The sequence below is a fragment of the Schistocerca serialis genome, unplaced genomic scaffold (genome assembly GCF_023864345.2).
Source record: "Schistocerca serialis cubense isolate TAMUIC-IGC-003099 unplaced genomic scaffold, iqSchSeri2.2 HiC_scaffold_1362, whole genome shotgun sequence".
NCBI classification, from domain to species: Eukaryota; Metazoa; Arthropoda; class Insecta; order Orthoptera; family Acrididae; genus Schistocerca; species Schistocerca serialis.
The window spans coordinates 31585243-31729421 of record NW_026047583.1 but is presented as its reverse complement, the minus strand read 5'-3'; the positions used below and the strand labels follow the sequence as shown (position 1 = coordinate 31729421).

At 45.2% G+C, this 144179-nt stretch overlaps 1 protein-coding gene across 1 annotated transcript; it reads left to right on the top strand.

The window, feature by feature from the left end:
* The first annotated feature begins 77003 nt into the window (after positions 1-77003).
* On the top strand, positions 77004-131560 carry LOC126440371 (skin secretory protein xP2-like). Its single transcript, XM_050090659.1, has 3 exons — positions 77004-77021; positions 77537-77863; positions 131168-131560. The coding sequence occupies exons 1-3, from the start codon at positions 77004-77006 to the stop codon at positions 131558-131560; spliced, it is 738 nt and encodes a 245-aa protein (XP_049946616.1).
* Positions 131561-144179: the final 12619 nt, after the last annotated feature.

Genomic DNA, 144179 nt, shown 5'->3' with positions numbered 1-144179 from the left:
ACTAAATCGTGACAGCGGTTACATCCTTGGCAAGGCGTGGGAACCCGCGTTCACCCGGATTAAGAAGAAAAACGATATTTCCCAGAATGTACCGACTTTGGGGGAGGAGGGAAGAATAACGAGAGCGGTGCCGGCAGACCCTCCTGAACGAGAAGACCTAGGACGCAGCGCCCAGACGGCGGGAGAACGGACGCTGTACCTGGACCGCGCGAGGGTCGCGGACCGCACCGACTCATAGGAAGCGCCTGAGGGAGGAGCGGGAGGGGGATTGTCCTACATATACCTGGCGCCGGCCCACCGCCGGTCAGTACATCAGCGCACCTGACGATGGCAACGTGGTCGATTGCCGAAATATTGTGTCCTATGCACACTCATACCAGGCTGTTCACCCGAGATTTATTTCGTCACAAAATACGCCTGGAGAAATTGAAGAATCACAATTCAGATATTAACTTATTCTACATCTACCATCGAACAGTAAAGATGAGGCATAACGTTGTTGCTGCAGTTGCAGTGTCAGTTGCTAACAGTAGGTTCGAATGCAGAAATTTATACAGATACAATAGACTTGTAAATCTGTCACTCTTCAATACAATCCATGTCCGTAAGATGCCCAGCTGCGGCCACTGTGAAAGTCTGTAAATGTTGTTCGACTGGCAAACACACAAAATGTACTCACAAGGGAACCTCCCCATCGCACCCCCCTCAGATTTAGTTATAATTTGGCACAGTGGATAGGCCTTGATAAACTGAACACAGATCAATCGAGAAAGCAGGAAGAAGTTGTGTGGAACTATGAAAAAATAAACAAAATATACAAACATAGTAGTCCATGGGCGACATAGGCCACATCAATGATGATGTAAGCACAGGAGCACCGTGGTCCGGTGGTTAGCGTGAGCAGCTGCGGAGCGAGAGGTCCTTGGTTCAAGTCTTCCCTCGAGCGAAAACTTTGCTTACTTTATTTTTGCAAAGTTATGATCTGTCCGTTCGTTCGTTGACGTCTCTGTTCACTGTAATAAGTTTAGTGTCTGTGTTTTGCGACCGCATCGCAAAACTGTGCGATTAGTAGACGCAAGGACGTGCCTCTCCAATGGGAAACGGAAACATTTGATCCAGGAAAACACGTCTGATATATTCTATACGACACTGGTGACGGCATGTGCGTCACATGACAGGAATATGTTATCGACCCACCTAACTTGCACACCTGGCGAATGGGTAAAAAGATTCTTCTACCTTGCCCGGTTTATATTTTCTTGTGGATGTGATAATCACTCCCAAAAAGTGATGAAAACATAAGAGTGTGTCACATAAACTGCAACAAATGAATGCAACAGTTTCACAGTCGTACAGTTTTCACTGTGCTCTGTCAAAACATATGTTTTTAACGTTTTCAAATTTTTCCGTGTGTAGACCGTCAAATCCTGCATATGTCCAAGCAAATCTGAACATGTCCTGGAATTTTGGGGAGCGAAGTTGATTATGTGTGAGTGCCTGAACTCTGATAATTGTCTGAAAATAAAAATTTAAAATTTTCAGTGGAGGGAAGACTTGAACCAAGGACTTCTCGTTCCGCAGCTGTTCACGCTAACCACGGGACCACGGCGCTCCTGAGCTTACTTTATCCTTGATGTGCCCTATTTTGCCCATGGACTACTCAGTTTGTATATTTTGCTTATTTTTTCATAGTTCCACACAACTTCTTCCTGTTTTCTCGATTGATCTGTGTTCAGTTTTTCAAGGTCTATCCACTGTGTCAACTTATAACTAAATCTGAGGGGGGTGCGATGGGGAGGTTCCCTTGTCAGTACACGAATGCTCGATTCTCAAGTAGACCCGGCGTTGGAGCTCCGGAGAGGGGATGCTGGCATCTCATTGGCAGCGGCGTAACCGTTCGTGGCAGGCGGCGCCCTCGTGCCGCCGTGGCGGCTGTAGGAAACGCGGCGGCGTAACCGGCGGCGCGCGTGTTGAAAGTGCGGCCGACCAGTCACCGGCCGACACCGCACTTTACTGCACATTTGTCACCATCGAGGTAATAAAACCGAGAACCACAGAATGCGGAGCCCGCGCTCTACTACCTACTGGCTGTCGATCGGTTTCGGTAGATCGAGAAGATTGGAGTGCGAATTAGCTGCCATCTTACTTGCAACGTGTACTGGACTCCGTTACTTTGAAATCAGACGTGTACAGCAAACACACGAGAGGAGTCCGACCGCATCTTACGAATATGCACGCCCTGGTGGCGGTCGCGGTAACGACAAGCGCTCGCATCCATCCCGTTCCACCAGCGGTCCACCCACTGCCCGCCACGCCCAACGTGCCAAGCAACGCGCTGACACGCCCACCGCTACGTTTCTCGTCTCCATTTCTCTCAAGCATCTCTAACTGTGTGTTATTCCCTTCGTTATGATTTTCTCTCAACACCTGGACTAATATTCCCTAGGGGCTGAAACGAACTCTCACCGTCATTTCCTTGTGTAGTATACACTAAAGACCCAAAGAAACTGGTACACCTGCCTCGTGTCGTGTAGGACCCCCACGGGCACGCAGAAGTGCTGAAACACGACGTGGCATAGATTCGAATAATGTCTGAAGCTGTGCTGGACGGCATTGACACCACGAATCCTACAGCGTTGACCATAAATCCGTAAGAGTACGACCGGGTCCAAAATTTCTTCTGAAGAGCACGTTGCAAGGCATCTCAGATATGCTCAATAATACTCACGTATGGGGAGCTTGGTGGCCAGCGGAAGTGTTTAAACTCAGAAAAGTGTTCCTGGAGCCACTCTCTAGCCATTCTGGACGTGTCGAACTGCCCAAGTCCGGCGGAATGCACAATGGACAAGAATGGATGCAGGTGATCAGACATCATTCTTACGTACGTGTCAGCTGTCAGAGCCGTATCAAGACATACCAAGAGTCCCATATCACTCCACAGCACACGCCCCATACCATTACAGAACCTCCACCAGTTTGAACATGCAGGGTCCACGAAGTCACGAAATTTTCTCCATACCTGTGCACGTCTATCCGCTCGGTGCAATCTGAAACGAGACTCGCCCGACCAGGCAACATGTTTCCAGTCATCAACAGTCCAATATCAGTGTTGACGGACGCAGCCGAGTCGTAAAGCTTTCTTTTGTGCAGTCGTTAAGGGCACAGGAGTGTGCCTTCTGCTCTGAAAGCCCATATCGATGATGTTTCGTTGAAACACTTGTTGATGGGGGAGCACTGAAATCTGCAGCAATCTGCAGAAGGGCTGTACTTCTGTCACGGTGAACGATTATCTTCAGTCGTCATTGGTCCCGTTCTTGCAGAGTCTTTTTATGGCCGCAGCGATGTCGGAGATTTGATGTTTTACCGAATTCCTGATATTCACGGGCACTCGTGAAACGGTCGTAAGGAAAAAGCGCCACTTCATCGCTTCCTCGGAGATGCTTTGTCCCAGCCAGCCGGAGTGGCCAAGCAGTTCTAGGCGCTAAAGTCTGCAACCGCGCGACCGCTACGGTCGTAGGTTCGAATCCTGCCTCGGGCATGGATGTGTGTGATGTCCTTAGGTTAGTTAGGTTTAAGTAGTTGTAAGTTCTAGGGGACTGATGACCTCAGAAGTTAAGTCCCATAGTGCTCAGAGCCATTTGAACCATTCTGCTCTGTCCCATCGCTCGTGCGCCGACTATAAGATCAAGCTCACTTAAATCTTGATAACCTGCCATTGTAGCAGCAGTAGCCGATCTAACATCTGTGCCAGACACTTTTTGTATTGTATAGACACTGCCGACCGCAGCGCCGTACTCTGTCTGTTTTGAGTTTGAATAGGCATGCCTATACCACTGGCGAAGAGTTCTCGGGCTTCCAGCCGGGTGGCGGTGTCTTCAAACTGGGACATTTCGACGAGTGGCATACTCATCATCTTCTGGCGAAGTGCCGAGACTTTGCGGATGCCGGTCCCTTTATACCTGCGGTGTGCCCCCCCACCACCTGGCCGCGGGAGGCTGGGTCCAGAGGAGCCGGCGGGCGGGGTGGAGGGGGAAGCGGGTGCGCCGTTCGTGTCTCCGTCAGAGCATTCTGATCGCGTCTCGTGAGCTGGACGGTTCTTGTTGCGTTCCTGGCGTATTGCGGCTAATGCTGGATTCCAGGCCACGCTCAGTTGATAGCCTGCGTCCCTGTTCACAAGATTCTCGTGGAACCGTATTTCTATTGATTCTTTAATAACGCTATCCCAATAGCTCCCGGCTCGGCACAGCACTCTGGTGTTTTCGAAATCAAAGGTGTGGTTTTCTTTGATGCTATGTTCAGCTATAGCAAGATCGTGCGCGTAAGCAAAGCTCCTAGTCCCTGGTGCAACTGGTTGATCATTCACATATATGTTGAAAAGAGTGGGTGCGAGGACACTGCCTTGGGGTAGTCCATTTTTCTGGATACGCCATCGGCTTCGCTTCCCTCCTAGGTTTACGATGAACCGTCTGTTGCTGAGAAGAGTTGATATAATTTGTATCAGCCCGAAATCATTAGTCATAGCGTATATTTTAGTGAGCAGCAGTTTGTGATTAACAGTGACGAATGCGGATGAGAGGTCGACAAGTACGGCTCCAGTAATTAGGCGGTTCTCGTACCCATGCTCTATGAACTGGGTAAGATTCAAGACCTGTCCAGTGCAAGTTTTCCCAGGGCGAAACCCCGCCTGTTCCGAAATTATCTGGTGATCAATATTAGGCACAAGTCGATTCAGCAGCATGCGCTCGAACACCCTGTACAAGCAGCAAAGCAATGTTACCGGTCTGAAATATTTTGGCTCGTCCAGTGGTTTGCCGGGTTTTGGAATGGCTATGACCTTGCCCTTTCTCCAGGTTTTCGGGATGTTGTTTAGCCGGATACAGGTATTGAAAAGTAAGAGCAGCCAGTTTTTCGTGTACTCGCCAAATTTAAGGATCTGTTCATTCCTAAGGTCGTCTAGCCCTGCTGCTTTGCCAGGTTTCAGAGATTTAAATGCGGACTCTAGCTCTTCGATGGTAAATGGACGGCTGTAGTAGTTCGTGTCACTTTCGCCACTTCTTATTGGGACGGTTTTTGCTGGAGTCTTCGTTTTCCCATTAAGAACGAGTTGGTGCGCTACTTGGTTGGCTGTTACTCTTGGTGCTTCCGTTTGCTGCTTAGGGTCATTATTTAGTTTCTTAATTGTCTTCCACGCAATCTGGCTAGAATGTTTCATGTCTACACTTTCAATTAGATGTTGCCATTTTTCTCGGCACTTCTCGATTAGCTGGTCGGTAAGTGCATTTGCAAGTTCGAGTTTCTTCAGAGAATGGGTTCTCCTCATACTTTTCCTTATATGCATCGTATAGTTGCCGGCTGTCTTTCGTTAAGCCCGGTACAAACTCCGTTCTGCAGCCCCTAGGGATAGACTTTCTTGATACGTTCTGGACGATTTCTATGAACTTATCGTAGTTGCTGGGTGTTGGTTCTATAGTTCACAGCTTTTCGTCGATCCCAATTGCGAAACCTTCCCAGTTTGCCCTCTTGAAATTAAATCTTCGTCGAAATGGAATCCGCACTGGCACCACTGCTGAAGTAACTGTGAGTTTGATGGGTCTATGTTTGGAGTGTGGAATAGGGCCCAGGACATCTTTCACGCACTCAGTTACCAACTTCTGGCTGACGAAGACGAGGTCAGGGTTGTATCCCCTTTGCCACCTGCCGCTGTTAAAAGATGGGGGGAGTTTGGCGTCCTGTATGAGACAGAGTGATTTAGCATCTGCCCATGTCTCCACCTTGAGTCCGTCTTCATTAGATTCATTGTATCCCCAGCGTGTATGGTGACTGTTGAAGTCTTACAATACTGCCCGTGGGAAGGGGATTATTGCGCGGCAGGTCATATTCGAATGGCGTATTTGGAGGCTTGTGTATTGATGTTATTGTCACATGATTAGTCTCAACTCTGAGAAGTTCAATGTTGTTTTTGTCTGAAAGTTGAAACCCGTCGTAGGCTACTCCCTCTCGTATGAAAATTGCACTTCCGTATTGATCGTCAGGCCGTTCGATTGCCAGTTTCATGCCCCCAATTTTAGGTCTATTGCTGTTTGGGCCTCGGTGCGTTTCCTGTAGGCATAGGACGTGACATTCGTTCGATCTGCACAAATCAGCCAGTATATCCTGTATCCCTCCGCATTTATGGAGATGATAGTCAAACGTGGTCTTAAGAAGGGCCGATTATGAGAGTCGTCACGCATTTTGTTCTTTCTTGTAATGGCTTGGTGGTAGCAGAATCAGCAGGACTAGAAGTAGCCCTCCCAGGGCCACGACGTGGACGCTTCTGCTGTCGCCCTCGTGATATACATGGATATTCGACACCCGACATCCAGCACAGTAGCCAGTCCGTTGTGGTGGGGTCGTCATGTACCCTCTTGGTGGTAGCCCCCTGACTACACAGGAATCGCACTGCTGGTACCTGAGCTGCTGCCTTCCCACCTATGACGAGGAGTAGATGCCTATCCCTCTGGGGCATCAAGACTCCTGGCAAAGGGCATCCTGGCAGGTGGTCTTTGCTGTGGCTGGGTGGCGCCCGTGGGAAGAGCCCCTGGTCGGAGTTGGTGGCATCAGGGCGGATGACCCGCAATGAAGCGTGGTACATCATCTCTCGCTGGTGGGCCTCCACCAGCAGTGTCTAAGCGATCGAGGTCTAACCTCAACGGCAAGAAATACGATCCAAGATCATTTCCCTCCCTGGCCACTTCATGGGAGGAATGTATGGCTATAGAAGGCAGTGGAGATTATTCACCACGGTACCTGGTCTGTACGCGAGTTGATGGTGAATCATTTGTGTTGACGAAACCTCAGTTTCTTGTGGAGCATATAGAGGACAAGTTTGGGGAGGTGGAGGGCTTATCCAAAATGCGCTCTGGTTCAGTTCTCATCAAAACAGCATCCTCTGCCCAGTCACGGAGGTTGCTTGCTTGTGACAAGTTGGTGGATGTTTCAGTTAGCATCACGCCCCATAAGAGTCTAAACATGGTCCAGGGTATTATCTTCCACAGGGATCTTCTTCTGCAGTCCGACAATGAACTAAGCGCCAACCTAGAACGACGAGATGTTCACTTCGTCTGGCGCGTCCATCGAGGTACGAGGGATAATCAGGTAGCCACCGGTGCCTTCGAGGGTGATGTCTGACCCAAAAAGGTTAAGGTGATGGTTTACCGTTGTGATGTGAAGCCATATATCCCTTCTCCGATGAGGTGTTTTAAATGCTGGAAGTTCGGTCACAAGTCATCCCACTGTACTTCTGGCATCACGTGTCGAGATTGTGGACGTCCTTCTCATCCCAATACTCTATGTGCGCCGCCTCCTATCTGTGTTAACTGCGGAGAACACCATTCCCCCTGCTCGCCAGACTGCCAGGTCTTCCAGAAAGAACGGGAGATAATGAAATATAAGACCCTGGACTGCCTAACCTACACCGAGGCTAAGCGGAAATATGAGAGGCTCCATCCTGTGCCAATGATGTCGACCTACACTGCTGCTGCAACAATGGTTCTCCCATCTCCCATGTTGTCACGTACGGTTGACTCTATGATATGTCAGAATCCACCGGCCCCCTTGATTGTGGGGGGCACTTCACTCCCTGTTGCTCCTGCTCCATCTACTTCAGGAGCAACACCCACCAACCATTGGGGACATCTGTTCCCCCTTCCTAGCCAGAGAAGCGTCTGACTTCTTCAGCTCCTCTCGCCAGGAAGGGGCCCCTTGGGGACCTCCCTTCACAAGTTCAGACCAGCGGAAAAGCGAATACCTGCAAGTGGCTGAAACAACCACCAGTCGCTGGTTGTAGGGACTCACGGTCGTCACCGTCCCTGAGACTGACACAGGGAAGCCCTCCCAGCCTGAACCACCGAAGGCAGAGCGAGAGAAACATAAGAAGAAAAAGGTTCCCAAGAATCCTAACATTGCGGTGGCACCCATCACACCATTTCCTACAAGCTCAGCCTCTGAGGATGAGGTGGAGATTCTGGCGTCTGCTAAAGACCTGAATCTCGCTGGACCCTCAGACGCAATGGATGTCATTTGCGCGGGTACTGAATCGGTGGCAGCAAGTGACCCAGTGGCGTATGCTGCCTCCCCAGTCCCTTCACGCCTTTCCCAGCCATGGACAATACCAACCTTCAGTGGCACTGCAGCAGTTTTTTCCGTCATCTAGCTGAGCTCCGACAACTTCTCAGCCTTCACCCTTTCGTCTGTATTGCTCTACAAGAAACTTGGTTTGTGGTAATGCGAACCCCCGCTCTCCATGGCTATCGGGGTTATTATAGGTACCGGGCAGCTTATGAAGGGACATCTAGTGTCATCTGCATCTATATCCTTCACTCCCTTCACAGCGAGTCTGTCCCTCTGCGAACACCTTTAGAGGCTGTCGCTGTCAGGTGTGGACGCCACAGGCTGTTACCGTCTGCAGTCTTTATCTTCCATCACATGGTGCTGTCCCGCAGCATGTCCTGCCTGCGCTGATAGCCCAATTGCCGCCGCCTTTCCTGTTACTGGGCGACTTCAACGCGCATAACCCTCTGTGGGGTGGGTTAGTGGCAACAGGTCGAGGCACCACCGTTGAGAATGTATTGACACAGCTCGACCTTTCCATTTTAAATGATGGTGCCTTCAGCCATTTCAGTGTGGCGCATGGCACGTACTGCGCCATCGAGGTTTCGATCTGCAGCCCTGGCTTCTTACCCTCTGTCCAATGGAGTGTGCATGACGACCAGTGTGGTAGTGACCACTTTCCGATCTTTCTGTCACTGCCACGGCGTCACTCTTCTGGGCGCCCTTGCAGATGGGTTATGAGTAAGGCTGACTGGGACTTGTTCTCCTCAATGGCCGCTATTGCGCCTCTTTCTAATGAAGCCGTTGATGCGGTGGTTCACTCAGTCACCACCGGCATCGCTACTGCCGCAGAATCTGGCATTCCCCGTTCTTCTGGGTCCCCTCGGCGGAGGGCTGTGACTTGGTGGTCGCCTGCGATCGCTGAGGCGATTAAACATCGCCGGTGGGCACTCCAGCGTCACAAGCGACATCCCTTCACAGAACACCTCATCGCCTTCAAACGGTTGCGTGAGCGGGCCCGCCGCCTTATCCGCCAACGCAAGCAGGAGTGCTGGGAGCGGTATGTGTCCACCATTGGCCTCCATGTCTCTCCATCGCAGGTCTGGGCCAAGATTAGGCGCCTCTATGGATATCGGACCCCTGTCAGCGTCCCTGCGCTGTCACTGAATAGGGCAATTTGTACTGACTCCGACATAATTGCAAACCGCTTGGCAGACCATTTTGCTCTCAGTTCCACATCTGTGAATTACCCACTGACTTTCTGCTCCCTTAAAGAGCGGTTGGAACATCGACGACTTTCGTCTCACACGCGCCATCCTGAATCCTACAATGTCCCATTCACTGAGTGGGAATTCCACAGTGCCCTAGCCACTTCCCCTGATACAGCTCCCGGGCCAGATCGCATCCACTGTCAGATGCTGAAACACCTCTCAGTGGACTGCCAGCGACGCCTCCTAGACCTTTACAACCGTATCTGGGTCGATGGTGGGTTTCCGTCGCAATGGCGGGAAAGCATTGATTGTTATCCCCGTCTTGAAACCTGGTAAGAACCCATTGGAGGTGGACAGCTATCGCCCCATTAGCCTCACCAACGTTCTTTGCAAGTTGCTCGAACGCATGGTGAGCCGGAGGTTGAGCTGGGTACTGGAGTCTCGGGGCCTTCTGGCTCCTTCTCAGGGTGGGTTCCATAAAGGCCGCTCTGCCGCCGACAATCTGGTGAGCCTGGAGTCAACCATCTGTACGGCCTTTGCCCGCCGTCAGCACCTCGTCGCTGTCTTTTTCGACATGCGGAAGGCGCACGATACGACATGGCGCCATTACATCCTCTCTACGCTTCATGGTTGGGGTCTTCGGGGTCCACTGCCGATTTTCCTACGCAATTTTCTGTCGCATCGTACCTTCCGCGTGCAAGTCGCGGCCTCCCATAGTTCCTCCCGAGTTCAGGAGAACGGGGTACCACAGGGATCTGTTTTAAGTGTCTGCCTGTTTTTAATTGCAATTAAAGGGCTCGCTGCGGCGGTGGGAACGTCTGTCTCCGCTTCCCTGTATGCTGACGACTTCTGCGTCTACTATAGCTCTATTGGCATTGCGGCCGCTGAACGTCAGCTGCAGGGCGCTTTCCATAAGGCGCAGTCTTGGGCTGTAGCGCATGGCTTCCAGTTTTCGGCAGCCAAGACCTGTGTTATGCATTTCTGCCGGCGACGAACAGTTCACCCTGAGCCGCAGCTTTATCTTGCCCTCGAACTTCTTGCTGTGGGGGAGACACATCTCTTTTTGGGTGTGGTTTTTGATGCCTGGTTGACTTGGCTCCCACATATTCGGCGGTTTAAGCAGATGTGTTGGCGGCATCTTAATGCTCTGCGATGCTTGAGCCACACCAGCTGGGGCGCCAACCGCTCTACCCTCTAACGGCTCTACCAGGCGTTACTCCAGTCCCGTCTGGATTATGGGAGCCTGGCTTGTGGTTCAGCATACCCATCAGCGTTGCGGGTGCTGGACCCAATTCTTCACAGCGGGATACGCCTTGTTTCTGGTGCTTTCCGGACCAGCCCTGTGAACAGCTTACTTGTCGAGGCAGGTGTCCCTCCACTGCGGTTACGGTGCCAACGTTTACTGGCCGCTTATGCTGCACATGTTTTTAGCTTGCCCGGGCATCCTAATTATCGTCTTCTGTTCCCGCAGTCGGTCGTCCATCTCTGGGAACGTCGGCCCCGGTCGGGTTGTACGATCGCGGTCCGCGTCAAAGAGCTTCTCTCCGGGCTTAGGGTTTTCACTGTTCCACCTCCTTTTCGGGCCACTTTGCGTACACCCCCATGGTGTGTTCCTCGCCCTTGCCTTCGGCTCGACTTGACACAGGGCCCGAAGGACTGAGTCCCTGCAGAGGAGTTCCGCTGCCGCTTTCTTTCCATCCTTGCCACGTATCAGGGCTCTGGCGTTGTTTACACTGACTGGTCGTGTCGGTTATGCTCTCACTCTAGGGGACCACTACGAACAACATTCATTGCCGGTTGGCTGCAGCGTTTATCACTGCTGAGCTGGTCGGCATCCTTCGTGCCATAGAGTATATCCGCTCCTGCTCAGGTGAGTCCTTCGTGATCTGTAGTGACTCCCTGAGCGGTTTACGAGCTATCGACCAGCGTTTCCCTCGCTCTCGTCTGGTGATGGCTATCCAACAGTCCCTGCATACTATTGGTCGTTGCGGCCGCTCTGTGTTCTTTGTGTGGACCTCAGGCCATGTTGGGATACCCGGAAATGAAAATGTTGACCGGCTGGCGAAACAGGCCACCAGTAAACCATCTCTGGACATTGGCCTCCCGGCGCCTGATTTGCGAGCACTCTTACGCCGCAAAGTTTTTGAACTTTGGGACACTGACTGGCACAACCTGACCGCACCAAACAAACTCCGTCCTATCAAGGAGACGACGGATGTGTGGCGGTCATCCCTGCGAGCCACTCGCAGGGACTCAGTAGTCCTTTGCCGGCTCCGCTTTGGCCACACCCGCTTGGCACACAGCTTTATACTGCGGCATGAGGATCCGCCTCTGTGTCGATGCGGGTCGGCTTTGACGGTGGCCCACATTTTGTTGGACTGTCCACTTTTAAGTGTGCTCAGGCAGACGTTTGGCGCTGCCTGATACGCTCCCTGCCCTTTTAACTGATGACTCTGCTATGGCGGGCTTAGTTTTGCGTTTTATTTGGGCAGGGGGCTTTTATCGCTTAATGTAAGTGTTTGTCTTTTTGTGTTGATTCTGGCCTATGGCCTACGATTTTAGTCTAATTTTTTAGTGTTTTTCTAGGTGGTTGGCTTTTCCTTTTTTGTCTCTATGATCGGCGAACCACTGTCACACTCTGTGAGATTTTAATTCCTTTTGTCTGGTCTCTAAGTCTTTCTTGTCCTGTGTCGTCTGTCGTCTTTTCCATTGTTCCTTTTTATTCTGTGTGGGTGTTTGAAATTTTGGAACAAGGGACCGATGATCGTAGCAGTCTGGTCCGTTTAATCCCCCAAACCAACCAACCAACCAACCAACCAACCAACCAAAGTGCAACACAGATGCTCAGTGTACTGAAATGGGAAGAAAGACGAAGTAGTTCTCGTGAAAACGTGTTGGTCATAAATAATGTAAGCTGTAGTCTGCCTTTTGGGGCCGTAATAAAAGCCTTATTTAGAACACAGGCGTTTAGATTTATTTCAAACCATTTTCAGTGGTCACTGTAACGTTAGGGTTCGCCTACAAATCTGCTTGCCATAATTGGAAAGAGTTACCATATTTCAAATTAGTACTATTAAACAGCATTAAGTTGTTATTATTACTCACGTTTTCTTCTTTCTTTTTTCATTCGTAACGTTCTTGTATACATTTTTGTACAATGAATTTGAATGACATACAGTTTATTTTCATTTTCACACGGTGCACTTCGTTTCGATATCGCGAGATGTGATAGTCTTTTTTGTTTTGTTTTTGTGGTTGTAGAAGCGTCTGCTATTGCTCTGTGCAAGTGTGTGCGTTTTTCGACTAGTATGTGTATATCTGGGGGGGGGGGGGGGGGGGGAGGGGCGGAGGCAGGCGGTATGTCTTAACTTGTGTGTGCGTCCTGTGTAAGGGCGATGATCTGTCCTAACTCATGTGTGTGTTAGAAGGTATGATACATCTTTTGAGTTCTGTGTCGGCGTCTTATTAATTTGTTAATGCTGTTTTATTATACTACTTGGGTGGGTGATAATGAGTGAATATATTGCTTCGTTTATATGGTACTGTTTTCTTGAAGGCTAGAGGGGTTGTTACTTGTCCGACATTGGGCTGTTAATGGTTGACCTAAAAACAAAAAAGACAACTGTTGTGTAAATTTGCAGAATCTGTATTCAGGGAAGACTGTGTCACCAATTTGCTGTCACTGCAATGTATCTCTCATTGCGATGGTCAGAATAAGGTTAGAGAGATTGGGGCAGGTACAGACTCACGGAGACAGTAATTTTCCCTCGCTCAACACGCTAGTGGAATAGCAAAGAAAATCTGTAATATCGATACGACTTCCCCTTCGACATGTACGCCACATTTGTGTGCGCATTATACATGTAGATGTATCACAACATTTTTTCCCCCTCGAGTAGACTGCAGAAAGAATGGAGGGATTAGAGCACTGAGCAGTAGGTTCCTCCATAGGTAAGACACGACGGAGTCGCCGCGTCACAAATGGCTCCGGCCCGTCCATCAGCGAAGAGCTTCGAAAGTGGTTGTTAAAGCGAAGTGGGGGTGGAAGACGGGAAGACGCGTAGGAGCGGCGTGTGTAATATCAGCCGGCAGGAAGCTCCCTCGCGCTGGAAAAATATCCGGTCTTCCCGCGCCTCGCCGCGCCGCGCCGCATCGGCGGCTCCCGCTAGGAGGGGCTGCCTGCCTCTGAGTTTGGACCTGCGCCTGAGCTGACCTGGCGCTTCCCACACAGCGTGACTTTCCTAACAACGACCTTTTCTGTCATCGGTCGTGTGATAACTCTCATGCAGCCCGTCACAGTATTTTCTCCTGCACTAACCAACTCTTTCTCTCTAGAACTTATCCCTTTTATGGCTGCCTCTACATCTACATCTACATCTACTTACATACTCCACAATCCACCATACGGTGCTTGGCGGAGGGTACCTCGTACGACAACTAGCATCTTCTCTCTCTGTTTCACTCCCAAACAGAACGAGGGAAAAATGACTGCCTATATGCCTCTGTACGAGCCCTAATCTCTCTTATCTTATCGCCGACCGGAGTGGCCGTGCGGTTCTAGGCGCTACAGTCTGGAGCCGAGCGACCGCTACGTTCTCAGGTTCGAATCCTGCCTCGGACATGGAGGTGTGTGCTGTCCTTACGTTAGTTAGGTTTAATTAGTTCTAAGTTCTAGGCGACTTATGACCTCAGAAGTTAAGTCGCATAGTGCTCAGAGCCATTTCTTATCTTATCTTTGTGGTTTTTCCGCGAAATATAAGTTGGCAGCAGTAAAATTGTACTGCAGTCAGCCTCAAATGCTGGTTCTCTAAATTTCCTCAGTAGCGATTCACGAAAAGAACGCCTCCTTTCCTCCAGAGACTCCCACTCGCGTGATGATCAAACCTACCAGTAACAAATCTAGCAGCCCGCCTCTGAATTGCTTCTATGTCCTCCCTCAATTCGTCCTGATAGGGATCCAAAACGCTCGAGCAGTACTCAAGAATAGGTCGTATTAGCGTTTTATAAGAGGTCTCCTTTACAGATGACCCACGTCTTCCCAAAATTCTACCAATGAACCGAAGACGACTATCCGCCTTCCCCACAACTGCCATTACATTCTTGTCCCTCTTCATATCGCTGTGCAATGTTACGCCCAAATATTTAATCGACGTGACTGGTTCAAATGGTTCAAAGGGCTCTGAGCACTATGGGACTTAACATCTGTGGTCATCAGTTCCCTAGAACTTAGAACTACTTAAACCTAACTAACCTAAGGACATCACTCACATCCATGCCCGAGGCAGGATTCGAACCTGCGACCGTAGCAGTCCCGCGGTTCCAGAGTAAAGCGCCTTGAACCGCACGGCCACACCGGCCGGCCGACGTGACTGTGTTAAGCGCTACACTACTAATGGAGTATACAAACATTACGGGATTCTTTTTCCTATTCATCTGCGTTAATTTACATTTATCTATATTTAGAGTTAGCTGCCATTTTTCACACCAATCACAAATCCTGTCCAAGTCATCTTGTATCCTCCTACAGTCACTCAACTACGACGCCTTCCCGTACACCACAGCATCATCAGCAAACAGCCGCACATTGCTATCCACCCTATCCAAAAGATCATTTATGTAGATAGAAAACAACAGCGGACCTACCACACTTCCCTCGGGCGCTCCAGATGATACCCACACCTCCGATGAACACTCACCATCGAGGACAACGTACTGGGTTCTATTACTTAAGAAGTCTTCGAGCCACTCACATATTCGGGAACCAATCCCATATGCTCGTACCTTAGTTAGGAGTCTGCAGTGGGGCGCCGAGTTACACGCTTTCCGGAAGTAAAGGAATATGGCACCGTCTGATACCCTTCATCCATGGTTCGCAAGATATCATGTGAAAAAAGGGCGAGTTGCGTTTCGCAGGAGCGATGCTTTCTAAAGCCGTGCTGATGCATGGACAGCATCTTCTCTGTCTCAAGGAAATTCATTATATTCGAACTGAGAATATGTTCGAGAATCCTGCAACAAACCGATGTTAAAGATATTGGTCTGTAATTTTGAGGATCGGTCCTTCTATCCTTCTTACATACAGGATTCACCTGCGCTTTTTTCCAGTCGCTGGGGACTTTACGTTGGGCAAGAGATTCGCGATACATGCTAGCTAAGTAAGGAGCCAATGCAGTAGAGTACCCTCTGTAAAACCGAATTGGAATCCCATCAGGACGTAGAACGGTGGACGTTCCCTGACGCTTGTCCCTTCTTCTAGTTACAGTTCTCCAAAAACCCCTCTTTCTCACCCATTCTGAGTAGCACCACTTCATTCCTTACCTTTTTCACACTCGTACATATATGCAGGGTGGAGCGCGGTCAATTACTGATTTAGGAATGGAATAAAAAAATTATGAACACTTAGAAATTTACATTTTTGTTTTTCTCATGTTGGTCAATAATGGAAGTTTCTAATCACATGGTTTCAGCAGTATATCTGGCAAATGTCTACCTTCACAATCCACACACTGCCGCAGTCGTTGTCTGAAATTCTCGTGCACTCTTTCAGGGATGTCTCCTGGTATTCTGGCAGTTTGAGCCTAAATATTGACAGATGTGAAAATTACCGAACTATCAGTTTAATAAGTCACAGCTGCAAAATACTAACGCGAATTGTTTACAGACGAATGGAAAAACTGGTAGAAGCCGACCTCGGAGAAGATCAGTGTGGATTCCGTAGAAATATTGGAACACGTGAGGCAATACTGACTGTACGACATATCTTAGAAGAAAGCTTAAGGAAAGGCAAACCTACATTTCTAGTATTTGTAGACTTAGAGAAAGCTTTTGACAATGTTGACTGGAATACTCTCTTTCAAATTGTTAAGGCGGCAGGGGTAAAATACAGGGAGCGAAAGGCTATTTACAATCTGTACAGAAACCAGATGGCAGTTATAAGAGTCGAGCAGCGGTTGGGATGGGAGTGAGACAGGGTTGTAGCCTCTCCCCGATGTTATTCAATCTTTATATTGAGCAAGCAGTAAAGGAAGTACAAGAAAAATTCGGAGTAAGTATTAAAATCCACGGAGAAGAAATAAAAACTTTGAGGTTCGACGATGAGATTGTAATTCTGTCAGAGGCAGCACAGGACTTGGAAGAGCAGTTGAATGGAATGGGCAGTGTCTTGAAAGGAGGGTATAAGATGAACATCAACAAAAGAAAAACGAGGATAATGGAATGTAGTTGAATTAAATCGGGTGATGCTGAGGGAATTAGATTAGGAAATGAGCCACTTAGTAGTAGTAAAGGAGTTTCGCTATTTGGGGAGCAAAATAACTGATGATGGTAGAAGTAGAGAGGATATAAAATGTAGACTGGCAATGGCAAGGAAAGCGTTTCTGAAGAAGAGAAATTTGTTAACATCGAGTATAGATTTTAAGTGTCAGGCAGTCGTTTCTGAAAGTATTTGTATGGAGTGCAGCGATGTATGGACGATAAATAGTTTGGACAAGAAGATAATAGAAGCTTTCGAAATTTGGTGCTAAAGTTGAATGCTGAAGATTAGATGGGTAGATCACATAACTAATGAGGAGGTATTGAATAGAATTGGGGAGAAGAGACGTTTGTGGCACAACTTGACAAGAAGAAGGGACCGGTTGGTAGGACATGTTATGAGGCAGCAAGGGATCACAAATTTAGCGTTGGAGGGCAGCGTGGAGGGTAAAAATCGTAGATGGAGACCAAGAGATGAATACACTAAGCAGATTCAAAAGGATGTAGGTTGCAGTAGGTACTGGGAGATGAAGAAGCTTGCACAGGATAGAGTAGCATCGAGAGCTTCATCAAACCAGTCTCAGGACTGAAGACCACAACAACAACAACAAACAGTATACCTGGCAAATGTCTACCTTCACAATCCACACACTGCCGCAGTTGTTTTCTGAAATTCTCGTGTACTCTTTCAAGCATGCCTTCTGGTATTCTAGCAGTTTCAGCCTCAATATTGTTGGGACGGTTGCAATACACCTTCGACTTCAGATAACCTCAAAGAGAAAAATCGTGTGGTGATCGTGCGGGACATTTAAGATCCCGCGTCCAAGAGATAAGCCTTCCAGAAAACGTTTGTCTCAAAAAATTCATGGTAATGCCCGCTGTGTGTGCAGTGGAATTGTGTTGTTGAAACCAGATCCTGTAATTGGGTTGCCTCGAAAGCCGACTGGAAAAAAAATTTGCAGCATAATTAAATAATGATCCGAATTCACAGTTACAGCAGGACGATTTTACTGGGAAAAGTAAGGGCCAATGGTGCCTACTCGTGATGTGGTACACCACACAGTGAAGTGGTCTGAGTGCAGTCTCTGGTGAATTAACCTGGGGATAGTGCCGCTCCAGTAGCGCAAAACATGGTTCAAATGGCTCTGAGCACTATGGGACTTATTTGCTGTGGTCATCAGTCCCCTAGAACTTGGAACTACTTAAACCTAACTAACCTAAGGACATCACAAACATCCATACCCGAGGCAGGATTCGAACCTGCGACACTAGCGGTCGCGCGGTTCCAGAGTGTAACATCTAGAACCGCTCGGTCACCCTGGCCGGCCCAGTAGTGCATATTATGTTTGTTTACACACCCACTGAGGTGAAAATGCGCATCAGAAAAGAACACATTTCCATCACGGGGTACGGTTGCAAACATGTCTTCACAAGACGTTCTTCCTGTTACATAATCCGGTGTTGACAATTGCTGGACCGGGCACACTTTATACCGCTGAAAATTCAGTTCATTATGAAGAATCCAGTGGAGAGAACGTCTTGAAATGCCAAGCGCAGGTGCGTGTTTCCGACCTGAGCGTTTCGCAGAGTACTGCTGTTCTAACTCGTTCGACATTTTGTGGTGTTGTAACACTTCTCTCAGGTCCTCTTCATACAGATGAACATCCCCTGTTGCTCTGAATGATTAAGATTGATTGCCATCCAGGAACACGTCCGCGTGGGGCTACTGCAAAACGAAAAGCACGCTGCGCTGCAATGATCGAGTGGGAATTCGAGAAATACACTTCAACACAAAATGAGCGCTCCTCACGTGTTCACTGCACTATCGCATCTGAACAACAATTAAATACAAACTTCCCGTCGGTCACTATAAACCACGTCCACTCTCCCCTCTATTCGACCAAAAGTGTCGCCAGCCACAACGTGAATTCTAAAAAAGTGTACGGTGCCACCTTCAGATTTGATGCATCGAACTACAACCAATCATCTTAATTAACGATAAGCAAACTAATGTGCCTCTCAAAATTCTTCACAATTTTTTAAACGTTAACCCACGGTGCAAAATACATTATACGTTCAAACATTAAGATACTATTTACAGAATTTTCCACATCATTCTCTTTCATTCTTACTGTCTCAAATATTCAGATTACTCATATACAGATTTATGTGTCCATTCGAGGTTGCTATCGATATTCCTGAAGTCATCGTCTTTTCTTATGAATATCATCCCACTTTCATCATCACGAAAACAAAATTCTTTCTTACTGCACCATTACGTCTTTTACTTCAAATATCTGGTTACTCCGTCGAATTCTAGTCATCATGGGTTCTCATAACATCTCCCATCAGTTCGCAGTATAATTCTCGCATTTAGTCCACCAATAGATTCTATTTACTTGTCGCTTCTCATCCCACTCACATTCGTTAATACTTACTCACTACCTCAAGACCCACTACTTTTCCAGCTCAAAACAGTACACCTCTCTACATCAATTAATCTCATTCCATATTTATTGTTTAATCTTCAATAACTTATTTTCCATAAAAATCCATTAATATTTACTTCCAGTGTTTACACATCCTTCCAACTTCCCGTCGACCTATCTCCGATAGCGAAGAATGTTAAAGACGATGGATACAGTTCAGAATGACAGATGAGGAAGGTTGACAAGAAAGTAAAGTAGTATTGTTAATGATTTAAGACCTGGTGATTGTCAATCATCTAGCACTACAAAGAGTGCAGTGCCCTCTGAGCTCTTTTACACCCCCCCCCCCTTCCCTGCCGTCTCTGGACCTATCATATCCATGAATTCCCTTCACGTCATTCGTTCCGCTCTTGTATTCTGGACTACCAGTAATGCCTGTGGATCCATTTCTTTACCATATTCCTTACATACCTCAACCTCTTCCTTTTTTCTTCAGTATCTTATGAGGCTATTAGCAATTTATTTTTTGCCTGAAAATGATACAGTTGCTTTCTTCACATTTAGTTCCAAAACCACAGGAGCCTCATTAAAATCCAGTTTTCATGAACTTTTATCGAAAAAAATCTACACCCATGAACATGTAAACGCTCAAATCCAGAATTATCAGAAAATTGTGATACAACTACACAGTATTCATTTTTATTGCTGACATTCTTCATATTTAGCAGAGTCATGTACTTTTCCTGTTGCAATAATTATTTGAATACAAGCAGCAAGTGCTGTTACCAATGCTTCCCTCTCAGATAAATTATCTAACCACTTCTAACAGAACAAAGATCGTTGCCACTGCTAGCTGAACAGTGCGTTTCACACTCTACTAACTAATTAATCACCAACTGTCCAGTTTTTTCCCACTATTATTAACTTCAGATTCTTCCAGTAGATCGAGCACAATTTCTCTTCTCCCAAAACCTTCGCCGTATCTAGAGATTACACATATATTTGTAGGACTGCTTTCGCTGTTCTTCTCTTCATATTAGTCAATCTGGCAACTAATGAAAAATCAACATATGTCACTAAATCCGACATGTCCCTCTAAACCTTCACATATTCGCCTTCAGCCTAATTCTTCTCCACATTTACACATAATAGCTCATTTCCGTTATAGTCATCATCTGGCACACTTTTCCCTGCTACAAATAAATTCTCCTTAACTACCTTCCTCATCTCTTCCAGTTTCTTCTCCTCTAGATCCTGCAATCCTTCATTATCTGTACTTTCCCCTTCTTCCTGACGAAATTCCTCACCCGTTTAGCTGTGCACACTTTCCAGTTTATCTGATTCTTTATTATTATCCAAACAACCATTTAACCAGTTACATGTACTGCAGTGTGTATTTCGCCAATTTCTGTTAACAAATTCCTCTAAGCCACCATTAAACATACATGTCCTAATTTTACTATTTTCATTCAGTTATTTCCAAATTCCGTTCGTTTGTTATTATTACTCTTGAAACATGTAGCTAGTCGATTCAAATTTCTGTTCCCTATTCTATAAACACTAGCAGCTTCAGAGACGAGATCTAGTTTCCTGTATTCTGTGGTTCTGCTCGGATCCCACCTTATACCCACACCTGCTGTATAGTATGTAAAACGTTAGCGTGAAGCACTGGTGAACGCATATCTCCCATGTGATCATCTCTCCTGTCTCTATTACCTATTGTCTGAGTCATTTCGTGCATTTCTATAAACGCGTCCTTGCTCTGTATTATTTTGTCTAATTAGTGAAGCATTGCGACAGCTTCTTGTGCCCCTAGCACAGTTGTTTCGAAGACATCCGTTCCGTTTAAATTATAATTGGCCTGTTTTCTGCATTGCATTGGGGCCTAAAATTCCTGTTTCCTTGCTGCCTCCTCCTGCATTAAGATTCCCAGCCTTTAAATGTAATTAATAAATTTACTAATGTCATTTCTGGGAGCGGCAATAATTTTATTTTCCCAGTTCATAGGCAACTTTACGTCCAAAACATGTTTCCCCTCCAATTTGTTCGTTAAAACAAATTGTAGCCCATTTCGGAACAAACATCTTTATACTTTCTTTTCTAGGATTAAACTTTTCTCCAGCCCATAAACTATTTTTCAATGCCTTTTGCTGCTGTCTCCTTCAACATTCTCGTAAAAAAGCGTCCTTAACTTTTTCTGAGGTATCGTACTATTCAGTGGCAGTTATACACCATGTACTAGCATGTCCGAAAAATCTTGACGCAATAAAACGGAATTCTATCAGTCCATAATCTACATAAGAACACTGCGTCGCAATAAGGAGATGCACCACAAAGGGGGAGGAGGAGACGAAATGAAATTTCACTGTGTGAGAGGATGTGTGAAGTTATCTGAGTGATTACAAAATCGAGTCAAATTTGCAAAGAACTTGGCAATGAGCCCACTTAACAGTGTGGCGTTATACCAGCTCTGGTGTGGATGCTTGCCTAGTATGGTCGAGAGGGGTGTCAAAAAGCTGCTGTATCCTCTCACGAGGCAAACAGTCCTACAACTGCTGTGACTGGTCCTCGATATCCTGGAAACTGCCGCTGGCCCGGAGGTGACTTCCTGGCTCGCCTCACACGTCCTCTGTCGGGGACACATTTGTAGATCTTACCGGCCACGGCATCGTGCAGACAATTCACAGAATACTTGTCAAGTGTAGATGAGTGCTATCCTGCCGAAAAGTGTCACCACCATACCGTCGAAAGAGAACTGATACAAGAAAACACACGACGTCTGTGATGTACCGTTGTGTCGACAGTGCTCTCTCAGTGATTACCTGCTGTGACGTGAGTCGTACCCGTGGCTCCCCACACCAGGACGCCACTGTGCCTCTCCAAAACGTTGGGAGAATGGGACCTCTTCCGATGTCGTCGCCATACTCTCTGACGATGACCATCCAGTGCAGAACGGCGATTCATCAAAGAACACAATGAGGCGCCATTCGTCAGACGTCTATACCTCCTTGCCACGCCACCACCCCATTAGTGCCTGTAGACACCTACCTACTCCCAGTCACTGACTATAGTGTGGTGTGACGCAGAATGTGGCTGGGAGTGCATTGCCTGTTCTCAGGTGGAGGATAGCAGGCGCAGACATGAGGGGGCTCACATGTGGTCGGTACACGATGCCGTGATCCCCCTTACAGTAGTCACATGTTGTCGTCCAGAAACTTGACAACGTGTATGCGTGCCCTCGCGTTCCCATTGAGTCCAGCATCAGACCACTGTCACATGCGAATGCCCAACAAACCTACATGCCAGTGGTAACACAGATTCCCGTCAGATAAACGAAGTTATGCGCTGTCGCGCTGGACTAGCACTCGGATAGGTGACCTTTCGGTCTGCCGGGCGCTGTTGGCAGGCAGGCTGCACTCATCCCTTGTGAGGCAAACAGGTGCTACCTGATGGAGAAGTAGCGGCTGCGGTCTCGTAAAATGACATACGACCGGTATGATCACATGCCCGTCCATATCCGCATCCAGTGATGCCTGCGGGCTAAGGATGACACGGCGGCAGGTCGGTACCGTTGGGCCTTCATGATCTGTTCGGACGGAGTTTAGGCCAACCTGCATATTACACAACTGGATCAAACGACCAAATGGAGGCCCACTGTGAGGCTTATTTTGAACTTTGCCAGGTGCTGCTAACGCTGCCTCGCAGAAGTGCACGACAGGCCTGTGTTGTTCGCGGCTGTTCACACGTCTTACCCACACGCCCCATGACAACGCTATACACGAACAACACTAATCACCCTAGTGGTCGTGCTCACCTGTCGCAGATAATTGCAAGTCTAATGATTTACACACCGCCGACAGGGCTTTAATTGGAAAATTATAACTTCCGGCACTAATTTAACCCTTCAAAATTTCCTCGACAGGCTCGAAGGGATATTGCTCTCCAGTCATTTTTCTTTTACGACAGAATACTTACTATGTTGATCACCTCCCAATGCGAACCAGGATTTCACACATGACAGTCGGTCGGATTCTGAAAGAGGAGGCCCGATTAAATTGATGAACGTCAAATCAGACATTTCATGTAGCTAAATGAGCGTTCACACTGAGCTATCGATATAGCAATAATGTCTGAAGCACAAAGTAGCGACTGAAACGCTCGCTAAACCCGCTGGGGAGAACAGGTGATTAGGATTGTGGAAAGGACCAAATAAGGCTGGCGTCAGTCTCACCTTAAAATTGTAATTTATTGTAATTTACAACCAAAGCGGCACGTAGCCGAACTTTTACAACTACGAGATCCAAACTCCAAATCTTTCACGGCTGAAGGACTCCAAACAAGAAATTTTAAAAATCAACAAGATAAATTTCAAGTGACTGAAAACACGCAGTTACAATTACAAATAAAATAATTAAAATATATTAATATCACAGCTAGGCTGAAAGCCTCAAGGCAAGAGTGGATAGACAAACATAAAGAAGATGCAATACAAATGGCTGAGGACCCACCATAACCTTTCAAAGGCAGAAGGTCGCAATGTTTAAGCTTGAAAGGTAATTTTAAGAATGAGGTTCCAAGCTGCAATGTTTAAGCTTGAAAGGTAATTTTAAGAATAAGGCTCCAAGGCTGAAGGCCCACAATTAAATTTCCAAAATTAAAAATATATATATATATAACCATAAGCCTTAAGTTTTAAGTAGCTGAAACCTGGCTAAAAGAAAAGACAACACAACGGCAATAACCTTTCAGCAAATATCCACTTGCCGGAATTCAGACTTACTTACATAAAACACACTAAAACCAAGAATTTTTTATCATTGGCTATGATAGATTATAAACAGACAAACACCGACGAGAAAGACGATACAGACAACAGCACTCAGAAGCCTCAAGGGGGTCGGTCTGCCCTCATTCACTCAAGTGAGACAGGTGGTGATCCCAACTACACTTGATCCGTCGGAATCCAACCAAGGGACAGCCACGGACCGACCGACAAACGACCTGCTTGCCACCAGTCGGTACATGAGAACTCAAACACCAAAATGTTACGGGCGTGATTATCCACAATCAAATATGTATATATATTAAGCTGTCAAAACTACATACCGTGTTGGACAACGACGACGGGTGAGGAAAGGACACTGACTGAAATTACGTTAGTGGCCAGGGCAGGTAACCGGAACACTAACGGCCACAAGGCAGAAAATTCCTCTAGTGCACTTGAATTGTAGCCAGCCAATGTAGTTAATTTCACCTCATGACGGCTAAATTTCGGAAATGCAAACACTCGGTGTTGGTCATAGGAAAACCTCCCCAACGACTGCGCCGCACGGAGATATCCTTCCTGATCCGCACCAACCGACCCTCTCAGAATGCCGACAAAATAGGCGTCAGTGGAAATAACGCCAACTACACACACACAACCTGATAAACACTTACACGAAGACCTGAACGATTCCCAATGGTAACTAAGCAAGCACGAAGACAAATCGGGAGTCGATGCGCACACACACACACACACACACACACACACACACACACACACACACAGCCGACTCAGGAACGATCGGTGAGCCAAAACACATCGTCCAGTAGGACGATCCACAAAGACCGTAGCCCGGCTCAAGTGTTGGATGCGTGGCGACAATGGTCGGGCGAGCCATGTCGACGCAGACCTCACAGCTCCAGCCGGACTGCACCAGTGCCGTACTGCAACTCCCCGACTGGCAGGTCCGGACTGCGCTCCAGACGCGTTCCGACTGACTGGCAGACCCGAACTCGCGACCCCAACTCCCCTACGACAGACAACGAACGGGAAGTAACAGCAGTCGAGCAAAGATACTACGAGAGGGGATATATCGATACGCGCTGCTAGCGCCGGTCACGGTCAGCCAAAGCAGGAACTCAGTGACGGTAGTAATTTAAATTAACGCAGTGAGGTGGAAGTACGTAAAAAACAGGGTGTAAAATACACGATGGCGGGAACACGAGCCACGCACGGCTCAGTGACAGTTGATTACGTGGCTTCCTTTCAATATTTCTGTATTCCTTGTCTTCACCGAAACTTGTTTGCAGACATAAACTGTAATTTGTTTTCCATAGATTATATCTAGTTTCTCGGGCCATTCACAGGAACTTAACACTGTTAGATGACGGAGGAGATCATTGTAGCTACTACTATTTTACAAATATTGATTCATTCCAGTATAAGAGGACTGAGTATTTAACAGTCTTGATTCTAAATTGGCAGCAAGGCACCTGTAAAAGTGTCCTGCATGAATAATCTGCATTTTATTGGATTTTGCAGAGGTACAGATTTGAATGTACTTAATTCAGCACCACCGTTAGCTAGTTTGTCGTAATAGCCGGGATTTTGCTGCAATGACTGAAATATTCTAACAGTTCTTCTTATCACTTTACCTGCTGTTGGCAGCGTCATTTTCCTCTTTTGAAGATCAGCTAATTCTATCAAACCATCAAGAACTATTCCTAAATTTTCTACAAATTCCGCACTTCCTGAATATTTCTGTAAATCAGAATAATTGTCTCTTTCTTTCTGATTTCCTGTAACGTCTGTCTAAGCCATCTCGAAATGGAGATATGAACCGTCAGACGTTCCCCATACATTTTGTAGAGTTCTTTTAGATGATGAAACCCACCAAATTGCGAACATTTTACTTATATGCAACTCTGGTTGCCGGAAAGCTTTTGTACAACCGTTTAGTGCCCATTCATTCCTAGGATATTGACTATATAGGGCATAGACTTATACTACAAATATCTGCAAGTAATTTATTCCACGGACTTCTCTGATGGAACCTCCTCAAACTCTGTTGTTGAGGTTTTTTACCACTTCCATAGCAATTTACTTTTCTCTGCAGTCATTCCCGCAAAATGTCAAGTCCCTGAAGCCTGCCAGGAATAAAATTTGCTTCTGAACATATCTCACATCCTAAGTTGCCTTTCAGCACTAAAGTAATTCCATTGATCTGAGGCCCACCAAGGAGCCAAAGCAGTGGTGTCATTGAGTGAATCCGTTCACAATTTATTGCAGAGCTTCCAGAGGTACTTGGTGCAGTTTCCACTGCGGCGGGACTCTTCACTGGACTTTCGGCTTTCGATCGGCTTAACAGTAACGACTACTACGGCGACTCTGTTTGTTGAGATCACCTGGCATATCAAGCTAACACCAAAACTGTTAGTAAAGTAGATCATTTCGCACAATATTATTTAGAAAAAAACAAAAAGTACATTTTCAACGACGAGTTCCGAAGGTCACCTTGCCCTCGCTAAATGCGTGTGCGTGCTTTAGATTAGATTAGATTAGTTTTTCGTTCTATAGATCCGTGCTGAGGAGATCCTCGTGGATGTGGAACATGTCAATTTCTTTTTAGCTGAAATGACAATACTAATAATATGAATATATACAGTACGTCATTTGTTTCTATTAAAAAATTCGTCAATGGAGTAGGAGTTGGCCACTAGTAAGTCTTTCAGGCTCCTTTTAAACTGATCTTTATTTGTAACTAAATTTTGTATGTTTGCTGGCAAATTATTGAAGATGAGTGTTCCTGAGTAGTGGACCCCTTTTTGAACTAAAGTAAGTGCTTTTAAGTCCTTGTGCAGATCATTTTTGTGGTGTCACCGCCAGACATCACACTTGCTAGGTGGTAGCCTTTAAATCGACCGCGGTCCATTAGTATACGTCGGACCCGCGTGTCGCCACTGTCAGTGATAGCAGACCGAGCGCCACCACACGGCAGGTCTAGAGAGACGTACTAGCACTCGCCCCAGTTGTACAGCCGAAGTTCATAGCAATGGTTCACTGACAAATACGCTCTCATTTGCCGAGACGATAGTTAGCATAGCCTTCAGCTACATTTGCTACGACCTAGCAAGGTGTCGTATTCAATTGATAATTAATATTATGAAGCATGTACCGTAACGAGAGATGTTCTACAATTGTGGATTAAAGTTAAGTATTACATCATCTACGTACTTTATTTGCAATTCTCAAGATATTGTCCTGTTCCAGACCTCACGCCAGTCAACGTGTAATTAAACGCGTGCATTTCGCCCTCCTCTAGAAAAACAGTGTTGGCTCTTCTGCCAACACTAGAATTTTTGTTCCTGGTATTTATGAACTGAGCTGTTTGTTGGAAAAAGAGATATATTATTTAGGACAATATTCATTAAGGAGAAAATATACTGAGAGGCAGTAGTTAGTATACCCAGTTCTTTGAAGAGGTTTCTACAGGACGTCCGTGAAATTACTCCACAAATAATACGTATTACACGCTTTTGGACTCTGAAAACTTTTGTTTGACTTCAAGAGTTACCCCTAAATATTATACCGTATGACATTATGGAATGAAAGTAGGCGAAGTATGCAAGCTTTTTCATTTTTATGTCGCCTATGTCTGCTAACACTCGAATTGCAAATACAGATTTGTTAAGGCGTTTCTGCAGTTCTGTGGTGTGCTCTTCCCAACTGAATTTATTATCAAGTTGTAATCTCAGGAATTTAAGACCGTCAACCTCTGCTATTTGCTCTTCTTCATACTTTATGCATATGCTGGGTGGAAACCTCTTACAGGTTCTGAATTGCGTATAGTGAGTTTTTTCGAAGTTTAATGTCAGTGAGTTGGCTTTAAGCCATTTATTAATATCCATGAAAATATCATTAGCAGATCTTTCTAGAACTACACTCGACATACTATTTATTGCAATACTTGTGTCATCTGCAAACAAAACGAACTCTGCTTCTCTCAGCGTAACTGATGAGAGATCATTAATGTACACAAGAAAAAGCAATGGCCCTAAGATGGATCCTTCTGGGACACCACATGTAATTTCTTCCCATTCTGATGATGACTGATGACTTAATTCACTAGTCCCTTGCACTGACACCCTTTGTTTCCTGTTAGCGAGGTATGACTTGAACCATTTTGCAGCACTGCCCGTGACACCATAGAATTCTAATTTATTTAAAAGGATGTTGTGGTTCACACAATCGAAGCTATTTGTAAAAGCTAGTTTCAGATATTTAAGGGCATTATTTACTGATCCTGACAGTCCCATTCTATCAGTAACGGATATAAAGTATTTGTTAAATAGATTTGCCACACTATGCCCATCGGTTACTAATGTGTCATCTACCCTTAGTGCTATTTGCTCCTGTTCCTTTCTGGTTCTCCCCTTTCACTATATCCCATATCGTGTTCATGTATGTGTTTGTGTATCTTTAGCGAGTGTTGGGTTGTATTTCTGTGTATCGGTGTCAGACAGATTTTAAGGACAAGTCCTGACACGATGAACGATCTACTAGAGTCGCATCCGATCCTTAGGTACTTGCTTTGAACTCGAATGCTGAGAGAAATTTTAATCGAAGGTATTTGATCACAAGAATTTAACTAACAAGGGGAGAGGAGGTGGCAGCGTTCATTACGTGGGACCGGTCTCGGCGCCAGGGTCCTGGGTCACTTTCCAAATAATTCCGAAGTGTTTCAAGAAATGCGGCCGCGTCACATCGGGATGATCCGCCCTGCAGATGACGCCAGTCTCAGTGCCCCCCCTCCGCCCCCCCCTCCCCCCAGTGATACAAGGAGTACGTAGTGTGCCTGCATCGCGTTCCATCCTCTTCTCTTCCATAATTCTTTGCAACACAGTATTCAGGTGCTGAATAATGGCTAGATGTGGACACGAAAATGCAGGATGAGTCAAACACAAACAACAGATTTCCATTCTTCATTACAAACTATGAACACACTCCACATGTAACTGGATATACCGGGTGATCAAAAAGTCAGTATAAATTTCAAAACTGAATAAATCACGGAAAATGTAGATAGAGAGGTACAAAATGACACACATGCTTGGAATGACATGGGGTTTCATTAGAACCAAAATATACAAAAGTTCAAAAAATGTCCAACAGATGGCGCTTCATCTGATCAGAATAGCGATAATCAGCATAACAATGTAAGACAAAGCAAAGATGATGTTCTTTTACAGGAAATGCTCAATATGTCCACCATCATTCCTCAACAACAGCTGTAGTCGAGGAATAGTGTTGTGAACAGCACTGTAAAGGATGTCCGGAGTTATGGTGAGGCATTGGCGTCGGATGTTGTCTTTCAGCATCCCTAGAGATGTCGGTCGATCACTATACACATGCAACTTCAGGTAACCCTAAAGCCAATAATCGCACGGACTGAGGTATGGGGACCTGGGAGGCCAAGCATGACGGAAGTGGCGGCTGACCACACGATCATCACCAAACAACACGCGCTAGAGACCTTTCACGCGTCTAGCAATATGGGGTGGAGCGCCATCCCGCATAAACATCGTACGTTCCAGCAGGTGTTTATCAGCCAGGCTTGGGATGATGCGTTTCTGTAACATATCGGCGTACCTCTCACCCGTCACGGCATGCGCAGTCTCTGACGTTTTGCCGTCCAGCGCCATCTGTCGGAACTTTGTTTTTTTTTTTTTTTTTTTTTTTGTTCTAATAAATCCCCATGTCATTCCAAGCATGTGTGTCAATTTTTACCTCTATATCTACATTATTCCGTGGTTTATTAAGTTTTCAAATTTATACTGACTTTTTGATCACCCAGTATACCATATACTCAACATGAGCACCATGCGTTGCTCGAGAAAAATGGAAAGGGTAGTCATATTCGTTCCACACATGAATCAAGAGGTCCCTGTTTTTTAAATCGACAGCTTCAATAATTGGATTTCTCAACTCCTGAAGAGTAACTGCAAAGGGCCCTCATACCAACGGCCCAGGGCACGTGGGCTAGCTCCAAAGTAAACGAAAAAAAAGTGTGGTCAGGTGTTTTTCTTTCGAGAAAATTATTTAGAAGTCGGTATTACGGGAAGGTGTCGTAGTTGAGTGACTGTAGGAGGATACAAGATGACTTGGACAGGATTTGTGATTGGTGTAAAGAATGGCAGCTAACTCTAAATATAGATAAACGTAAATTAATGCAGATGAATAGGAAAAAGAATCCCGTAATGTTTGAATACTCCATTAGTAGTGTAGCGCTTGACACAGTCACGTAGATTAAATACTTGGGTGTAACATTGCTTGAGCGATATGAAGTGGGACAAGCATGTAATGGCAGATGTGGGGAAGGCGGATAGTCGTCTACGGTTCATTGGTAGAATTCTGTAAATGGAGACCGCTTATAATACACTAATACGACCTATTCTTGAGTACTGCTCGAGCGTTTGGGATCCCTATCAGGTCGGATTGAGGGAGGACATAGAAGCAATTCAGAGGCGTGCTGCTGATTTGTTACTGGTAGGTTTTATCATCACACGAGTGTTACGGAAATGCTTCAGGAACTCGGGTGGGAGTCTCTAGAGGAAAGGGGGCGTTCTTTTCGTCAATCGCTACGGAGGAAATTTAGAGAACCAGCATTTGGGGCTGACTGCAGTACAATTCTACTGTCGCCAACTTTCGCGGAAAGACCCCAAAGATAAGATAAGAGAGATTAGGGCTCGTCCAGAGGCATGTAGGCAGTCATTTTTCCCTCGTTCTGTTTGGGAGTGGAACAGGGAGAGAAGATGCTAGTTGTGGTACGAGGTACCCTCCGCCACGCACCGTATGGTGGATTGTGGAGTATAGAACCCCCACAAACCATCGTATTAAACAGTCCCCAACAGGTCTTGGTAGCTGCCATAGGTGGGACAAAGACTCTGTCTTTACGTACCGCCCCAGAAAAAAATCGCAAGGTATGAGGTCTTTTGTGACCCCCAAATTATAACATTACAGCGGTTTACTTTACCCGATAGAGCAAACGTCGATTCGTGCAAAAAGATGAGTCGTTCGGAGGAAAGAGTCCTCTGCCATATCCTGGACAACTGAAACGCAAAATTCGTACCTTGTGTTATGGTCGTCGGAATGGAATTATTGCAGTAACTGCAACTTCTAAGGCTTCATATGCAAGCGTCGTTTCAGAACACCGCTAAAGCCTGCCCGTGTTGTGGACTTCCTAGGGTTAGGGTACCGTGTGAAAGCTTCTCGGAGACGCTCGACTTTTGCATCAGACATGCGTGTCCGACCAGTGCTTTTCCCTTTGCGTATGCAACCGACGTCCAAGAATTTTGAACGCCAGTCATGAATCTGCTTGTGCAGAGGCGGCTTCTTGCTGAATGACCTGCGGACTGCACATTGTACTTCAACAATGGACTGACCTCGCGCAAATTCGAACACACAAAATGATTCTCTTGTGGTATAGTTGCCACTTTGCTACAAACAAAAGCGCAGCTGTGTCTAAACTCTGAACCTTCCTCTACTCAGTGACATGCGCAATGTGTTCCAAGCTCTTATACAGGGTGAAAAAAATTTAAACCGACAAACTCTGGGAGGTTGTAGAGGACATCAAAACAAATATTTTTCCCTAATGTCATTTTTTCGTATGAGGAGTTTTTAAACCAGTAGAGGAAGATTTCTCTGGCGGCAAATTAATTAAAGCAACAAACATTTTTCCATTTTTTATGACCAAGAGACAGCACACTAACACAACCCAATTTCAATTACAGTAGATTTTCAAAAATGCGACCATTGACGCGTAAACAAAGGTTCCACCGTCGGATCATGTTCTGTCTGACACGGGCAAAAACCCCCAGGAGTATCCTGAATTGTTCCTGCTGCTGCTACTATCCGAGCAACCAGATCCTTTTCCGATGCAACAGGAGTTGCGTAAACAAGGTTGCGCATCTCTCCCCACACAAAAAAGTCCAGAGGGGACATATCTGGGGATCGAGCAGGGCATGGTACAGGACCACCTCTGCCAATCCACGTTTCTGGGAACCGTCGGTTCAGGAATCGACGCACACGACGACTGAAATGTGCCGGCGCCCAGTCATCTTGGAACCACATGTGTTGTCTTGTAGGGAGCGAGTCGTCTTCCAGCAATTCTGGCAATGCTCCGGCGAGAAAATTGTAATAGTGCCTGCCATTTAATGGACTAGGTAGCAGATACGGCCCAATTAAACAGTCCCCAACAGCAGCGACCCACACATTAACGAAGAACCGCACTTAAGTGCTAGTAACTGTGGCATGTGGGTTAGCCTCACTCCAAACAAGTGAAATGTACATGTTGAAGACTCCATCACGCCCGAACGTTGCTTCATCGCTAAACAACACAGAGGATGGAAATATAGCATACATTTCACACTGTTCCAGGTACCACTGCGAAAACTGCGCTCTGGGTGGAGAATCAACTGGTTCCAGGTTGTGGACACGCTGTAAGTGAAGTGGACGTAACAATTGCTCTCGAAGAACTGTTCTTACATTCGTCTGATTCGTCCCCATCTTACGTGTAATTGCGCGATTGCTGATTGAAGAATCGCGCTCCACATGCTGCAGGACAGCTTCCTCAAATTGCAGCGCTCTTACCGTGCGACGGCGTCCCTGACCAGGTAATCTGCTAAATGACCCGGTCTCACGCATACGTTGGTACACAGCAGCAAAGGTCGTATGATGCGGGATACGGCGATTAGGATATTGTTGTTGATAAGCCCGCTGTGCAGCTCGTCCGTTGTGGTGCGCTAAGTAGTACGCACCAACCATATCAGTGTACTCACTCCAGGTGTATCGCTCCATTAGTAAACAGAGACAATGCACTATTACACTGGTGGACAGCAGTTGCTACAACTGAAGAGCGTAATACGCCCTCTAAAACAACTGAAGATGCGGCGTCCACCGGTTTAAATAATCCTCATAGGAAAAAATGACATTAGGAAAAAATATTTGTTTTGATGTCCCCTACAACCTCCCAGAGTTCGTCGGTTTAAATGCTTTTCGCTCTGCAGTTTGTCTGTAATAAACAACTGATCACCCGGTATGAAGCACGAACAGCAACGAGCACTTGGTCATTTCGCTATTAATCACCCAAGCATTACGGCCACTGTCCACCGCCAGACGAGAGTATAACGCTGGTGCAGACACCAGTGTTTCGGAACAGACTGTTCGGCGCACACTGCTGAACGTGTGGGTCGGCAGTAGACGATTTCTACGTGTGTCCACGGTGACCCAACGGTTTCGTCAACTACCAATGCTGTGAGCACGGGGTTATCCAGACTGGACCGCGAATGAATACAGGCGTGCCGCCTGATCTGATAAATTACGTTTCTCGTTACAGCAGGTACATCTTCATCCAGGCAAACGGTTGCTCGGAAAATGCACCGCGCCACGGACGACAGAGTATGAGCGCAGCATTACGCTACGGCCGACGTTTAACTTGGCTCGTAAAGAGCTCGTGGTAATGATAAAAGGCGCGGTGTCAGCTGCGGACTACGTGATCATTATTGCGAACCACCTGCGTTTCACGCTCGATGTCGCCCCCGACAGCGATGGGCTCTTGCAGTGAGATACAGTACCCGGACTGAAATGTGGGGACATCGCGAGAAATACACGCATGAAGATCGGTGCAGGTGGTAGCCGAGATTGCAGACTGCGCTGCTGTAGCTGACCACGGGCGGCACCAGCGCAGCGTCCTCGGTACCAGTGCAGGTGTCCCTCGTGGTCAGGGCAGCGTATAGAGCCTGTGTAGGGAGAGAGTGGCCAACCGGACGATACAGCGGCCATTTTTCTGCCAAACTGCGGGCGGGACTTTTGAATGGCCAGTAGTGGAGTAGTGGAGTACATACTCACCGAATCAAAAGCACAAGACAATATGGCGAAATCATTCGTTAAATGCCTTTCTTTACAGCTATAATATACTCATAGTAGCCTACTGCGTACAGCACAGGAAAATTTGATACAGTGGCTGTGAAAATTATTCGTTACTTGCATTTATCTCCTTTAAAATTCGTTTACTAGACATAATGCAATCAAAGTAACGTAAATAAAAAAATATGGTGTATAGCATTTGTTTTGCATCGGAAGTGCATAACGCTAAAGATTTAACGTACCTCTATTACGCGTGATGAATGAAACTAATACCTCTCGTAGATAACAAACGAAAAAGATTACAAAAATCAGGTAATGTTAAATATAGGCTACTGTAATAACGACCAAATATAACAAGAAAACTACCGTATCCCTTCTACCCCACAGTAAGTAGGCCTATTAAAAACCGTCTTCAAGAGTACCTACAATTATTTACTATGGATAATGTTTCAGCAACCACGAAAACTGCGGAAAACGTGCTTACAACTTGCTTGCGTCAACAGTCAGGCAATAATACTGAAACCAAAATAATGCCTACTGTTCTGATTCGGAACGAAATAAAGTTTGACGCTATAAAGTCGAATGAGCATGGCACAAGAATTACGGGAACTTTCCGTTTCCAGCAAGGACTGTCAGATATTGGCTTCAGAAAAGCTTGTGATGCTACCAGTATGCACGAACTGTTAAAGAAAAAAGAGGTTAAAAATGCAGTAAATTGTAATAGGCCCACCTGTTTTGCCTGACTAAAAGTATTTTAAAAAAACTGCCACGGCATTCGTCTTTCTTCATTGCGTGGAAATGCTAACATGTGAAATCCGCTTTCGCCTCTATTGGAACAACCAAGTGCAGCACAACCTGGCATCGTTTACGAACGTCTGCAGAACGAATTACAGATGTCAAAAAAATACTGTTCAATTACTAACGTGTTTACTTCAAACATGAAGGCCTACCGACTTCATCAGAAAACACTTCATAATTTCAACTCGCATTTAAGATCGCAAACGCTAATTACGTACTAAAAACGATATACAACTAAATCGAACATGCATGTACAACGCATAACAAGTCTCTCAATAATTCAAATACCTTTTAATCGTTTCCAAAAGCCCTCTGAGCTTCAATTCAGCTCAAAAGCACGGCGAACATAGGAAGCGCGAGAGACGTTTGGCAGAAAAATGGCGCCAAAGCTAATCAACCAATCGCGCGCAACTTCACCTATGGCCACTCTCTCTGTATACAGGCTCTCTAGGGCAGCGTCCTGCCGGAGCCAAGTGAACAAACTGTTATGTGCTTCTGTAAGGAAGGTGGCGTAACCGCTTACTGTTTCAAGAGGCATCGTGTTGGAGATTTACACCGCGTGAAGGTATTTGTCTGGAATGTACATCTACATCTATATGGATACTCTGCAGTCACATTTAAGGGCCTGGCAGAGTGGTCATCGAATCACCTTCACAATGATTCTCTATTATTCCAATCTCGTACAGCGTGCGCCAAAAATTAACACCAGTACCTTTCTGTGCGAGCTCTGATCTGCCATATTTTATCATGATGTTCTTTTCTCCCTATGAAGGTCGGCATCAACAAAATATTTTCGCATTCGGAACAGAAAACTGGTGATTGAAATTTCGTGACAAGATTCTGCCGCAACGAAAAATGCCTTTCTTTCAATGAAGTCCAGCCCAAATCCTGTATCATTTCAGTGACACTCTCTCCCCTATTTCGCCATAGTACAAAACGTGCTGCCCTTCTTTGAACTTTCTCGATGTATTCCGTCAATCCTCTCTGGAAAGGATTCCACATCGCGCATCACTATTCTAAAAGCGGAAGGACACGCATAGTGTATGCACTCTCTTTAGTATATCTGCTACATTTCCTAAGTGCACCTGCCAATAAAACACAGTCTTTGGCTAGCCTTCCCCACAACTTTTTCTGTGTGTTCCTTCAATTTAAGTTGTTCGAGACTGTAATACCTAGGCATTAACTTGAATTTACGGGCTTTGGATTTGACTGATTTATCATGTAACCTAAGTTTAACGGATTCCTTTTAGCAGTCATGTGGAAGACCTCACTCTTTTGGTTATCTAGGGTCAATTGCCAATTTTTGCACCATGTTTTCTAAATCGTTTTCGAATTTGTTTTGATCTTCTGATGACTTTACTAGTCGATAAAGGACAGCATCTTCTGCAAACATACTAAGACGTCTGTTCAGGTTGTCTCCTAAATAGTTTATATAGATAAGGAAAAGCAAAGGGCATATGACAGTATCCTGGGGAGCGTCAGAAGTCACATCTGTTTTACTCCATGACTTTCCGTCAATTACTACGAACTGTGACTTGTCTGACACGAAATCACGAACCAGTCACATAACTGAGACCATATTCCATAAGCGCGCAATTTCACCAGAAGCATCTTGTGTGGTACAGTGTCAAAAGCCTTCTGGAAATCTAGAAATACGAATTCATTTTGAAATCCCTTGTCAATAGGACTGAGCACTACATCTGAGTAAAGAGCTAGTTGTGTTTCAAAGAACGATGTTTTCTAAATCCGTGTTGACTGTGTGTTAACAGACCTTTCTCTTCAAGGTACTTCATAATGTTCGAACACAATATATGTTCAAAAATCTTGGTGCTTATCGGCGTTAATAATATAATAATATGGGCCTGTAATTTACTGGATTACTCCTATTATCTTTCTTGAATATTGGTGTGACTTGTGCAACTTTCCAGTGTTTGGGTAGGTATATTTGGGTAAGGGAACGGTTGTATATGATTGATAAGTGAGGAGCTATTGTATGAATATATTCTGAAAGGAACCTTACTCGTATACGGTCATGGTCCGAGGTTTTTCTGCTTCTACGTTACTCATACTGGCAGCTGTTCTTCATTCGAACTCTGCAATATTTACTTCGTCTTCTTTGGTAAAGGAATTTCAGAACGTTGTGTTCAGTGACTCTGCTTTGGCAGTAGAGTCTATACAGGTAGCATTTCCACTGCTATCGCGTGGAGAAGGCATCGATTGTATCATGCCGCTAACATACTTCACATGCGACCAGAATCTCTTTGGATTTTCTGCCAGGTTTCGAGACAAAGTTCCGTTGTGGAAAGTATTATAAGCATCTCGCATTGAAGTCCGCGCTAAATTTCGAGCTTCTGTAAAAGACCGCCAATCTTGGAGATTTTGTGTCCGTTTAAATTTGGTATGCATTTTTCGTTATTTCTGCGACAGTGTTCTGACACGTTTTGTGTACCAAGGAGGATCAGCCTCTTTGTTTGTTAAATTATTCGGTATAAATCTCTCAATTGCTGCCGATACTGTTTCTTTGAATTCAAGCCACATCGGGTCTAAACTGTTCATCCTCCATGTTTCACTTCCATACATGGCTACATGTAAGTGTAGAACAGAAGAGATTAGAAGCTTCTGATGCTGAAGATTGGATGGGTAGAGCACGCAACTGATGAGGAGGTACTGTATGAAATTGGGAATAAAAGAAGTTTGTGGAACAACTCGACTAATATAAAGGATCGATTGTTAGGTCATATTCTGAGGCATCAAAGAATCACCAACTTAGTATTGGAGGGCCGTGTGGCGGGAAAAAATCTCAGAGGGACTCTTAAGAGGTAACTACAGTAAGCAGATTCGGAAGGAAGTGGATTGCAGTAGTTATTTGGAGATAGAGTAGCATCGGGAGCCGAACCAAACCAGTCTTCGGACTGAAGATCATAACAACAACAACAACAACAACAACAACAACATGAAAAGCTGAAAACCATCACTCAATAAGTCACAATGCTAGCGAAAGTGTGCAACCAGTTTTCGTCGTTCAAGGGGACTGTGACGACAGCTACAAAAGTCACTGCAGAACTGAATGTCGTGCTCGTGAGTCCTGCCAGCACCGAAACAGCACGAAGGGAGCTCCATCAGGTGGAACGTGCAGGGCGAGCTGGGATCCCAAAACTACTCGTGCCTGATACGAAAGCCCGTAACAGGGAAACGTGGCCAAGCCATGAGACCTGGACTACGGAGCAACGAGAGGAAGTCACTTGGTCGGATCAGTCTTGCTTCACACCGTTCCCAACTTATGGCCGACTTTACGGCACACGGGTGAAACATGGAGGAGGTTCGGTGATGATCTGTGTAGCCATATCGCGCTATTCCGCGGTTCCCATGGTTACTCTGCAAAGACGTATTGTTGCCAATTATGCAATCACCTTGGCCGATAAGGTTCATCCCCAGTGGTGATGCTGTTCCAAGGTGACAGGCTCCCTGTTCACGCAGCTGCCTTCCTCCAGGATCGGATATGTGAGCACGAGGATGATTGTCCATTTCCCCTGGTCACAATGTTATTGAGCCTTTGTGGTCTACCTTGGAGAGAGGGCTATATGATCGCTATCCACCTCCATCGTCGTTGCCTGACTAGCCACTATTCTGCAGGAAGGATGGTATAAGATTTCACTGAAAACCGTCCAGGATCTGTATTTATGACTTCAGAAACGAATGGGAGCTGTGTTGAATGCCAATGGGTTCCCTACGCCGTGTTAGGTATGGTAACGTCTTCTGTTTGTGGTGTTTCCGTATTTTTGTGCAGCCCCTGCAACTGTCAGTCTCACAGAACCAGAATGGCGCAGCAGCGGTTTGAGGAGCGTGATATTGGACTCACTTCAACGTCTTGGGCACCTCCGCACGATCTGAGCCCGACAGAACACACCTGGAAGGCGTGATCTGCGCCTAGACACCTCGTGCCACGTAGCAACAAGTCGTCGGATCCACGCCACGCAGAGTGTCTGCTGTACTGCGTTCCAGAGGGGGACCAGCGCGCTATTAACTCTTTGAGTCCCAGCAATAGAAAAGCATACTAGTTTTAATATTTTCACAAAATTAATCTCTGTAATCCAACTAATCGACGAATACAAAAAGAAACAGGCTCAAAGTAAACACTCAGTAATTTTAAAGTTGTGGTTTCACTTTGGAACTACTGCGGCAGACAGTTTTCAATCATTCATCATTTCGTGAGATATACAGTATTTGAAAGCAATTGCTCATTTTCCTTCACACACTGAAACGTCCCCTTAGAAAAATTTATGAGTGACTGTGCTTATAAACCCCTTACGTTATTTGATTTTCAAACAGCTGAGCTAAACTGAACGTGCTCAGACATTTCTCTCTTTACTTATTCTGATCATCACTAAACTGACACAATATTTTTAGCGCAACGTAATCTGACTTTCAAAAATCCCCACAAAAGAATGGCCCTGACTAACAATAACCTATACCTTTCATGAATGACTTACCTCACAAAAATCTTCATTACTCGAAATACTGCAATATAGCGAGTGCCACTACTGCCAGCTAAATAAAATATACTGACTACTGAAGTCACTAACTACAGATAGGCATAGTTAGCAAATGAAAGATTTTGATGAAGAACAAACAATGTATTTACCTTAATATTGTTCAAAAGTCATAATATATGTATCAGTTCATGACATCCAGTCTTACAAATTTATTCTCTCTGATGGACACACGTCCAGATCATCCGCTCTCAAAACTCCGCCATCTCTCTCCCCACATCCACCACTGCTGGCGGCTCACCTCCAACTGCACAACGCTACGCGCTGTTAACAGCCAACTGCCCAACACTACAATAGCGACTATTTCAACAATGCCCACCAGCCACAGACTGCACACAGTACATCCAGTGATTTTCATACAGAGCGCTAGGTGAGGTTACCAACATAAAAACCTAAGCAGCCTACTTACAACACAATCGCACATATCGAAAGTTACGTGAACTCATAATGCCTAAAACAAATTATTATCCTAAATGAAAGCGAAAATGGACCAGATTTAATAAATTTAATCGAAAGTGCATTTCGCTCCAGTGGTTTCCGAACCGCTCATAAAAGCAGTAGCACAAACTCAAATTCTCGTTACATTAACTTTAGGTATAGTTACTTTCACTGTCAGTGATCTCTTCAATGTGATCACTATAAAAAACCACATGTCACTATCTCCTACAATCACGTAGCACAATCTCCGCGCCGATTGTCCCTTTGAACGCTGTAAACGGTTGCTACGATGTGTTACACCCGTAGAAGCATTTCATTGTTTTGCAACAGCATCGGTGGTTTCGTGTGATAGGTGGTGCTACTCAAAAACAAAAATAAATAATAATAAAATTGTGGTTTCAGGCCACTGGTACTCGAAGAGATAAGCCGGTGCCGATGATGTACTAGCTGACCGTGAAAGTTGGTCAAAGAAAGTTTTGCTTGACCTGAATAATTGAGAATGTGTGTGGGTTAGGTGTGCAAGGAAGTAACAGAACAAATATTATGAAACTACAAGAATAACTGTAACGTGAAAGAAAAGCAAACCAATACCTAGTTGGTGTGGGTACTGTAAGACCTTCGGTACACACACCATCAGATTATTTGACTTGTCGCTCTAACGAAGTAGGCGAGTGTCAGCAATATGTCTCGTGGTCGTATCGTGGCATGTTTATCTTCTGCCGTTAGGTCAGACGATAGAAACGCCACTTGAACGCTTAGAGTAGCACATAGACGGTGACCAACTTTAAATAGAACTTGATTAATTTTCACGCACATTTATTAAAATAATAATAATCATAGACATTATGTAACTTGATTCTGGATGCTGTTTACAATTGACAATCTGAAGTTGCTTTGGTCTTGGTACGTTAATCTTATTCTCACACATCTCTGATACTTGACAAAGTTTCTATACATTTCTCTTCATGGCTATGTACAGGAATATGGTAATCTTATTAGGCGCAGACTGAAACTTGACTACAGACTAATGCAGACTGACTAATCGGAGGTCTGTACACTCGTTATAATACCTCGCGCGTTCAGGTATCACTGCGCGAGTGTGATCCGCGAGGAGAAAAGGTTCTACGTTAGCAGCAATCTCATTGGCTGCGTTACATATTAATACGCGGATCGGCGGAAGCAGAATTTGGTCCGTCTCTAAGACAGCGCCATCTCGTAGTGCGGAGACGGACGAGCGCTGCGCCTGCGCTGTTGTGCTCTAGTGGGAAAGTTGTGTACGCGCTGACTACGCGGAACTATGTACACAACGTAGTATGAAGGCTTGCACAACCGGATGACATATCTTCTGGTAAACCTTCCGGGATGTAAGGTCGTGGTCCATGAAACTCTTCAGCTCCTAAAGTTTCGTCCAGAGCTGCGCAGGACATCTTCAGAGGGGTGTTTCTCCTCCGGTGAGTCTTGCAAGACTCAAGCAGAAGATATGTACGCAACACCTAGAAACAATTGTTTGAAATCACAGTCGTGCGCTGGGTAATATTTTAGACCGTGGAGCTCCACCGCACGCACTGCGACATGTTTGGCTCCTCCTCGGTGCAGCGTCCACGATGTGGTCTCAACCTTGTTGCTCAAACCCATCCGTGCCACGCTTCCGCAGCGGGCCTGCTGAGGTCGGCGCAGTGTTTAAAGAGTGTGACTGTGACGACGCACTCCGTGTTTCCACTGGTCCCGAGCGTGCGAAACCGGACTCCTGCCATCGGCTACTGCAGATGACGCCGCACGGTCGACTGCTGCGCCCTGACACGAGATCTTCACGAGGTTGGTACTGTGTGCTGGTACATTGTCGTGCTGAAAGAAGAATCCATCGCCAAAGAGTAGGGTTGGAAGACAGGTTGGAGCCTCTTGTTTCAGTACTGCACGGCTCTCAAATAACCCTCGGCAACTGATTCGTCTGTCTTTGATATCTTTGATACATGATTCCAGTCCAGAACATTACTGAAGCATCCCCCTCCTGAACCGATGCTGCCCCATACCGGAGAGGTGACTGGTTTCTAGCCTCCACCACACTCTTCTGCAGCGACCGTCTGGCGTCAGATGAATGCTGCACGTAATACTACAGTACCGGCTTTCATGGTGAGGAGAGACTTATTCTGTTCGACGCTTTGCCTTGTCCTCTCCCTTCGTGCACACGTTGCTACGGCTGAAACGTATCTGTTATCGGCGCGGGGCGGGGGGAGGGCGGTGTTTGATGGGGGTTTCAGGGTCAGGAGGTACGTAAATTTCTGTTACTGTGGTAGTCGGTACCAATGTTTAACTTATATCTCAGTTATACGATACACTTCATTTACCATGTTACTTTTGAATACATTATCGGAGTGAACAGTGGTCAATGTGTTACAAATATTTACTATCAAAAACAGTCATGATCACAATTTATTTATTACGGTGACCGGTTTCGACCACTACTGTGATCATCTTCAGACCAACAAGTCGTATACAACGCTTTAATTAGAGGGCTACATACATTAAAGAAAATACATAAAGTTATAAAGCTATAAAACGATGAATTACCAAAGAGTAAGAACCTCCTTCTGCTGGAGAATCACTACTGGAGAAACCAGTGCACGTCTTAGTATACATAATGGAGGCTGCGCCCACTTCTGACGGAATGATATCATTACTAACCAATGGGTTATAGGTCGAATGACACTTTAAAATTTTTTAGTTAAAAGAACATGGCCAAGAAAGAAAATGAACACACACTAAACTTAATTTATTTAACAGCTATTGTCAATTAAAAAGCGTTAAAAATATTTAAACATGTAGGATAAACTCAGACTTCAAGAAGAATATAATAATTCCAATCCCAAAGAAAGCAGGTGTTGACAGATGTGAAAATTACCGAACTATCAGTTTAATAAGACACGGCTGAAAAATACTAACGCGAATTCTTTACAGACGAATGGAAAAACTAGTAGAAGCCGACCTTGCGGAAGATCAGTTTGGATTCGGTAGAAATATTGGAACACGTGAGGCAATACTGACCCTACGACTTACCTTAGAAAACAGATTAAGGAAAGGCAAACCTACGTTCCTAGCATTTGTAGACTTAGAGAAAGCTTTTGACAATGTTGACTGGAATACCCTCTTTCAAATTCTAAAGGTGGCAAGGATAACATATAGGGAGCTAAAGGCTATTTACAATTTGTACAGAAACCAAATGGCAGTTATAAGAGTCGAGGGACATGAAAGGGAAGCAGTGATTGGGAAGGGAGTGAGACAGGGTTGTAGCCCTTCCCCGATGTTATTCAATCTGTATATTGAGCAAGCAGTAAAGGAAACAAAAAACAAAAATCGGAGTAGGTATTAAAATCCATGGAGAAGAAATAAAAACTTTGAGGTTCGCCGATGACATTGCAATTCTGTCAGAGACAGCAAAGGATTTGGAAGAGCAGTTTAACGCAATGGACAGTGTCTTGAAAGGAGGATATAAGATGAATATCAACAAAAGCAAAACGAGGATAATGGAAAGTAGTCGAGTTAACTCGTGTGATGCTGAGGGAATTAGATTAGGAAATGAAAGGCTTAAAGTAGTAAAGGAGTTTTGCTATTTGGGGACAAAATAACTGATGATGTTCGAAGTAGGATATAAAATGTAGATTGGCAATGGGAAAGAAAGAGTTTCTGAAGAAGAGAAATTTTGTTAACATCGAGTATAGATTTAAGTGTCAGGAAGTCGTTTCTGAAAGTATTTGTATGGAGTGTAGCCATGTATGGAAGTGAAACATGGACGATAAATAGTTTGGACAAGAAGAGAATAGAAGATTTCGAAATGTGGTGCTACAGAAGAATGCTGAAGATTAGATGGGTAGATCACATATTGAATAGAGTTGGCGAGAAGAGGAGTTCGTGGCACAACTTGACTAGAAGAAGGGATCGGTTGGTAGGACATGTTCTGAGGCATCAAGGGATCACCAATTTAGTATTGGAGGGCAGCGTGGAGGGTAAAAATCGTAGAGGGAGACCAAGAGATGAATACACCAAGCAGATTCAGAAGGATGTAGGCTGCAGTAGGTACTGAGAGATGAAGAACCTTGCACAGGATAGAGTAGCATGGAGAGCTGCATCAAACCAGTCTCAGGACTGAAGACCACAACAACAACAACTCCCTTATACAACTCCAGGAAGCCTGAAATACAAATTATGCGACACCCTGTACAATAAAAGAACGTTTTTTCCCTCGTATCATCCGCAAGTATAGTGAAGAGCGAAAGAAACTGGTACACCTGCCTAATAACTTGTAGTGTCCCCCAGGAGCACGCAGAAGTGGCGCAACATGATGTGGCATGGACTCGACTAACGTCTGAAGTAGCGTCGGAGGGAACCGACACCACGAATCCCGCCGGGCTCTCCATAAATCGACAACAGTACGAAGTGGTGGAGAGCTCTTCTGAACAGCACGTTCCAAGACATCTATTCGGGAGGACGACGGTTCAATCCCGTCTCCGGCCATCCTGATTTAGGATTTCCGTGATTTCCCTAAATCGCTTCAGGCAAATGCCGGGATGGTTCCTTTGAAAGGGCACGGCCGATTTCCTTCCCCATCCTTCCCTCACCCGAGCTTGCGCTCCGTCTCTAATGACCTCGTTGTCGACGGGACGTTAAACACTGATCTCCTCCTCCTCCTCCAAGACATCTCAGGTATGTTCAATAATGTTCATGTCTGGGGAGTTTGGTGGTCAGCGGAAGTGTTTAAACGTAATCCTGGAGCCACTCTGTAGCAATTCAAGACATGTGCGGTGTCACACTGTCCTGCTGTAACTGCCCAAGTTCGTCGGAATGCACAATGCACGTGACCAGACAGGATTCTTACCTACTTATCACCTGTCAGAGTCGCACCCAGACGTATCACGGGTCCCACATCACTCCAACTTCATACGCCCCACATCATTAAGGAACCTCCACAGCCTGAAGAGTCCACTGGTGACATGCAGGGTCCATGGATTCATGAGGCTGTCTCCTTACTCGTACACGTCCATCTGCTCGTTACAACTTGAAACGAGACTCATCCGACCAGGCAATATATTTCCAGTCTTCAACAGTCCAATGTCGGTGTTGACGGGCCCAAGTGAGGCGTAAAGCTTTGTCTCGTGCACTCATCAGTGGTACACGAGTGGGCCTTCGACTCCGAAAGCCCAAATCGATGATGAAACTTCCTGGAAGATTAAAACTGTGTGCCGGACCGAGACTCGAACTCGGGACCTTTGCCTTTCGCGGGCAAGTGTTCTACCATCTGAGCTACCCAGAAGACGAGGTACTGGCAGAAGTAAAGCTGTGAGGACGGAGCGTGAGTCGTGCCTGGGTAGCTCAAATGGTAGAGCACTTGCGCGCGAAAGGCAAAGGTCCCGAGTTCGAGTCTCGGTCCGGCACACAGTTTTAATCTGCCAGGAAGTTTCATATCAGTGCACACTCCGCTGCAGAGTGAAAATCTCATTCTGGAAACATCCCCCAGGCTGTGGCTAAGCCATGTCTCCGCTATATCCTTCCTTTCAGGAGTGCTAGTTCTGCAAGGTTCGCAGGAGAGCTTCTGTAAAGTTTGGGAGGTAGGAGACGAGGTACTGGCAGAAGTAAAGCTATGAGGACCGGGCGTGAGTCGTGCTTCGGTAGCTCAGATGGTAGAGGACTTGCCCGCGAAAGGCAGAGGTCCCGAGTTCGAGCCTCGGTCCGGCACACAGTTTTAATCTGGCAGGAAGTTTCATATCAGCGCACACTCCGCTGCAGAGTGAAAACCTCATTCTGATGTTCGTTGAATGGTTCGCACGTTGAAACTTGTTGATGGCGCAGCACTGAATAATGCAGCAATTTGCGGAAGGGTTGCACTTCTGTCACGTCGAACGATTGTCTTCAGTCGTCGTTGGCCCCTTTCGTGCAGGGCCTTTTTCCGGCCGCGGCGATGTCGGAGATTTGATGTTTTACCGGATTACTGACATTCACGATACTGTCGTGAAATGGTCGTACGTGAAAATCCCCACCTCATCGCTGCTTCGGAGATGCTGTGTCCCGTCGCTCGTGCTGCGACTATAACTCCACGTTCAAACTCATTTAAATCGTGATAACCTGCCATTGTAGCAGCAGCAATCAATCTAACAACTGCGCCAGACACTTGTCTTATACAGGCGTTGCTGGTCGCAGCACCGTGTTCTGCCTGTTTACCTATTTCTGTATTTGTTTACGTATGCCTATACCAGTTGCTTTGGTGCTTCAGTGTAGAACAGTAATGGGCAGCTAGAAAATGGTTGTGGTACTCCACGAACCACTCGCCAGACGTTACAGAGTAGAGCTGTAGAGAAATGTGGTGAGTGCGTATAGAGAGTAGTGCCTTCTTCTTTGTCTTTGGTGACAGCGATAGTGAAAGCAGAAGGCGAAAACAGGTTCTAATGCGTAGCCTACTCATTTCGAAGAGTACCGATGGGCCTGTAAGCAGTGGAAGCCTGCCGTGAGCCTGTACGTGGAAGACGAAATTTATTTTCGGTGCATTCTTCCCCGAGGCGGCTTCTGTGAGGCGCGCGCGAGCGGTCCGCGCGTTCGTCGAGCCTGGCGCTCATCTTCTTCCAAAGCTGTTTCACAGAGGAAGACCGCACTGCGGTTCCTTCTCTAAATCCTCGCACAAACGACAAAATGGCTGACATCGAAATAAGTGTCCAAAGAATAGAAAAGCAACTGAAATCACTTAACAGAGGAAAGTCCACTGGACCTGACGGGATACCAGTTCGATTCTACACAGAGTACGCGAAAGAATTTGGCCCCCTTCTAACAGCCGTGTACCGCAAGTCTCTAGAGGAACGGAAGGTTCCAAATGATTGTAAAAGAGCACAGGTAGTCCCAGTCTTCAAGAAGGGTCGTCGAGCAGATGCGCAAAACTATAGACCTATATGTAGGACATCGATGTGTTGTAGAATTTTAGGACATGTTTTCTGCTCAGGTATCATGTCATTTATGGAAACCCAGAGTCTACTCTGTAGGAATCAACATGGATTCCGGAAACGGCAATCGTGTGAGACACAACTCGCTTTATTTGTTCATGAGACCCAGAAAATATTAGATACAGGCTCCCAGATAGATGCCATTTTCCTTGACTTCCGGAAGGCGTTCGATACAGTTCCGCTCTGTCGTCTGATAAACAAAGTAAGAGCCTGCGGAATATCAGACCAGCTGTGCGTCTGGATTGAAGAGCTTTTAGCAAACAGAACATAGCATGTTGTTCTCAATGGAGAGACGTCTACAAACGTTAAAGCAACCTCTGGCGTGCCACAGGGGAGTGTTATGGGACCATTGCTTTTCGCAATATATATAAATGACCTAGTTGATAGTGTCGGAAGTTCCATGCGGATTTTTGCGGATGATGCTGCAGTATACAGAGAAGTTGCAGCATTAGAAAATTGCAGCGAAATGCAGGAATATCTGCAGCGGATAGGCACTTGGTGCAGGGAGTGGCAACTGACCCTTAACATAATGTAATGTATTGCGAATACATAGAAAGAAGGATCCTTTATTGTATGATTCTATGATAGCGGAAAAAACACTGGTAGCAGTTACTTCTGTAAAATATCTGGGAGTATGCTTACGGAACGATTTGAAGTGGAATGATCATATAAAATGAATTGTTGGTAAGGTGCGTGCCAGATTGAGATTCATTGGGAGAGTCGTTAGAAAATGTAGTCCATCAACAAAGGAGGTGGCTTACAAAACACTCGTTTGGCCTATACTTGAGTATTGCTCATCAGTGTGGGATCCGTACCAGGTCGGGTTGACAGAGGAGATAGAGAAGATCCAAAGAAGAGCGGCGCGTTTCGTCACAGGGTTATTTGGTAAGCGTGATAGCGTTACGGAGATGTTTAGCAAACTCAAGTGGCTCTGCATCGCAGTGTAGCTTGCTGTCCAGGTTTCGAGATGGTGCGTTTCTGGATGAGGTATCGAATATATTGCTTCCCCCTACTTATACTTACCGAGGAGATCACGAATGTAAAATTAGAGAGATTCGAGCGCCCACGGAGGCTTTCAGACAGTCGTTCCTCCCGCGAACCATACGCGAGTGCAACAGGAAAGGGAGGTAATGACAGTGGCACGTAAAGTGCCCTCCGCCACACACCGTTGGGTTGATTGCGGAGGATAAATGTAGATGTAGATCTTTGCTCGGTTACGTGTTCCCTCTGGAGCTGAGTGGCAGGGAGTGGTGTACGGGACCCGCAGCTGGACGGGTGTTCCTCAGTTCTCGGCGTCGTGGCGATTGCAGTCAGTTGAAACGGTCGACCGTTGCGCCATGGTAGGCCGCGTTTTCCTGCAGCGTTGACCGTTGCTGCCGGCGAGTTTAGCGGGCAAGGAGCGGCTCTCGCCGCGTGAAACCTGGTTACGAAACGCGTCAGTTAATTGTGGTGTGCTAAATACGCCGAAATGTACTGAACAACACCACGAGCAGCAGAACATCATTACCCGGTTCCCACCAGGAGTCCTGAAGCTGTTGGCTCCTTGGCATTTCTATGACATTATGTGTGAAAACTGTTCAGTAATTACTGTACTTAGAGACTGTTAATTCTGCCCCTGTGCGAGCGGGGCAAAAATGCGGCTGCTTTATGGCTTTCAGTGACCACTTTTGGGGTTGTGTGTGTCAATCTGGAGCTTTCTCTAGTCGCCAAACTAATACTTTGCAATGTTAATCGGGTACTTGAAATTATTGTTTGTTGTCATTGACTATTTGATATTACTGATTGTAATTTCTGAGGTGAGTTATTGGATTGGACCTGTAACTAAAGTTGTGCGCGCTCATCCTAGAGATACGTGTGTGTGGTTCATCTGTGTGTGTGTGTGTGTGTGTGTGTGTGTGTGTGTGTGTGTGTGTGTGTATGTGTGTGTGTGCGTGCGCGTGCGCGCTTATTTACATTGGCACACTCTCATACTCCTTGTTGAGGCCCCCCCTCCCCGGCTTGTAGGTGTACCGTTTAACCGGCCATCTGCTGTTTGGTGCGTATCCCAATTGCATTGTCTCTTAGCCCTTAAGAGACCAGAATAAAGGTATACCTTGACTTTTTAAATCTTGTTTGAATTATTGTCTAATTATTCTTTTAAATGACTTTCTACATTGCTTCTTGCTACTGCTAGGAAGATTGACGTGCAATATTTATGGGCGAAACGCTTCTTTACTGAAGTTTTAATAGTTGGTTTCCTCGGAAATAATCTTCAATTGCCCGTTTAAGTGTTTATGTGTAGCCGTACCAAAATTGTTTTGCTGTTTGGTATTAGAAAACAGCCTTGTATCGGCAGCGGTTGTCGCGTTGCTGTTCTGCTGGCCTGGGGCAGTGTCGCGTCCCGTTTTCCTTCTGCGTCGGCGGCTTTCCTGTCATCGCACGAGGCGAAGGCGTTGGCGAATCAAACGCGCTTATGCGAATCTCCCGTTCCGCCACAAGCTGAGTAGTTTCGTGCTGCGGCCAGGGTGTCATTGTATTAGGAGTTCGCTTTGGTTGTTTTGGGGCAATAATTTACTCAGTGTTTCTATAATTGCAAGGTTCTTGTGGGCGTGTGATGAAAGCCTTTGGGCAAACGGTGCGCCGAGTTTCTCGACTTTTTCAAAACAAATGTTTCAAATGGCGCTGAGCACTTCTTAACTTCTGAGGTCATCAGTCTCCTAGAACTTAGAACTACTGAAACCTAACTAACGCCGGCCGAAGTGGCCGTGCGGTTAAAGCCGCTGCAGTCTGGAACCGCAAGACCGCTACGGTCGCAGGTTCGAATCCTACCACGGGCATTTGTGATGTCCTTAGGTTAGTTAGGTTTAACTAGTTCTAAGTTCTAGGGGGACTAATGTCCTCAGCAGTTGAGTCCCATAGTGCTCAGAGCCATTTGAACAAAAGCCAACCTAACTAACCTAAGGACATCACACACATCCATGCCCGAGGCAGGATTCGAACCTGCGACTGTAGCGCCTAGAACCGCTCGGCCACTTCGGTCGGCTCTTCAAAACAATAATGGTGTGATTGTCATTATAATTTTAATAGTGTTTTAGGTCCGCGGTAGTTTATTTATGTCCTTAACTTGATTTATGTGTAACAGCCTTGTTGCCAGTCAGTGAAGTGTTACTGTTGGCTTCTGTTTTTACACGTCGGTGGTGTCTGGCCAGCTTGACAGTGTCTCGTCCATTTGGAGGGGGAGGAGGAGATTAATGGCTAACGTCCCGTCGACAGCGAGGTCATCAGAGACGGATTAGGGAAGGATTGCGAAGTAAATCGGTCGAGCCCTTTCAAAGGAACCATCCCGGCATTTGCTGAAAGGATTTAGGGAAATCACGAAAAACCTAAATCAGGAAGGCCGGAGACGGGTTTGAACCGTCGTCCTCCCGAATGCGAGTCCAGTGTGCCAACCACTGCGCCACCCCGCTCGGTGTTATCCGTGTGGGAGCAGAAGAACATTGCCTTACGACGTCAATGTGTCGTCGGTTGCTTTACGCTCCCTAGTATTGTTAGTAACAGGAAAGTTTAGTGATTGTGTACCTCGTAGTGGTGAGGTGACTAATGGACTAAATACCAATATTATATGTACTTGCGTCTAACTTCTAGCCATGGAGTAGGCATGTCACTGTTGCAGTGGAAACGTATGCATCTGAATGTCTTTTGAGAACTTTTAACATTGCAACTCGTCAGCAATCCTGAATAATTTAACGATTATAAAGAATCCGCCTCGATTACAAATAGAAACCGTATGTTGACCTCTGTCGGTCAATAGATACTAAGGGCGATGAAAGCGATTTTGCATATCCTTTCATGCATGTATATTAAGCCCGTTACATTATCTGACCTTTCACGTCAATAGCTATTAAAACATAAAGATAGTCTGTTCCACGCTACATGCGTTCACAGACCTCACTTGATTAAGTTCAGTACCTCAAGTACCTGATTTTAAGAAACAAGTTTAGCTTTAGGCTCTTTTTACACTGTTTTGGTACATATCCGATAGCACTGTTCAAAATGACCTCTGTCGGTCATTAGATATTAAGGGCGATGAAGGCGACGTTGTACGTACGTCCTTTCACGGAATTACATTAAGCCTATCATACTAATTTGAGCCTTTTCTGGTCAATAGTGCTTAGAATTTAATATAGTAACTTTACACGCTTATCCAAGCATAGTCATCAAGTACTATCCGGCGATAGATTGAAAAATGAGTTATTCATCCCCCATATTTCTAGCCTGCTCCTAGCTGATGGTATTTTGTCTATCCTGCGTGTATGCATTTAGTCCATCCGTGGAATTTGCTATCCCACATATATAGTTTCAGCCTATCCACGTTCTATAGTTCTATAAAAGCGTCCTCGAGCTTATACATTATACATACACACGCATTAACTTCCTGGGCGTTTGACCCGGTCGTCTGATCACTCTCGTGACACATTTTATGCCAGTCATATGGAAGAAGACGATTTCTCAATTTTCGCATGCGCGTTCCTTTTTGACATTCTCACGGCCTAGCTGCTGGCGCCACCTCAGCTTACCTGAGAGCCCGCGGCCCACCCAACGTTGGCTGGTGTGAGGAAGCACGCTTCTGACGTTTGAGCTAAGTACAGCTATTGACATAGTACACACGTACCGTTTATTTTACATTTTATCCGAGTCTTTTGCCCTTTTGGGCGTTCTGTATTAATATTAGACCATGCCACTTTAGGCAGTTGTAGTGTGTTCCGAAGAAGGCGTGGTTATCCGCGCCGAAACCTAGGTCAACATCCGGCTTCTATTTGCAATCGAGGCCGATTCTTTATAATCATTCAATGTCTTTTATTTAACATTTGTTGAACTTGTATCCGAGTCCTGCCGTGGGATTGGCCTACGGTTGTCAAGCCAGTCGCGCAGACGGAGTGCCGCCGCAGGTTTAATTAATGAATTAAGTCTCTGTAGTCGGGCCACCATTTTATTGCGCTGTTGACTTGTTCTGCGAGTAACAATTTTAATTCTATGTATAACGCAAATGTCCTTGTGCTTTGTAATATTAATTTAAAAACCTTAACTATTCGTATTAATTTGACAAGAATCTTGGTAACTGTTAATTGCTTATGATAGATTTGTTATTACATAAAAATATTTATTTGGGAGTGGTAAATGACGCATCAAGTTGGGTCACCATTCCACGTGTTTTCCTTAAATTAATCCCGATCCTTATCCTGGGTCTCACATTCGGCTTCTGACTTTTTAAAACTGGTTGTTCGGAAATATGATGAAGGTTGTGCAGGAACCCTATGTACAGCAACTTCTCCTAACGTACACCTCAACAACCGTCTTCGGCGTCAGAAAAATGACTCCTACAGTCACTGTCTTATAAGTTCTGCAATACTTCTGTTTCGGACAACACGCTTTTACATTTAAGGTAACTTCTCCTATCTTAACAACATGTCTTTATTTGGACTTGAGGACCCTGCTGCAGTTTCCATATTTACTCTCAAAATTAGAAAGTATTAGTCGACAAGACACACCGCAGGCGCGGCCGTGGTTGGAAATGTCTAGGTTAGATTGCCTGTATACAGTCAAACACCAGTTCAAATTTTTCTTGGTCATCAGTCTACTGACTGGTTTGATGCGGCCCGCTACGAATTCCGTTCCTGTGCTAACCTCTTCATCTCAGAGTAGCACTTGCAACCTACGTCCACAATTATTTGCTTGACGTATTCCAATCTCTGTCTTCCTCTACAGTTTTTGCCCTCTACAGCTCCCTCTAGTACCATGGAAGTCATTCCCTCATGTCTTAGCAGATGTCCTATCATCCTGTCCCTTCTCCTTATCAGTGTTTTCCACATATTCCTTTCCTCTCCGATTCTGCGTAGAGCCTCCTCATTCCTTGCCTTATCAGTCCACCTAATTTTCAACATTCGCCTATAGCACCACATCTCAAATGCTTCGATTCTCTTCTGTTCCGGTTTTCTCACAGTCCATGTTTCACTACCGTACAATGCTGTACTCCAGACGTACATCCTCAGAAATTTCTTCCTCAAATTAAGGCCGGTATTTGATATTAGTAGACTTCTCTTGGCCAAAAATGCCTTTTTTGCCATAGCGAGTCTGCTTTTGATGTCCTCCTTGCTCCGTCCGTCATTGGTTATTTTACTGCCTAGGTAGCAGAATTCCTTAACTTCATTGACTTCGTGACCATCAATCCTTGTGTTAAGTTTCTCGCTGTTCTCATTTTCTACTACTTCTCATTACCTTCGTCTTTCTCCGATTTACTCTCAAACCATACTGTGTACTCATTAGACTGTTCATTCCGTTCAGATCATTTAGTTCTTCTTCACTTTCGCTCAGGATAGCAGTGTCATCAGCGAATCGTATCATTGATATCCTTTCACCTTGTATTTTAATTCCACTCCTGAACCTTTCTTTTATTTGCATCATTGCTTACTCGATGTACGGATTGAAGAGTAGGGGCGAAAGGCTACAGCCTTGTCTTACACACTTCTTGATACGAGCACTTCGTTCTTGATCGTCCACTCTTATTTTTCCCTCTTGGTTGTTGTACATATTGTAGATGACCTGTCTCTCCCTATAGCTTACCCCTACTTTTTTCAGAATCTCGAATAGCTTGCACCATTTTATATTGTCGAACGCTTTTTCCAGGTCGACAAATCCTATGAAAGTGTCTTGATTTTTCTTTAGCCTTGCTTCCATTATTAGCCGTAACGTCAGAATTGCCTCTCTCGTCCCTTTACTTTTCCTAAAGCCAAACTGGTCGTCATATAGCGCATTCTCAATTTTCTTTTCCATTCTTCTGTATATTATTCTTGTAAGCAGCTTCGATGCATGAGCTGTTAAGCTGATTGTGCGATAATTCTGGCACTTGTCAGCTCTTGCCGTCTTCGGAATTGTGTGGATGATGCTTTTCCGAAAGTCATATGGTATGTCGCCAGACTCATATATTCTACACACCAACGTGAATAGTCGTTTTGTTGCCACTTCCCCAATGATTTTAGAAATTCTGGTGGAATTTTATCAATCCCTTCTGCCTTATTTGACCGTAAGTCCTCCAAAGCTCTTTTAAATTCCGATTCTAATACTGGATCCACTATCTCTTCTAAATCGACTCCTGTTTCTTCTTCTATCACATCAGACAAATCTTCACCCTCGTAGAGGCTTTCAATGTATTCTTTCCACCTATCTGCTCTCTCCTCTGCATTTAACAGTGGAATTCCCGTTGCACTCTTAATGTTACCACCCTTGCTTTTAATGTCACCAAAGGTTGTTTTGACTTTCCTGTATGCTGAGTCTGTCCTTCCGACAGTTATATCTTTTTCGATGTCTTCACATTTTTCCTGCAGCCATTTCGTCTTAACTTCCCTGCACTTCCTATTTCTTTCATTCCTCAGCGACTTGTATTTCTGTATTCCTGATTTTGCCGGAACATGTTTGTACTTCCTCCTTTCATCAATCAACTGAAGTATTTCTTCTGTTACCCATGGTTTATTCGCAGCTACCTTCTTTGTACCTATGTTTTCCTTCCCAACTTCTGTGATGGCCGTTTTTAGAGATGTCCATTCCTCTTCAACTGCACTGCCTACTGCGCTATTCCTTATTGCTGTATCTATAGCGTTAGAGAACTTCAAACGTATCTCGTCATTCCTTAGTACTTCCGTATCCCACTTCTTTGCGTATTGATTCTTCGTGACTAATGTCTTGAACTTCAGCCTACTGTTCATCACTACTATATCTGCTCCTGGGTACGCCTTACAATCCAGTATCTGATTTCGGAATCTCTGTCTGACCATGACGTAATCTAATTGAAATCTTCCCGTATCTCCCGGCCTTTTCCAAGTATACCTCCTCCTCTTGTGATTCTTGAACAGGGTATTCGCTATTACTAGCTGAAACTTGTTACAGAACTCAATTAGTCTTTCTCCTCTTTCATTCCTTGTCCCAAGCCCATATTCTCCTGTAACCTTTTCTTCTACTCCTTCCCCTACAACTGCATTCCAGTCGCCCATGACTATTAGATTTTTGTCCCCCTTTACATACTGCTTTACCCTTTCAATATCCTCATACACTTTCTCTATCTAAGTACTAAGCTGAATTACCTCACAAAGTAAGCCCGACCGGTCTGCCGTGCGGTCTGAGGCACTGCTTCCCGGGCGGGAAGAAGTGCCGGTCCGTGGCACGAATCCGCCCCGCGGATTAGCGTCGAGGTCCGGTGTGCCGGCCAGCCTGTGGATGATTTTTAAGGCCGTTTTCCGTCTGCCTCTGCGAATGCATGTTGGTTCCCCTTACTCCGCTTCAGTTACGCTGTGTAGGCGACTGCTGCGCAAACACTTTCTGCACGTACGCGTACACCCCAATTTACTCTACCACGCAAAGATTGGGGTTACACTCGTCTGGTGTGAGTCGTTCCCGGGGGGTCCACTGGGGGCCAAACCGCACAATAACCCTGGGTTCGGTGTAGGGAGGCGGTAGGGTGAGTGGACTGCTGTAGCCTGTTGTGGGGTTGTGTATCACTGCGGGCTACGGCGGGGACGAAGTCTCTCCGTCGTTTCTAGGTCCCCAGTTCCATACAATACAATACCTCACAAAGTAGGCACAGAAAAATAACTACGGGAAGCCGCAACGCAACTGTTCGATACACGTTGAACGTCAGATCCACTATCAATCATCCTTTACATTGGAAATTACCTCTGTTACTAAATCTGATACAGACTAAGTCATACTGGTCGAAGAAACGCAAACCCCTACAACCAACACCATATAGTGAAAGGCGGCAGTCAATCATCCTTTCGCATAATTTCATCATTTTATCAAGTTTCGCACTCTGCCCGAGTTTTCTTATATTTTTACCATGACAGGTAGACAGTTCACGGTGACCACCAACCTGTGTCGTATTTCCATTTTATTATGATTGATATTCAGCAGTCTATGTTCCTTTACCCACGTTTCCTAAACATGCGTGATTGCTAGATTTTTATGAATGTGGTTGCATGCACTTTGGTGGGTGTAGGTGGACTCTTTTGTTTCAGCTTTGTAGCAGAGGACTGGGACGTCGAGTTTAACTCTCGAAGCTGCTTGGATAAGCCGGCCTTGTGGGCCCAGGCTTTCTTAAGGTACGGCTTCGCGACTGGTTGCTCCACATGCATGGAAAAGGCGCACGTCGTTAAAATCATACCTGCTGAACCGATGGTAAATTTTGAGCTAGGGAAAAAGGTGTTCTTACTCCTATCGCCCCCCCATGAACCATGGACCTTGCCGTTGGTGGGGAGGCTTGCGTGCCTCAGCGAGACAGATGGCCGTACCGTAGGTGCAACCACAACGGAGGGGTATCTGTTGAGAGGCCAGACAAACGTGTGGTCCCTGAAGAGGGGCAGCTGCCTTTTCAGTAGTTGCAGGGGCAACAGTCTGGATGATTGACTGATCTGGCCTTGTAACATTAACCAAAACGGCCTTGCTGTGCTCGTACTGCGAACGGCTGAAAGCAAGGGGAAACTACAGCCGTAATTTTTCCCGAGGATATGCAGCTTTACTGTATGATTAAATGATGATGGCGTCCTCTTGGGTAAAATATACCGGAGGTAAAATAGTCCCCCATTCGGATCTCCGGGCGGGGACTACTCAAGAAGACGGGGTTATAAATACAAGATCAAATAGGGGTAATGCAGGAGTCGGTTTAATAATGAATAAAAAAAATAGGAGTGCGGGTAAGTTACTATAAACAGCATAGTGAACGCATTATTGTGGCCAAGATAGACACGAAGCCCACACCTACTACAGTAGTACAAGTTTATATGCCAACTAGCTCTGCAGATGACGAAGAAATTGAAGAAATGTATGATGAAATATAAGAAATTATTCAGATAGTGAAGAGAGATGAAAATTTAATAGTCATGGGTGACTGGAATTCGGTAGTAGGAAAAGGGAGAGAAGGAAACGTAGTAGGTGAATATGGATTGGGGCTAAGAAATGAAAGAGGAAGCCGCCTGATAGAATTTTGCACAGAGCACAACTTAATCATAGCTAACACTTGGTTCAAGAATCATAAAAGAAAGTTGTATACATGGAAGAAGCCTGGAGATACTGACAGATTTCAGATAGATTACATAATGGTAAGACAGAGATTTAGGAACCAGGTTTTAAATTGTAAGACATTTCCAGGGGCAGATGTGGGCTCTGACCACAATCTATTGGTTATGAACTGTAGATTAAAACTGAAGAAACTGCAAAAAGGTGGGAATTTAAGGAGATGGGACCTGGATAAACGGACTAAACCAGAGGTTGTACAGAGTTTCACGGTGAGCATAAGGCAACAATTGACAGGAATGGGGGAAAGAAATACAGCAGAAGAAGAATGGGTAGCTCTCAGGGATGAAGTAGTGGAGGCAGCAGAGGATCAAGTAGGTAAAAATACGAGGGCTAGTAGAAATCCTTGGGTAACACAAGAAATATTGAATTTAATTGATGAAAGGAGAAAATATAAAAATGCAGTAAATGAAGCAGGCAAAAAGGAATACAAACGTCTGAAAAATGAGATCGACAGGAAGTACGAAATGGCTAAGCAGGGATGGCTAGAGGACAAATGTAAGGATGTTGAGGCTTATCTCACTAGGGGTAAGATAGATACTGCCTACAGGAAAATTAAAGAGACCTTTGGAGAAAAGAGAACCACTTGTATGAACATTAATAGCTCAGATGGAAACTCAGTTCTAAGCAAAGAAGGGAAAGCAGAAAGGTGGAGGGAGTATATAGAGGGTCTGTACAAGGGCAATGTACTTGAGGACAATATTATGGAAATAGAAGAGGATGTAGATGAAGATCAAATGGGAGATACGATACTGCGTGAAGAGTTTGTCAGAGCACTGAAAGACCAGAGTCGAAACAAGGCCCCGGGAGTAGACAATATTCCATTAGAACTAATGATGGCCTTGGGAGAGCCAGTCATGACTAAACTCTACCATCTGGTGAGCAAGATGTATGAGACAGGCGAAATACCCTCAGACTTCAAGAAGAATATAATAATTCCAATCCCAAAGAAAGCAGGTGCTAACAGATGTGAAAATTACCGAACTATCAGTTTAATAAATCACGACTGCAAAATACTAATTCTTTACAGACGAATGGAAAAACTGGTAGAAGCCGACCTCGGGAAAGATCAGTTTGGATTCCGTAGAAATATTGGAACACGTGAGGCAATACTGACCCTACGACTTATCTTAGAAGATAGATTATGGAAAGGCAAACCTACATTTCTAGCATTTGTAGACTTAGAGAAAGCTTTTGACAATGTTGACTGGAATACTCTCTTTCAAATTCTGAAGGTGGCAGGGGTAAAATACAGGGAGCGAAAGGCTATTTACAATTTGTACAGAAACCAGACGGCAGTTATACGAGTCGAGGGACATGAAAGGGAGGCAGTGGTTAGGAAGGGAGTGAGACAGGGCTGTAGCCCTTCCCCGATGTTATTCAATCTGTATATTGAGCAAGCAGTGAAGGAAACAAAAGAAAAATTCGGAGTAGGTATTAAAATCCATGGAGAAGAAATAAAAACTTTAAGGTTCGCCGATGACATTGTAATTCTGTCAGAGACAGCAAACGGCTTGGAAGAGCAGATGAGCGGAATGGACAGTGTCATGAAAGGAGGGTATAAGATGAACATCAACAAAAGCAAAACGCGGATAATGGAATGTAGTCGAATTAAGTCGGGTGATGCTGAGGGAATTAGATTAGGAAATGAGATTCTTAAAGGTTTAAAGGAGTTTTGCTATTTGGGGAGCAAAATAACTGATGATGGTCGAAATAGAGAAGATATAAAATGTAGACTGGCAATGGCAAGGAAAGTGCTTCTGAAGAAGAGAAATTTATTAACATCGAGTATAGATTTAAGTGTCAGGAAGTCGTTTCTGAAAGTATTTGTATGGAGCGTAGCCATGTATGGAAGTGAAATATGGACGATAACTAGTTTGGACAAGAAGAGAATAGAAGCTTTCGAAATATGGTGCTACAGAAGAATGCTGAAGATTAGATGGGTAGATCATATAACTAATGAGGAGGTATTGAATAGGACTGGGGAGAAGAGACGTTTGTGGCACAACTTGACAAGAAGAAGGGACCGGTTGGTAGGACATGTTCTGAGGCATCAAGGGATCACCAATTTAGTATTGGAGGGCAGCGTGGAGGGTAAAAATCGTAGAGAGAGATCAAGGGATGAATGCACTAAACAGAGTCAGAAGGATGTAGGTTGCAGTAGGTACTGGGAGATGAAGAAGCTTGCACAGGATAGAGTAGCATGGAGAGCTGCACCAAACCAGTCTCGGGACTGAAGACTACAACAACAACAACTGTTATGATGTTACACGTGTATGGTGTCTACTGAAGTTAAGGACTGCGCTTCATTTTATGAATAAATGTCCCATTCAGAATCAACTTAGTTCGTTAAGTTCTTCTCCAAGCTACACGCAAGCACGCTATGCCATTTGCTGTCGTCTTTAACCTCACGCACCCTGTCGGAGAATGATTCTAGGAAGCGTTTAATAAAGTTCTATCCCTGGCCGGTCGATCTGAAGTTGTGTAGTTAGATACCCGTTGCGCGTTTTTTTTTGGTGATAATACCTGCGGCTAAACTCAGTTAATATTTCTCGTACTTCAGACGCCTTGGCATCCAGAGGAAGTCAGAGAATGATAAGCGCAGTTTTGTTCAGTAGGCAGCTCGCGGCTACGAAAATGTGCGTATTACATTGCAAAAGTACATTCCACGAAAGAACCTATTACCGTTTTCGCAAAGTAATAAACAGGGAGCGCCTTTTAATAGCATGGCCACATTCTGGAACATCTGACGGCACACTGTTAACATCAGTTCTGCAGAGGGCATGGGGTGTCAATTAAACGATACTCTTCAAAAACTCATTTTGCTGTATATGTTTATCATATAACTTAAGTATCCGTACACCCGAGTGACCTGAGAGCCTCTTTGCCATCAAAATCGGAAAATAACTGACATGAATGATACAAACTGTTCACGGATGGTTCCAGACTGTATGGCTCTGCCAGAACCGCATTTTTTGATGACCAACCAGGGTGAGGACGACCCTCCTTGATGCCAACAGAAGCGTGGATATTAACAGCGGGGGTGTGTGTCATTAATCATGCTATTCTTTACACAGTCGACAAAATTCTAATATGCACTCACTCGACAAGTGCTCTGCACATACGCAGCCGAAGGGAAACCTATATATTCCTTGGGAGACGATGTTCCGAGATGTCTCCGTCAAGCAGAGGAACTGCGTCAGCTGTCTCATCTACAACGGATCCTAAGAAATGTTGGTATTGCGGGCAACGAACCTGCAGACCAGCTAGTGGAATTGGTGCAGCATCTACGTCCCACCGATAAACCCCTACCATACTGTGATTTTCGTAGTAGATTCTCCAGCCAAGCAAAGACAGAATTGACAGTATTAATGGACACACACTCTAACATCAAAGGCACATATTATTGGCCACTTAGTTTCTCAACTCGGCGCTTACACGAATATAAATTCTTACTATTAACAGACTAAGAGCGGATGACATAAATACAAACAAAATGTGGCATTTTTTAAAAACAGTTCTCTCTCCAAGCTGTGGTTTCTGCCTCACTGAAGATTATTTATCTCTTATAGTAACTGTTTGTAGTTCCATGAACAGGTTTATTGCCAAATGTATTTGCCATATTAGGAACGTTTCTAAAGGATAACGTTAAATTTGAGGATGGTTTATCGTGCTCTCTATATATACATACTATGTGATCAAAAGTATCCGGACACCTGTTTGAAAAGGACTTACAAGTTTGTGGCGCCCTCCATCGGTAATGCTGGACTTTAGTATGGTACTGGCCCACCCTTAACCCTGATGACAGCTTCCACTCTCGCAGGTATACATTCAGTCAGGTGCTGGAAGGTTTCTTGGGGAATGGCAGCCCATGCTTCGCGGAGTGCTGCAGTGAGGAGAGATGTCGATGTCGGTCGGTGAGACATGGCACGAAGTTGGCGTTCCAAAACATCCAAACTTTTTCCATAGGATTTAGGTCAGGACTCTACAAAGGCCAGTCCATTACAGGGATGTTATTGTCATGTAGTCACTCCGCTACAGGCTGTGCATTATGGACACGTGCTCGATCGTTTTGAAAGATGCAATCGCCATCTCCGAACTGCTCTTAAACAGTGGGAAGCAAGAAAAATCTTAAAACATCAACGTAGGCCTGTGCTGTGATAGTGCCACGGGAAACACCAAGGGGTGCAAGCCTCCTCCATGAAAAACCCGATAATCACACCATAAACACCACCGCCTTCGAATTCTACTGTAGCACTACACACGCTGGCAGATGACGTTCACCGGGCGTTCTCCATAGCCACACCCTGCCATCGTATCGCCACATCGTCTACCGTGATTCGTCACTCCCCACAACGTTTTTCCACTGTTCAGTCGTCCAATGTTTACGCTCCTTACGCAATGCGAGGCGTCCTTTGGCACTTAACGGCTTAACGTGTGGCTTACGAGCAACCGCCCGACCGCGAAATCCAAGTTTTCTCATCTCCCACCTAAATATCATAGAACTTGCAGTGGATCCTGATGCAGTTCGGAATTCCTGTGTGATGGTCTGGATAGATGTCTGCCTCCTACACATCACGACCCTCTTCAACTGTCGGCGGTCTCTGTAAGTCAACAGACGAGGTCGGTGAAATGCCTGGGCGAGCAGGACAGAGCGGATTAGGTTGTAGAAAGGGGCCAAAATGAGTTCCTGTCAGTTGCACTCAACACACAAATTTTATTTATCAACACACAGTATTACAACAAGGATGCAAAACACTCAAAACTTTAATCGATCTCCTTTGATTAACTTTCGATCGGCTGAAGGCCACATTCACAATCCAAGACAAAAGGCTTAAGCAAAACTGAAATACAAGGTTCTTCTGGAGGTTTCACCCAAGAATATTTTCTAAATCTTCAATATAATCGGCTGAAGGCCTTAGCAATTTAATTTTAATGGAACTAGACTGGAGCTCGCGTATTAAGCAATAAGAGCGGTTTCAGTCAAATGGCAGAGCGGCTCTAGCCCGACTCCGCTCGACGGGGGTTTGCTTGCTGCTCCACGCCAACCGACCGACTGGACTGCTGGTCCGCCCGCAACTGCTGCTCCGTCGCGACTGCACTGCTGCTGTGTCTCCCACTCACAGACTACCCGACACACGACGACCTGGAAATACTGTCGGTAGCTCCAGAGATAATACCACAGTGCGCTTATCGATACGCGCTGCTGCTGCCACTCATGGGCAAGTAAGGCAGGAAATTAGTGACGCCAGTAAATGGAATAAGAAAACGAGGCGGCAGTACTGTAATAAAAGATGACAATCAATAAATGGCATAAACACGTGTCGTGCACGGCTCAACCTCCCCCTTCAAACATCAGCCCGGGGGTGACATAGCAAAATGAAATTGACCGGCAGCTCCTCAACGAAAGCAAAAAACAATGGCCATGAGAAAGCCGCAAGCGAGATGCTCGCTCGGACCCGTCCATGCAGAGGAAACACGCCCACTGGCAAACGACATCCGTGCACCAGGAACAGACCGACCTAAATCCCGCAAGATGACTAATTCAGGTCTCATTGCTAGGCCAAAGGCGAAAGCGAGACACCCGCTCGAAACCAACCGGGCAGAGGAAACACATGCCGACACGCAACCCGACATCCCTGCACTGGAGAAGGTACCGAGAAAAGTCTCAGAAGACGACAAGTTAAAGAACTATTCGTAGTTGAGAACGAAAAGAGCTATAGGAAGTAATGCATTAACTATGCCCGCAAGCTGACTGCCCCTATTTCGACAGTCTTCCAAACACAAAAAGTGTCCACAAGGCCTCTAACAGCCTTAAACAAAATTTCAATGGCCGCGCCTGTCTCACCCACCATCGCTGGCATGACGTCAAAGGGATGAAGAACGGCAGCGCTGGACGTGTCCCTTCACTTTTCCACTTGATTATCACATCGGAAACAATGGGTCTAGGCATGTTTAAGAGTGTGTAAATCGCGCGTACAGATGTATGAGACAAGTGACCCCCAATCACCTGATCACGTTCGAAGTCCGTGATTCTGCAGAGCGGCCCTTTCTGCTCTCTCACGGTGTCTAATGACTACTGTGGTCGCTGATAGGGAGCTCCTGGCTGTAGGTGGCAGCACAATACACCTAATATGAAAACCGTATATTTTTGGCGGTGTTCGGAAACTTTTTATCACATAGGGTGAGTCACTAACTATTGCCACGTATAATAACTACGAAAGTATGATTGTAGGTGACACGTTTGTCAGATAAATGTTGCAGTGGACAACGGAGGCCATAATATGGCGTTGGTTTTTTGTTGCTAGGTAGGGTCGCGTCAGAGATGTGATTTTTTAAATCGGATGCTATAGTTTGGTTCTTATTCTCTGATAGCGGCTATCGAGACTAGTCCAATGATGTCCAATTGAAGGTCAATGAAGACCATAAAGGTGGCATGAACGTCCATTTACAGAAGGTGTTCGAAGTGATGACCATTAGTATCAATGCAGTGCTGCAATCTTCTTATCATGGATTGAGTAGTAGAGTGGTATTCCTTATCACTTGGGCACTTATCGAATCATATATATAATTAGATGTTATGTTAAAATTTTGTGCCTTCTATCGAAATGCCGCAGTCAGACTAACGTAGTTTGTAGACCAAACAGCACATTCAAATATATTTTATTTTAGCTGCCAAACCCGGCATTGTCTGGGTGTTCATTTCGCCAGTTTCCTATTACAAACAAGACATCGTATGCACTCCTGCGGCAGAGTCGGTGATAGATGATTCCGAACAATTTCTGTGCGCTGAGCGCAGCTGCTTCACGTGCCTACAATACGATTTAGTAAACGCATGTGTGGCAGCACCTCTTCATAGCCCTGTAGACGGGACGGCTGCTGTTTTCGCCTACAGCCGTTAGCGCTTCGCAGCTGAAAGCCATCAAAAGCGCGGCCCGGGTCGAGGATTTCTTTAAGCTGATTGGACTGTAGAAATGTCTCAGTACTAAAGAAGAAATGCACTAAAACTTCATGCAGGATGTGGCATTTTTTCGCGTATCTCAGTGTTATGAAGTCTCTCGGTCTTTGTGTCAGACAGTGATTTAATTTTGTAGGTACATTCTGCGGCATATATGGAAACTGTCTGCAAAATGTGTTGTGAATAGAGCTGGTATGACAAAAGTAATCACGTAACGCGGCAGATTTTGACGCATTTCATTGTTTACGATGTCATATCTTCTAGGTATGATAGGTATGTGTTTCTTACCCACTCAGCGATTTTTGTCGGAGAGTGAGAGATGTGTGTACCAAACACCGTTGAAATCAGTCCAGTGATTTTGGAGATGTGTAACGTACATACGCGCACGTATTTGCACATATACATATATCCATTTTTACAATACATTAACGGAAAAAATCACAATACCAAAATATAATGTTACTTTGACTTTACATGTGGCAAGGGCCTTATCGACCATACGCCTGCTCTATGGGCCTCTTCCACTTCTGCCTGTGCAATGCGCTGTTTGTCCAGTTGCTGTTGCTGTTCATCCTAGTTGTGTCCTCTCGAATGTTATCCCGCCATCTGATTCTGGGTCTCCCTCTTCCTCTCGTCCATCTATTGTTCTGCTGAATGCCATTCTAGGTAGTCTATTCTCTGTCATTCTTGCTATATGGCCTGCCCAATTCAACCTCCTTCTCTTGAGCACTTCGACGATGTTACGGTGTTTGTACAGCCCTCTTAATTGTTCATTTCTAATTATTCTCCATTCCAAGTTATTTTCGTCGTATACAGGTTCAATATTTTCCTTAGTACTTTTCTTTCAAATATTAACAGTTTTTCCTCATCTTTCTTTCTGAATATTAGTGTTTCATATCCACACATCATCACAGGTATAATGGTCGATTTATATAAGCAGATTTTGAAGTTACTGCCAAGTGATCTTTTTCTTAGAATTTTGATGAAACTAAAAAGTGTCTGTTTGCTGTTGATAAACGGGTATCTATTTCTATATCTGTTCTGTTGTTATTACTGAAAAGACTTCCTAGGTACTTAAAGTGGTCAACGGTCCTGTCTTGTTTCCGAGGCTGGCGTTGAGTATCCTGACTGTTTCGTATTTTTACACGAGTGGGTTGGTAGGTCTCTGCACAATCCCCAACCTGGAGGACCAGGAGTCTTGATTTTGGGGTACTCTACCCCTAGGAGGGTTACCTTCACCGCGGCTGAGCGAGTCTCTCTTGCCCGTGCTAGTTTTGGTCCACCCCGGGTATTTTATTTCCCCGGTACCCTTTATATCTAGAGAGCATTCCGCTACCCGCCACCTGGAGAGGCGCCCATGGAGGACTAGCAAACCCCACATGGGAAAAAAATAATCCATACGTGCTGGATTGGAGAGAGATGTGGTGACCGAGCAGACCACCTCTGCCAGCAGTCATGTACAGCGACTGCATTCCTGCCTGTACTCCGTTCATCGTAAGAACAAACCTCGTACACTCGTGTTGTTCCGCCCTTGGAAGTAGATCCAACTTATGTATCAGAAATCTTATTACTACGTCACTCTGTATGAAACGTTAATATATTCTGATGTATTAACAGCCATCAAGGTTTTTGAATCGTACTTTAGCTACGTAATTTTTATTTCAAAAATATTGTACAGTCACAGTCTCAGTATTGGACTTATACGCTGCTTGTGCTGTAATTGTCTCGCTGTTCATACGGACCCATATTTTTTTTGTTCCGTTTGAATACCTAAATCATTTAAATACGAAATTCATCAAATACACGGTAATTTATATTTAACCATCGTTTATCAAGAAAAATGCGCGTCTTCCAGTTTCCAGCAACATATCACACGCGAAATTCTGGTTTTTATTGAAAATACAAATTATTAATTATCAATCTTTTATGAAAGATTGTTGAAGTTAAGAAATCATTATAAAATTAAATTGTTTGGAGAAGAATGAAAAATCAGTCTTTGTGTGAACATGCCCATCGTTTTGTAGCTCAGGCGCGATCTCACGCGTGCCAGAGTGATAAGCATCGTACAAATATAGAAAACTAATATTCGCGGCGTCGAGCACGTTGTGCACATGCTGCATTTTTACAGTTGCCAGCTTAACACGGCTATCTGAAGCCAACAGAATTGATCTGGAGCCAAGTTAAGGGATTTGTCGCCAAACGTGCTGGAGCTAATGCACGAGGCTTTGCGACACGTCACTGACGAACGATGGCGAAATGCAGAAATGGAGAGAAGTCTTCGGAAGTAAGAGTGATTTCAGGTGTGTCCCAGGGGAGTGTCGTAGGACCGTTGCTATTCACAATATATATAAATGACCTTGAGGATGACATCGGAAGTTCTCTGAGGCTTTTTGCGGATGATGCTGTGGTATATCGAGAGGTTGTAACAATGGAATATTGTACTGAAATACAGGAGGATCTGCAGCGAATTGACGCATGGTGCAGGGAATGGCAAGTGTAATGTGCTGCGAATACATACAAAGAAAGATCCCTTATCATTTAGCTACAATATACCAGGTCAGCAACTGGAAGCAGTTAATTCCATAAATTATTTGGGAGTACGCATTAGGAGTGATTTAAAATGGAATGATCATATAAAGTAGATCGTCGGTAAGGCAGATGCCAGACTGACATTCATTGGAAGAACCCTAAGGAAATGAAATCCGAAAACAAAGGAAGTAGGTTACAGTACACTTCTTCGCCCACTGCTTGAATATTGCTCACCAGTGTGGGATTCGTACCAAATAGGGTTGATAGATAGAGAAGATCCGACGGAGAGCAGCGCGCTTCGTTACGGGATCATTTAGTAATCGCGAAAGCGTTACGGAGATGATAGATAAACTCCAGCGGAAGACTTTGCAGGAGAGACGCTGAGTATCTCGGTACGGGCATTTGTTGAAGTTTCGAGAACATACCTTCACCGAGGAGTCAAGCAGTGCTCCCTCCTACGTATATTTCGCGAAGAGACCATGAGCTTAAAATCAGAGAGATTAGAGCCCACACACAGGCATACCGGCAATCTTTCTTTCCACGGACAATACGAGACTGGAATAGAAGGGAGAACCGACAGAAGTACTCAAAGTACCCTCCGCCACACACCGTCAGGTGGCTAGCGGAGTATGGATGTAGATGTAGATGTAGCCCGTCATAAGAGAAGGGAGGAAATGTGGACTTTTTGGTGGCTTTGGATTCTGTTACTGATTGCCTCACTATCAACGTCGTTGTTGTTGTTGTTGTGGTCTTCAGTCCTGAGACTGGTTTGATGCAGCTCTCCATGCCACTCTATCCTGTTCAAGCTTCTTCATCTCCCAGTACCTACTGCAACCTACATCCTTCTGAATCTGCTTAGTGTATTCATCTCTTGGTCTCCCCCTACGATTTTTACTCTCCACGCTGCCCTCCAATACTAAATTGGTGATCCCTTGATGCCTCAGAACATGTCCTACCAACCGATCCCTTCTTCTGGTCAAGTTGTGCCACAAACTCCTCTTCTCCCCAATCCTATTCAGTACCTCCTCATTAGATATGTGATCTACCCATCTAATCTTCAGCATTCTTCTGTAGCACCACATTTCGAAAGCTTCTATTCTCTTCTTGTCCAAACTATTTACCGTCCATGTTTCACTTCCATACATGGCTACACTCCATACAAATACTTTTAGAAATGACTTCCTGACACTTAAATCTATACTCGATGGTAACAAATTTCTCTTCTTCAGAAACGCTTTCCTTGCCATTGCCAGTCTACATTTTATATCCTCTCTACTTCGACCATCATCAGTTATTTTGCTCCCCAAATAGCAAAACTCCTTTACTACTTTAAGTGTCTCATTTCCTAATCTAATACCCTCAACATCACCCGACTTAATTCGACTACATTCCATTATCCTCGTTTTGCTTTTGTTGTTGTTCATCTTCTATCCTCCCTTCAAGACACCATCCATTCCGTTCAACTGCTCTTCCAAGTCCTTTGCTGTCTCTGACAGAATTACAATGTCATCGGCGAACCTCAAAGTTTTTATTTCTTCTCCATGGATTTTAATACCTACTCCGAATTTTTCTTTTGTTTACTTTACTGCTTGCTCAATATACAGATTGAATAACATCGAGGAGAGACTGCAACCCTGTCTCACTCCCTTCCCAACCACTGATTCCCTTTCATGTCCCTCGACTCTTATAACTGCCATCTGGTTTCTGTACAAATTGTAAATAGCCTTTCGCTCCCTGTATTTTACCCCTGCCACCTTTAGAATTTGAAAGAGAGTATTCCAGTCAACATTGTCAAAAGCTTTCTCTAAGTCTACAAATGCTAGTAACGTAGGTTTGCCTTTCCTTAATCTTTCTTCTAAGATAAGTCGTAGGGTCAGTATTGCCTCACGTGTTCCAGTATTTCTACGGAATCCAAACTGATCTTTCCCGAGGTCGGCTTCTACTAGTTTTTCCATTCGTCTGTAAAGAATAGCAGTACTGAAATGTATTTTTCGGAGTCCTGTATGGAAGGAGTTCAGAGATTACCACGCTGTTGTGGGTTGGCAGGAGAGCCAACACCAGGTTACAAGAGGAAGCCGAAAGGCACGCGTTTTAGCTCACGCAGGCTGGCGTGAGGTCTGAAACAGGACAAGGAAATTAGAATTTAGAAAAACGGACGTAGCTGGTGGAATACTTAACTTTAATCCATTAATGGTGAATGCCGGTCTGACGGTACATGAATCACAAGATCAATAGCCTAGCCTTGCTAGGTCGTAGCAAATGACGTAGCTGAAGGCTATGCTAACTATCGTCTCGGCAAATGAGAGCGTATTTTGTCAGTGAACCATCGCTAGCAAAGTCCGTTGTACAACTGGGGCGAGTGCTAGGAAGTGTCTCTAGACCTGCCGTGTGGCGGCGCTCGGTCTGCAATCACTGATAGTGGCGACACGCGGGTCCGACGTATACTAACGGACCGCGGCCGATTTAAAGGCTACCACCTAGCAAGTGTGGTGTCTGGCGGTGACACCACACACACGACTCACTGTAATACCTTCAGTGCCTTCAATATGTAACAACGTGGTAAAATCCCATCAGTGCGCTTTTGAGTCACACAGAGCTGGTGCAGAAAAAATACCATCGTTAAAGCCAGGAATTCTTATCAGTCTTGTTTTTGATTACAATACTATGTTAGCTAAGATCGAGAGCGTGTTGTTTTCCGTGAGATCGCCTAAGAAGCGTATCGCCTAAGTTTTACCATGTATTATCTCCTTCTGTTTCAAAATTAAATGACTTGTGCGTCTTTACTGCGACTGTTCACATCACTGCAGGTAAGTTGGATCACTTGCCTGTGCAAGTTAAATACGCCGGTAAAGCTGTTGCCCCGTGTTATCGCCGAGTCGCTGTGCGCGCGTCGCAGCTTGGCTTCTGCTCCACGTGAAGCGAAATCCAATGAGGTTCCAGCAAACGCGTAATGTCACATCAGGTTTTTTGTTACGATTTTTCCGTAGTGTCCAGCTTCTCGTCGCCCTGTTACACGATCTCGTTCAAACACAGTGAGGTGCTGTGCTGATAATGGCGCCTTTATCGCCTTAAAAGCATTCTGACATCAACCAACCGTCTAGAACCTGTTATAATGGGCCACAGCAGAAGATGGCCACGGAAAGGTACGTCTTAGCAGAGGCAGCAAGCTTAATACTTGCTCCTGAGAACAGCAACTTCTGTAGGTTGGAGTGCTGTTACAGCAGTCTCCAGAGCTGAGGGTGGGTCCAAATGACGTAAAACACGGTTGTTGCTGGCCATAATAGGAGTGGCTGAAACGTTTAGCTTTCAACAAACTTGGAGTTTGTCAATGTAAAATCCAGAGGTATCCCTGCCTACCGAGGAGGAGTAGGGGAGGAATCTAATTATGGTTCGCTAGAGGCTTCGACTGGTCGAAGCTTGCTAAGTGACAGAAATAGTGTGCCACCACGATTCTTTAAAAGCCCATGGTTTTGTGCTGCTCTCAAGTTTGCTGCTAATGTTCGCTACTTCTGTTAGTACCTAACCTCATGGCTACACACACTGACTTCTGTTGTGCGACCAATTGCCTCCTTTGCTTTTTTTAATGTTTAGAATTAGCCTTGAGTGTAGCACTTTGTCTGACCGCATATAAATAGTGTTAATCAGACCTCTGAATTTCACGAGTCTCGCGCTGCAAGCATGCTGGCGTGTCCCAGAATCCGCATCTCTCGTAGGTGCCCTGTGACAGAGTGTCTGGCGCTGATCCGTGTCATCAACCTGCCTTCCCTGGGAATCTGTCTACATTTTCTGCCCACCGCTCATAAATCGCAGACTGACCCCAAACCTCCTGTCTGTCTTTCCACTGTGCTGTATCAGTACGCGACAGGGTGTAGAATCAGACAAGTCGCTGGTCAATGTTTGTTTTTCTCAGTAGAGAATGGAGGTATAGACGTTATAAGGAGTGTGCCTGAACTCTCCATTACATTGATTGAATTTACACTGAGTATCGAAAACAATGTAGTCAACTTAAGGCTATTATTTGCATTGTGTGAGATTCCTCGTTTCTCTATGAAAATGAATAAGCACTTAGTATCGATAGTAACAATCTGAGGGCGAAAAACGATAGCGCGATTCTAACCGTTGTGAGACGAGGTCTGTCCGCGAGAATAAAATTTCAGTAGTGTTGGCCGAGAGCTGAGAGACAGAAAACGTGTCACGCTGCCCTCACGTCGGTGATGGCAGATCTGCCACGCTCAAGGCCTGATTGCATTTATATGGCCGAGAGGGATTTAAATGGCTTCGATACGCTTGAAGATGGAATTCAAGGTAAAATTCGCAATCATAGGGTAAAGCACAATTGCAGCGTTAGGCTCGTGATTCGCAGTCCGAATTTTCAATAATTCCGTATTTTGATTGTCGGTTAAAGAAGCCTCCTTATCCCCCAAATAATAACAATTATTCTCCACATCTAATTCATAAATATGCTGTTATGAAATCCCTTCTTACAAATTATTTCGTAGTTAACAGGATCAAAGCAAACTACTTTTTATTAATTTCATTCTTATTAAACAATAAGCTTTAGCCGCTGCTGCCTCATGCTGCTGCGAATTGCTGTAAACCGCTTGGAAAAATGCAGTCATATTAAGAGGTGAGTGCAAAATTAGGGCCAAAAAAGGGACAGTGCTCTAATCCAGTAAATTCCGTTGCGCAGCCAGATACTGTATCACATGTAAATTGTTATTGAAATACGCAGTCAGATAGCTTATCCAGATGTTAGTTTTAAGTTTTTCATGTAACGATCTGTTGAGGGCTTAAATGACAGTGAAACTGACACTCATACAACAGACACATAGTGTTATGCAGGTTAGATTCCCACTACTGATGGCTCACGGTGCTTACCGAGTGCATTTACACAGACGATCGTAGGCTTTATCTGTTGTGGGTACGTTAGAACGTCCAGTGGAGGCTCGTCCAAACTGTGCCCCTGGGGCGCCAACGCCCGCGATCGCCCGCGGCCACCGCCCCGGGCGAATTCGTTTGTTGTCGCAGTGGCCGAGCCGCGTCGCTTAGCTGGCCGTGCAGACCGCCCGACCGCCCCCCGCGCCCCGCCCTGCCACTGTCTCCACGCTTCGTAAGGACGACGGACCGCCACGCCAGCAGCAGTCAAAAGAAACACAAAGCCGTTAGTCAACAGACGTAAGGCTACAGTGGATCGAGATGGATGGTCAACAGCAGCAGACAAAAAGAAAGAGGAACGGCGCGTCCGCACTACTTAAACCCGAGTGGAAATTAATTTCCTTTGTACTGCTGCCGAAAATAAAAAAGAAATGGTTCAAATGGCTCTGAGCACTATGGGACTTAACATCTGAGGTCATCAGTCCTCTAGAACTTAGAACTACTTAAACCTAACTAACCTAAGGACATCACACACATCCATGGCTGAGGAACAGGATTCGAACCTGCGACCGCAGCGTGTCGAAAATCATGCCAAATGTTTAGTATGTCATCGGAACCTCATGTATTTAAAAAAGGACTCGATTGAACGGCATTTTAATACCTGTCACAAATATCAGTTCGAAAATTTGTCGCAAGAGGAACCCCAGTCAAAGCTTGAAGAACTTAAAGAAAATTTCAAGCAGCATTACAGCGAAGTAAGCGTTTCCTATCGTATGACTTTTTATTATTTGTGAAGATGATAAATAAAACTATATTTTATAATCTGATATGTGACTTAGCAATGTGCCAGTTATCGAATATCAGATTGTCAGCAACAAGGCACATTTCTTTTCGGTTAATTTTTATATTTGGGCTGCATTAAATCGCGTCGCACAGACATAAGAAAAAGTTTCATGTGCGTCATTTTTTGCTACTTTCTGAAAAGCCGTCACAAACGCTCTCTCTAGCAGCAAAGTGTCGTTAAGAGTCATTCTTTGTTTTTGTATATTTATGTTTTTATGGATGGGAAAACATATGTTGTAGTTTGATCTATGTTTCCAATTAATTAAAACGCATATATTTCAGTAGATACAAATTTGTTTTGCGACCACATTTCGCTGTCCTTGCTAGCGTCTAAGACTGCTTTTCAGAGGAACTTGGGGAAAACGAACCTAAAACCAATCTTTTTTAGCTAGTTCTTTTTTTGAATTTCAATGAATGAAACAATTAATTGTTAAAATTAAAAAAGTGTTTTAAAAAACAGGATTGTATAAAATTAATTGTATTTTTTTTTTTTTTTTTGCCGTGGTAGGAGCAGGAAACAGGTGGGCCAAGTTTGCGCGCAAGTTACAAATGCTCGCTGCGAATTGCGAAAGCAGGGAAACCCTTTGCGGCTGGGAATCTCATCAAGAATTGCCTGGTCGACTCGGCGGCTTGTATTTGTCATGCAGACCTTACAGAAAAATTTGAAAAAATAGCTCTTTCGCCTCACACCGTTGCTCACCGAGTCGAAGATATGGCCTTAGATATCGAGCAGCAATTAATGGAGAGAGCGGCAAACTTCACTTCACCTTCTGTCGCTCTTGACGAGTCCGCGGACGTTGCGGATATACCTCAGCTCATCATGTTCATTCGAAGTGTCGATGACAATCTGCGTGTCACGGAAGAATTCCTCGACCTTATACCATTAAAGGGCACAACCACGGGTTTGGATATTTTTCTAGCCGTCCAAAACGTGTTAGATTCAATGAGTTTAAGATGGGAACGCCTGACCAGTGCAACAAGGGATGGAGCCCCTGCGCTACGAGGGTTACACACTGGATTTCTGGGTTACGTGAGGTCAAAAGTGGCTGAAATCGGCCGTTCCTTATTCGCGACAGTCCATTGTCTGATACACCAGGAGGCACTTTGTTCGAAGATTGTCAACATAAAAAATGTTATGGACACAGTTCTTAGAACTGCTAATTATCTTCGATCGCATGGACTCAGACATCGCCAATTTAACGAATTTCTGGCTGATATCGAAGATGAATACCCGGACATCCTCTATCACACCGAAGTAAGATGGCTGAGCAGAGGAAAGGTGCTTCATCGGTTTTTCTCCTTGAGGGGTGTAATAAATAACTTTTAGGAAATGAAAGGACCTCCAGAAGAATTACTTTGTGATCCTAAGTGGGTGGCGAATTTGTCTTTTTTGAGTGACCTTAGTGGTCATTTAAATACTTTGAACATTTCACTCCAAGGCGAAGATCACTGTGTTGTTGATCTAGCGCAGACGATTCAAGCATAAAAAAAAAACTTATTTTGTGGGAAAAATAGCTGCGCTAGAAGAGTTGTGGACACTTAACTGCACTAGACAGTGTTAAAGAAGATGTGGATTTTTCAGATTATGTTCAAATCATTTGCGAATTACAAGGACAGTTCGAAAACACAGATAAGTGACCTTCAACCGGCCTTTTATATATTTGTTGACCCGTTTTTCCTTCGGGCAGAGACGTCTCATAAGTGCTTCAACTAGAGCTGATTGACCTGCAGTGTGATATCCGCCTGAAGGACGGCTTTCTTATGAGTAAAACTTTGGGTGACTTTTACAGCTGTCTTCCACGAGTGAAATATCCTGTTTTGCACAAGCACGCGGCCAAAGTTCTCTCAATGTTTGGTTTCACGTATATTTGTGAGCACTTTTTCTCTCTTTTAAAGCTTGCTTAAACTAAGAACCATTCATTACTTGGAGATAAAAATTTGACTAATTCTTTGAGGTTAGCAGTCTCATGGAATATTGTACCAAACCTAGACAATATCGTTTCCTCGAAAAAGAAACGTGTAAAATGTTAATTGTTCAAAAAATGGTTCAAATGGGTCTGAGCACTATGGGACTCAACATCTTAGGTCATAAGTCCCCTAGAGCTTAGAATTACTTAAACCTAACTAACCTAAGGACATCACACACACCCATGCCCGAGGCAGGATTCGAACCTGCGACCGTAGCAGTCCCGCGGTTCCGGACTGCAGCGCCAGAACCGCTAGACCACCGCGGCCGGCAAATGTTAATTGTCTTCTTTAACAGTGTTGACAGAACTAACGAACTTTATAACCTTAATTCTATTTTTAATAAGTTTTCAAACTTGGTCATTTAAAATAATTATGTACGTTCAAAACAGCAAACTAAGGTTCAGATTTGTAAACTCTGAAAAGGGATACAAAAAGCTGTAGCACGAAGTAAAAAAAAATATTTACTTGTAACTATTAACAGTAAGAATGAGACACTATATCCCTTACATAAAATATTTCTAAAATAGAATATTTTGTTTACGTTTGATCTGACCGCGGGACAGTCCAGCGCAGAGCAGTGCTGCGCGGTCTCACTCTCTCCGCAGTTCTCTCTCTTTGTCTCTTTCCCTCTGTCTCCCATGCCGACACTAGCGACTGCACTGTCTAGTGCCCGCGGGGCGCGGGTGCGCCCGCCGGGCGCAATTCTTGGATGAGCCTGCTCTAGTGCATGGCAGCACGCCACTTAGAAGAGTACCAGGGTGTATACAGTTACGCATCCCCTCCCCATTCCTCGGCCGTAAACAACGACGGTGCTACCACCGTGTTTAGGTGCTAGGTGCCGACGCCGGTACGCGACGCATCACCGAAGTGAAGCCAAGGCATGGCGCGACCGATATAAATTACTGCGCTTTGCGCTGTTGACTGCAAAGTCTTTGCGTTTCTGGTGAAGGGGAGGAGCGGGCAGTGGCGTGAAGTTCCTGGTTTTGCTCCCATGTCCCGGATTGAATTCCAAACCTCTTCGCAATGTCTCGTGAAGTGAGGACATGGCGACACTGCTTACGTTGATCCTGCCGTCGGGCGGGGACGTTAGGCTCGGCTGCCGTGTTAGTCGAGCGGGGTGGACTGTGGCTGGCGGTGGGCGGCACATCTTGAAGCGAGGTTGTGAACGGGCCGACTTGGAGCAGGAGAGGCACCACAGGACATTTTAATTTACACTGTCTATACTTTTGCAAATAAATTCATAAAACTTTGTCAGCATGACCAGGAAGGATTCAGGATTCACGCTCATAGCAGTGGAAGTTCAAAAACACGAAAAAAATAATATTTTTTAAATGTGAAATTTCATGATTTTTTCACTTACTGTTGGCTGCATTTGTTGCTATAGGTGCACTTTTGTTCATAAGTAAGAGAGATTCTTCGATAAATTTTGCCCAGCATACAAACCATACTTACAGGTTGAGATTTTCACTCTGCAGCGGAGTGTGCGCTGATATGAAACTTCTGGCAGATTAAAACTGTGTGCCCGACCGAGACTCGAACTCGGGACCTTTGCCTTTCGCGGGCAAGTGCTCTACCAACTGAGCTACCGAAGCACGACTCACGCCCGGTACTCACAGCTTTACTTCTGCCAGTACCTCGTCTCCTACCTTCCAAACTTTACAGAAGCTCTCCTGCGAACCTTGCAGAACTAGCACTCCTGAAAGAAAGGATATTGCGGAGACATGGCTTAGCCACAGCCGGGGGGATGTTTCCAGAATGAGATTTTCACTCTGCAGCGGAGTGTGCGCTGATATGAAACTTCCTGGCAGATTTAATCTGGTAGAGCACTTGCCCGCGAAAGGCAAAGGTCCCGAGTTCGAGTCTCGGTCGGGCACACAGTTTTAATCTGCCAGGAAGTTTCATACTTTCAGGTGTATGAAACTCTACAATTTCCCAAATCTGTTAAAAACTGTGGTAAAAATTGAGATAATTAACTATAAAATTCGAGTTTTCTCTAAACACGAAGTTTAAAACGTAACAGCCCATTTATTTTTCCACATAGTAAATAAACTCTAGAGTTCCATACACCTGTAAGTATGGTTTGTAAGCTGTGAAAAATTCATCGAAGAATCTCTCTTACTTATGAACAAAAGGGTATCTACAGCAACAAATGCAGCCAACAGTAAGTGAAAAAAATCATGAAATTTCACATTTAAAAAATATTATTTTTTTCGTGTTTTTGAACTTCCACTGCTATGAGCGTGAATCCTGAATCCTTCTTGGTCATGCAGACAAAGTTTTATGAATTTATTTGTAAAAGTATAGACAGTGCAAATTAAAATGTCCTGTGGTGCCTCTCCTTCTCGACGTCCTACCCCCCTTAACAAGCGACTCTCACACTCTGTGTCAGTGTGTTCGAGGGAGAGGTAAGACCTTCCCAGAAAAGCGGCTCAAGCAGCCCCTTGGGGTCTTCCAGCCATCCGTGCCATACGATTTCATCTTTTTAGGTTTGCCAGGTAAAACACACACACACACACACACACACACACACACACACACACACGCAACTGTAGCATGTTTTGATGTGCGGCAGATTTTCCGTACTGACAACAACCGCTTTCAGTCAACACTGACATTTAAAGCTGCTGCATAGCACTTTGATCGCAGTGCGCATCTCCGTAGAATAACGCAGATGCACTCCGATCGCACTTGCCGTCACTCCACGTGTTAGCGTCCCCATCGAACGGTCGGAAGGATATGCTCTCAGTCCATAAGACACTCCCTTTACATAAGACACAACCATCGGAAGCCGAAAACCGCATTTCGGGAATAGTTTTCCACAGTTGTGTTTACATGTTGAGGCTTGAAATATGTTTGTTAGTCCGGTGAAATATCGGTTTTCCGGTCGTCAGTTGTCTTACAAATTTGACCTCCGTAAACCAATTGTTGACTTATATCAGCACAATTCAGTTACGTGTAGGAGGTAGAAAACTTCGGGCTCAGCCAATACTTCTACTTCTCCTTCACTGCACAAAAAGTCACATCGTCCAGATTAGGCGAAAAGTTTTAAAAATAAAACGTAGACTGACGATGCAAACACGTTTCGCAAAAGGCTTTGTGACTTAACGTGAGAGCGAAAATCGAAATTCGGGAGATAGAATCGCATAACGAGAATGGATATTAGAGTGTTCACGAGAGCAACCAGAAGCAGGATTGAGATATCGGTTTACGACATACAGTTTTGGGTGCTTCACGTAAAGGTAGTGACTGCGGTCAGGTTTACAGTTTAAACCGGCATACTGGACCACCTCGCCTCCCTATGTTATGTTATGTTATGGTAAGTTAACCGAAGACCTAGAAACGACGGAGAGGCTCCGTCCCCGCCGCAGCCGCAGTGGTCTGCAACCCCACGACGACTGCCGTAGTCCACTTCAGCCCTCCGCCACCCCACACCGAACCAAGGGTTATTGTGCGGTTCGGCCCCCGGTGGACTCCCCAGGGAACGTCTCACACCACACGAGTGTAACCCCTATGTTTGCGTGGTAGAGTAATGGTGGTCTACGCGTATGTGGAGAACTTGTTTGCGCAGCAACCGCCGACATATTGTAGCTGAGGCGGAATAAGGGGAACCAGCCCGCATTTGCCGAGGCAGATGGAAAACCGCCTAAAAACCATCCGCCGGGCGGATTCGTGCCGGGGACCGGCGTTCCTTCCCGCCTGGAGAGCAGTGCGATAGACCGCACGGCCAACCGGGCGGGCGCCTCCCCATACGGGGCGAATACTCTACACGGAAATTACTTTTAACAGTAGTGCACGAACTGGTAACTTCCGAGGGTCAAACGCGGCCCGCAGACGCGTGCGTTCAGGGACCGACGGCAACACGTTAACCGGGAATCGCCGCATCAAGGACGCACGCGGCAGCCGGCAGTCGGTAGCCTCCCTGTTCCCGCACGGTTCGGCTCGGGGAGGGAAGGGGAGGGACGGACGCCGGGCGCCGCTGCCGCCCCCGCCGCCCCGGCAGCCAATGGGGAGCTCCGGTGGGCGGCGGCGCGGCCAATGGGCGCGGCCGGACACGCCCCCGCGGTGCTGCGGGCGCCGCCGCCGTCGCCGCCGCCCCCGCCGGCAGCCCTCGGCCCGCTTCATAGCAGTTGCCCGCCCGCCACGCCTGCTATGGACCCTGTACGGTGCTCTGCTGCCTACACCCACGAGAGGCGCGGACACACTCCAGGCGGACTCTGACGCGGCGTCACATGTAAGTCGTACTTTCGCAACCCACCAAAGTGTGTTCTGTTTAGCGCTACTTCCGACACCTTTGATGCCATCCTTCATCCCTTCCCGCTGCTGTGGCCTTCGGTCGGAGGCTCATTTGATGCAGCTGCCACGCTTGTCCGTCCTGTGCAAGCCTCTTCATCTGCGCATAAGGACCTCGACCTGCACCCACTCGACTTGTTTACTGTATTCGAGGCGTCCTTCCCCTCCACAATTTTTACTTCACACACTTGTATAATTCCTTGAAATCCTATCAACCGATCGTGCCACAAATTCTTCATTGCGCAATCTGATCTGGCAACATCCCATTAGTTCGATCTATATCTACATCTACATGGACACTCTGCAAATCAGATTTAAGTGCCTGGCAGAGGTTTCATCGAACCACCTTCACAATTCTCTGCTATTCCAATCTCGCATAGCGCGCGGAAAGAACAAACACCTATATCTTTCCGTACGAGCTCTGATTTCTCTTATTTTATCATGGTAATCGTTTCGCCCTGTGTAGGTCGGCGCCAACAAAATATTTTCGCATTCGGAGGAGAAAATTGGTTACTGAAATTTCGTGAGATGGTTCCGCGGCAACGAGAAACGCCTTTGTTTCTTCTATAGCAAGAATTTCAAAAGTTTCTCTTCTCTTTTCGTTCCACCTACTTCTCGTCCACTTTTCTGTTTCATGCAAGGATGTGCTCGAGACAAACACCTCCAGAAGATAATTACTAAATTGGTATTAGAAGTTAAAAAATTTCGCCTTCGCAGAAATGCTTTTCTTGCTGTCGCTACTCTGCATTTTACATCTCCTCTACTTTGACGAACATCAGTTACCTTACCACCCACATAGCAAAACTCATCCACTTCTTTCGCTGTCTCATTTCCTGAGCTAATTCGCTTAGCACAGCCTGATTTAATCTGACCACTTTGCACTACCCACGTTTTACTTTCGTTAGCGTCCGTCCCAGGCATCATCGATTCCGTCCAGCTATTCCTCAACGTTTCCTAGTGTTGTGTGACAGAATTACAATGCCATCAGCAAACCACAAAATTTTTGTTTATTTCCCCTGAACTTCAATTGTCCTTCCAAATTTCTCGTTCACACTTTGCTCAATGTACAGACTGAAAAATACTGGCGATGACCTACAGCCCATTTCTCACTCTCTTCTCAACTACACCATCCCTTTCACGTCCTTCATCTCTTACAGATGGGGTCTGGTTGCAAACAACCTATCACTCTTTGTATTTCATCCCTGATGAAATTTCAAAGAGTGTATGCAGTGCAGTGAACATTGTCAAAAGCTTTCTCTGAATCTACAGATGCTATAAAGCGTCCCTCTCTCTCTTGTGATAATTGGTTCATTACTACATAGCTACCACATTTGCATACACAGTCCGCGAGCCTCCTGACAGCATGTGAATGAGGGTACTTCCATTATGGCCTTCCTTTCCTGTTCCATCAGTTAATAGCGCGTGAGATATGATTTATCTGCGTTTCCCGTCGCGGCCATTTCACGAAACCTTTCTGGACGGAAGTAATATTTTAGTATCTGTGCCTAGGCTTCCATTTCAGCAAAATCCTTTTACATATGTGACCGTCTCGTGACATGATGAAACTTCCATCGTTTCGGCTACAATGCCACGCCGCCTTCATCAGACTGCCAGTTCATGAAGGCTGCCTACGGAAATAGTGGAAAATTTTATCGTACTCCCAGAACAATCTTACCAAAAAAAGTAGTGCGTTGACTGACTTCTTCGGAAAGGAATGCTTTCATAATTTTAAGAACATGCATTTCGTACCGTCTGCTAATACTCTGTGGTGAGCGTCTCCGCGAAGTTCCTGCACGCATTAAACAAACCCTGTGATGAAATACGCCACTCGTCTCTAGATCTTAGATATCTCCTCTAATAGAAATACCTGATAAGGGGTCCAGAATTATTACCAGTACCCAAGAATCAGCCGACCAAGTGTATTCTAACCAACCAACTTCATAGATGAAGTATTTGATTTCCTTACGATTTCCCCAATAAATCCCCATCTACCGTTTTACTATCGAAAGCTAGTTTTTTTTCTTGTCGTTCTAAGTATGACGCTCTCGGCTATTTTTCTAGATTGACTGGTTCCCCAAATATTTTTTTTCCAGCCCTCCCTGAATTTCTCTCTTGAGCCAATCTTTTCACCTCAGAGTACCACTTACAACACACTTCTTTGATTGCTCATCTACACCTACATGAACATGGCTACTCTGCAAATCACACTTAAGTGCCTGGCAGAGGGATCATCGAACTACCTCCACACTAATTATCTATTATTCCAATCTCTAACAGAGCGCGGAAATAATGAACGCGTACATCTTTCCGTGCGAGCTCTGATTTCCCTTACTTTGTTATGATGATCATTTCTCCGTACGTAGGTCAGCGTCAACAAAATATTTTCGCGTTCGGAGGAGAAAGTTGGTGACTGCAATTTCCTGAAAAGATCCCGTCGCACAGAAAAACGCCTGTTTTAACGTTGTCCATTCCAAATCCGGTATCATGTCCGAAGCACTCTTCCCGATAGAACAAAACGTGCTGCCCTTCTTTGAATTTTATCGATATACTCCGTCAGTACTATCTGATAAGGGTCCCACACCGCGCAGCAGTACTCCAAAAGAGGAAGCAAAAGCATAATGTAGGCAGTCTCTTTAGTAGATCTGTCACATCTCCTAAGTGTTTTGCCAATAAAACGCATTCTCTGGTTCGCCTTCCCTTCATTCGAATTTAACTTGTTCGTAATTTTAATTCCTAGGTATTTAGTTGAATTTACGGGCTTTGGATTTGACTGATTTATTGTATAACTGAAGTTCGATGAATTTCTTTTAGCACTCATGTGGATGACACGACACTTTTCATTATTTAGGGTTAATTGCCAATTTTCGCACCATACAGATATCTTATCTAAATCATTTTGCATTACTTTTGGTCTTCTGACGACTTTACTAGACGGTAAATGACAACACGATGTGCAATATATGAGCGCTGCTGAGATTGTCCTTAAATCGTCTGTGTATATCAGCAACAGCAGAGGGCCTATAACACTGACTTGGGGAGCGCCAGAAATCACTTCTGTTTTACTCGATGACTTTCCGTCAATTCCTGTGAACTACGAACTCTGTGACAGGAAATCAGAAGAGCCAGTTGCGTAACTGAGATGATATTCCATAAGCACCGAATCTGATTACAAGGCACTTGTGAGGTAAGGTGCGAAAAACCTTTTGGAAATCTAGAAATACAGAATCAATTTGAAATCCCTTGTCGATAGCACTGAACCCTTCGTGTGAGTGGAGTTAGTCAAAGGTCCCGAGTTCGAGTGTCGGTCCGGCACACAGTTTTGATCTGCCAGGAAGTTTCATATCAGCTCACACTCCGCTGCAGAGTGAAAATCTCATTCTGGAGTTAGTTTTGTTTCACAAGAACGATGTTTTCTAAATCCGTGTTGACTATGTATCAATAGACAGTTCTCTTCGAGGTAACTGTTTATGTACAAACACAATATGTGTTCCAAAATCCTGCTTCATATCGACATTAATGACATGGGCCTATAATTTAGTGGAATACTCCTATTGCCTCTTTTGAATACCGGTGTGACCTGTGCAACTTGCCAATCTTTGGGTATGGGTCGGTTGTATACGACTGTTAAGTACGGGGCTATTGCTTCAGCGTACTCTGAAAGGAAGCGAATTGGTATATAATCTGGACAGAAAGACTTGCTTCTATTGAGTGATTTAAACTGTTTCACTGCTCCGAGAACACCGACTTCTAAGTTACTCAAGTTGGCAGCTGTTCTTGATTCCAATTCTGGAATATTTACTTCGTCTTCGTTTGTGAAGGAGTTTGAGAAGACTGTACTTACTAACTCTGCATCGATAGTATTTCCATTGCTATCGCGCAGAGAAGGCATTGATTGTGTCCTGCCGCTAGCATACTTAATATACGACCAGACTCTCTTTGGATTCTCTGCCAGGGTTCGAGACAAAGTTTCGTTGTGGAAAGTATTATAAGCATCTCGCATTGAAGTCCAAGCTAAATTTCGAGCTTCAGTAGAAGATCGCCTATCTTGCGGATTTTGCGTTCGTTTAAATGTGGCATGCTTTTTTCGTTGTTTCTGGAACAGTGATATTTTTGTATGTATTGCAATCTCTGCCGCCCCTTACAGTTTTTACACACTACAGCTGCCTCTAGTAGCATGCAAGTCATTGCATGATAACACATCTGCTGCCACGCTGTTCCTTCTTCATGCCAGTGTTTTACGTATCTACGCTGAGTCTGTCGAGAACGTCCTCATTCCTTATCTTCCCACCTAATTTTAAACATCCTTGCATAGTAGCACATCTCAAACGGTTCGATTCTCTTCTTTCCCGGCTTCCCCACTATGCTGTGCTCCAAACGTACATTTTCAGAAATGTCTTAGCCAGATTAAGGACGACGGTAACGCTAGTGGACTTCTCTTCGCCAGGAATACCCCGCTTGCCTGTGCCAGTTTACTTCTTATGTCCTTCCTTTATTTGTACGTCTTGGGTGAATTTGCTTGTACGGCAACTAAATACCTTAATTTTGCGTACGTTATGATCTCCAAATTTGATGTTAAGTTTGTGACTAACCTCATTTCTTGTTATTCTTCATTACATCTTACAGTCGAACAGTTACGCACAATACGTCACACTTATTAACGTTGAGAGTCAACTGCAAGTCTTCCTCTTGCAATGAATCTGAGCCTGGTACCTGATTTTCTTCCAACTAGTTCCATGTAACCATTCAACCAGTTACATCTACATCTACATGGATACTCTGCAAATCACATTTAAGTGCCTGGCAGAGGGTTCATCGAACCACCTTCAGAATTCTCTATTATTCCAATCTCGTATAGCGCGCGGAGAGAACGAACAACTATTTCATTTCGTACGAGATCTGATTTCTCTTATTTTATCATGGTGATCGTTTCGTCGTATGTACGTCGGTATCAACAAAATATTTTCGCATTCGGAGGAGAAAGTTGGTGAATGGAATTTTGTGAGAAGATTCCGCCGCAACGGAAAAACCTTTGTTTTAATGATGTTCACCCCAAATGCTGTATCACATCAGTGACACTCTCTCCCTTATTTCGCGATAATACAAAACGTGCTGCCCTTCTTTGAATTTTTTCGATGTACTCCGTCAGTACTTCTTGGTAAGGATCCCATACCGCGCAGCAGTATTCTAAGAGACAACGGACAAGCGTAGTGTAGGCAGTCTCCTTAGTAGATCTGTCACATTTTCTAAGTGTCTTGCCAATAAATCGCAGTCTTTGGTTGGCCTTCCCCTCAGCATTTCCTATGTGTTCTTTCCAATTTAAGTTGTTCGTAATTGTAATTCCTAGGTATTTCGTTGAATTTACGGCCTTTAGATTTGACTGATTTGTCGTGTTGCCGAAGTTTAGCGGATTCCTTGAAGCAGTCATGTGGATGACGTCACACTTTTAGTTATTTAGGATCAATTGCCAAACCATATGCCACTACGAACGGTTACTGGTTCTGATTCTACGGATGTTACTGTGTCGAGTCATTTATCGCCAGTAATGAGATCGGCAATGAGTCTTTCCACCTAATCGTTCGCAATACGTTAGTTAAATTTATTTACACTAAGGACCATCCGCAGGTTGCTCCATGATTCGTGGCTCCTCTGCCGGTCTTGCTGCATTCTGCTGTACTCTTGTGGCGCTGCTGTCTGTGCACAGGTAACAGCATCGCCAGAGTACAGCCTCGCAGGCACTACGCCCTACCTCATTACGTGTTCTGTCAACAGCATACTCCTGTGTTCCTTTGTAATACTGCTGTAGTTTCAGCATTATAGTTTTCCCCACTACTCTTTTACGTTAACTGTTTGCAGACACGCTCTCAGCGACCTCCTTCGCGCTCTCCAGCGCTGGTGTTCCGCTCAGTTTCGACGCCGGACGTTGCAGCCTGAACAGCTGAACACGAGCGTGTGGTGTGAACTCTAGCCGACAGCGCCTCGTCGTAACTGGCGATACGTTCAGAAACACAGTGCTGGACACCTTAGCAGTAACGTGTCCCCTCTGTCAGTGAAATATCTGCATAGTGTCCTTCACGCGCTTGTTACTGCCTTCTTGCTTAGTCGTTGAACAGTAGGACCCCAGCCCCGATTCTTTAAAGGACTGAACTCCGTTTTAAGAAACACAAATTTTTCACGCTTTTCAGCGTTTATAGCGCGATATTACGTAAACTATATGTCGTTCAGTGATATTATTTTAGAGGAGAATTCAGTGGTATATGTTTGAAACGTCCCCTTTGAAAAATTTATGACTTACTGTGCTGGTAAACCCCTTACGGTATTTGATTTTCAAACAGCTGAGCAAAACTGAACGTACTCAGATATTTCTTTCTTTACTTATTCTGATCATCACTAAACTGACGCAAAATAGTTTTCGCACAACGCAATCTGACTTTCAATTATCCCTACAAAAGAATGGCTCTGACTTACAATAACCTCTACCTCTCATGAATCACTTACCTCACAAAAATCTTCGTTACTCGAACTACTGCAATACAGCGTGCGCCAATACTGCCAGCTAAATAAAAGATTCAAACTACGGAAGACACTAACTACTGTCAGGCATAGTTAGCAAATGAAAGATTTTGATAGAGAACAAACAATGTATTTACCTTAATAGTGTTCAAAAGTCATAATATATATATCAGTTCATGACATCCAGTCTTATAAATTTCGTTTTTCTAACGGACACACGTCCAGGTCGTCCGCTCTCAAACTCTGCCATCTCTCCCCACATCGACCACAGTTGGCGGCTCACCTCCAACTGCGCAACCCTGCGCGCTGTTCACATCCAACTGCTCAACACTACAATAGCTAATATTCCAACAGTGCCAATCAGCCACAGACTGCACACAGCACACCTAGTAATTTTCATACAGAGCGCTACGTGACGTTACCAACATAAAAACCTAAACAGCTACATGTCACCGTCTGAAAAAAGTGTTGCAAAACAGAGATGCTCGTAGTATCGAAGTAATAAATTGAAAGTCATACCTGCTGATCAAGTTTTACTGCACGAATATCTAAAAATGTACTAAGCGAAAAACTTTTTCCTTTTATTATTTTGGGTTTGGGGGAGGGGGAGCGGGTAACAGTGTGAATAATTTTCGGAAAGCTATGACCTATGACACTGTGCAAGGTTTGTTGCAAGTATCTAAGCGCTCTGATTCCCAAATACTGGAGGAAAAGAATCTGCACAGGCTGCGCACCGTGAGTTTTGCTGCAGCAGGACTAGTGCACAGTTTGAAGCTTCAATATTTGACTTATTCTGTTAAACCTTTAACTCAAGACTACACCTCTTCACGAGTATGATAGGATTTTAAAATCGGTCAGTAATTATACGAAATATTGAAAATCAAATGTTTGTTTCTCCTGGAAGCTATTAGATAGCCAACCTACAACTACGACTGTGCACCATGTATTGTTTCAGCCGTTTTGTGATGTGCAGGCGATAGGCAAAATAATATGAACAGTGGTAGTAATGGGATGATTCTGTTTGATGGTCAACAAGGAACGTGAGGCACGTGTAGCGCTGGACTGTGCGTATTCAGTACGGACTTAGCATGGGTGCAGGTTGTTTACGAGTAGTGCACACTTCGTATAAGCATTCAGAGACCGAGGTCGACGTGCAATAAAAGACCTAACAGAGTTCCAGAGAGGGCAGATCGTGGGGGCCCGATTTGCTGGAGCATCAGTAACCGAGACAGCCAACTTATGAATGTTCCAAGAGCAACTGTTTCGACAGTCATGACAGCCTACACAAAACATGGAAATACAGCATCGTGTAAACGTAATAATGGGCGCAAATCGAAACTAAATGACAGAGATCGTCGCACGCTAACGTGAATTGTGTCAAAACAACACAAAACTATGGCAGCTAAAATGACTGCAGAGCTCAACAGCCATCTTCGAGACCCCGTATCTATCGACACTGTCCACCGAGAACTCCATAAAGCGAATAATCATGGACGAACTGCTGTACCGAAACTATTAGTGACGACAACCAACGATCGGGCCGGGTTTACGTCTAGAGAACGCTAAAAGAAGCTTGCAATCCTGATTTCTTGATTCCTACAGTTAAGCATGGAGGTGGAAGTTTGATGGTGTGGGCAGCCATATCATGGTATTCTGCTGGTCCCATCATTACTCTCAAAGCCCGTATTACAGCCAATGATTATGTGAACATTTTAGGTGATAGGGTGCACCTCATGATTCAAATGTTGTTCCCGAACAATTATGCCATGTTTCGGGGCGATAGTGCACGCATTCATACAGCCAGGAGACAACAATCAGGAATGGGGAGCATGCAGCTGAACTACAGCGTCTTCCCTGCCCAGCACAGTCCCTGGATTTGAACACTGTCGAACACTTGTGGGCGGTATTGGAGGACAGACTCCGGAGCACATTTCCGCCTCCATCGTCACTACGGTAGTTAGAGGTTCTGATCGAAGAGTTGCGTAACATCCCACTGGAGACTATCAGTCATTATATGCCAGTATTCCACCAGAATCGCAGCTCTATTACGAGCAAATCCAACCCCCTGTTAATAAACCATTCCCAAGTAAGTACAGGTTTTCACATTATTTTGCCTATTCCATGTGGATCTATCCGACAGATTCCGGGTCCACACTTTCAGGAACGAATTTCTTAATTATAAGGAAATATGTAATATCAATGGCTATGTCTGTACACGATTTATAATCTTTTCATAATTTGGAACACTTTATCTCACTTAAGATTACCGATGAGTTTCTATACGTTCACGGCTATTTTGTTTGAGGGAGGTCTTTGCATCTATGCCTCTCATCTAGCCTATAAAAGGAGTTTATCAGTTTTAGCAACAGCTGCCGTCATGTGAGTATAAGAGTAGAACCCATATGAACAGAGTCTAAAGGCGCTGAAGCAAAAATTTTGTAAAAGCAGAAACGAGTTCATTGCTCCTCGAAGATTCCGTTATTAAAGACGGGTCGAAACTCGGCATCACTTGTTGTTCCTCTCTACTCTTTTCTTTTTTTCTTTTAATATCTATGTTATACAGAGTGACAAGCTGCAAAACCGTCTTTTCCCCTCTTAACACGATATTATTTTCCTCTCTCTATCACGTTTGTCTTTTCCAAGTTGTTACTTTGCGCTCTGAGGATCATTCGCGGGTCTCTCTTCTTCATGTTTATCCACTTCGGTATTTCGAACTTTGTCACTTTTCACTGTCGATAGATCCACAACTGTTTTGTGTTATCTAGAGGTTTCTTTACTGTCCTTCGCATTACTAAAGACATAATCGGAAATCCTTCTCTGACATCCCCTAGCTTCTTTGAAGCTTGCTTTTACGTTCCACGTCAAATATTGGAAACTGTAGTCAAGCTGGGGTAAAATGGAAATGAGCGTATGGCGTTGTTGGCCTTGAGGCCCCATGCAGGGGAGTTCGGCAGCCGTATTGCAAGTCCTTTTCAGTTGACGCCACTTCGGTGACTTGAGGGTCAATGATGATGAAGGACACACACAACACCCAGTACCCTGCAGGGAATCGAACCCGTGCCCCCTGCATGATAGGTGGAAGCGCAACCGCTACGCTACAGAGGCGGACGCCAAGCTGGGGTCTCATTCATTGACACGGTATTATATGATCTAATTAAATGGCTGCTGCTTTTGTTACTGTTCATCAACGTTTCTTGTTGCCATTTCAAATTAAAATAAAAATTCACGTCAGTTCGAGATTTTGAGTTTATTAGTGAAGCACATAAACAATTATTTCAGTTGTCGCTTAATATCTTGTCACTAGGTTGTTATTTCCATTAGAAAACTTTATTTAACCTCCTGGGTCGTTCTGAACAATATTTTTTTTCTTCAACAGAACTGATCTTCAACAAATCCTACTCGCCAGATCTAGGTAGACGGCTGCTCCAGCTCTCGATGTTCCTCTGTATAATTTTACGGGTCCTTTTTTTCCATTCGTGAAAAGCTTTCGATACAATCTTGCTTTATCGGCTGCTAATTAAAATACGTGCTACCGAAACACTACCCTATCACTTACTCCACGGAACATCATTCTTAATAGTGAGGCGTCAACAGAACCGAGATTAGCTTTGAGCGGCTCGCTGTTCCCTCGGGACTGTTAATCTCAGAGTTACAAATCAGTGGCCTGGTAGCTGATGTCAGTATTTCTCCGAACTTGTTTATTCGCCTCGAAGCTGCCCACAGAAAGTCAGAACGTCAGAAAAGTGTTGTAACTTGCAAGAAGATAGGGGCGATGATTGCTGCTTGGTATCTAAATAAGGGTCGTGCAATATGAGGACAACAGTTCTGACGTTGTTTGCTTACAATAATATCGATCTGTCACGACGATCAGTTGTACAACCTATCCGGAACGACGCATTGTGACACATCCACATAGGATTCATTCAGAGGATGTAAAATGACAGTCTTTGGAAGAATCTTAAGAAAGCACGATTCATTTATGAATGACGTCTGGCTGACGAGTAGTGGCTGTCAGCCTGACACATTTATCAAGTTGGATTAATGGAAGTGATGCAGAAATTTCAGGGAAGAGCTGTAAATTTCTTCAGGTATTTATTGTATCAGCACGAGAGCAACATAACTTCTCAGCAAACGCCAGCTGAAGATACAAACATCCGCTGTTTGCTAGGAAAAAGATTGCTTCTGAAACTACGACTTCCTCAGACGTCCCAAGGAACATAGCACTGTCTCCCACATACATGACCAGAGCGGTAATATTAGTGGGATATTGGCGTATACGAAGGTGTGCTAATTACCGTTCCTCATGAATATGGTAGGAGAGGGACAACGTTATGTTGTTATATCTCTGCCACATATCGTAAGGTACCCAACAGTTCACTTTTTGATTTAATACTTTTCTGTTTATTACTTCCACTGCATCTGTCTGGGCTCTCTCGCGGTCATTTTGACTTGTTGGATCCATGGTACATTTTTTAATTTGAATATGAGATTTCAATCCGTATCCATCATCAGTTTTTTCATGCCAAGAATTCTTCGCATAATGCTTCGTTCTTCCTTCAGTATGTTTTGAAAATCGCCTTTTCTGTTCAGAATTAAAGTTTCGCTTGATTACTGAGCTTCAGGTTTTGTCACCGTGTTGTTCTATCTAATCTTTGAATGTACTGGCGTACACATCTTGTTGTCAATGTCATGCGTTCTTCCGTAGCATTCTGTAATCGAACTGTCTTTGTTTCGTCGTCGAATCCCGTTGGTTCTATGATCTCACCGACCTACATGAAGTACTTAACCCTCTTTATTTGCCCGTACTTCGTGTTTAATTTCTGAAAGTTAAATTTAGTGCAAATAAATTTGGTTTCTTCAGAGGAGATTTGTAGGTCAATTTTTCCAGTGCATTGTTTGAGGACTTCTATCTATTTGATTGTTATGATCACTGTTCGATAGTATCGCTAAATCGTCTGCGAGAAGCTAAGTCGTCTTTAGTCCGTCCAAGATGATCAGGCTTCCATAGAATTTGGATTTTAAATTCTTTTCTCCTTTCCCTAACGATTTTATCTCGAATGAGAGTAAGGAAGAGAGGTGACAGTCCATTCACTTGGCGAGCACCGGTTTTAAATGCAAAGTAGTGTGACATTTTCCCAATAAATTTTATTTTCGACTACATGTCCATGTGTGTTTGCCTGATGCGGCATAGTCTCTGCCCTCTAGGATGTCGAAACGAGTCTGGCGATCAGTGGAAGTCGGCGAGAGTGGAGATGATTTGGGCTGTTTGGGATTGCCTTGTAGGTTGAAGGTTTGTTCTGCGCACGAGCGCCTGGTCGAAAGCCCGCTTGGTATCTCCGGTCTTATTTTCACATTATGCTAGTGTTCTTTGAAATAAACATGCAGAGAATTTCTTGCATCTGAGTCTGTCCTGCCAGCTCTCTTGTGGAGTGGGTGTATGGTTGCATGCTTCCAATTTTCTGGCAGTTTTTCTGCTTTCTGAATATCCCTGGTGATCTGTGTACGTTCTTCGAGTGTGTTCGCTCCTAAGTACTTCAATAACTCCCCAGTGATGCCGTCTTCCCCAGACGCCCTGTTATTTTTCAGCCTAATGATATATGTGTAGATTTCATTTCTGGTGAAGGGTTCAGATTCTGGGTGTGTGCTAGCTCCGTACGGTTGTGACGATTCACTTTGCCTTTAATTAATAAGTGATTATATAATAGGACAGCTGTATTTTCCATGTCTTTGTAGTTACACTGTAATTTTGAACATCCGTCACCTCAAAAAGGGGGAAACCCATACCGAAGTTTCTTTTCGAAACAGCGGTACATCTAGTTTCTCTAAAATGATAAGTCCTTTGCAATACTTTTTTTCAAAATTTGACTTCGCATAAGGCTACAAAAACATGAAAGTGATCTAAGGTAGCAGCCTATCTGTATTGAACATTATGATGGAGAAGAGGAGAAAAATTTTGGTTGAATGTCGCATCGACGGCTAGGTCATTAAAGACGGAGCACAGGTTCGGATTGAGCACGGGTGCCCCGCCGTGTCCGTTCGTAGGAACGGCGTAGCTCTCAATGCGACTCAAGTGCACAGTGGAAGTGACGAAGATAGAGTGTACTTGTAAAGCGTAGCACTGTCCATATAAAACCTGAGTGACGCAGATTAATCGTTTATTATTCTCTTAAAGGCTCAACTAGAAGCGTCTTCAGTCTTATCTGCCGCAAAGACGGAGACTGAAAAGAGCGCTTTATTTCTGTGAGGTGCACGTCACGGTGTCCTTGGTGTAACGTAAGGTTGTGGTAAGCTGTTTCACACGATCCAACGAAAACGGCAGTATGGGATGTTTTAAGATGGGAGCATCCAATCCTTCTCTTACTGACGTGACGTGCGTCCTGGTGAAGATTTCGGTGATAGGGCGGTGACTTCGGCACGTCTGATAATCTAGTTCGGCATCGAACTGTGTCACAGATTTTCTGGTAGGCTTCATGAAGCTGTTGTAAACATGTCAGCAGAATTATCACAATGTTTTCTGGAAGTTTTCGGGAACTGACAACTACGTGGCCTCTTTAGTCACTTGCCAATTGCGAAAAGTCACGTAAGTACTGTACTACACACCGCGCCTGAAAGCAGATTGCTCGTCGGTTATAATGTCGATCTTCATGGATATTAATAGTCGATATTAATAGACAAATGTTTCATTGTTTGTCGCAGACGTAATATTAGAACTGTCTTCGAAACTAATCTAATTCTGCTGTTTTGGATATACTGCTATTGCCCCTCTGAAATTCCAAAAAGTCTTGAACAGGGGGAAAAAATACTGCCAGAATCTCCGCGCTTTCTCTGATCTCTCTTTCGTTGTCCTTGCATTTGTCGAGAAATATAGAGGAAATAGTCCAGACACTAACTGCGATTTAGCTGTTGCCTAAGGGCATACTGGTGCGGCAGACTAGTGTTAAAATATGAGAGAGGGAGCCAGCAAGCGAAAGGGGGGCAGCAGGTCGCTAGCAGCCAAAGTGTTTGCACCCAGTGGTACAGAACGCGTCATTTTGGCGTTTCCAGTGCCTTGAAACTTGTTGTAGGTATGTTTATTTTATTTTATTTACCATTAGTTGTTGCAGTAAGGTACTTTCTGTTAACAACTTGATGTTACTTATATTCCACAGTTCCTTCATATACGTTATTTATAGTATAACGTATTTTGGCAATGAGATATTACCACTCTAAGACGTATTATCCAATTGGTCTGACTATGGGCTATACAAAAGGCTGTAATTATGGGCTAGCCCAAATTTACATTTTATTCTGCTACACACAACGCAAACGGTTGATTTAAGATAGCTCTTGTTTCAGAATGCCTAAAAAAATGCGACACTATAATCCAAAGAATAAAAGAAAGTGCTCGAATGAAGAGGACATGGAAAAAGCTACTATAGCTGTCCGAGAAAAGTGAGTTGGTACGAGAGCAGCAAACATGTGTAATGTATCTCGCACGAAAGTCTAAACATCAAGCAAAAAGCCTGATATGACTCAAGTTGCAGCAGCTCGTAATAAACTGCGGAGAAAATCCTAGTTGGCTAAATGCCATCTTATCATGGGACAAAAATTCTAGGGATATACTGGAGCAGATCAGAGATGCATAACACTTCAACTTTCAGTTGGAAATGGTCTATAAACACCTTTAAAGTCAAATGACGCTGACAGAGGCTAGCTGGATCCTTTTCCAATTCGACACAAAGACTGTTTGTCATTTCGCAACACTTGTGGAACATCGTTTGCAAGGGCACTGGGTTTCAACAAAGAAAATATCTAAGCCTCCTTTAATCTTGTGGGACATACGACCAAAAACACAAATTCGCTGCGGAAAGAATATTCAACCTGGACGAAGCTGGTCTTTCAACTGTCCAGACCAAGATCCCATATGTCATTGGGAAAAGAGCAAGTAGCAAATAGCAGCTCTGACTTCGGCTGAGATGGGCTCTGCAGTGACAACTATTGTCTGCATGAGTGCAGCTGGGCGGTTTCTTCCTCCTATAGTCATTCTTCCACAAACATGACTCGCGTTCTAATGAAAGCATCTCCTCCGGGCTCGATAGGCAGGGCTTACCCATCTGTATGGGTGAAAAGTAATCTGTTCACAGAATTGCTCGCTCATTTGATTGTTAAAGTCGGCCCGAAAGAAGAGTCACCAGTTCTACTGATTTTAGGTGGTTATTCCACTAAGGTACAGAACATCGTTATCACTGATGTGACTAGAGGAAACCACGTGGCGATCGTCTCTCATCCTCGTCATTCCACCCGTAAGCCTCTGGATAAGACATTCATGGGCCCACTGAAAGCTTATTACAGAGAGAAAGTTAGGCAGTGGACTCGATTCTCCTATCGTCCTGCCACACCATATCACATAACGGAGCTGTCTGGAAATGCACGACTCAAAGTCCAGACTTGGGAGATGATTCAAAGCTACTGGACTATTTCCTGTGAATAAAGGCGTCTTTCTGATTCTAGTTTTCTAACTTACGAAATTGAAGCAGAGAAGAGAAGCAGTTCTACCTCGTCAAAACCTCCGAGATCACTCCTAACGTTGTTGGCTTACCATCATGTCTGACTTCCACCCCCACTGCTCCGCAGGTTCTTCCTGGAACGTCAAAGCAAGTGAGTCCTTTAGAGATTCCTCCAGTTTCTGGCATCAGGGTATTAGCGACAAATAGAGGCCGAAAGCCACGGCAGTGTCCTGGAAATATCTCTAGGCGAATATCGATATGATGGGGATGGATGCGAACTGTATTTTTTTGCGAGGGTCTCCTTTCTGAGGACTCGAGGGGAAACGTTTTGGTCAACTATTTTGAATGCAGTATGTGGGTACAAGTGGATGTGTAGGTGCTGAAGCCGACGTGTACATCTGCGACTATTACAATTAGGCACTTTAATTTCATAAAATATTCCATGCGTTTCACTGTATTTTGAACCATAAATGCTTATATTGTTCTAAATTTGTGCCATCTTTCGTGTGTATGTTTAGCTTTCCCACTGCTGGTAAGACTTTCGTAAAAGTAACGTCGATGCCTTAGATATTGGTGTTCTTTTTATAGTAATTTCATAGCATTTTCGAAGTAGCCTATCTTTGGACCCTACCCAACTAAAAGAGAAATTTTCAGTCCTCACTAACTTCGTAAAATTTCGTTCGGTCTCAAGTTACGTCGCTGGCAGTGTTTTCTTGTTTTAAGATTCGAAAGACAGCCACAGTAATTAAAAGCAGCTTTGTTTGCGATCTCCTAACACAGCTGTGCCGTCGTTACTGTGGCCTCCAGTCCTAAGACTGGAATGAAACTTTCACTGTGCAGCCGAGTGTGCGCTGATATGAAACTCACCGGCAGATAAAAACTGCGTGCCAGACTGAGACTCGAATTCGGGACCTTTTCTTCTCGCGGACAAGCGCTCTACCATCTGAGCTACCCAAGCGCGACTCACAACCCGTCCTTCCGCCAGTATCTCGTCTCCTACCTTCCAAATCTCACAGAATCTCCCCTGCTCCCCTGCGAAACTTGCAGAACTAGCACTCCTGGGAGAAAGGATATTGCGGAGACATGGCTTAACCACAGCTTGGGGGATGTTTCCAGAATGAAATTTTCACTCTGCAGTTGGAAGGCAGAGCACCTGCATGAGAAAGGTAAAGGTGTCGAGTTCGAGTCTCGATCTGGCACACAGTTTTAATCCGCCAGGAAGATTCAATCCAAAGACTCGTCTGAGCTTCCACGCTAGTCTATCATGTGCAAGTCATTAAATCTCCAAGTAACTACTGTAACATACATCCACTTGAACACGCTTACTGTAGTCATTCCATGGACTCCCTTTGCAAATTTTTCTCACATCACTTCCTTCAACTACCAAACTGACAATTCGTTGATCAATCAGGATGTCTCCTATCAACCTATCTCTTTTTCGGTGGGGTTGTGCCATAAATTTCATTACTCCTCAATTCTGCTCAGTACCTCTTCGTTATCTACCCGATCTACCCACTTGATCTTCTTCATTCTTCTGTAGCAGCACATTTCAGAAGATTCTACTCTATTCTTGTCAGAACTCTTTATCGTCCACGTTTCACTTCATGCGTGGCTAAACTCCATACAAATACTTTCTCAAACTTATATTATATGTTATTAAAGTTCTCTTTTTTTTAGAAATGACTTTCTCGCTACTCTGCGGTTTATATCCTCTCTGCTCCCGCTATCAACAAAAATACAAAACACTTACAAAACAGCGATGCTCATACACTTTCATTTCCTAATGTAAGCCATCGATCATCACCTAATCTGTTTCAACTACCTGCCATTTTACTTTCGTTGGTGTTCATCTCATAGGACCATTTCAGTCGTAGGCTCAGTATTGCCTCGTGTGATCCTGTATTTGCCCGGAACCCAAACTCGTCTTTCTTGGAGTCGTCTTCGACCAGCCTTTCCATTCATTTGTAAATAATATGTATCTGTGTTTTACAGCCATGACTTATTAACTGTCGCGAGGAGTGGCCGCGTGGTTTGAGGCGCCATGTCACGGATTGCGCAGCCCCTCCCGCCGGAAGTCCGAGTCCTCCCTCGGCCATGGGTGCGTGTGTTGTTCTTAGCATTAGTTAGTTTACGTAGTGTGTCTAGGGACCGATGACCTCAGCAGTTTGGTCGCTTAGGAATTCACAGACATTTAAAATTAAACTGATGGTTCTGTAATATACAGCGTCTGCCATTTTTGGAATTGGAGTTATTAAACTTAAAGTAGTGAAGGGGTTTTGCTATTTGGGGAACAAAATAACTGATGATGAAGATATAAAACGTAGACTGGCAATGGCAAGGAAAGCGTTTCTGAAGAAGAGAAATTTGTTAACATCGAGTATAGATTTAGTCTCAGGAAATCGTTTCTGAAAGTACACTCCTAGAAATTGAAATAAGAACACCGTGAATTCATTGTCCCAGGAAGGGGAAACTTTATTGACACATTCCTGGGGTCAGATACATCACATGATCACACTGACAGAACCACAGGCACATAGACACAGGCAACAGAGCATGCACAATGTCGGCACTAGCACCTTTCGCAGCAATGCAGGCTGCTATTCTCCCATGGAGACGATCGTAGAGATGCTGGATGTAGTCCTGTGGAACGGCTTGCCATGCCATTTCCACCTGGCGCCTCAGTTGGACCAGCGTTCGTGCTGGACGTGCAGACCGCGTGAGACGACGCTTCATCCAGTCCCAAACATGCTCAATGGGGGACAGATCCGGAGATCTTGCTGGCCAGGGTAGTTGACTTACACCTTCTAGAGCACGTTGGGTGGCACGGGATACATGCGGACGTGCATTGTCCTGTTGGAACAGCAAGTTCCCTTGCCAGTCTAGGAATGGTAGAACGATGGGTTCGATGACGGTTTGGATGTACCGTGCACTATTCAGTGTCCCCTCGACGATCACCAGTGGTGTACGGCCAGTGTAGGAGATCGCTCCCCACACCATGATGCCGGGTGTTGGCCCTGCGTGCCTCGGTCGTATGCAGTCCTGATTGTGGCGCTCACCTGCACGGCGCCAAACACGCATACGACCATCATTGGCACCAAGGCAGAAGCGACTCTCATCGCTGAAGACATCTACATCTACATCTACATTGATACTCCGCAAGCCACCCAACGGTGTGTGGCGGAGGGCACTTTACGTGCCACTGTCATTACCTCCCTTTCCTGTTCCAGTCTCCATTCGTCCCTCCATTCACGCCTGTCGCGACACCGCTGGAGGCGGGCTGCACGATGTTGGGGCGTGAGCGGAAGACGGCCTAACGGTGTGCGGGACCGTAGCCCAGCTTCATGGAGACGGTTGCGAATGGTCCTCGCCGATACCCCAGGAGCAACAGTGTCCCTAATTTGCTGGGAAGTGGCGGTGCGGTCCCCTACGGCACTGCGTAGGATCCTACGGTCTTGGCGTGCATCCGTGCGTCGCTGCGGTCCGGTCCCAGGTCGACGGGCACGTGCACCTTCCGCCGACCACTGGCGACAACATCGATGTACTGTGGAGACCTCACGCCCCACGTGTTGAGCAATTCGGCGGTACGTCCACCCGGCCTTCCGCATGCCCACTATACGCCCTCGCTCAAAGTCCGTCAACTGCACATACGGTTCACGTCCACGCTGTCGCGGCATGCTACCAGTGTTAAAGACTGCGATGGAGCTCCGTATGCCACGGCAAACTGGCTGACACTGACGGCGGCGGTGCACAAATGCTGCGCAGCTAACGCCATTCGACGGCCAACACCGCGGTTCCTGGTGTGTCCGCTGTGCCGTGCGTGTGATCATTGCTTGTACAGCCCTCTCGCAGTGTCCGGAGCAAGTATGGTGGGTCTGACACACCGGTGTCAATGTGTTCTTTTTTCCATTTCCAGGAGTGTATTTGTATAGAGTGTAGCCATGTATGGAAGTGAAACATGGACGATAAGTAGTTTAGACAAGAAGAGAATAGAAGCTTTCGAAAAGTGGTGCTACAGAAGAATGCTGAAGATTATAGGGGTAGATCACATAACTAATGAGGAGGTATTGAATAGAATTGGAGAGAAGAGGAGTTTGTGGCACAACTTGACCAGAAGAAGGTATCGGTTGGTAGGACATGTTCTGAGGCATCAAGGGATCACCAATTTAGTATTGGAGGGCAGTGTGGAGAGTAAAAATCGTAGAGGGAGATGAATACACTAATCAGATTCAGAAGGATGTAGACTGCAGTACGTACTGGGAGATGAAGCAGCTTGCACAGGATAGAGTAGCATAGAGAGCTGCATCAAACCAGTCTCAGGACTGAAGACCACAACAACAACAACATTCCTCTTGAAATTTGAGGGTATTTCACTTGTCTGATATATCTTGCATACCAGTTGGAACGGCTTTATCACTGACTGTCCTTCCAAGCATCTTAATAATCCTAAGAGGATGTCATCTACTTACGCCTTTTTTTCTGCCACTTTCTTCTTTCCGTATCTCATCTCTCATATCATACTCGTCTGCTTCCTATTTCCTTTCCATAACATTGTCTCTAAGTTCGTTTACTTCGTATTGCCCTTCTACGTATTCCTTCCATCTTTGAACCTTTCCTCCTTTGCTTAATAGTGACTTGTCATTCATGCAATTACCGATATTTTTTTTGGAAAGATCTTTTTAATTTTCCTATAACTACCATATCTCTTTTCCATGGTCATCCGTTCATCTACAGATTCACGTTTCTCTTCCAACGACTTCTGCTCTGCCATTTTGTATTTCGTGCCAATCTCATTTTTTAGACGGCTGTATTAGGTTTTGCGTGTTTCCCTCATCAACTGCAGACCTGTTAGGCACTAAAACATGTACACCATACACCATACACCGGCTTGTGAAGCATGTATGTAGATGCAGATTTAGATGGACTCGTGCACTTTCACAGAATGTCCGAAGAAATCATATAGCGAATTATAAAATGGTTCAAATGGCTCTGAGCACTATGCGACTTAACATCTGAGGTCATCAGTCCCCTAGAACTACTCTGTAGATAAGAGCATCAGCAAACTATGCGACAGTGGCGCTCACCCCAGGCATTGACAATTTCTGTATTGAAAGTGTTGTCCGTAAATCTGGAAGGGCGATGCGAGAAGGGAACCCTACGAAGAAAAATGTTAGACTACAAGTCCAAACTTCTTGAAATACGGCTCCACAGTCTCAATAAAGTCTTGAAATGACGTAAGTTTACACTTTTGGCCGTAATAGGTTTTATTGCGGTTGTAAACAACACAAGTTCACCCATCGTGTTACTCGTGTCGTTCACACAGTGTTACTGTAAAGGGAGATACGGCCCTACAAGGACGTCGTTATCTTTAGCTGCCTCTGCCCTGTAATTAACATCGAATCCTATGCTTGAGAATGACACATAAGCCGGAACTGCAGCAACACAACAAAACCAGTTAGAGCCAAAAGAGGATAATGACGTGATTTAAAGAATTTACAGATTCATAGGTCTGACAATCAACCCTCAAATGGTGCTACTTTTTTTTCTTTCTTTTACCTCTGAGAACGATTAGTTGCTGTAAAAACTGCCAAACTGCGCCACGGTTCGCAGCCACGTTAAACAGTAGGTCCTCCTGTCGCTAGCTGGGTAAGTCTTTCAAAGGCTGTGGAAAGCAAAACTCATGCCACCTCCAACAGCGTGCGGTGTCCAAACCGACCGTCAGCTTTATCTGTACATTCACCGTCTGAGAAACAAAATGAAGTACCCAGAGGACATGGTAGACGCATACACGGACACTCTATCGGCGGAGCCGCAGTTCTCGGTGACAAGTACAGCGGTCAGCGTAATTCGTTACCTTTTTGTTCGCCTTTAGCGTTGTTACCAGACGTGGTACGGTTTACGCGAAGTTCAAAAAAACTGTCGAACACCTCGAGAGGTGGCAGTATTCATCGAAACAAAAACGTAAGTCCGGGAAACATGGCTCTGGAAACGCATACCTTCCGAGATAAACGCGTGTTTATAGGAATGGCAGCGCGACGCTTGGTTGCCGATATTGGCACAGTCGTCGCATTGAAGCTGCGTCAGATGCGACGGCAGGGCATTACGATGTCTTACTCACAGTACTCTGCCTAGCGTTAGGTGGTCTGCAGTCCGTTGTGTGGTCTGAATCCTGTTTTAGGGTACGTTAGTTTTCATCGTGTTTGGGTGTGGCTTATTGTACAGTACTGTAAACATGGGGTGCGTATCGTGGTTTTCCACCTTCATCCAAACGCGGATTCATTTATGTGATTACTATTATTGCGCTACTTGTGCGTACAAATGGTTTAGTACATTTATGTTTTCTCTCTTCCCACTTGTTAGCAATGGAAGCCTAATACTCGACAAGTGAAATGGAGAATATGATATTCTGCAACGGTTTAGAAAATGTAGGTAGCCTGCGAGCCTGTGCCATCTACGCTGAAAAATATCCACAGCACTGAGTGGCCTCTGATAAGATGTTCGGCAGACTCTGCAGCGTCTGAGGGACACAGGTACCCTAGCGCCTCGGAAGATGACAGTGGAAGACCCCGCACATTCCGCACGCCTGACATGCGGAAGCGTGGAAGAAACCCCTGGGACCAGTCTGCGACGATTATCAGCAGCAGAGAGCGTGTCTCGCTCTCTCATCTGGGGGCGGTACTTCATGAACAGCCGCTGTACCCACATCATCTGCAGCGTGTTCAGGCCCTAAGGGCACAGCATCATCACGGCGGACGGCGGCTCTGCAGAAGTGTGCGCAGATCCACTGTTCACATCCAAGATTTTATTTATCGATGAGGCAGGAGTCACAAGAAACGGTATTATAAATTTCCACAGCCAGCGTGTATGGGCAGATGTAAATCCCCAAGCAGTGCGGGAAAGAGGGAATCAACACCAATTCTCAGTCGGCAGGCTGCCACAAAGCTTAATTGTGATGCATTATCTGGACTTTCTCACTACCTTGCTGGAGGCTGTGCCACTGCAGCAACGAATACAAATGTCGTGCATACGCGATGGCGCACCGGCACACTTTCGTCACAATGTGCGAGGGCATCTGACGCAGACATTTCAAGACCGCCGGATTGGTCGGGGGGATTGGGGGGAGGCCTGCTCGTTCTCCAGACCTCAATCCCCTAGACGTTTGGCGACGCTTGAACGAACTGGACTACGGCGCGCCAACCAACAATGTGTGGACACAACAGGTTCGTGTCCTCAACGAGTGCCAGCAGGTACAACAACAACCGGATATACGAGGTTTGTTCAAAAATTTCCGGAACTTTCTCGTCACAATTTATCTACCCTTGCCTTTTACTTATTGTACATAGTCTCCTTCGAAATACTCCCCTCCACAATTGACACACCGGAAGCAGTCTTGTTACGCCTGGTGCTGGATCGAGCGAAGCGCCGTCTGCGAATTTCTTTTATCTCGTCTGTCGTTGAAAATCTTTGTCCTTTCAACGGAGTTCAACTCTGGAAATAAAAAAAAATGTCCGCAGGGACCAGGTCTGGAGATTTGTTCTCCAAAAGCTCTTTGCAGATTGTCAACGGAAGGTCTTTTTGGTATTGACCCACGAGCCACGGGAGGAACTTGGCGGCAATAGGACGCATTCCAAGATGCTGTGTCAGGATTTCATGACATGATCCAACTTAAATATTTCATTCTTCTGCAATCACTCGGACAGTAGGTCAATAGATTGGCACGCACAATTTCGCTGACGTCGATGGGCCTTCTGAACGAGGGTCATCTTCAACTTCCGCCCAGCCGTGTGAGGCATTCGTAACACGGAGTACGACTTAAGCACTCTTCGCCGTAGGCTTCCTGCGTTATTTGGTGTCTCTGTAAAAGTGTTCTCGAGTTTCGCACAAAATTTAATGCTGACGCGTTGCTCCTCTAACTCTGCCACCTCGAACTTCGCAAACTGTACGACGACACAATGTTCTACTGAATACAGCACTGCACAATGATTAACAGACAGACAACAATGAAACTTCCGGCAGTTACGCATTAAACACAGGCGTGTGCAGGGATGCCAACCCCACTTCGCTCCAACACACCACTGACGCTAAATTACGAATGTTCCGGAATTTTTGTAACAGACCTCGTGCTTCAAAGGCTGCGTCATTCCTCACCCTAGAGGCCTGCATGGTCACCAGTTGACATCGCGTTGGACACCCTCTGTAAACACGTGTTCGTCGGGGAAAGTATGCATTCCGGACCCATTTTTACTGGACTTATTGTTCTTGTTTCGATGAGTATTACCAACTCTCAAAGTACGAGTATTCGACCTTTTTTTTTTCTTTTTTTTGTTAGCACCTTGTGTAAAGTGCGTGAAGACATCAGATATTGAGCGATCACTGTCAGTAATACGCAGATGCCTAGCACTTGGGTGAGGCAGCGTTATCTGCCCCTGACAAAGTTTTACGTCGGCCTCATACCGGGCCTCATTCGCCGGCTGATCGAGTACTACGGTGTCCAGAATTGTGGGGCATTCGGATATGACAGTGACCAAGACGCTAGGCTGCACGGGAAAGTGGACAGGTACACTTGTAGACCGCACCAGGCGCACCGCATGCACTCCACATCTGCGTCTGCCACTCGAGAAGCCGCGGTTCGCGCGGCTCCCTCCCCCCCCCCCCTCCCCCCCCTCTCCCGTCAGAGGTTCGAGTCCTCCCTTGGGCATGGGTGTGTGTGTGTTGTCTTTAGCGTTAGTTAGATTAAATAGTGTGTAAGCCTTGGGACCGATGACTTCAGCATTTTGGTCCCACAGAACTTACCACAAATTTCCAATTTTTTTTCCACTCGAGCACAAGCAGTGCACTCCACGCAACGGTCTGTGTAATCCGGAACCCGTGGTCGCAGACTAGCAGCAGCCGGGAATTACCGTCCCGCGTGTAGCCTGCCATCAGCAGCAGGACATTAACGAGCCTTGGGAGTGGTGACCGGGAAGGACGGACTGTCGACGAATGGCGTCGTGTTGTGGCGTGCGATGAATAGCGGTTCTGCGCTGCTGTGGATGGCCATCTTATGCGAGTACGGCGTCTACCTGGGAAACGTCTCATTATTTGAATGTTTTGGAGAGACACATCGGTATTACTTCTGAGATCACTGTTACGAACCATCAGGTACCGTATTTTACGGGCTGTAAGACGCTACGGACAAGAAGGTGTTACGGCGTAAACTCAAGCGCCGGCACGCCAGTCGGCAACAATAGAGAAGAGATGGCTGTCAGAAGAGGCCAGCCAATAGCACGCTCACCGACCCCTTTCCAGGACGACAACGCGACAGCAGCGGCCCCTATCTGAGGAGGACATAAGTGCCGCGGCCAACTGGTCGCGGCCCAGTTGTACAGTAGCTTCAAGACTAGTGACTTGTACAGAACACTGAAGTGTCAACTCTAATCACTTGCTTGTACTGTTTATCTAACACGGACTTAGTATTGTTTATACTGAAGAACATTGCTTATTTTGCACGTCGCCCTTTTCTTGCGACTAAGCTGGATTCAACAGAAGATGCACCGTAATTTTTAAGCAATTTTTATAAAATATGAAGATTTTAGTATTTTTATAATTACATGGCAAAGCCTGAGTAAAAAAAAAAAACAAGTTTATAAAAGCGAACTGGCCTTTAAAAATCCTTGAAAATCCTCATCTGAACTTTCTTCTTTTTCTTCTTCTTCTTCTTCTTCCTCCTCCTCCTCCTCCTCCTCTTGGTCGTCATCGTTGTTCTCTTCATATATAATATGGTCTTCCCTACCATCGACAGCGTTACTGATGCCGCACTGCTTGAAAGAGTTAACAACAACGTCTTCACCCACTACAGACCACGATTGTTTTATCCAATGACACACTTGTTCGATTGTAGATCGCCTTAAAGCTCCCTTCGGCGTGAATTCGTGTTGGGTTTCAGCTATCATCCATTTGTTCCTTTCCACTCTCATATACACTTCAAATGGTTTGTTTATCGAGACATCAAGAAGTCGCAATTGTCAATTAAGTCATTGCAGAATAACAGCAACTCTGTATTTCTCCGTCTCAGTTTCCCTTTAACATAATTCTTCAAATGGGTACTAAACTGGTCTAGCAGCAGAAGAGGTTTTTCAATAAACCATCTTTCCTTCCCTCCCACACTCTGTTCATCCATAATTTCATACTAGCCTCATTAATCCAACCATTGTCGTGTACGTGAACAACATCACCTGACGGTGTTTCAGGTTTTGGCATTGTTTTGCGTTTGAAAATAATCATTGGATTAAGTTTAGTACAGTGGGCACAGTATCAAGGGACAACAGTGTAGTGTATTTTCTCATGTCCGCTTGGTTTTATAGTTACAATTTTAGCACCTTTCACGGCAACAGTTCTGTTACTCGGCACACGAAATCTCAGAAAAGTTTCGTCCATATCCGCTGTTTGGCTTACTTCCTCACTGGTTTCCCCTAGATGTGGAATAATAAAGCACTGGAAAGATAATAGTTTCTCTTCACACTATTCTGGAATTTTCTGAGATATTTTGGTTTTGATTCACATGTGAAGTCCATGACACTTCGTAAACCTGTAGCACCAACCAACTCCGCCCTTGGAGTCTGTTAATTTCCACTGTTGCGCTAACGTTTGAAACATTTTTGTATTAATTGCAGTGCCATTCTGGCGGTGTCCTTGAATTCAGTTCAATACGTCATCTTCTAGCTTTGGTCATTTTGCATTTAGTCCTCTATATGCACGTTTAGTGTTACCCATATTTTTCAGTTCTTCGTTAGTAGTCCACCAGTCGCGAATGATTTTTTCTATTGGTGGAGCTGCTCTGTTTCCATGCTCTTCCCCACACCCTATTACTATCAATTTATAGCCTGCATCATAAAAATGGTTCAAATGGGTCTGAGCACTATGGGACTTAAACATCTGTGGTCATCAGTCCCTTAGAACTTAGAACTACCTAAACCTAACAAGGACATCACACACATCAATGCCCGAGGCAGGATTCGAACCTGCGACCGCAGCGGTCAACGGTTCCAGACTGAAGCGCTGAAGCGCCTAGAGCCGCATGGCCACACCGGCCGGCCCTGCATCATATATATTCATTACGATGTTGGGTACTAACAAGAATATTGTACTGTTACTAATAACACAGATCGCTTTGAGTTCAAGTTCTCTGGGACCGTAGACAGTAATAAGGCAACACAGGCTATACGTTGTTCTGGGAGACGGTAAGCCGGCCACTGTGGCCGAGCGGTTCTAGGCGCTTCAGTCTGGAACCGCGCAACCACTACGGTCGCAGGTTCGAATCCTGCCTCGGGCGTGGATGTGTGTGATGTCCTTAGGTTAGTTAGGTTTAAGTAGTTCTAAGTCTAGGGGACTGATGACCTCAGATGTTAAGTCCCATAGTGCTCAGAGCCATTTGAACCATTTTTTTGGAGACGGTAAATGGAAATGGCGTGTGGCTAGGGACTCCCACCGGGTATACCGTTCACCTGGTGCAAGTCTTTCCAGTTGACGCCACATCGGCGACTTGCGTGTCGGTGGGGATGAAACGCTGATGATAAGGACAACACAACACCCAGTCCCTGAGCGGAGAAGATCTCTGACCCAGCCGGGAATCGAACCCGGGCCGTTAGGTACGACATTCCGTCGCGCTGACCACTCAGCTACCAGGGGCGGACAGGGAGACGGTGTTAGCCAGCTCGTGAACCCCTGCAACTTGTGTTCGTCGCATCGGTGCACTGCTGCTACCAGTTGAATCCACTGTAGCCAGACAGACATAGGTTTCCCGCTACATCGAATATATACCGATAGAGTTGGCGCAGTGGTTAGACACTGGACTCGCATTCGGGAGGACGACGGTTCAATCCCGCGTCCGGCCATCCTGATTTAGGTTTTCCGTGATTTCCCTAAATCGGTCCAGGCAACTGCCGGGATGGTTCCTCTGAAAGGGCGCGGCCGACTTCCTTCCCCGTCCTTCCCTAATCCGATGAGACCGATGACCTCGCTGTCTGGTCTCCTTCCCCAAAAACAACAACAACATCGAATATATGGCCATTTTTAAGACTTGCGGGAATTTTAAATCAAACAATGGAGATTTTTGTAGTAATTTCGAGTATAAGACACACCCGAATTTTGGGGATAATATTTCGAAGAAATAAGTGCGTCTTGTAGTCCGTAAACTACTGTTCGGCTTCAGGTCACGACTGGCTGTGGTTAAGGGAATCTGACAGCAGAACGGGTGCGTCGCAGGCATCGGACGCCCTGACGAGTTACCTCTAATGCGACACTATCGTGGGGCCATTCTACAAGAGGACACACGTCACATGTGTGTATGGACAGTGTGCGTGATGCTGAGGTGCTCCAGTGCTCAGCCAGGTGCCCACCTCTGTCCCCAGTACAGTTCGTGGTGGGACCGGCCGAGGTGCCAGAGAGCAGTTGCAACGTTGCGGGCCAGTCTGCCTGAGGAGAGGACGGCCTTCCCAAATGAATCAATGCGTACAGCCGGGCGTCGAGTGGTGCGACGCCGTACTGGTGGCCAGTCACACATGGCACAGCTCTTTCTAAATTTGACTCCACATTGTAGTTGCTGAAATAGCATCACTTGCCTTCCCCGTCGCTTGATCTGTTACGCAGTAATACAGAAGACGCTACCGCCCTCGATTTGTAATTACTCGAACAAGCCTCATACTTGAAGAGACCTTCCTTATAACTAAATTTTTTTGGGCGCAATATCCTACTCCTTTTAGAAATGTGCTGCTGTAAGAAACATATCGTGCATGAAGAGAATCAGCACCTCAGTTTAGCACAAGTGATGCTCCCTAACACGTCTTCATTTCTCTCTCCATTCTTCTTCTTTTTCTTCTTCTTCTTGATTGGCTCTACAGTCCCTGAAGAACCTTGGCCTCCTGTATCATCTGCCTCCATACTTCTCTGTTCATCGCCTTCCTTCTCCAGTTTCTTATTCCCATCGCCTTTAGATCTTCTTCGATATCGTCCAGCCACCTTTCCCTGGGTCTACCTCGTCTCCTTCTCCCGTCAGGTTTTCCCATGAAAACTTTCTTGACACTCCGAGTTTCTGGCTTTCTCTGTACATGTCGTCCCCACCGTATTCTTCCCTGCTTAATTTCAACAACAATATCCATCTGTCAAAAAAGTGTGTCTAGTTCTACATTTGTCCTTACTCTCCAGCCATCTTCCTCTCTCATAGCTCCAGAAATCCTTCTCAGTATTTTTCTTTCCCATCTCAATAACAAGTTCCCCTTCTTGAATGTCAATACCCAGCCTTCTGACCCATATATTACTATAGGTCTTAATACGGTCGTGTATATTTTGATATTTGTATTCCTGCTAACATTCCTGAAATTAAATGCATTCTGCAAGGCAAAATAGCAACGATTTCCACTTGCTATTCTTTCTTGAATTTCTACTGTTACTTTATTGCCCTCCATTATCACAGAACCTAAATATTTAAATGTTTTCACTTTCATATTCTTTCCCATTCATTACTATTGAATTCTTTTGTCCGTTTACATTGGGTTCCCCGATCAGCATATACTTTGTTCTGTTTATGTTTACTTCTAAACTTACTTCTCTTGCTGCTTCCTCTAACATATCGTAGTTCCCCTTTAGTGCTCTTACGTTCCTTGCCGTTAATGCTACGTCATCCGCATGTGCTACCACTAGAACTTGCCGATTAAGTATTGTTCCTCCTGGGTTTATTGGCATTTGCCGCGTCACCTTTTCTAAGACTAAACTACGTAGCATTGTAGAGATCACATCTCCCTGTCCTAGCCCCCTCTGTACTTGGAATTCACCAGACAGTTCTTGCTCTATTCTTTGTTTACACACTGTTGATTTCATTGTTATTTCCGTGAAACTGACCAGTTTTAGTGGGATTCTAAATTCTTTCGTGGTCTGTATAATTTTCTTCCTGTGTAGGCTGTCGTACGCTTGCTTAAACTCAATGTACAACTGATGTAGTTGCTTGTCATACTCATAAAACTTCTCTAGCACTTGTCTTAATAAAAATATCTGATCCATCGTGGATCTGTTCCTCCTAAATCCAGCCTGATAGTACCCCAATATCCCTTCTATCATCCCTTCAAGTCTGGAGGCTAAAAGTTTACTAAATATCTTATATGTTATGTCCAAGAGAGAGATTCTATGATAATTACTGCATTCTGACTTGTCGCTTTTTTTATATATCGGGCAGATAATTCCCATGTTACAATCCTTAGGCATTACCTCCTTTATCAATTCATGGACTGCGTCCTCCATTTTCTTTCCCCCATAATTTAATAATTCGGCCTCTATGACGTCTTCTCCTGCTGCTTTATTATTTTTAGGCTCTTGATAGCATTCTTCAGTTCCTCTAGCTCTGGTACTACTTACTCTTCCCGATCCTCCACATCTGATTCCAATTCTGAGTTCTGTCCCTCTCATTCTCAGTCATGGTTCCTTCTTCTGTATCCCCCTCTTTCCCGTCAAGTAGTTCGGTAAAATACTTTTGCCACCTTTCTAGGACTTTGCTTTTATCTCCAATTAGATTCCCGTGCTTATAAAAAACTGCTCGAAGTTGGAAACCTTTCTTCAGATCTCTTGTTCTTTCACGGAACCTTCTGATCTCTTTATTATTTCGTTCAGTTGCTCTATCTTTCTCCTTCCATGCTGCCTTTTCTTTACCCTAAAAAGCTTATCCGCTCTTTTCCTATTTTCTCTGTCTTCTACCTATATCTAATTCGTACTAAATAGTGGTCTGTGTCTCCATCTGCCCCTCTGCAGCTTCTAACTTCCGTAATATCTGATGCATGCCTTTTGTCTATGAGTAAGTGATCTAGTTGGTTTCTAGTGTTTCCATCTGGTGATACTCATGTACATTTCTTAATATCTTTCCTTAGATGATAGGTGCTTTTTATTATCATGTTCTTCCCACTGGCGAAGACTATCAGTCCGAGCCCATTATCATTACTGTCACTGTGTAGGCTTTTCTTTCCTATTATACTTCTATATACCTCTTCTTTCCATATTTTTGCATTTAGGTCTCCAAGTATTATTTCTACATGGTACCTTTCAATTTTACCAATTTCTTGTTCCAATTTCGCATAGAATATATCCTTTGCATCTTCATCTGCCTCCTCCGCAGGGGCGTAGACATTCACTATTATAACGTCAAAAAATTTTGCCCTTATCCTTAGAGAACACATTCTGTCACGTATTGCCGTAAAACCAATTACATTAGCCTTCATAGACCCATTTAGAAGGAAACCAGTGCCACAAAGGCCTGTATCTCGACCGCTATGCATCATTAAATGTTCCCCCGACGCTGTCATTCCTTGCCCTTTCCATATCCATTAAACAGTGTTAACCTTCCGTCGGAGGTTTGAGTCCTCCCTCAGGCATGGGTGTGTGTGTTGTCCTTAGCGTATGTTAGTTCAGGTTAGATTAAGTAATGCGTAAGCTATGGACCGATGACCTCAGCAGTTTGGTCCCATAAGACCTTACCACAAATATCCAAATTTTTCCAAACAATGTTAAATCCGAATTCAGAATATGGATAACGATGCTGCAGCCGATACATAATAGGAATATGGTGGTTCTTCGTTAAAATCAAGATGCTCAACCGTTTTTAGATGTACCAAGCAGCTTAATTTCATTAATAAACCTTTTTATGGAATCTAATGGATTCCGTTTTGAGCCGATATTAATTTGAGTTGCGATCCATGAACTTGGTATTGCTGCGACATCATTCACACATACCACCGCGGGATGTTCACCTTATCTTGAACTGTGTGTACATGCGGACAGAAAGCGAGGGATCGCAATTTAATCAACGCTATTCAGATATACATTGAAGAACCACAGAAACTGGTACGCCTACCTAATATCGTGTAGGGCCCTAGCGAGCACGCAGAAGTGCCGCAACACAACGTGCATGGACACGACTTATGCCTGAAGTAGTGCTCAAAGGAATCGACACCATGAATCCTACAGGGCTGTCCATAAATCCGTAAGAGTACCAGGTGGTGGACATACCGTCTAAGCAGCCCGTTTCAAGGCATCACAGATACGCTCAATAGTGTTCACGTCTGGGCGGTTTCGTAGCCAGCGGAAGTGTTTAGAAGAGTGTGCCCGGAGCCACACTGTACCATTTCTGGAGGTATGGGGTGTCGCATTGTTCTGTTGGAATTGCCCAAGCCCGTCGGAATGCACAATGGACATGAATGCATGCAGGTGACCAGACAAGGCGCTTAGGTCTGTCAGAGTCATATCTAGACGTACCGGGGTCCGATATAACTCCAACTGCACACGCTCCACACCATTACAAAGCCTCCACCAGGTTGAACAGTCTCCTGCTGACATGAAGTGTCCATCGATTCATGAGGTTGTATCCATACCCGTACACATCCATTCATTCGGTACAATTTGAAACGATACTCTTTCGACCAGGTAACATGTTTCCAGTCGTGAAAAGTCCAATGTTGGAGTTCACGAGCCCAGGCGAAATGTAAAGGTTTGTGTCGTGCAGTCATCAAGAGTGCAGGAGTGGGCCTTCGGCTCCAAAAGGCCATATCGATGATGTTTCGTTGAATGGTACGCACGCTGACATTTGTTGATGGCCTAGCATTGAAATCTACAGCAATTTGCGGAGAGGTTGCACTTCTATTATCTGAAAGATTCTCTTCAGTCGATGTTGGTCCGATTCTTGCACGATCTTTTTCCGTGCGCAAAATTTGATGTTTTACCGGATTCCTGATATTCACGGTACACTCGTGAAATGGTCGTAGGGGAAAATCCCCACTCCATCGCTATCTCGGAGATGCTGTGACGCATCGCTCGTCGTATAACACTATGTTCAGACCCACTTAAATCTTGCATACATGCGACTGTAGCAGCAGGGACCGATCTAAGAATTGCGCCAGACACTTGTTGTCTTACAAAGGCGTTGGTGACCGCGGGGACGTATTCTGTCTGTTTACATATCTCTGTATTTGAATGCGCATGCCTATACCAGTTTCTTTGGCGCTTTAGTGTATATTGCAGTAGAAGTGTTGCATTGCCATATCTCTGAATTTGAATGAGCTTGGCTATACCAGTTTCTTTGGCGCTTTAGTGTATACTGCATGCCTTCCTGCAACACAGGCTGCCTGAATTCGCTTAACAAGGTTTCAAGTAAACAAGTCGTCTTTTTTCCGAAGGTCCCCATTAAGATCGTCTTTAAAGTTTAGTATAGGCTATACCGATCTGCTACTATCCTAGAACTGGTCTCTATATTCGGTCTAGATCTGACACCATGCGTATTTGGTATGCGCCTTGTATGCGCTTTTCTTTACAAATGCACTGCACTCTCTCAGTAATTCCAACAGTCTTCAGTTCCTCTTCCTTACGAAGGAATTTACGTGCCTGCAACATCATAACTTAGTGCAGGATCCTGTCTTAGTACAGGGTGCGCAAAATAAAACTTACCTGCAAAATAATGCATGCAGCCCGATGTGCGAAAGATGTATGGTGGGTCGCCTACCATAAGGAGTGTGGTGTCACCGCCAGACACCACACTTGCTATGTGGTAGCCTTTAAATCGACCGCGGTCCGTTAGTGTACGTCGGACCCGCGTGTCGCCAGTATCAATGATTTCAGACCGAGCGCCGCCACACGGCAGATCTAGTCTAGAGAGACTCCCTAGCACTCGCCCCAGTTGTACAGCCGACTTTGCTAGCGATGGTTCACTGTCTACATACGCTCTCATTTGCAGAGACGACGGTTTAGCATAGCCTTCACTTACGTCATTTGCTACGACCTAGCAAGGCGCCGTATTCAGTTACTATAATTACTATCTTCAAGAATGTGTTCTGAACAGACAATATTGTGAATCATGTACCGTCAAGAGCAACGTTCATCATTAAGGGATTAAAGTTAAGTATCAAACTAATTACGTCCGCTTTCTGAATTCTCATTCCTTGTCATGTTCCAGACCTCACGTCATTATAGTTCTTCCCTCCTCACGCCATCCTGCGTGAGCTAAAACGCGTGCATTTCGGCCTCCAATCGTAACACGATGTTGGCTCTTCTGCTAACACACAAAAGAGCATGAATTTTTTTTCCAGGATAGTTTCATTTTGAGCATTGTGTCAATGTGTCCCCGTACTGACGGAATGAGCGTAGGTGAGCAGATGCAGGAATCCCGCATCGCCGCTCTTGCAAAGTGCCTAGCAACTGGCTCGTCACAATACGCCAGTCACTACTCTTGATGAACAGTGGTATAGTGTTGAAGCTGCATGGGCAGTTTACCTGTACACGCCATCCAAGCTCTGTTTGACTCAATGCCCAGGCGTATTAAGGCAGTTACTGCGGCCAGAGGTGGTTGTTCTGGGTACTGATTTCTCAGGATCTAGGCGCCCAAATTGCGTGAAAATGTATTCACATGTCAGTTCTACTATAATATATTTGTCCAATGAATACCCGTTTATCATCTGCATTTCTTCTTGGTGTAGCAGTTTTAATGGCCAGTAGTGTACTAGCAGTGAAAATTTTTCGCCACTATGATTCGAAACGGCTTAGGTCCACCTACACAGATGTGCTACAGCGACTTCGGCTACGGAGGCGGGTGCGAACCTTTGGTAGTATCTAAATACTTAAACGATGTAACGGACTAAAAAAGTTTGCTACTTATCTTATAATCGGATACTACTGGATTCTTTTTCGCCTGGAAACGTTGACTACCCGTAATTGAAATACTGCTCAGCCTTTCAACTTCGAACGTAAAAGCTTTGATTAAACATCAGAAAAACGGCGTAAGAAGTAACTAAGATATACAGCGTGGTCAGACGTGATTTCTGGCGTTTCTGAAGGTAGTGTTATACGCTCTTTGCTGTTCCTTATCTATCTGAGCAGCCGTCTTAGGTTGTTTGGAGATGACGCTGTCCTTAATCGACTTATAAAGTCATCAGAAGATCAAAACAAGTTGCAAAACGATTTTGAAGGTGTAATAATTTTACACCTCAGACATGATTTTATATGTATAAAAATTTTGCATGTGTTTCATTATTACAACTACATGCGGCTCCCAGAATGCGTCTGATGATAACGGAGATACTTCACAGCATATTTCTCTGTGCTACGGCACTTTATAAACTACGGTTTCGCCTCACACCGGATTTTATGTCCGTATTTTACGTTTACAAATAGGGCAAACTTGTTCCTCTGTATCCCGGAAACGGATGAAGATATCAAGAAAATTGCCAAGGGTGTTCGATATGGCAAAAATTACAGCCATGTTCTGTGCTTAGCCGTCTTAGAATCCGCGGCCTGGTTTCGGTACCCAGAAACCACGTTTTTGGGGCAGTGTCTCCATAATGACTAAAGATTTTGAAAACGGGAAGACGGCAGTTATAGAGAAATGCTAGAGAATATACCCTTAAAATCTGAGCAATGTGATGCGGTTATTTATTGTGTACATTTCGCCCCTCCCCGAATTTTACATGCACGTTTTACGTGTTCAAATTGGGTAAGTTTGTATCTCTGAAACTGGTAAAGATATCAAGAAAATGTTCGAGGTTTTTCGAAATCTGAATCTTAGGAATGTATGGTGAAATTTTGAGCCATTTGCTGTTCGTTGTCGTCTTGGAATCCGCGACTCGGTTTTCATAGCCAAAAATCATGTTTTTCGGTTTTTCTTACGAACCGCCTACGAACTAAATGGTGCCTGCTGAAGCTCCGTGAGGTGCACCGTAGACGACATTAAATGGAAAAAGAACCAATCGATTTGGTCCGTTTGCCTGAGCTGGGGAGGTGTGTAACATTCACACTTTGACACGTTTCTGTACGATAGTTACTGTACGAGGATCTTTCTGCTGGGTATATAAATGTTCGCTAGCCAAAGGGCTATCCAATACACTCGATCCTACCAACGCAACGTGTATGAGCATCGGAAAAATATCGTTTTTATGAGAGGCGTTTTGGAACTACTAAATAGCGCATGCGTAGTGATTGACAAGTACACTGATTGAAGATACGCATAACTAGTTTTATTATACAAGTATAGATCAACAGAATGATAATGAAGTTGGTCTGTGGCTGTTATTTTTTCTACTAGCTGTACGGAAGTTACTTGGGTTAGAGGGTTACAGGATATTGTTCAGAAGCCATGCAAAATTTGTTTGTTTTCTAACTTAGTTGTGATAATTAGATTACAAATTAACAGACATTAACACAGAGCACAATAAGAAATAACATAAAAATAAATTAGAGTAGATCCACGTAGACTGTACAAATAGAGTTTTTCCGAGGCCTGATACTCGTGCGAATAATACTAACACACACCACGCGCGTTCGCCAGACTTGAGGTTCATATCCGTGTCCCATTCCTTTGATGCTGTTGATGAAGGGACATTTATTTCTGTTCTCGTTTTTGTTCTTTTTCTGAAATATAACGTCAACTTACAATTTATAGCTTCCAAATTCATGTATTTTTCCTTAAACTGCTGCAAGTAAATGAAAGATAACATTAAAGGGCAAACAAGAGAGCTGCACACAGCGCCACCTCCACGTGGTCCTGCACAGCCAACGGCGCCCGCGTGGGGGCCGTTTCTACTGGCTAAGAGGTATGCGTGGACCACTGCAGCCTGCCTCGAGTAATAAGACAGCGCGCCCTTGTAGTCGTAATGTCGTAGCGCAACTTGGAAAAACTGCATCCGACACTACTGGCCACTAAAGTTGCTACACCAAGAAGAAATGCAGATGATAAACGGGTATTCATTGGACAAATATATTATACTAGAACTGACATGTGATTGCATTTTCACGCAATTTGGGTGCATAGATCATGAGAAATCAGTACCCAGAACAACCACCTCTGGCCGTAATAACGGCCTTGATACGCCTCGGCATTGAGTCAAACAGAGCTTGATTGGCGTGTACAGGTACAGCTGCCCATGCAGCTTCAACACGATACCACAGTTCATCAAGAGTAGCGACTGGCGTATTCTGACGAGCCAGTTGCTCGGTCACCATTGACCAGACGTTTTCATTTGGTGTGAGATCTGGAGAACGTGCTGTCCAGGGCAGCAGTCGAACATTTTCTGTATCCAGAAAGGCCCGTACAGGACTTGCAACATGCGGTCGTGCATTATCTTGCTGAAATGTAGGGTTTCACAGGGACCGAATCAAGGGTAGAGCCATGGGTCATAACACATCTGAAATGTAACGTCCACTGTTCAAAGTGCCATCAGTGCGAACCAGAGGTGACCGAGACGTGTATCCAATGACACCCCATACCATCAGGCCGGGTGATAAGCCAGTATGGCGATGACGAATACACGCTTCCAATGTGCGTTCAAATGGTTCAAATGGCTCTGAGCAATATGGGACTTAACTTCTTTGATCATCAGTCCCCTAGAACTTAGAACTAATTAAACCTAACTTATCAAAGGACATCACACACATCCATGCTCGAGGCAGGATTCGAACCTGCGACCGTAGCGGTCGCGCGGTTCCAGACTGTAGCGCCTAGAACTGCTTGGCCACTCCGGCCGGCAATGTGCGTTCACCGCGATGCCGCCAAACACGGATGCGACTATCATGATGCTGTAAACAGAACCTGGATTCATCCGAAAAAATGACGTTTTGCCATTAGTCCACCCAGGTTCGTCGTTGGGTACACCATCGCAGGCGCTCCTGTCTGTGATGCAGCGTCAAGGGTAACCGCAGCCATGGCCTCCGAGCTGATAGTCCATGCTACTGGAAACGTCGTCGAACTGTTCGTGCAGACGGTTGTTGTTTTGCAAACGTCCCCATCTGTTGACTCAGGGATCGAGACGTGGCTGCACGATCCGTTACAACCATGCGGATAAGATGCCTGTCATCTCGACTGCTAGTGATACGAGGCCGTTGGGATTTAGCACTGCGTTCCGTATTACCCTCCTGAACCCACCGATTCCATATTCTTCTAACAGTCATTGGATCTCGACAAATGCGAGCAGCAATGTCGCGATACGATAAACCACAATCGCGATAGGCTACAATCCGACCTTTATCAAAGTCGGAAAAGCGATGTACGCATTTCTCCTCCTTACACGAGGCATCACAACAACGTTTCCCCAGGCAGCGCTGGTCAACTGCTGTTTGTTTACGACAAATCGGTTGGAAACTTCCCTCATGTCAGCACGTTGTAGGTGTCGCCACCGGCGCCAACCTTGTGTGAATGCTCTGAGAAGCTAATCATTTGCATATGACAGCATCTTCTTCCCGTCGGTTAAATTTCACGTCTGTAGCACGTCATCTTCGTGGTGTAGCAATTTTAATGGCCAGCACTGTATTTGTTTTTCCCCACTGCATTGGATTTAAATTTCGAGCGCCTATACAGTTCCCGATGCTGGTAATAAGTGCGGCAGCAAGATGAGACCGTACAGGGAGCGTCAGCAACGAATGAAGTATAGTCTTAGCTTCATTTAGAGTCACAAAAAGGAAGGATCATCTGTACACACTAATAGTGGAATCAATATTTACAGAATCCATAACGCGTTGCTATAAGAGCATCTACACGTTGTAGAATCGTATCAAATATGGTGTGACTGTCCTCCTCGGGAATAAAATTACGCGTAGGTTCAGCTTAAGTCCAGTACTCAGCTGTACTGGATGCAGGAGTCTAATCACCGCGCCACGAGCTTCGATCGTACGGTGTGGCGCCCGCTATCTGATCAGAAGTGTCCACAGAGCCCTCTGTGATACGAGACTGACCACTAGATGTCGCAATACGTGGACCCGCGGAGTACTGCGGAGTACTGAGCGGGCGTAGCCTGGAGCGCGATGGCAACGCGAGCAGCAGGGGGCCGGTCGCCGGTCGGGGGGGTCTGTCCATCGGTTACTCCACTTACGACGACTTCGGCACCGGCAGATGGACACTGGAGGGATGCGACAAAGACTGGCGCCGCGCAAAAATTGAAACCTTCACGGACGAAGAAAACTCGAACCCTCCACAGGGTAGCGTCCTCCACGACTAACCTGACGTGGAACAGGATAGGACAATACCTCTGGAATTCGACGAGAACATCGAATTGATGGACCGAGAACCACTGGAAAGAGACAACAGCGTCGCAGAAACGGATCATTTAATCCTAGTGCGACACAAACGGGACTATCGGAGGAACTCGGAAGAAGACGTGAAGCCTCAGAAATCACGAGCTGAGACCACTGAGACTACCAGTCGGTTCACACCTGTAACTCCCGAAGATGACAACGAGGGCGACTCCACCCAGGCACGAACCCCGAACTAGGAACGTCGGAACAACAAGTCGATGCTGCGTCTGGCGAAGCAAAACAAAAACGTGTTCCACCAGTGACGATTTATTATAATGGCCAGTATGTGGCATTGAATAATGCTCTACAACAACAACTCTCCGGAACCCTGAAGGCCATCATCCAGAAGGACTGGATTAAATATCATTTCGAGTCCTCTGAGGATCAAACAAAGAAAGGCTCGCAAATTTTTTGAGACCTGCGACTTGCCACATTTCGCACACCAACCACCGGAGGGAATGGAACTTAAGTTGGTGATCAATTGAGTGCCCGCAAATGTCACAGAACTCCAGGAATCATTAAGTGAAAAATGATTCTCCCACGCCATGGTACATCAGTACAAAAGGAGAGAGGGAGATCAAGTCACTGGTGACTTAGTTAGGCTGCCCACCTACTGTATCAGCCTTTCTAAGGCAAAAGACACCCGTAAAATATACGACATCCATTACCTTCTCTGCACGAGGGTGCGCATTAAAGATTATCGGTCCAAGGATGGGCCGACACAGTGCAAAAACTGTCAACACTTTGGGCGTACGGCAAATTATTGCCGGATGCCACGCTGCTGCGTGAAGTTCACTGGAGACCATCGAACCAAGGCCGGCAGTCCGCCTTCAAAGCAAAATGTGGTAACTGTCACAAAGACCAATGAGCCTCATGGCGCGGCTACGAAAAATACCAGGCACATCTGCGGACAGCAAGAGCGGACCAAGAAACCGACGGTGAAGATCATTCAACAATCAACAATGGCAGCGACGACCAGGGAGATGGGCTGTCAGGCACCAGAACAACAGCCATCCGGACAGCCCCAAATATCAGCTGTCCTACAGAGACGACGGATTTCACGATCCTATGCAGACACACTGCCGCCTAGGAGAGACCAAGCTGCAACATCTGCTTCCACTACAGGCACCCCAGGCACCTTCATGCCAGCCGTACAACTTCAACAAAAACTGGCAGGAATCCTCACACTGGTGGAAGGAATGGATAACGGCCGCAGAACGAGACACTTCCGGCTCTGAATTTGGAATGTCATTGTAGCAAGACGTAAACAAACTGAACGAATTTGTTAGCCGGCACAGGTTGGACATAGTTCTGATCTCGGAAACGCACCTGACGGAGATTGCTAGTTTCAAATTACGCAACATGCACGGTTATAGAACGGACCGGTTGGACAATGAGGTGGCGGAACTGCACTCTTCGTCAAAAACACCATACGACATCATCAGGAGGAACTACCGCCCCTGGACTCACTGGAAGCCACAGCTGTTACAGTCTTCACGGCAATAGGAAACATTACTCTGGTGGCAGGGCATCTTTGTCCCAAGAAACAGTTTGTGGCCAGAGATATTCATGTTGTCTTCGACAGATTCAGTAAGGTCTTGCTGGGAGGAGACCTTAACTCCAAACGTGGGGCTTGGCATTCAAGAAGGACCAACCGAAAGGGACAGCCACTGTATGACATAGAGAACGACTTTCAAGTCACCATCTATGGGCCACGGGAGCCGACGTGCATCCCAGAGTTCGCCGTCCAGGGGCTAACATTCTCGATATAGCGATTTTAAAAAATATCGCAGCAAATCTACAGCTCAAGATCACCCAGCACCTGTCATCTCATATCTATCACTTCTCGGACTTCTCGAGGGTGGTGCCCTCCCAATACTTCTTCCAAGCTCCACCACTGTTAACTGGGATGTCTTTGCGACATATTTTAACAATAACGTCCGACCGACCCAAACAGTCTCTACAAATCCGGCAACTGACATCGCTGTGGCTGCTTTGACAGCTAAAATCCAACGGGCAACAAGGCGTACAGCAACTGATATCTTTCGTCACGAGGATCAATTTGAAACATTCCCTCCTCGCCTCGACGAAATCAAGCATCAAGCATCGCCGGAATAATCACAGAAAACTATGGCAGCGACACAGATATCCAGAAGATAGACGGCGGATGCATCTTTTGTGCCGGGAGCTACGCCGCCGTGCTGAAGAATGGCGGCAAGACCTATGGGAAAGAAAGGTGGACGAAATGTTCCTCCAGACTAAGGAAGAGTGGCAACTTGTCAGGGCACTACACCACCGAGACCACCAAAGACAGCAATACGCGGCCCCGTTGGCCTTATATACGACTCGATTGACAAAGCTGAATTGTATTCCCACGTATACAAACACCACCGACAGCTCCGCCCCCACCGGATGCAGAGGATGCAAGGGAAGAGGACCGTATCCGCAGCGAATCGACGACTTCCGCCAACTCCCCACACAACAGAGGCCTGTTCTTAGCAATCGCCCGAAGTTAGAAAACTGATTAGGAAGATTAGGAAGACGAACAACTCGGCGCCTCTGTGACAAACGCCGATCTTAAGCATTTTCCTGTAAAGGCTGTCGTTCTCTTAATTCGAATTATCAACGGCTGCTTACTCAACGGCTACTTCCCTGCAGACTGGAAGACGGTGAAGACGATCCCTATTCACAAAAGAGGAAAAAATCAAACGTTGCCAGACAGCTACCGCCCGATTAGTCTGATGCTCACATTGGAACGGGTGCTGCTACACCGCCTCAAAGACTACCTGGATGAAAGTAACATCACCACCCACGAACAGTTGGCTTCCAGCCACAGTTATCGGCGGAGCTTCAGCTGCTTATGATCACAGAATCCATACAACTCAACCTCAAAAGATGAAAGTCCACGGCTAGAGTTTTCCTAAATATCGAAAAGGAATACGACCCGGTGTGGCATGACAAGCTTACATGCAAACTAGTCGATCAAACCCGTCTGCCTGACTGTTACATCAAGCTGAATCATAGCTTCCTGCAGGGCAGGCGTCTGTTTGTACAAATAGATGGGAAGAAGTCATCACAGAAAACTGTCTCAGCCGGTATCCCGCAGGGAGCGGTGATATCGCGATAACTGTTTAATTTGTATCTTAGCGACATTACCACCGCTCAACACGCCACCGCCATTCTGTATGACGATGACACGGCCTTCCTAACGTCTGGAAGGAAAATCGAACAACCTGTCAACAGATTCAGCGACAACTTACCGTCAACGAACAGTGGGCAAAGAGCATTAAATCACCCTAAGCCCTACGAAAACTGCAGCATTACTGTTTACGAAGAAACGGCCGGAACTGAGAGTGCGATTTGCCATCAGTGGACAACCAATACCCTGGACTACGACGACGAAATACCTGGGAGTGATACTGGATAAAGGAATGGCTTTTACCCCACACATATAAGACAGAAAACTGAATACTATGAAGGTGATCCGGGCACTCACGCCGTTTTTCACGAGTAGGAATCTTAACACATCAAAGAAATTAAAACTTTATAGAGCAACGATACAACCCTCCCTGCTGTACGGCTCGACGTCTTGGGGAACAATACGTGATTCTAATATACGCAGTTTGCAACCACTACAAAACACGCAGTTTGCAACTGCTACGAAACAGGTGATTGAAGTGGAGCCTAGGCATCCCAAGGTGGGCCAGGACGAGAAAAATACACGAGCTGACTGGAGGAAAACACGTGCTGAGAAGATAAAAGAGCAGGCTACTCGTCTTTTTCACAAATTAGACGAGTATCTGGGAAATGTCCCCCTACTTGCCAATGTAGGCCAGGCCCTATCACGATACTCGCACAAATACAAGGTGCCTCGAGCCATTATTGCACCCCCACAGCACTATCGAAGATGAAGCAATGTTCAGTTATTCGGTATCTTACATTTTATCTTACATATTATCACGAGAAAGAAAATTGGCGTTCTACGGATCGGAGAGTTGAATGTCAATCCCTTAATCGGGCAGGTAGGTTAGAAAATTTAAAAAGGGAAATGGATAGGTTAAAGTTAGATATAGTGGGAATTTGTGAAGTTCAGTGGCAGGAGGAACAAGACTTCTGGACAGGTAAATACAGGGTTATAAATACAAAATAAAATAGAGGTAATGCTGGAGTAGGTTTAATAATGAATAAAAAACTAGGAGTGCGGGTAAGCTACTACAAACAGCATAGTGAACGCACTATTGTGACCAATAGACACGAAGCCCACGCCCACTACAGTAGTACAAGTTTATATGCCAACTAGCTCTGCAGATGATGAAGAAATTGATGAAATGTATGATGAGATAAAAGAAATTATTCAGGTAGTGAAGGGAGACGAAAATTTAGTAGTCATGGGTGACTGGAATTCGATAGTAGGAAAAGGAAGAGAAGGAAACATAGTAGGTGAATATGGAATGGGGGTAAGATATGAAAGAGGAAGTCGCCTGGTAAAATTTTGCACAGAGCATAACTGAATCATAGCTAACACTTGGTTCAAGAATCATGAAAGAAGGTTGTATACGTGGAAGAAGCCTGGATATACCAAAAGGTATCAGATAGATTATATAATGGTAAGACAGAGATTTAGAAACCACGTTTTAAATTGTAAGACATATCCAGGGGCAGATGTGGACTCTGACCACAGTCTATTGGTTATGAACTGTAGATTAAAACTGAAGAAAATTCAAAAAGGTGGTAATCTAAGGAGATGAGGCCTGGATAAACTGACAGAACCAGAGGCTGTACAGAGTTTCAGGGAGAGCATAAGGGAACAATTGACGGTAATGGGGGAAAAAAATACAGTAGAAGAAGAATGGGTAGCTTTGAGGGATGAAATAGTGAATGCAGCAGAGGATCAAGAAGGTAAAAAGACGAGGGCTAATAGAAATCCTTGGGTAACAAAAGAAATATTGAATGTAATTGCTGAAAGGAGGAAATATAAAAATGCAGTAAATGAAGCAGGCAAAAAGGAATACAAACGCCTCAAAAATGAGATTGACAGGAAGTGCAAAATGGCTAACAGGGATGGCTAGAGGACAAAAGTAAGGATATAGAGGCATAATTCACTATGGGTAAGATAGATACTGGCTACAGGAAAATAAAACATTTGGAGAAAAGAGTACCGCTTGTATGAATATCAAGAGCTCAAATGGAAACCCAGTTCTAAGCAAAGAGGGGAAAGTAGAAATGTGGAAGGAGTATATAGAGGGTCTATACAATGGCGAAGTACTAGAGGACAACATTATGGAAATGGATGATACTACGTGAAGGTTTTGACAGAGCACTGAAAGACCTAAGACAATACAAGGCCCCCGGAGTAGACAACATTCCATTAGAACTACTGACAGCCTTGGGAGAGCCACTCCTGACAAAACTCTACCATCTGGTGAGCAGGATGTATGAGACAGGCGAAATACCCGCAGACTTGAAGAAGAATATAATAATTCCAATCCGAAAGAAACCAGGCGTTGACAGATGAGAAAATTACCGAACTATCAGTTTAATAAGTCACGGCTATAGATTACATGAATTCTTTACAGACGAATGGAAAAACTGGTAGAAGCCGACCTCGGGGAAGATCAGTTTGGATTCCGTAGAAATATTGGAACACATGAGTCAATAATGACCCTACGACTTATCTTAGAAGAAAGATTAAGGAAAGGCAAACCTACGTATCTCGCATTTGTAGACTTAGAGAAAGCTTTTGACAATGTTGACTGGAATACCCTCTTTCAAATTCTGAAGGTGGCAGGGCTAATTGTAATTCTGTCAGAGACAGCACAGGACTTGAAGAGCAGTTGAATGGAATGGGCAGTGTCTTGAAAGGAGGGTATAAGATGAACGTCAACAAAAGAAAAACGAGGATAATAGAATGTAGTCGAATTAAGTCGGCTGATGATTAGGAAATGAGGCACTTAAAGTAATAAATGAGTTTTGCTATTTGGGGAGCAAAGTAACTGATGATGGTCGAAGTAGACAGGATATAAAATGTAGACTGACTATGGCAAGGAAAGCGTTTCTGAAGAAGGGAAATTTGTTAACATCGAGTATAGACTTAAGTGTCAGGAAGTCGTTTCTGAAAGTATTTGTATGGAGTGTAGCCATGTATGGAAGTGAAACATGGACGATAAATAGTTTGGACAAGAAGAGAATAGAAGCTTTCGAAACGTGTTGCTACAGAAGAATGCTGAAGATTAGATGGGTAGATCACATAACTAATAAGGAGGAATTGAAGAGAATTGGGGAGAAAAGAAATTTGTGGCTCAAATTGACTATAAGAAGTTATCGGTTAGTAGGACATGTTCTGAGGCATCAAAGGATCAACAATTTAGTATTGGAGGGCAGCTTTGGTGGTAAAAATCGTAGAGGGAGACCAAGAGATGAATACACTAAGCAGATTCAGAAGGATGAAGGTTACAGTACTTACTGGAAGATGAAGAAGCTTGCACAGGATAGGGTAGCATGGAGAGCTGCATCAAACCAGTCTTTGGACTGAAGACCACAACAACAAACAACATGTAAATAGTTGTCAATCACTCGTACGACTACCTAACCAACACCCTCAAAGGACTCAGGACCCACAGATTACCCAAGTCCCTTTGCAAACGAATATAGAATAAAGCAAACTATTACTCGCAACTTGCCACCGCAGAAGAAAAGATAGCCAAAGTCATTCGCTCTTTGGACACAACATGCCACAAAAAAAGAAAAAAAAGGGTTTGACAGGAGACATCAGTGAGTTCGAGCGTGGACCAGTCATCGGATACCACCTGAGTCTGATATCCATCCCGGATTTTGCAGTCGTTGTAAAGCTGCTCACGTCGACTGTTCGCGATTGATTGTGATATGGAAACGAGAAGGAACAACCGCAGCTAAACGAAGACAAGGGAGACCTCTTGTACCGATGGACAAGGACTGTCGTTCATTTCCGAAGGTTGTCGTAAAAAATCGCATGAAATCAGCGGATGGAATCATCCGTGAGCTCCAAATTACTACCGGCAGTCCAACTACACAGTGACAGTGCGTAGGGAGTAATAAAGAAAGGGATACCACGGGCGATCAGTTCCTTTCTGCAACAGTGATAAGAGACGCTTTACTTTGATGTAAAGAGCAACGCAACTGGACAGTGGGCGACTGCAGACGATTGATTTGGAATCATGAATCACGCTGTACCCTGTGACAACCCAATGGGGGGGGGGGGGGGGGGGGGCCTTGGGTTTAACGAATGCCATCACGTGTAGTGCCAACAGAGGAGTGTGGAGGATGTATTCCTATGGTGACGAGGAGTCTTCAGCGGTCCCCTTACGCTCCCGGGAAGACGCTGAATACGGAAGGATGCGAGCTTATTACACAGCACAGTGTACTGCCTACAGTAGAGGAACATTTCGAAGACGATGATCGATTGTATTGAAACGTCCCCTTAGAAAAATTTATGAATTACTGTGCTGATAAGCCCCTTACATTATTTGATTTTCAAACAGCTGAGCAGAACTGAACGTACTCAGACATTTCGCTCTTTACCTATTCTGATCAACACTAAACTGACACACAATATTTTTAACGCAACGCAATCTGACTTTCAATAATCCCTACAAAAGAATGGCCCTGACTAACATTAACCTATACCTTTCACGAATCACTTACCTCACAAAAATCTTCGTTACTCAAACTACTGCAATACAGCGAGCGCCAATACTGCCAGCTAAATAAAAGATTCCAACTACTGAAGGCACTAACTACTGATAGGCATAGTTAGCAAATGAAAGATTTTGATAGAGAACAAACAATGTATTTACCTTAATAGTGTTCAAAAGTGATAATATATATAGCAGTTTATGGCATCCAGTCTTAGAAATTTACTGTCTCTGATGGACACACGTCCAGATCATCCGCTCTCAAAACTCCGCCATTTCGCAACGCTATGCGCTGTTAACATCCAACTGCCCAACACTACAATGGCAAATTCCAACAATGCAAACCTTCCAAAGACTGCACACAGCACAGTCAGTGATTTTCATGTAGAGCGCTACATGGTGTATAGAGCGCTACATGGCGTTACCAACATAAAAACCTAAACAGCCTACTCACAGTATCAGCGTGACAATGCAGCCTGCCATAAAGCAGCAGGTGTGAAGCAGCGGTCTGTGGACCACAACACTGGCCAGCTCACAGTCCCGACCTGATCCAAATGTGACATCTGTGGGACGAGTCAGAACGTCGATCTTGGTCCAGACGTCAGCGTCCAACATCACTGCCTTTTCTGGTTTCGGAGCCTGAGGTGGAATGATCTCTCATCCCTCCAAGAACAGTCAGACACCTCACAGGTGGTGGACACACCCGATATTACCGTGCACTAATAGCTGACCGAATACTTCTGATTGGACTGCGCACAGCTATAGTGTAACACGAAGACGAACGAACGACTGTAGCAGAAAACGGAAACGAGACTCGTAGAAGAAGACAGTTTATCTGATCGCCTCTGTCATGAGTATGACGAAGTAAGAGTGGCTGGCATGGTGTCGTGGGTATCCTGAAAAATAAGTAACACATCATATAATATATGGAATACCGTTTCGCTATGCGAAAAACTGTATTGATCAAAGTGACGATTTACGTCCGTGTCTTATGCATCCACGAGAAACAGTAAGAATCTCAGCCAGTGGTCAAGGCTCATAAGGAATGATGTCCGACTTATTAGTTTCTCCATGTGCTGATCCTGCAACAGATTGTTGAGTTAATGAAGAACAATATCAAAAACAACCTTGTAATCCTTTGAACAATGGAGATAGGATTATTTACGGACATATATCAAGGATTTGAAATTTAGCCCTCCTGAAAAAAAACGCAAAGAAAAGACAATCTATGAGCAATGCACACTATTTGTTGGACAACTGCCATTCCGTAACCGATAAATTCGTTTAAAGTTAATTCTAAAATTCGTAGTTGCATTTAGAAGTTTTTAAACACGTTCTGTAAGCAGTCCACGATGCGTCCAAACTACACTAACGATCTCTGCAGTTCTCTGTCGTTCCACATTTGCGCACTACAGGACATAATTCTACACTTCACTTGGATATCCCATCGACTGCAAACGTTTCACTCTTTGTTTAAACCACAAAAGTCGTATTCAGTCACCGAGCGAGGTGGCGCAGTGGTTAGCACACTGGACTCGCATTCGGGAGGACGACGGTCCCGTCTCTGGCCATCCTGATTTAGGTTTTCCGCGATTTCCCTAAAATCGCTTCAGGCAAATGCCGGGATGGTTCCTTTGAAAGGGCACGGCCGATTTCCTTCCCCATCCTTCCCTCACCCGAGCTTGCGCTCGGTCTCTAATGACCTCGTTGTCGACGGGACGTTAAGCACTAATCTCCTCCTCCTCCTCCTCGTCGTATTCAGTCTTTTCTTTGCAAAAGACGCAATTTAGAGTTTTCGAATGTGTGGAGACATAATCCTCATAAACACAGAGTGAACCGTGTCGTTTGCCACGGTTCCTGTTTTCCTCTTGGTTTACTCCTGTTTGGAGTTTCCGCGCTTTCCTAGAGGGCGTTCCGGAGCGCCCCCGAGTGCCCTGCTAGCGCTCCCGCTCGGAGGAGGCGCTGTGTGCCGTGACGAGGGCCGACGAGGCAGCAGACACGAGTGTTTGGCCCTGGACGACCGTTCTGCAGCAGGGCGCTCGGTCCCTCTGTCCTAAGTCTGGACGGGCCCAAAACCAGGGGCGTGAGGACACAAGAGGCCGTGGGCTACGTTTGGTTTCCGTTCATGGGCTGGGGAAGCTATGAAGTCCGTCTGTGGCTGGCAGTGACGTCCAGAGGGTGGTGTCGTCACTGAAAGTAAGATTTTTCATCTAGTTAGTGCAACGGTCGTCGTCTGGCGGGCCAATCTCCCGGTGTTGTAGGAGCCATTAATAACTGTCTGGCAACGTTTCTCTGCTTTGAGTTGCTGATCGGAAATTGTCTTGCGTGTGTGTTACTGCCCCCTTGCATCATCGTCCATTTGAACGGCATGCTGACTTACGGCTCGCATCGTAAAGAAACAAAAAAAAAGAATTTTTTTTTTTTTGCTGTGGAACTTCTGCAAGCCGTTGTTTTCCCATGGACGGCGTAGGTCACTGTTTGGATAAGCACGCTGTAAAATGTTAAATAACCGTGTACTGTCTGGTGGAGAGATCGAGTGGACTGTAGCCAATTAATTTTACATCTACATCTACATCCATACTCCGCAAGCCACCTGACGGTGTGTGGCGGAGGGTACCTTCAGTACCTCTATCGGTTCTCCCTTCTATTCCAGTCTCGTATTGTTCGTGGAAAGGAGGATTGTCGGTATGCCTCTGTGTGGGCTCTAATCTCTCTGATTTTATCCTCATGGTCTCTTCGCGAGATATACGTAGGAGGGAGCAATATACTGCTTGACTCTTCGGTGAAGGTATGTTCTCGAAACTTTAAGAAAAGCCCGTATCGAGCTACTGAGCGTCTCTCCTGCAGAGTCTTCCACTGGAGTTTATCTATCATCTCCGTAACGCTTTCGCGATTACTAAATGATCCTGTAACGAAGCGCGCTGCTCTCCGTTGGATCTTCTCTATGACTTCTATCAACCCTATCTGGTACGGATCCCACACTGCTGAGCAGTATTCAAGCAGTGGGCGAACAAGCGTACTGTATCCTACTTCCTTTGTTTTCGGATTGCATTTCCTTAGGATTCTTCCAATGAATCTCAGTCTGGCATCTGCTTTACCGACGATCAACATTATATGATCATTCCATTTTAAATCACTCCTAATGCGTACTCCCAGATAATTTATGGTATTAACTGCTTCCAGTTGCTGACCTGCTATTTTGTAGCTAAATGATAAAGGATCTATCTTTCTGTGTATTCGCAGCACATTACACTTGTCTACATTGAGATTCAATTGCCATTCCCTGCATTATGCGTCAATTCGCTGCAGATCCTCCTGTATTTCAATACAATTTTCCACTGTTACAACCTCTCGATACACCACAGCATCATCTGCAAAAAGCCTCAGTGAACTGCCGATGTCATCCACCAGGTCATTTATGTATATAGTGAATAGCAACGGTCCTATGACACTCCCCTGCGGCACACCTGAAATCACTCTTACTTCGGAAGACTTTTCTTCATTGAGAATGACATGCTGCGTTATGTTATCTAAGAACTCTTCAGTCCAATCACACAATTGGTCTGATAGTCCATATGTTCTCACTTTGTTCGTTAAACGACTGTGGGGAACTGTATCGAACGCCTTGCGGAAGTCAAGGAACACGGCATCTACCTGTGAGCCCGTGTCTATGGCCCTCTGAGTCTCGTGGACGAATAGCGCGAGCTGGGTTTCACATGACCGTTTTTTTCGAAACCCATGCTGATTCCTACAGAGTAGATTTCTAGTCTCCAGAAAAGTCATTATACTCGAACATAATACGTGTTCCAAAATTCTACAACTGATCGACGTTAGAGATATAGGTCTATAGTTCTGCACATCTGTTCGATGTCCCTTCTTGAAAACGGGGATGACCTGTGCCCTTTTCCAATCCTTTGGAACGCTACGCTCTTCTAGAGACCTACGCTACACCGCTGCAAGAAAGGGGGGCAAGTTCCTTCGCGTACTCTGTGTAAAATCGAACTGGTATCCCATCAGGTCCAGCGGGCTTTCCTCTTTTGAGCGATTTTGTTTCTCTGTCCCCCTGCCATCTATTTCGATATCTACCATTTTGTCATCTGTGCCATAATCTAGAGAAGGAACTACAGTGCAGTCTTCAGCTGTGAAACAGCTTTGGAAAAAGACATTTAGTATTTCGGCCTTTAGTCTGTCATCCTCTGTGACCAAAATGGTACTGAAACAGAGTGTCTGGACATTTTGTTTTGATCCACCTACCGCTTTGACATAAGACCAAAATTTCTTACGATTTTCTGCCAAGTCAGTACATAGAACTTTACATTAGAATTCATTGAACGCCTGTCGCTTCGCGTAATTTTTGTTTGTCTGCAAGGCTTTGGCTATGTTTATGTTTGCTGTGAAGTTCCCATTGCTTCCGCAGCAGTTTTCTAACTCGGTTGTTGTACCACGGTGGCTCTTTTCCATCTCTTACGATCTTGCTTGGCACATACTCATCTAACGCATAATGTACGACGGTTTTGAACTTTGTCCACTGATCCTCAACACTATCTGTACTTGAGACAAAACTTTTGTGTTGAGCCAACAGGTACTCTGAAATCTGCTTTTTGTCACTTTTTCTAAACAGAAAAATCTTCCTACCCTTTTTAATATTCCTATTTACGGCTGAAATCATCGATGCCGTAACCACTTTATGATCGCTGATTCCCTGTTCTGCGTTAACTTTTTCAAATAGTTCGGGTCTGTTTGTCACCAGAAGGTCTAATATGTTATCGCCACGAGTCGGTTCTCTGTTTAACTGCTCAAGGTAGTTTTCAGTTTTTTATGGATGTCTGAAACGCAAGATTATGTTAATGTTCGCTAATATCTGTTGTGTTTTACTACGTAGGCAGTCGTTGTTGTGCATATATTCTCGTGTTAAAGAGTTTAGTCCCCGTGGCATTTAAGTGCTGTATTTAACTATATGTAAGGTAGTGCTAGAGTTTCTATTTGGTGATCCGCCTAGCTATGACTGACGTCGGTTGCTCGGTCTGTCTGAAATGTTGGGCCTATTGGGAGAGACCGTTGTTGACCTGCTCTCCTCAGCTCCGAAGTCCCGTATTGATACTACGGCGGTACTTCTGCTGGAATCTTATTTGCAGAAGTTATCAATTCTGGTGAGCACGAATAAAGCTACCTTTGCCTCTGTAATTTTGGTCCGCTGGCCAGCAAGCATTGGTTAATGATGAAAAATCGCGAACTGGTCTTCGTTCAACCTAGTGGCTCGTTTAGACGAGTTCCCTTTCCAGTTCGGGTAAATGTTTCCTCCTCCTGGTGGAGCCATCCTCTTTCCCGAGCCACGCTGGGGTAAGAGTTGCCCAAGTGTCTATTGTCGCTCAATGTTCCGGGAGAATGATATAAGAGGTTAATTATGTACTCCACCGTTATGCCCAAGAAAGGCGAATTAGAGTAGTTCTGGATAACTTAAGTATTGTACACTATTAAGATAGTTCTAGTTTTGGAGAAATTGCTGTTTGGTAAGATTTAGCCTTCTGTGTCGGTAATCCGGCGTATTCCACGATCCAACATTGTTACAGAAGTGAAAGATTTGGTTTTGATACATTTGCTGGGACGTGACTTATTTATTTGCTATTGATGTTAATTCCTTTAAATGAATCTTCTTTAATCTGTGGTTATAATTCTTAATGAATGCTCGTCCTTAATGGTGTAACATTTAATGTACGTCTGATTGTCCCTGATGTTACCTACAGACTTCATTCAGAGACTGAAAACGTGATCCTTGCTCAAGTTTATGGGACTTAATTAACCGTTGATATTTATCGTTTATAGTCTTAAAATATGTTTGTTAAAATGGAATAATCTTAGATTCGTATTGTTTATTAAGTAATTCTTAAATTATATAGCAAAATTACGAGTGCAAATATTCAATGATTGTTACGGTCGCTTGTTCTGTAGTTTGCACCGAAGGGTGTGACAATAAATGCAAAATCTAAAGTGAAGCGTTTGGGAGGAATTAATCCTTTCCCTTATCATTATCTTTAAAGAAAACTGATTGATTGTCCAATGGTGCAAATGACTCTGAGCACTATGGGAGTTCACTTCTGAGGTCATCAGTCCCCTAGAACTTAGAACTACTTAAACCTAACTAACCTAAGGATGTCACACACGTCCATGCCCGAGGCAGGATTCGAACCTGCGTCCGTAGCGGTCGCGCGGTTCCAGACTGCAGCGCTTAGAACCGCTCTGCCGGTGATTGTTTGTCGCTCGTTATTGAAATTGGTTGGGAGAATAGTTTATTGATTGACGCCGTAGAAAGAGTATATCACACAGTGTACTTATTTTTTTGTCCGTATCTGAGGTGAGCGACAGGCGAGAACTGAAATGCACAGGCAGCAACAATAACTGTGCGTTTGTTAACTAAGAACAGGACTCAATACTGTTACTGGGGACGAGTGTCCGCAGTACTCGATTACAAACTGAAATGTCAATCTCTGAGGGTACCTAGAAGATGCTCACAATGACGAATTCCACGGAAACAGCAGTGGCGATAAGCAGGAAGATGGCAGTGGTGGTCCTGTGGGGCTGTGGACGTGCGGCTCCAGCGAGGCGCTACTGCGTCTGTGTGGCGGGCAGCAGACGCGGCAGGCGTTCCGCCCGCAGGCTGCGAGGACACGCGAACTGCTGCGCGCGACGGCAGCGCGCTTTACTACGACACGCGTGTCGCACGTCAGTGCGGCTCGTGCCCCAGCTTGGCAGTATACGCACAACATTTGCGAACACATTCACAGTCCTACGAGTTTTCCTTAATCACCACTGTAGTTGCTTACTGCAACATCACCGGACGTTTCCAACAACAGCAACGAGGATGCCAAGTGCTACAATATCGTCCTCGGGTTACAGAATTACTCGGAGCAGGAGACGGGCCGTACTAAGTGTAGCGGCCGTGTTGAAGGAGCGCGCCTGGCATATACCGTAACCCTTCCTCATTAGGGGCAGGATGGAGCTACAGTTTGGTAGAAGGCACAAGTCAGCCATCAGAACAAGTCTCCACGACTTGAATGGAACAACAGTACATTCAGCCAATTTACAAATATTTGTTTGAGAAAATACCACTAAGAAACTGGTGGTAACTGCAACACAATATTCCATTCCACAAGTACCGAACATAACCGACACACTAAACGCACATTAAAAAAAAAAAGAATTATAGTAACCCACGAAAACGCTGAAATTTCTGAAGAAAAATCGTGTAACAGCCGTACAGGGTGTATGAACTAACGGCCAATTAGAATCCTTTAACTGGGCTATCTGAAGGCAAGGAAACGACGGAAATAGAAGGATGCAGTGTCGCGCAGGGGAAAATCAAACTGACCACTGGAGGTGGCGATGCGGTGGGGCTGGTTTTGTGACGGAACTTCCACGAGGGCACAGCCTGAGGCGCGGAAGAACAGCGAGTAGCACCACCAGCGCTACTGGAAGGCTGCAAGGTGCCGCTGTGGGCGCGCTGGCTGCCCACGGAAAGAAAAGGGCCGGGCAGAGCGGTAGGCGCACCAGAGGTGTGCGGAGGCGCAGCAAAGGAAGGGAAGGAACGGGCCACCTGGCACGAGGCGATCGCAGACCTCACCTGCTGGAGTGACAGAACAGAGAGGAAAGACCGGTGGTCGCCGCAGGCAGCACCCTCACCACCGAACGGAGGTGAGGGATGCCCAGAGTGCGAGTACACGGCGAGCCGTGGAGCCAAGTGCCAAGCCAAGAGAGGGCGACTCGCCGGGGGCGGCCGCGGAGGAGGCGGTGCCGAGAGCGCAGGCCTTCACAGGCCGGCGTCCGGTGGCGTCCCGCGCTAGTACGGGGCTGAGGCCGAGTAGCGCAACTGGAAAAATTCCAAGGCGGAACTCTGGACTCCTACTGCTCAGATGGCTCAAATGGCTCTGAGCACTATGGGACTTAACATCTGAGGTCATCACTCCCAACTTAGAACTACTTAAACCTAACTAAAATAGGGACATCACACACATCCATGCCCGAGGCAGGATTCGAACCTGCAGAACGCGGTTCCGGACTGAAGCGCCTAGAACCGCTCGGCCACCGCGGCCGGCACTCCTACTGCCGCAAGGCACAACATCGTTGTAAACAAACTGAATTTGGCCCAGCCTGCACCACGTAAAACGCTGGGGTTCCCAATACGGACACCGTTGGCGAGGACGCTCACTAGGACTTGTGTGGAACACTGTCTTTAAACCGGTAACTGGCTCGAGTTACGGCACAGACGAGCATCTAATCGTTCCACCAATAAGTCACAGGCTACGTCACGTCTGTCATGTGTGGTTATAAAATTTAACATCTTTTCTTTATTTTTCTTTAACTCTGCCATTGTCTCTATATTTTACTCCTGAGAAACGTTTCCTGCACAGTCGCCTTTTCCATCTGTTGTTGTTTTTGTTGTCGTCGTCGTGGTTTTCAGTCCAGAGACTGGTTTCATTCAGTTCTCTCTGCTATTCTGCCCTGTGCAAGCTTCTTCCTCTCTCAGTACCTACTGGAACCTACATCCTTCTGAATCTGCTTAGTGTATTATCCCTTCATCTCCATCTACAATTGTTACCCTCCACGCTTCCCTCCAATACTAAATTGGTGATCCCTTGAGGCCTCAGAACGTGTCCCGCCAACTGATCCCTTCTTCTACTCAAGTTGTGCCACAAATTCCCCTTCTCCCCAATTCTGTTCAATACCTCCTCATTAGTTATGTGATCTACCCATCTAATCTTCAGCATTCTTCTGTAGCACCACGTTTTCGAAAGCTTACATTCTCTTCTTGTCCAAACTATTTATAATCCATGTTTCACTTCCATACACGGCTACACTCCATACAAATACTATCAGAAACGACTTCCTGACACTTAAATCTATACTCGATGTTAACAAATTTCTCTTCTTCAGAAACTATTTCCTTGCCGTTGCCAGTCTACATTTTTTATCCTCTCTACTTCGACCATCCTCAGTTATTTTGCTCCCTAAATAGCAAAACTCCTTTACTATTTTAAGTGTCTCATTTCCTAATCTAATCCCCTCAGCATCACCCGATTGAATTTGACTACATTCCATTATCCTCGTTTTGCTTTTGTTGATGTTCATCTTATATCCTCCTTTCAAGACACTGTCCATTCCGTTCAACTGCTCTTCCAAGTCCTTTGCTGTCTCTAAGAGAATTACAATGTCATTGGCGAACCTCAAAGTTTTTACTTCTTCTCCATGAATTTTAATACCTACTCCGAATTTTTCTTTTGTTTCTTTTACTGCTTGCTTAATACAAAGATTGCATAACACTAGGGATAGGCTCCAACGCTATCTCGCTCCCTTCCGAACCACTGCTTCCCTTTCATGCCCCTCGACCCTTATAACTGCCGTCTGGTTTCTGTACAAATTGTAAATAGCTTTCGCTCCTTGTATTTGATCCCTGCCACCTTCAGAATTTGAAAGAGGGTATTCGAGTCAGCATTGTCAAAACCTTTCTACAAGTCTACAAATGCTAGAAAAGTAGGTTTGTCTTTCCTTAATCTATCCTCTAAGATAAGTCGTAGGGTGAGTATTGCCTCACGTGTTCCAACATTTTTACAAAATACAAGATTATCTTCCCCAAAGTCGCCTTTTTCTACCAGTTTTTCCAGTCATCTGTAAGAAATTCTTGTTAGTATTTTCCAGCCGTGTCTTTTCTAGCTATAGCTTCTAATTTCTTTTCGACTGTTACAACGATAGTTTCGGGTTTGTTTGTCATCTTGCTAGCACATGTAAGCTGTTCGTAACTTCAATAGCAACAAGAAATGTCATGTAGGTTAATTCTAATTGTCAATGATCCGTTACGTTGCAACGGCAGAGTCCCCACATTCTGCTGAAGATGATATGAGAAATAGCGGACAAATATTTCAGAGGCGCCTGAAGGTGAGATTATGGCTTTCCTTCTGGTGGTGAAACATGTGAGACACGCATAGTTGTGCATTCCAGTCTAAAATATTCGCCCTAATACTAATAGAATACGTTAGGCTTTGTTTTTCATTTTTTCATATCGCCGTATTACGCGCAGATAATCGACAAACTGCATAATCAAGAGCTAGCTGTAATTTTGAACACGATAGAGGTACCACACTGTGCCACTAATACGGAACGCCGTCCTGGATCCCAACGGCCTCATATCACTAGCGGTCGAGATGACAGGCATCTTATCTGCATGGCTCTAACGGATCGTGCAGCCACGTCTCGATCCCTGAGTCAACAAATGGGGACGTTTGCAAGACAACCATCTGCACTAACAGTTCGACGACATTTGCAGCAGCATGGACTATCAGCTCGGAGACCATGGCTGTGGTTACCCTTGACGCTGCATCACAGACAGGAGCGCCTGGGATGGTGTACTCAACGACGAACCTGGGTGCACGAATGGCAAAACGCCATTCTTCGGATGAATCCAGGTTCTGTTTACAGCATCATGATGATCGCATCCGTGTTGGCTACATCGCGGTGAACGAACATTGGAAGCGTGTATTCGTCATCGCCATACTGGCGTATCAGCCGGAGTGATGGTATGTGGTGCCATTGGTTACACTACTCGGTCACCTCTTGCTCGCATTGACGGCACTTTGAACAGTGGACGTTACATTTCAGATGTGTTACGACCCGTGGCTCTACCCTTCGTTCGATCCCTGCGAAACCCTACATTTCAGCAGGATAATGCACGACCGCATGTTGTGGATCCTGTACGGGCCTTTCTGGATACAGAAAATGTTCGACTGCTGCCCTGGCCAGCACATTCTCCTGATCTCTCACCAATTGAAAACGTCTGGTCTATGGTGACCGAGCAACTGGTTCGTCACAATACGCCAGTGAATACTCTTGATGAACTGTGGTATCGTGTTGAAGCTGCATGGGGAGCTGTACCTGTACACGCCATCCAAGCTCTGTTTGACTCAATGCCCAGGCGTATAGAGGCCGCTATTACGGCCAGAAGTGGTTGTTCTGGGTAGTGATTTCTTAGGATCTAAGCACCCAAATTGCGTTAAAATGTAATCACATGTCAGTTCTAGTATATTTGTCCAATGAATACCCGTTTATCATCTACATTTCTTCTTGGCGTAGCAAATTTAATGGCCAGTAGTGTATTAGTCGTGTGGAGCAATTTGGCAGGTTACTTCTTACCTTTGGTAACAGTCGGCAGGTGCATATCTACTACTCTTATTAGGAGATCTTTTATTAATATCTGGCCTCGTTTTACAAGAGTTACATTTACAGAGTCCAGGCAACCCTCCAGGATAAAGTATCAGGGTTGTTCAATAAATAGTGCCCCAAATTTTTTTAAAAAACCATTAATACACGTAGACAAACGTCCTTGATTGTGCTTCACATTTGAGGTTTGTTCTGTGCGGCGGTGAAGTTTTGAACCGTTCTGGCGGACGGCAGAGGCGACGTATAGCGTCAAAGTGACGTCTACATACGACTCACGTTACAAGCAGCGTGCTGTTATTGAATTCTTGTACGCAGAGAAAGAAACCGTGGTGAATATCCATACACGTTTGTGTGCAGTGTATGGCGTTACTGCAGTGGATAGGGGTAGAGTTGGTTGATGGATAGAGAAAGTTACAGCCTCAGGAAATGCAGAAACAGAGCTCCATGATCAGCCACGCTCTGGACGTCCTATCACAGCCACTGCTCCAGACATGGTGAATGATCCGGATGCCATTATTCGGGCCGACAATTGGCTCTTCAGTTGTCGTCTACACTGTTCGAAACTCTCGGATATCCAACGAAGCGCTCACGATGGGTTCCACGAATGCTCACAGCGGACCACAAGATTCAAAGAAAGTCCATTTGATCTGAATCCTTGGAGCGTTTTGAGCCCGACGGAGAGGCCTTTCTGTCACGGATCGTTCCGGGAGACGAAAGCAGAGTGAACCACTTTGCGCCGAAAACATGCAGTCCATGGAATGGCATCATCCTCATTCACCACAAAAGAAGAAATTCAAGACTCCTCCCTCTGCCGCAAAAGTCATGGTGACAGTCTTCTGGGATTGTGATGGCGTCATTCTCGTGGATGTGACGCCATTGGGTCAATCATCAATTCAGAGGCATACGTGAAGACTCTGAATAAACTCAAGAACCATTTCCGACGTGTTCGGACAAGAATCCAGCATAAATCTTGCTCCGACATGATAAAGCAAGCCAACAAACAAGTCTGAGAACCCGGGAACACATCGCCAAATTAGGTTGGACATCATTTCCTCATCCACCTTACAGTTCAGATCTGGCACCCTCGGACTTCCAGTTCTTTGGCCCCCTTAAAGAATCTCTACGAGGAACACACTCTGAAGACGACGAGAGTGTCAGTCATGCAGTGAAAACATGGGTACGCCTACAGGACAAGAGCTTTTACCGGCAGGGAATACAGGCTCTTCCACAACGCTGGCGTACGGCCATAGAACGTGATGGAGACTAAGTAGTAAAATAGGACATGGTCAAGACATGTTGATGTATATTGCCAATCTTAACGATAAATGTGTTCCGAGAAAGAAAATGTGGGCATTACTTATTGAACGACCCTCGTAGTGACGAAAGCTGTCATTTAAGCCCCCCCGGACAAAAAATTACTCACTGCAGTGCGCACAATGTACACAAACGAATCGTCGAGCCTTGGCAGAAGGCACAGGGGTCGAGTCGCGCGCGCGCTGCCTCTACGTCAGCGCAAGGCAGAGGCGACCAGTGAGACATTCGTGTTTCAAGAGGATATTGTACGCGAACGTGGATAGAGTGGCAAAAAGGGGAAATCGTGTTTGGCTGTGCCAGTAGCAATACGGTGTGTGAAGTGGCTGGACATGTTGGCGTTTCGCAGCAGGCTGGTCACCATCGATAGGTTCACGAATTTGAAAAAGTGACGTATTTAAACAGATTCGAAGTGTCTGTCAAGAGAAGAAACTCCAGCTTCGATGGTATCTGTCACGCGAAGGTTTGAACAAAGAGGGAAATGTAATTCAAACAACACCCACGAGAACTTATCAAAAATATCCCCACGATTCGAAACGGAAAATACTCCCGAACGGTTAGTGAAATAAATGGAGCAGTTATCTAACCAAAACGAGTACGTATTCTCACTAATCGAAACGTAAACAAGTACTAAAACGTGTTCCGAAGAACACGATGCTTACCACACTCGCGTCCGGACCAAGAGCGACTATCTTGAGGCGCCGGACAGTGACCGCTGTAGTGGGGACCGGCTTTCTGGGTTAGGCGGCTGGGTGGAGAGGCAGTGGCTTATGGAGAAGGGGGAAGTGGGAAACGGTCTGATTCGCACCAGCCAACGGCGTGAATGGGAGTGGGTCTCATTGCCAGTGATTCAGAGACAATCTAATGGGAACATTATGACCGGAAAGTAAACGCTCTGGTAGACCTCGCTAGGGAAGACTAGCAAGGCTGCCACGACGCCATCAGACGCCACAAGATGGTCACAGTTTCCCTCAGTGATGGATTCAGACACATGCACACACACATTCATACCTGCAGAAATTACTGTGTGCCATGGAGTGGATGAGAAAAGAATGCTAGTGATTGCATAAAATAGATATCATCAACCCATCCTTTTTTTCCCAACGGCCTACAATACACAGAACCCCATCTGTGAACCACAGCCAACTGGAGTGGCCGGGCGGTTCTAGGCACTACAGTGTGGAACTGCGCGACCGCTACGGTCGCAGGTTCGAATTCTGCCTCAGGCATGGATGTGTGTAATATCCTTAGGTTAGTTAGGTTTATGTAGTTCTAAGTTCTATGGGACTGATGACCTCAGAAGTTAAGTCCCATAGTTCTCAGAGTCATTTGAACCATTTGTGCACCACAAACACAAGTCTGCCAGGTACATGTCTACCAACATAACGAAAGAAGAACAACTGGGCCGTATTTTCTTCACTGACAAGGCATGAGTAGGCGGACAAGATCGCCATGAGCGCAATTTGTTAATGCGGGTTGCCTACATCAGAGGCAAATATGCACTCAGGGAGGAACCTATTGTTCTCTTTTGAATGACAGGTTATAACCTATCAATCCTTTTGATTGATAGGTCCTTAACCTACTGTTCCACTCACCCTCTCCCTCTCCTTAACCCACCCAACCCCTCAGGAAACTTCTAACTCTCCCCACCCCCCTCGGTGATACAGGTACGTATTCGAATAGCCCTCTCTCACTCTTATCAATTTGATTGACTTCTTAATTAAAATGATCAATTATTTAACCCCTCCCCCTCTGGTAAAACACACAGCCCTCTCCTCCCCTTCCCCTTCTGGACATTGGCAGGAAAAAGACTGTGTTGATAGGGCATTTGGAGGGAAATCGATAGCAGTGTATGGAATATTGCTTAAAAAATTTAGGCAATGTGTGAAATACTGTTTATTTAACCAATTTACGTGATAGACAGTGATATGTGCAATATTTAAACAATTTCAATGCTTTTTCATTCCGAATGCAGAAGGAATATCTCATGAAACACACATCACACGTAATTATACTGATAAAAATCTTTCAATAGGAAGCACGCATCGTCCACCGTCCCCTGCCCACTGGACCATACCCAATACCAAGTCACACCACCGCACACGCAACTCGGTCGGGGCCCTCAGAAGCACAACCGCGCCACCCGCCTATTGCAGAGTGTCCTCTCAAGCTCGTGACTGACAGACCAGTTGGCACGCTAGTCCGTGAACAAAAGCATCTGAGAAATTCCTATGTCTCTTCCCGCAGCGTCCCATTGCCAGACCTTCATGCACCATTGGTCACAATCAAACTGAACCAGAAACAAAGCAGTGTTTACTTCGTAAACCTCTGCAGAATACTGACACACATGAGAACTCCTTCCATGGCAAGTTCCTGTCTAAGAATCCATTCCGCCATGGGCTCTAAACTGCCATCTGTAATGGAGAGAATGGATCTCACAACAAGAAATTCAATTACATAGCACGGAATATTCTGTTTATTTATAAAATTCAGTTTGCAGGGGCTCGAACCCACTTTTGTTTGGAGGGAAAAGCTTACATCCAGCGACTGCATATCCTAATTATATAATTATGCTGTGGAAGAAAAAAGGTGTCATCTTATTGTAAAATTTTCCTGAGTGTGCTCATCTTGATATGCAGGGATCGACTGAACTAGTGCACAGTGCCACCACCAGAGGATGTCCCACCGCCCTATCTCTCGCCCCTGCCCCTGCCAGAAAAAATTAGTAGAGAAAAGACCTGCCCTATGCTGGTGAAGAAGGATCACATGACACAAAATTCAAATCAAAGTCAGTAATATATAAATACGTAAACACGCCCGCTAAACCCACTGGGCAGAACAGGTAATGAGGATTGTGGATAAGGGCAACTAACATTGGGGTCAGTTTCACCTTCTAATTGTAATTTACTGTAATTTAATAACACATTTACAGCCAGAGGGGCAAATAGCCAAACCTTTACCCAATGCAACTCATTCACGGCTGAACAAACCAGAAATCATAAGAAAATGAACAAGATAAAAATCATATTAAAATAGCAATAAAATAATTAAAAAGCATCTATGATAGCTAGGTGGAAAGCCTCAAAGCAAAGTAGATAGAACAAACATATGCAAAGTGGAATACAAATGGCTGAAGGCCACAATTAAGTTTCAAATTTTAGAATATATTACCATAGACTTTTAAAGGCATAAGGCCACAATGTTTAAAGACAAGAAATCTTAAAAATCAACAAGATAAAAAATGCATTTAAAAAAGCAAATAAAATAAATTAAAAAAGCATATATCATTTCTAAGTGGAAAGCCTTAAGGCAAAGCAAATAGAACAAACATATGCAAGGTGCAATACCACTGGCTGAAGTTTCAAAATTTTACAATAGCCGGCTGGAGTGGTCGAGCTGTTCTAGGCGCTTCAGTCTGGAACCGCGAGACTGCTACGGTCACAGGTTCGAATCCTGCCTCGGGCATGGATGCGTGTGATGTGCTTAGGTTAGTTAGGTTTAAGAAGGTCTAAGTTCTAGGGGACTGATGACCTCAGATGTTAAGTCCCATAGTGCTCAGAGCCATCTTTTTTTTTACACTATATTACCATTACATTTTAAAGGCAGAAGGCCGCAATGTTTAAGCTTGAAAGATAATTTTAAGAATACGGTTGCAAAGCTGAAAGCCAACAGTTAATTTGGTAAAATTTTTAAGAAAAAAGAAAAAATAACCATAAGCCTTATATTTTAAGTAGCTGAAAACAGATAATTAAAACCGGTGGGAAAGACAATAAAGACAACAGCACTCAGAAGCCTCCAGGGAGGCCGGTCTGCCCTCGTTCACTTAGGTGAGACAGGTGGTGACTCCAACTACACTTGATCCGTCGGAACCCAACCAGAGGACAGCCACGGACTGACCAACGCAACGGCTTGGACTGACGATCCACCGAGACCGTGGCCCGGCTCAGGTGATGCGTGGCGGCAAATGGTCGGGCGAGCCATGTCGACGCAGACCTCACTGCTGCTCCAACCCGACTGCACCAGTGCCGCATTGCATTTGGCCGACTGGCAGGTCCGGACTGCGCTCCAGACGCGTTCCAACTGACTGGCAGCCCGAACTCGCGACCCGAACCGGCTTACGACAGACAACGACCGGGAAGTAATAGCAGTCGAACAAGCATACTACGAGAGGGGATATATCGATACGCGCTGCTAACACCGCTCACGACGAGGCAAAGCAGCAACTCAGTGACAGTAGTAATTTAAATTAACGTAGTGAGGTGGACGTACGTTAAAAATAGGGTGTAAAACACATGATGGCGGGAACACGAGCCACGCATGGCTCAACATACTCTTTATTTAATCAGTTTTTGAGAGGCAGGATTTCCCCACTTGGGTAGAGACCATGACTGCGTGTGCTATCCTTGCCCTCCCCCCCGCCCCCCCCCCCCCCCTCCCCGCTTGACACAATAACTGTAATGACAAGGGAGGTCTCCTGCGTCTGTGTCTATTGTCAAGATGCTGCCACAAAGGTAAGAACAGCCCAGTATCCTGACACAGATTGTATTACTAAATATATTAAAAAACTAAAAACCCGCCTCGATTGCGAAAAAAGCACCTAGCGTTAAGTGTTAACCCAGGTTTCGGCGTAGATAACTACACCTTCTTTAGAAGAACAATAAAACCCACAAGTGCCTAAGAAGCCCTTTGTCAATGATTAAAAGAACACCATAGCAATACATTTATAAACGAAAAAGAGCAATGGTGTTCTTTTAATCATTGACAAAGCAACACCATAGCAATACATTTATAAACGAAAAAGAGCTACAGTGTTCTTTTAATCATTGACAAAGGGCTTCTTAGGCACTTGTGGGTTTTATTGTTCTTCTGAAGAAGGTGTAGTTATCTACGCCGAAACCTGGGCTAACACTTAACACTAGGTGCTTTTCTCGCAATCGAGGCGGGTTTTTAGTTTTTTAATATATTAACCAACGATTGCTGACGCGCTGCGATGTTGAAGGTTCTTTATTACTAAATACCACCAACCACGGTCCGGATATCAGCCTCCTTTGATATCGAGGCCCCCAAACAAGGTATCAAGTTGCAGCATTCTGTTGATGGGCAAATTGCAGACTTCTTGTCTCTGTAGTCTCAAGAAGCGACTCCCTGCTTTTCTGTGTGAACCACTTCTCGTCAGAATATTACATTCCTATTGGATAGCGCTGGAGGCAAAGGGAAAGCTGACGGAATTTCGATGTCAAAAATAGAGCGAAATAAGCCATTTGCACTACCCTCTAAATTAATTGCTTAACAATTTACGCGAGTCAAATAGATCGCTTGAAACGCTCACTTCCACCTTACGACGGTCCGCTTCAAAATAAAACATACTTTCGATGCTTGCGTGTCACACACGAACATTATGCAAATCAGGTAATGAGATTTCCGTCACAAATAGATTGTAATGCTAAATATATCTGGGGTCTCGTACGCTTTCTCCTGTACCAGAACGTTTCCACTAAACATGTCTGATGAAAACAAAACAAAAATCCTGGCGCTCACACAAACTTGCGATCACGAAGCACGAACCACCGACTGCAGGGTAGCCCCATCCTTACCGACTTACCCACACCAATACAACAATACACAATACAACTTTCGGAAACATTAAATTGACCAATCGCGATTTTGACGTCGCGATTGGGTTTCTAAAAGTACTGTAGACTTCCTAAACTGAATCTCTCAGCTACACTCGGGAGCAAGGTTCTACTGTGCGATAGAACAGAAACAGCAAATACCACTGCAAGACACACTGCGATGTACTGACAGGCGCTAAACACGACTCAGTTAGACCACGATCCAGTTCGCAGCAGTAGGCTGCCGTGGCCAGAAGTCGAAGACAGCTGAATACACTCGTACTCACCTCCCAGACGTCCACACAGAGCGCGCCGGACCAGTCAAACGCCGCAGTCACCAAAGTTCAGCGACCCGAGGAACTACACCCACGGCCGCAGCCGAAGGCGTGGAGGCGCGTGTGCGATAGGGTGCACCATTCCCGGCCATGGAGGGCATCCGGGGATGACTGGAGTGGTAGGAATTCGGATGCTGTCAACACGCCCAGCCCAAATGTCCATCGCTTTGAGTCTTCTCTCAAGCAATACACACAGGACCGCTTCTGCCGCGCTCAACCACCACACTAATCACTTCTGCAGCTCTCGCTGTTGTGGGCAAGATCACGGTTTGTACACGTCAAAGGCTGAGCTGATCCGTTACTTCCGGTTGACGACTCCTTGTGACCCTCTTTGCAGGCAGCCACGATGCATTGCGAAACAAGCACCAGCAGACTGCACGTCTACAGCAGTTCTAAACAATTTCACCTCCACATAGACCAACCAGATTAGAAAACCCACTTTACCCAATCCGAGGCAACGATGTTGTTGACAATACACCTCGAATTTCTCACGCGAAATGTAGATTCCTCCCGTTAACACGAGTTATTTTCGAAGATGGAAGAAATCGGACAGTCCACAGCTTTTCAAGTCGCTAAAGTATAGTTACTGTTGTGAAAATCCTGTGCAGGGCTATGTTCCCTTCAAATGGTTCAAATGGCTCTGAGCGCTATGGGACTTAACATTTGAAGTCATCAGTCTCCTAGAACTTAGAACTACTTAAACCTAACTAACCTAAGGACATCACACACATGCATGCCCGAGGCAGGATTCGAACCTGCGACCGTAGCGGTCGCGCGGTTCCAAACTGAAGGGCCTACAACCGCTCGGCCACACTGGTCGGCTGCTATGTTCCCTCTAAGTATTCTTTCATCAGATAGAAAAATATCTTATCTGTTACATCCTCCACCACACGACTAGAGTATTAAACTCATATTTGGCTCATGATGGAGCGCGAAGATCTACCACTGTCACAGAGAGGTTTCTCACTTTCGAACTCTGTCTTAAGAGAACCACATATCTGGCCACATAGGAAGTCTCTTAAGGTAACGACACGGAGAAGTTGAAAATATATAAGTTTTATATTAAGTGTCACTATATAAATTCGGTAACACATCTGACTGTATTACGATGGTTATCTCTCCCTGTATAGTTGGACGATTGAAATATCGTTACAACATATCACCACAAAGAAAAAACATCAGGCGAAGAATCACATCCATGGTGCCCTAGCCATCACCTACACGCGCCAGGCGGCATGTCATCGATATCAAATCGATAGGCTAATTAATTAAATTCCTCACGAGAGTCACTTTGCATGACGAGTAATTTTTATTTTTCAGTAATCGGAATACACTCACCAGATAGTTCAAATGAGAATCTCTGGTGGGAAGACGATGTTCTTTTCGAAGAACACTACCGAGAACAGACAATTGAAGCTGACCACAGAAGAATTCCGCTGGCAACGTACATTACACTTAAGGGCCGCATTATTAAAAACACGATCACAATGGCTATGGTACCGTCACCGTGCATAAAAAGCGGTCTTGGTTCTACAGGCACACATAAGAGTCGCTATACTGTAACGCTTTCTGGTGGAAATGCAGTCTGCGATTTGGAATCAAGTCTATCCATACAACCACATACTTGCGTTTGATCCTATGGAGACGTCTTTTAATTATTACAGCTGCTAGCGAATTATTTTCGTGGCACTCTCATATCTCGAAACGAGTCACCTTTTTTCGAACCTATCTTCTACAGTAAAACTCCAACGCGGTTTCAGACAATTCCTCTGCATATTGTGACTGCTCCTCAGTGTCTCCCGCCACCCCTGCGGCTTTGCGCGTGTGATCTTTCCAGTTTAGGTCGGAACTGAGCAGACCACTGTATCTACGGTCTTCTGCAACCTGTGTAGAAACGAGTAAGCTGAGGTAATGCGATAAGACCGTGTTTTGACCACTCGATGGAAATGGGAACATGTTGTTGTAGCTCCGCCAATGGTGTACGATGTGTAAAT

Excerpts from the sequence above, each read along its gene's own strand:
- LOC126440371 (XM_050090659.1), top strand. Across the intron at positions 77,864-131,167 it reads CCACGCCTGCTATGGACCCT|CGAGTAGCACCACCAGCGCT; the intron begins GTACGGTGCTCT and ends GCGGAAGAACAG.